Source organism: Mercurialis annua, linkage group LG5 (genome assembly GCF_937616625.2).
Source record: "Mercurialis annua linkage group LG5, ddMerAnnu1.2, whole genome shotgun sequence".
Lineage (NCBI taxonomy): Eukaryota > Viridiplantae > Streptophyta > Magnoliopsida > Malpighiales > Euphorbiaceae > Mercurialis > Mercurialis annua.
The window spans coordinates 10,050,688-10,193,512 of NC_065574.1; the positions used below are offsets into that span (position 1 = coordinate 10,050,688).

A 142,825-nucleotide genomic window follows, 5' to 3' on the forward strand; every position below is an offset into this window, starting at 1 on the left:
TATAATCATCTAAAAAATAACTGATTAAGAGTCGCATAAAAATAAAATTTAAAATTAATTTCATGTCTTTTGAAACAATTCTAGGGTTTTCTGGGGTTCACAATTAGACAAAGACAATAAATAATTAATATTTTTAATGAATAATAAACTAAAACTTTTTTTATGAACAATAAACTAAAATTGTAATAAACCATTATCATCATAATTCATCTTTATAAACATTAATTAATTGTTCACAATCCATTCATTCATTCATGATTAAACATATAAAAATTAATAATTATTTTTATTTGAATCTGTCATTAAATTTTTTATCTATAAAATTGTATTTTTCATTTTCTTAATATAAAATATAGTAGTAATAATTATTGAGGAGTTAGTTCTAAGACCGTTGGGTTAGTTCACCAGCTATGTATTTGATTGTTACTATGATAACAGCCTCAAGCTTCTTGTAGGCTCGACCGAGAAGCCCATACTAGTCACCCAAAACAGTTGACATCACCACAACCCACCTTCAAATTCTTGTTTAATCAGAACCCAATACCTTACATAATATTTTGAAAAATTAAAAGTAACGGTATCTATATATTTAATTGATTTACCAAGATATTTTAAAAATATTTATTTAGATGAAAATAATTATAAAAATACTTGTTTAAAATTCAGATTTCAATTTTTTGAGTTTGAGGTTTTATTATTTAGAATTTAGGGTATAGTTTTTATGTTGGCCGGAGGTGGTGACTGATGGTGGTTGGTGATTTCTGTTGGTGACTACTAGTGGGGTGATGGCCATTGTTAAAGGGGTAGACAGTGGGAGTGACAGAGTTGTGGACGACGATGCCCGACAATTTCTACCGACGAATGTCCGTAGAAGTGGTCGGTAGCAGTGGGGGGAGCAGGGAGAGGGGGAGTGACCAGAAGTCGTTGCCGAAAGCCGGTGGTGGTGGTGGTGGTGGTGGTAGTCGAATTATGTGATTTAGAGTTTAGCGTTAAATATATTTGCAAATAATTCTATACGGTTAAATAATTTATAATTGTTTTGGTCAAGCAAATATTTTATAAAAAAATCCAAATGTATAATTGTAATTATTTTCATTTACGTGAATATTTTTTAAAAATTTTGAATATTTTTTTATAGTGTATAGAGTTGTTCATAAAATATTATTGTTTATGAATTAGCAGAAAAGAAGAAAGAAAACTGGTCCAAGCATACTTCAAATAGATTAGTTAAGAAACCCTAACTCTAGGTAGATCTAGAGCAATCAGAGTTATTCCATGAACAAGAGAGAACCAATACATTTTTGAAAGAGTTGTGATATCTTCAAGTTTATTTTGAATTTAAGGGGATTATGTTTACGGTCTACACCTTTTATAAAATGAACGATGTAAATAAAAAAAATACAGTTTTAATCAAATTAATCTACACCGTTCATTTTATAATGAGCGGTGTAGATCATGAACATTGAACCCTCAACCTCAAATGAACTTGATAAAATTCCAATCCTTTTTGAAAATTTGATTTCGAATTTTAGTAGGATCAATTGTTTAGACCAATTAAAATATGAAAAATTTATATACTAATTACTAACTGTCAACACAGTTAGATTCTTTTTTTTGATAAAAATAAATGAATAAATTTCTTTGTTTTAGAATTATTTTCACCTTAAATGATATTAATACCTTTACAATAATACAAATGCCGTAGATACCACATGTTTTGGTTTATTGGTGGCAACGATGTGCAAGTCCTACCTTCTATGCTACTGATTTAAGACAACTATGTTTATTAAAGAAAATATTGATGTTGTAAACTCAAAATTTATTATTTTATGTAATTAAAAGTATCTTTGTTGTAATTAACAACTAATGTCAAGACTTCAGCAATAACAAAATTGTTGAATGGTTGAGAAAATTCAAACAATTTTAGCTAGAATTGGATGATTCGTATTCGTCATATTTACTGGGAGACTTACATGGCAACCGATTGATTGACCGCTTTTTTTTTTTTACGACACTGTCCGTCAATGAATAAATTTTAGTGTTTTGAAAATGAAACTGATGACCGAATCTGTATAGCCACCGGTTCTCTGTTCATTTGATTTCGTCGATTAAAATGTTGGTTTTACTAATCGGATAAAACAAATAAATAAAAGTTAGCTCTTGTTAACAACCGGTTAAATTCAGGTGCAGTCAACAATTCAATTCGATTTAATTTGATTAGATTAATTTTTTAATTTTTTGAATTAGTATCAATGAACTATAACTCAAATGTTATAAGTGTGTGGATAACAAATTATTAGGTCGTGGGTCAAATTCTCCACAACGTTCTTCCTCTCCAATTATATATATAAAAAATTCTTTGAATCTGTTACAGTTTGCCAGTTTTTAGTTCAACCGGCTTAACTTTTCATTAATGATTTTTCAATTGATAGATGGTGTAAACAACTTGTATTCGTGGCCTCCTTCATATTTTATTTGTCAAAAAATAAACATCTTATGTAGAAAAGTTTAATGATAATTTCGAAATTTATTTAGAAAAGCCTAAAGGATTATCAAAAAAATCACTTAAATTTCAAAAATATGCTTTAAACATAAAAATATCATCTTTACTTAAAAATAAAATAAAACTTTTTACGCTTTTATTTTTATCTCCAAAAATATATCGTAAATACAAATTAAATATATTAAAGATACATTGTTGATACTAATATTTTAATACCAAACCTATTCAACTATCAGTTTACTACGAGTTAACTAATTCAATCTAGTCTTTGACAAAAAAAAAACTAATTCAATCTAGTCCAGTTTAATAGGACTGAATTTTTAATTTTTTTAGTCAGTAGAACTAGAAAACAAACTGATATTTGCTTTAATAAGTCTAACTATATCTATCTATCTATACTATATATAAAAACACGGATGGGAGGGGAGGACAGGCAAATTTACTAAATAATCCTTTTCAGTTTACTACTAAATAAAGGTTTTATAGTCATTAACTAATTAGTTATTTAATTAATCACTATTGTAATTAAAATTCTAATTAGAATAGGTAGCTAAATTATCTGCAATTTAGTTTTTAGTATGTAAAAAATAACTAAACTGTCTCCAAATTAGTAGGAATACCTTTAGTTTGATTGAACTACAAAATTAAAATACCGTATTTGATCAATATAATATTATTTAAATTTTTATCTTATTATTTTTAAAGATATTATTAATAAAATTAAGTTAATTATTTAATTATGGTTATTATAAAACCAAAAGAAGAATAAATTCAGTATGAAAAAAAAATTTAATAACCGAATATATTATATTTACTTTTACAAAAATTCTTAACTAATTTAATAATAATTATAAATAAAAAAATTGATATAATTATAATAAATTTACTAATATGTTCATTGACGAGTTACGTTACGAGCCACGTGCATAGCACCTAATGCGAAACTAATAGATTAAAAACTCTTCAAATATAAAATAGCAGCCGTATTTTTTTTTTAAAAGCAGCGTAAATTCTTTTACACCTTGTAAGTCATATTTGTAATTTTCTTCATTTATGTAGAGTCGACCTCTAATAACTAATACTCAATAAATTAATAACTCTAATAATTAATTAAATTTTAAGAAATCAATTTTAATATTACGTCTTATAAAGTATTCAATAAATTAATAATTTTAATAATTAATAAATTTTTAATTCATCGTGTATATTAATTATTAGAGGGTTGACTGTAGTTATCAAATTAATTTAATTTAAAAAACCATTTCCCTCCTAATCTTGCCTCTATATAAAACACAGTAAACGACAACTCAGCCCACCTTACTTAACAACCAACCTCTAAATCATCAGAAAGTAATTCACCTTTTTACGGTATTTTAATAATTTTCCTTCACTTTCTCACTTCCCAAACAGATCTCTCTCTTTCTTACACAGTCTGACACCTTTTTCACATTCGTTACGCTTCTCTCCAAAACTTTCCAATTATTGCTCCACAATTATTAATTAAATCAACATGTTTCAAACTCAATCTCCGTCTCTCAATTCATCTCCCGCTCCCTCCATGAAGACCAAACGCGCCGCCGCTGCTGACTCCTCTGATGATCCCGCTTCTAAACGGCCTAACTTCTCCTCCGCCGCCGCAGACGACGCCGTCGACACCGTCGAAGAGATGAAAGCTACCGGAGTAGAACAAGGAGAAGAAGAAGAAGACTCCGCCGGTCTCCGACTCCTCGGCCTCTTGCTACAATGCGCCGAGTGCGTCGCCATGGACAATCTCGAAAACGCCACCGATCTTCTCCCGGAAATATCTGAATTATCGTCTCCGTTCGGCTCTTCACCTGAGCGCGTGGGTTCATACTTCGGCCACGCGCTTCAAGCGCGTGTGGTGAGTTCATGCCTCGGTACTTACTCGCCGTTAACTTCGAAATCGTTAACGTTAACGCAGTCTCAAAAAATATTCAACGCTTTTCAGAGCTATAATTCAATTAGTCCGTTAATTAAATTCTCTCATTTCACTGCTAATCAAGCGATTTTCCAAGCGTTGGAAGGTGAGGACCGTGTCCACGTCATCGATTTTGATATCATGCAAGGACTTCAATGGCCAGGATTGTTTCATATACTTGCTTCCCGGTCTAAAAAGATTCGGTCAATGAGAATAACCGGGTTTGGATCATCCTCCGAGTTGCTTGAGTCAACCGGGAGGAGATTAGCCGATTTTGCTAGCTCACTAGGTTTACCATTTGAATTTAATCCAATAGAGGGTAAAATCGGAAATATCACTGATTTAAGTCAACTTGGTGTTAGACCAAGGGAAGCAATAGTTGTACATTGGATGCATCATTGTCTGTATGATATAACTGGAAGTGATTTGAGTACTTTAAGATTGTTGTCTTTGTTAAGGCCTAAGTTGATCACCACCGTTGAGCAAGATTTGAGTCATGGGGGGAGTTTTTTAGGGAGATTTGTGGAGGCTTTGCATTATTATAGTGCATTATTTGATGCATTGGGGGATGGGTTGGGTGTTGATAGTGTTGAGAGACATACTGTGGAGCAGAATTTGTTTGGTTGTGAGATTAGAAATATTGTTGCTGTTGGTGGGCCGAAGAGGACGGGTGAAGTGAAGGTTGAGAGATGGGGGGATGAGTTGAAACGAGTTGGTTTTCAGCCGGTTTCGCTTGGGGGTAATCCGGCTGCTCAGGCGGGTTTGTTGCTCGGGATGTTTCCTTGGAAAGGGTATACTTTGGTTGAGGAGGAGAATGGGTGCTTGAAGTTGGGGTGGAAGGATTTGTCTTTATTGACTGCCTCTGCTTGGCGTCCGTTTGATTGAGTAACTATAATTTGGTCAATTTTATTGTAAATTGTATTTGTAGATGAAACCAATGGGATCATTCATTGATGTAATCGGGGTTCACTATATTCAGGCACTTCCTGAATATGGAACAACTAATTACAGGTATGCAAATAATTTATTGATTATTATAGTTGCAAAGGAACAAAGAGGAGGGCACTTTTACTAGTGCATTCTCACGAGTTTATTCTATTTTATCTTGCATTGTTTGCATTCCATGAATAAAATCTGTCAGTAAGTTTGAAAACAAGAATTTGAAGTCAATTTTCAGGAGTTTTATCGTTATGGTTACATCTTACATTACAACTTCCATGGCAAGAAACTTCTATATTGACCTTGCATATTGTCCTGAAAGTAGTTTTGCTGCACGTGTAAAGGAAAAGCAGCGAAGAAGTTGCATGAAATGAACTTTGCATTTGAGTATTATGTGATGAGAAAACAACTGTCTATATATTTATATAGGTCTCTGGTTTCAATTGAAGTTATTTGAATTGGTTTTTGCTGTTGCAGAACAATGGTGATGGATTAGGATTAAGGGAACCTTTAATGACAACATTAAAAATGATAGTTTTTAAATATCTGACAGAAGGTTCAGTCCCATATTGGACTTATAATATCCTTTAGACATTTAAGCTGACTACCATTTCTACTTATATTGATCTTTAATGACTTGAAAAAGTGGCAATGAGTTGGTTTTATGAATATCATAGGGCTTCTACTTTGTCTTTGGGTTACTCACCCAATTATGACTCTGGACCATGAACTGAAGGAGCAAAGATCATGTAGCAACACATCTTTATTTGTTTTAGACCTAATTATTGTGGGTGTAACATCTTATCTGCTATAGATCAAGCAAATAAGTTTTTCTGTGAAATGTTATTAGTTATCTGGAGCTTTTTTGTTCTCTTCCTAGTTAATTGAAACTTTTTGGAGTTGTAAACTCTCATGTCTTTATCCATAAACAAGTACAAGCAAGGTTTCTCTTAAATTTCATATTTCTAATTTAATGTAATGCCTTAAAATCTTCTCCAGACTATGGAGAATTAGAAAATGAAAGTATTTGAGGCACATACAGATTGCACCAGATTTGTGGCTGTCCATCATGTGCTGCCATCATCTGGTGGTATGCTTGTCAAGCCTTGAGACTGGGAGGATAGCTGGGCACGTGGTCAGATATTCGAGGGACATCCAACCATGTGAGGCTAGTGACATCTAATTCAAAAGACAAATTTATGATGGTACTTTATTCTGTTGGTAACTTTTGGAATTTATTCTGTACATTCTGTGGCAAATCTTGATGTTCCTTATGCAGTAATGCTCTTTCAGGAAGTACAACATAAAGCACCCCCCCTGAGGAGGCCAGAGCTACTTGGTAATGTGGCATACCTAGACCATACGAGCACATCATATTCACGGAGTTTAATTTTGATCCCTCATTAGGAATGTTGGCACTCCCAATTCAGATTTTAGGCTGGATGCCTTCAGAAAGTAGTAATGTATAATTATTTTACTGATCTTTATATGGCTCATCTTATCTATTCAATGATTTTGAATTTTTGCTGCTGCTGCTGCTATGTATCTAATCTATGGTCCAATGATTACACTGCTACAATATGCTTTTTAACTTTCTTTGTATCCTTTTTGTTATACAATGGACTTTACAAACATACCATTGTCATTGAAATGTTAATAAATAATTCCTGTATGGGCAGGTTTGCAACTATCAGACCAAATATTGTGTCCAGATCCAGACACTTGAAGGCCACACTCAGAATGTCTATGCAGTGTGTTGTCATCCCAAACTTTCTATAATCTTTACTAGTTCTGATATGGGACAGTTTGCATATGGCATTCAACAACTTACTGGTAATCCTATTTCTATAAACTTCTAAGATTTTATGCTTATATCATATGTGCATGGACATCGCTCGACCTTAACCTTAGATCTGTAACCTTGTTGTTAGATGTAAAATAAAACTGGCATTTAAACTTTGTGTTCAAGATCCAGAATCAGATTGTTTGGAGAGTTCGCCCTATTAAAACAAGATATACCAAAATAGATGTTTGTAGAAAGTTTTTGTTCATATGCTCGTAAACTAGCTGTTTCATCTAAGTTTAGTTGTATGGATGGGCGTGTGATGAAAAATAACTGCAGGCTTGATCTGGCTGTAAATTTGAATTGCAGCTGAGGAATCAAACTTTCTCTATCTAAATGTAGGCTAAATCAGGTTCGCATTAGATTCTTTCTAATTTATGTTCCTTTTTAGAGAAGAAAATGGTAGCATATCGACTATATCATTAGATACATGGTAGATATACATGGTAGATGGATACATAACTCCCTTGAATACGTTATGTGTTCCCCATTCATTGATGAGACTATTTCAGATAGTTAGTATGGGTGAAGCCATTACCGTCCACAAACTCTGCATCATTGTTGCTGATATCTTACTCTTGTTGGGTTTGATTTAGGGATTTGTTTAGCTGTTGAATTGTACTTTTTCAGAAGAGAAGATGTTAAGGATAAAGAATATGATAAATAGATATGTGAAATAGTGCAATGTGGATAGGCATACTACTGATAGAGTCGAAGTGAGATGATACTAATGCTACAGAAACTCATATTTGTCCATTAATTTGCAAAGATGGACAACAAAATATCTAGAATGGTAACTCTTTAATGTGCACTTTTTTTTAATCTGTCAGGTGTTTTCTTGCTTATTTTTTTATTGCATATACTTCAGAGTTTAAATCAAATTTTGAACGGAAGACATTTGTCTGCGGAGATGGCGATTAGCATGGATAAATGAAATGATTGGGCAGGTTCTGGTTTTTTTTTGGTCCGGGGTGGAGTCATTTGCAAACACTATGACATCAAGCTATTTACTATCAACAGAGAATGGATTCTATTTCAGTTTTAAATTATTGGATCCCAAATCCTAAGTGTTCAAGGTATTTGGAAAACCTAAAGTGACCTAGCTCCACGTAAATGGGCAGCTTGGAGTCAAGTGTCTGATTGGCTTGCTCGGTTAGCATCAAAATTTCTATGTGATTCGTTGATTGGAAGTTGGAAACCTTATTGTGCTGCTCGTGTTGGCAGCTTCTGCCGGAACGATGGTGTTTCCTACTCCATTTCATTTTCTTATTAGAAGGTAGATTTAGTGTTTATGTAGAGTTTTTTCTTGTTGAATCATGTAAATGATGTGCTAGGCTTGACACTGCAATGCATCTCTCATGGATCTTCTATAATAAATGAAGTTTGTATGTTCAAAGGAAATACTGTTCTATCATCATTTTAGCTAAGTTAGCCATGTGCATAATAGTAGTTAATTGATCACAATTGGCAGGTAGGTCCACTAAAAGTTAGTAGTTGTAGAAAATTGGATGGCTCATAATTTAATATGTATTACTATTAAGTTGTCATAATCATCCTCGGTTTTTTATCCTTAAATTAAGCAGAGTTTTAAAATAAAAAAACACATAAAAAACTATTGAACATAAAACAAAAACACATAAAAGGCAAGATTGTGGGCTAAGGAAACTATGATATTTGATGATAGGTGAATATAATATGGTTGGTGCAACCGGAACACTGCTATTAAAGCAGGCCGATTCCGATTGCGGAGAGCCCGAGTGCTCATATATACTTTTAGGGGTGAGTAAAACATTATTTGAATCGAATTAACACAATAAATCAGATTATATTTTGATTAATTCCGATAATTTTCTTTTACAAATTTTAAGTTTTAGTTAATTTAGTTTGGTTAACCAAATTAGCTGAATTGATTAATCAATTTTTTTCTCTTTTTGGTTGATTAGTTTAATTTTCATTGTAATTTTTTATTTACTGTGAGTATTTACATATGTTTCATCTTAGAATATAAGTGCAGCTATGCACTAGTTAACTCAGCTTGTTTTTTTTTAATCAATTCAGCCAATATTAAAAAAAATCATAGTTTAAATAATTTTTTTTTAATTTAATTAAACGAAATACTATAGTTTGGTTTGGAGATTCATAAAACATTAAATCACAATGGAATTGTTTGGATAATTTTTCAATACAATTTGTTTAAATATTGGACATCATAATTAAATATATATTTCTTTTTATATTAGCCATCATTAAATTTATTTAATATGCTATTTTTATAATAAACAATTTTATTTTAAAATATCATATTTTTATATCAAAAATAAAATATTTATATAATTTTAATAAAACTATCAATATAAATTATTAATTTTCTAAATGATGGTTTAAACTGAATTTAAAAAATTATTAAACCAAATCAGTCAATTTTTTTACTATTTTTTATTATTTAATATAGTTTTAATTTTTAAAATGTACAAGTCAACATAATTGATTTAAATTGAGGCCTCATTTGACTCAAAATTATATATTTTTAGAAAATATACCTTTGTGGAAGTAAATTATCCATGAAGTTAGTCTATAGGAGGAATACTTATTGGAGAGTTATATAAATTTTTTTATTAATTAAATTATAAAACAATAATATCCTTAATACACGAAGCTTATTAAATTTAGGAATACAATTGTATTTTGCATCAATTTAATTAGGAAAATATAACTTGTTTAAATGTTTCTGAAAAAATTATTTTTCTGATTAGAAGAAAGTCAACTCCTTAATTTTCCACGTGGATATTGCCCTGTCAATACAAGCACCATATGATGGGCAGACACGTCAAGCTTGATACAATGTCAAAGTTGCCATGTCATTTGACAGATCTCATTATCATTGCCACGTGGCAATATACGATACACGTAGGATTCATAAAGCTGCTCATTCATAATCAACGAGCTCAATTCCAGTCTTGGTCTACTGAAGTCGCTCACCATCTTCTTCAGGTAATTATAATTTCCTCTTCAATACAATTTGTTCACGATCACTTCTCCAAATTCAAAATCACGTTGATTTTTGTATAAATTTAATCTCATCTGAATCACATGAATGAAACTCATCATTTCTTACTATTTAATTCGTCAATTTTAGGGTTTTGAACAGATTTTCAGCTTCCTTTATCGATTCCTTGAATTCTGATCACCGGTCATGGCTGTGGAAGAAGATTTTGCACCGAAGAAGAAAAAAGAGCCATCTGAAAATGATATCAGGTGATTTTGTTATTGTTTTTTTTCCTTTTGATTTTTGAGTATTGTAATGTTATGTTGAATTAGCAGACATTTTGTGTATTTAGTTTTTTTCTTTTTAAAAAAATTAAATTATCTTGAAAGTGTTTGTTCCAATTTGTAAATTCAGGAGAAAGAAAATTAAGCCTGGGAATGTGATGAAAGCTGAGATGAGACCTGGAGGAGGTGACGCTAAACCGTCAGATGACGATCAGGTTTTGTAGCGTTTTCTTATAATTCTAGTTAAACATAAGGTGTATCGAATTATTTTTTATGTTTTTTTGGAGTTAATTAGTTGGAATGTTTTTTCAGGTTATTTACCATTGCACTGTTAGAACATTGGATGGAGTTGTTGTCGAGTCTACCAGATTGGAATATGGAGGTTGGTTGTTTCCATTTCGCTGTAGAAAATTATGCCTATCTACTTTGTTGTTTGAGCATGGTGTGGCATGGTATTTAAGTCTTGAGTTAGATGAATTGTGTGATATAATTTATGCTTCAAATGATTGTTGGACTAAAAATGAACATATTATTTCACACGACAGGCAAAGGTATTCCAATACGACAAGTTTTGGGCAAAAGTAAGATGCTATTAGGATTGTTGGAAGGACTTACCACAATGCTGAAGGGTGAAGTTTCTATGGTACTTACAGGCTTCTTCACTTTTAAATATGATGTCTATTTATGCTTCTGTCAGATTATGATGTTGCTTTTTAGTTCGTGAATGTGAATTGTATGGCATCAGGAAGTGAAAAATTGAAGAAAAAGTGTGAAGTAAAATACGCGTATGAAGAGGATGAGCTTAGATCATTTATACTTTGCATGTGTACAAGGAAATGAAGTCGTGATTTTTGTTTAACTCTAGTTAGTCTTGTTTTGCCTTTTCAAAAAATATTGGAATTTATCATTTAGAAGTAGAACTTGTAGTAGTTAGCGGATAAATGTATAGTCATGTGGAATTTTTTTATATTTCATTGCACTGAAATCTGATGTAATTTCTTGTTTCAGTTCAAGATGAAACCTGAAATGCACTATGGGGAGGAGGACTGTCCAGTTTCACCTCCAAATAGCTTTCCAAAAGAAGATGAACTTCATTTTGAAATTGAGTTAATTGACTTTTCCAAAGTCAAGGTAAGATTTGTTTTTGATTTTTCACTTTTATGACAGATTGATATAAAAGAATGTTTTTCTGATTATTAGATTTTAGCATGTCAAATAATATTGCTAGTTGGAATATGTTGAAGCTCTGTCCATAAAATATCTCCTTCTCCATTACGACCAAAAAAGAAAAAATTATCTTTCAGCTTTGGGCAATGTCATTAATTCTAAAATTTATTATCATCAATTTTCAGGTTGTCAGTGATGATCTGGGAGTTATAAAGCAGGTAATAATTGAATTATTATCATGAACTCTTTCTCTTTCTCTTACACACACATACACGTGTATAAATATGTATTGCCAACTGCTATCTGCAAACACCAACTTGGTTAGTTTTAACACCCTGCTCTGGCCCATTAATTTGCTTGATTGATTTTCATATTGGAATCTTCTCCATGTAAAAAGTTTGAAGTCACTATACTTGAGAGAAAGTCTAGCAATGTAATTATTTGCTTGATGGGGAAGTCAATATCAATTATACTTGTTGACTTTGATTGAATGGTTTTCTCTCTTGCGCTGAGAATGCCTATAACAATTTCCTAAGTCCTGAAATCTCCAAAATAAGGGGAAGTAAAAATTGAGATTAATTATGAAATGTTGATAAAACATTATAGAGAAAGAAAGAATGTGGAGTTGGGAAGTAACATGGCATTGAAACAATTGTAATTTGTGTGTGACCTAGTCTGGTGTAAAAGAGGGAAGAGATGTTCACCATGGCCTAGCACGTGTAGATGGGGGAGTGGGGATTTGGGTAGATATCGTGGGTTTGAGGCCTGATTATCTACTCCTATAGGTGAACAAAATAGAAGATAATTAAGTAATAACAAGGGTTAAATGTACAAGATGTGAGATTAACAATCTGTATTTATCGGATTCCCGATTAACATTAAATAATTTCAGTGCATATTTCTGCTTTTCTTTTTGCAGGTAATAAATGATGGACAAGGTTGGGAATCACCAAGAGAACCCTATGAAGTAAAAGCTAGGTATCAACTTGGTTTTGCTCCTGGTTTTTGCTTTGTGTTTATATTATACTGCATGATGTGTTAACTGAAGCTTTTATGAAAATTATTTCTAACAATAGGATCTCTGCAAAGACTGGTGATGGCAAAGTAATTCTGTCATGCACACAAGGAGAACCATATTCCTTTACCCTTGGGAAATCTGAGGTTGGTCACATGTTCTGGGGTTCTCATTTCATTATTGTTTGTTTGCGTTTTTTATCCTTAGTTTGCTAAATCTGATGACATCCTCAATTAATCTTCTCCTCCATGGTATTTTTGTGAGATTATTGATTTGTTGAGCTAAAAAATCTTACAACATTAAAGGAGGAGAAATAGTAATGAATTTAAAAGAAGACATTGTACTTTTGGATGCTGCTTTGCCATTATAGTTTATGTATTGTTGTCAATAATTAAATTAGGTACCTAAAGGTCTTGAGATTGGGATAGGAACAATGACAAGAGAAGAGAAAGCAGTAATATATGTTACTAATGAGTACTTAACAGAGTCGACTCTTATGTCTGTGGTAGAAGGTTTTGAAGAAGTTCATTTTGAGGTGGAGCTTGTCCAATTCACTCAGGTATGTAAAGTGTTCCTTAACTGTAAATCAAGTTTGTTTGCTTTTCATTTGCATACTAATTTCTTCAAAAAAAAAAAAAAAAATTTCTGTATTATCATTATTTGAAGAGATATTAATTTGGGGATAGAATCTTATGTAATTCAATTTACTGACACCCCAATTTAGGTGCAAATTGCTGTCATCATTTTGTCTCTATGCAAGCATAGCGTGCGGATTGACTGGTTTTCTTCTTTGTCTCTTTGGTAAAATTTTATGTAGATAGTCCACTGTGGTTAAGTCTTTCTAGGCACGATATAATGGTTAAGTCTTTCTAGGCATGATGTAAATGAATGTCAAACTACGGGTAGTAACATTACCTTTTCTATATGGTTAGTTTGCTTGTTAAAGCATCTCCAGTGGACTTTTTAAAAGGAACAAAGGGTCAACGCGCCTCCTAAACTTGTGACACGGGATCATCTAACCCAATTTATACTTTTTTGAGCAACGAACCCCAAAACTCTTCAATTTTGGGTCAGATAACCCCATAATTATATATTTAAAACGTGTAAAATACAAATCAAAGGCGAGGGATGTAAAAAAGTAATTAGATATTTCCCTAATTATTGCAATATAATTATTTTAAATCTATTTTTTAAAATAAAAATAAAAATTATCGGGTTATTTGACCAAAAAATAAAGAGTTTTGGGGTTAGTTGCTCAAAAAAGTATAAATTGGGTTAGATGACCCCGTGTCACAAGTTCAGGGGCGCGTTGACCCTTTCTTCTTTTTAAAATTGTCAAACTCTTTAATTTAAATTTTTAGACAATAAATTAAACTTTTATGATTCAAATTTGGACTAAAGAGTCAATTTAGCTCTCCACATATAGAGAGTCAAATTTATTCTCTATTTCATATCTTATCAATGAAATTTCAAATTCAAAATAACTTCAATTACTTTTTCTCTTAAAAATTTGATATTATCTGTTTTTCAATATGAAAAAGATAAACTAAGAAGGAAAATAAATTAATTTTTTTATAAGTATTATTTTATATTTGTAAAAGTAAAATAAAATAAGGAGTTATAACTTAGAAAGTTTATTGAACTGAAATTTAAAATCTACTCTTTATTTTTAACATGCTCTCTATTTTACTTAAAATAACCTTTATTTTAAGAAGTACCACTGGAAATGCTCTTATACCTTTAGGTGATAAACATGTTTATCTTTATCAGGAGAGTCAGTCTTCTGAGGATTTTATGGTAGTTACAATAGAACAACTGTCCTGGGCTCATGATTAGCAACTTTTTTATTTGCAGCATTTGGTACTTAACAATGAATGGCTTCTAAAATAATTTTGTTCAAGCAATATCATCTGCGCCTGATTTATAGCCATATATTGACTCAATAATGTTGTCTTTTGTATTTGTGCATTTGTGTTGTGTATTTGTCACCAAATAAATTTATTTGATGGTGCATTTTGGAATTGGTAATGATGTGATTCAACTCTCTACTTAGTGCTGACAGGTGCGAGACATGCTCGGAGATGGACGCCTGATAAAGCGGCGGGTTCGTGATGGAAAAGGTGTGTGCACAGAAATGTATTGCACTTTGCTAGAGGTCTAGGTTATTGCGCCTCAGTTAAATTTATGCATATGCATAATGCTTTTTCTATTATTTTCATAGTAATTACTATGACAAGGGAAAACTATCAATATTATCTCTTCGTCTATCTCTTTGTCTTTTGTTCACTTTTCCTTTTCTTTTATTTTTTTCTGCTGAATAATCATTTGATATATACTTGTTTATTATTATTATCAAATTGCAAGTAATTTCACTAGGAAAAGTTTTTTCACTTTACATTTCTCTTGCAATGCAGTAGCTCCTCTGCCAGCTATGTTTCCTATTTCAGAAACTGTGGTTTGTTTATGACAGATTTGAATAATTACAATCATCAAAACTGGAGGTTGCTACTTTATTTTCAAATGGACAAATTTAGATCATCTATAGCACTTTGTAGAACCTCGAATAAATTTATTTTAATAGCATGAACCATAAGATAGGAGTCTAACTTTGTCAGGATAAATTTGATATTTATCAGACTGACAACAAAGTTGATGTTGCTTTTCTTCAAATTCTGTTTTGATTTTAATCATTGTAAGATCCTATGTGACTACTTGCATGTGTACATGGCCCTTGAGATGTTATGCTGGATATTGCATAATGTGCATCTGATTTTTCTAAAACATTAGGTGAATTCCCAATGGATTGCCCTCTCCATGACAGCCTTCTGCGGGTCCATTACAAGGGTATGCTTCTAAATGAGGAAAAGACTGTGTTTTATGACACAAGAGTTGATAATGATGGTCAGCCTTTGGAGTTCAGTTCTGGAGAAGGGCTTGTGAGTTGTTCCTCCATATAAAGCGTAGGATAGATTCTTGAAAAGCAGCAAACTTCTCATATTGAATCTAAGGTGATGGTTGCAGCATAATTGATAATTTTCTTTGTTTTGCAGGTCCCTGAAGGATTTGAAATGTGCGTTCGATTAATGCTTCCTGGAGAGGTAGCTCTTGTCACATGCCCACCTGACTATGCATATGACAAGTTCCAGAGGTTTGTTTTTGAAATGTAGTTTAGAAATGCGATTTTTATAAAGCGATAGAGATGCATAGGTTCAGACTAATTTAGCCTCATAGTTTAAGCCTAATAATGCATATCCTTTTTGTGTTATTGTATTCTCCCTGAACTGATATCACCTGTACTTCTGATCCCTCTATATTAGGCCAGCTAATGTTCCCGAAGGTGCTTATATTCAATGGGAAATTGAGCTTCTTGGTTTTGAGATGCCAAAGGTAACTTAGATAGTCTCAAGGCCACTTATTTTATTAATATATACTATGTTAGACTCTTCATTTTTAGTTCCCCTCATTTTTTTGAACATATTGGTTTTTGAATTTGGCATTCATTTAGACTTCAGTAGCTCTGAGGGGAAGCAGATTGTGGTTCAACTTGAGGGATAATGGACTTTAGAGTTATTAATGAGATAATTGAACTTCTGAGTTTCCTTATATCACTTGCATGATTCTATTTTTCAGGATTGGACTGGTATGGACTTTCCAACTATAATGGGTGAAGCAGAAAAGATTAGAAACACAGTATGTATTTGTATTTAGTTGTTCAGTTGGGTCATTGACCACCTTCAGTTTTGCTTCATACTCGTATACATTTGTTCCATGTATCCTTTTGTTGATTGTTTTTACGAACTTGGAGTTACGGTGACTGCTTTTTCATCTAGGGAAACAGGCTCTTCAAAGAAGGAAAGTTTGAACTTGCTAAGGCAAAGTACGAGAAGGTAACATATTTGACTCATTTATTTGTTCAGAAGTTAAGTGTGTGGCAAAATTTCTTGTTTGATTTGATGCTTTAAGTTGTACAGAAATGAATTAAACTTGCAACTGGCAATGCTGCACGAACCTGTTTGCTGCCATTACTTATTGTTTTAGCATTAAGTGGTTGAAGAATTCATTGAACTGTATCAAATTAAACAATGCATTATTCTCCTGTGTTTTTTTATACGTCCTACCATTCCTTATGTTCTGTAAGTGTCTTGTATAAATTTGAGAATTTAGTCTAGATGATTTTATAATCCTACTGCATGCTTCCTTTCTATTCTTGTAACCGTCTCAACTCTACATGTGAGGTCTCAAGTCCTCTTGTAACTTAGTATTGCAACTGTACAACAGGTACTTAGGGAATTTAATCATGTTAATCCACAAGATGACGAGGAAGGGAAGATTTTTGTTAATACAAGAGTAAGTTCTTTTACTTCTTAATATAAGGCCAAAAAAAAAAATTCTGGTTCCCAATTTATCTTTTAAATGTCTTTGCTCATGTAGTAATGTCATTAATTATTTTCTTCTCTTGGATGTTTGAAGAATTTGTTAAATCTAAACTTGGCTGCATGCTACCTCAAATCGGGAGAATGCAAAAAGTCCATTGAGTACTGCAATAAGGTTTGTTTAGGTGCTTTCAGTACCATATGTGATTCTATTTTCATAATGTTATTCTTTTTTTTTTTGATTGGCTGAAATAGTTTCTGTTCCGTAAAGCTGGATACCGTTGTGACTTGTGACTATGAAAAGACTGATGATAAGGTGATATTATGCAGGTTTTGGATGCAAATCCTGCACATGTCAAGGCCCTGTATCGACGTGGAATGGCCTACATGACAAATGGAGATTTTGAGGAAGCGAGACGTGATTTTGAAACGGTAACACACTGTTGCCTTTTCTTCTTTAGTGAGGCATCCTTAAGTTGTCATATTCATTTTTCTAAATACACTTCGATGTATTGCTAGATGGTGAAAATGGACAAGTCATCTGAATCTGATGCAATGGCAGCCCTTCAAAAACTGAAGCAGAAGGAGCAGGTAGGTTAAGTGCATAAATATTCTACTATTTGTTATTTCAGATGGAGAACAAGTACTTTTAAATATAAAAAAAGTAAAGAAAAATATATAAAATGTGTTAACTTCTGATTGGTCGAGTCCATGAATAATATATTGACCCTGAGACCAGATAAATTTTTTCCCCATATATATCTAACAGTTACTATGAATGAGTAGGAAGTGGAGCGGAGAGTACGTAAGCAATTTAAAGGACTTTTTGACAAGAAGCCTGGGGAAATTGCTGAGGCCGGAACTCAAGATGTGGAAGAAAAGAGTTCCGGTGAAACTACAAGCGATAATACGAAAGATGATCATGGGGATTCCGATGGTATTGAGGAAGAGGCCTTACTTGAAGATGCAGGGAATGCGCCTAGAGGACGCTGGTTCTCGTCCGTCTGGCCTACCGGTAGAAGACTGTTTTCAGCTGTTGGATTTCAAAGGTGTACTATATTGTGACAGATATTACGGTTAGAGAAATCCACCACTTGTTGAATGAGTAGTGTTTCTATACACATTAACTGGAGAAGTGATCTAGGAAAATTTCACCTACAGACAGAATAATTTATTTATTTATTTCTGAAGAAGGAATACTGTTTTATACATTAATAGACAAGCAATGATAAACGTTGTCTGAACCTGAAATTGGAATGTAGTTTTCAATTCTAAAATTGTCTTTTATTCTCTTTTCTTTTTCATATTGCAGTTTAATACCCCAATTATTTTGATTTTAGCTTTTTTTTACCCACAACTCTAATTTTAGTTTAATTTTTCTTCATTTGATTTAAACTTTCACTTACTGATGATAATAAAATCTAGCTAAATTTTGCAAGGATAAGATTAATTAATTATCTTGGAAAAAATATTTTTTTAAAAATGTTGAGTTGCACAGTTGAATAAACTTTTAATTTTTAAACATATTTTTGTGATCGTTTAAATATTAATTTATTACACTTTACCATGCATGTTAAATTTTTCAATGTACAATTACAAAAATATATTAACCGTCAGAGGGTTCCAGACTCCAGTTTGCCAAAATATTGTTGTGAATGGAATATCCTTCATGAACTTGCATAATTCTTGTCTTGTAAATCTAATCATGGTTTATTCCTTAATAAATCCTACAGGTGCATTTTGAATTTAAAAAAAAAATCCTGTAGGTGCTTTAATACGGTCATCTACAACTTCAATCCGAATGCTTATTGATGACTGTGAGTGATTCAATAATGGCCATATTTAGTTCATGGAATAGAATAGCATGAAATAGAATAGCTATTCCACTAGGAATGGAATAGCCATTCTTTAATTTTTAAGAGGAGTATTTATTCCACAAAATCATGGAATAGCAATTCTTTGGAATACCTATTCCATGAACCAAAGCAAAGAATTGTCATTCTATACGGAATAGCTATTCCATTCCGCACCTATTCCTTGAACCATTGGCCATTGTGTAAATCATTAAAATTAAAAAGAAGAAAGAAACACAATTAAACTGGTAGAAAATAAAAGACTTGGAGGAAAGAATGGGATAAATTAATTTAATATGAGTAGTGCCAACCACATACATTGCTAAGCAAATGATCTTAAATTCTGTATTTATTTATAATTTAGTCCTAATTTTGGACATAATGTGTTGATACAGAAATTAATCTTCATTAGCATCAATCCTGACCCACCAGATGATTTAAGTTTTTTCCCATCAATTTGCTGGCACATAATTGTTCTTACATGTCCCTGAGCAACCATTCACACAGCTTTCCACTTGATCCAAATCTGAAAAAAAAACATTACATATGCCAATGAACACACAAAATAAAATAAATTTATTACAAACAAAATAAATTTCAGAAACGAGTTACGAGTTTGAGTCTCAATCAGAGCCGATAAAAAACTTAAAAGAGAGAAAAAAAGTGATTTAATTACTCGGGTTATTTTCGGTGATGAGCTTCGAGCACAAGGTTGTAGCACAACCAGCAGTACAAAACTGATGAGTAGCATGAGTAGAGGAATAAGCTGAAGAAGGATGAATAATGCATTTAGTAATGCAACTAGCAGGGCAAATTGGAGTCCATGGAGGAATAGCACATTGAACAAGACAATCTTTTAAACAATTTTTAAAATCCTTAAACCATGCATTGCCTTGCCCTGCAAGCATCCCAATCACCACACACATTAAAACAAATGACAATGTTTTTCTTTCCATTATGATCAAAAAAATAAATTATATGTTTTGGTTATTTGTTTTGATGATTAAGTTTATATATATGTAGGGTTTATATAGTTTGATATGTATTTATGCTCAATTGGAAATTTATTAAAATGATATCAGAGTATTATGATCCAAGAAAGTGAATTCTTGATGTTTAAACAGGAATGGAAATGTACAAGCCAAAATGAATTATTGAATTGACTATGAGTAAGACTTGTTGTGATTTTTCCATATATTTATATGTTTTCTCTCTAAAGAAATTCAATTTTATAAAGAGGTGGTACATTATAGTTGGAGTGTTTATCCCATGCAACCGTTGCGCCACGTCATTTTTACATCAAGCCAATGAGCATTTGCGATAGAGAATCTTTTAATTATTACTTATTTTTTTTATCATTCAATTTTCCACATGGCTAACGCACAATTGGTTTGTTGCACGAATGACATGGCGCAACGGTTGTGTGCAATAATTTTTCTTATAGTTGTGTATGTTTATGGAGTGTTTTTGTCTGATTGAGTTTTCACTTTTCAGGAATCTATTTTCATATGAGTTTACTCATGATTTAAAGATAGTAAATTTAAAGTGAGCATGGTACGTGAAACTTCCATCTAAATATATGACGAATCTAGATTCGGCTCAGACAAACCTAGACGAGTCAGGGTTCGACTCGGGCAACCAGATGTTTTTCTTATAATGTTTTTAAATAAAACATCGTTATCTTAGGTAGGGGGTAGTTTGTATTTTCGTTCGTTTGTAATGGAAAAAACATGAAAAATTAAAAGAGGAGTCTAATAGTTTACATATTTAAAAGTGAGAAACCATTAAATAGAATTTTAAAATAATATGGATTTGACTGTTAATTATCGTATACTTGAAGGGTCTGAGAGTAATCTGCTCTAGATATAACCCCTCAACTTTTTTTAAGTATAACTTAATTTAAATATATAAATGTTTATACTGTATAATGAAAATAATTTTTTCAAAAAGTGAGTAATTTATAATTTATAATTTATAATTTAAATAAATAATAAATTATTAAAGTTAGTAAATATCTCTAAAAATAATTAATTTTATGGATTATTAGTTATTAAAATTTTGATAATAACAAAAACTCAATTACAATGTCAGTACACATGATATAAAAATTAACATTATTAGTTTAGAATAATTTATAAAAAATTAAAATATTCTTATTCCATTAAAATGGATTATTAAATAATTTAAAGACTGATTACTACAGTTTTTTTTCCTAAATTAATGTCTCTACTTTTTTATGCTTTGTACTGTTTTGATAACTTATTGTTTTACTTATCAGTTATCACATACTTATATTTATAAAAAATATTTATCTACTAACTAGAAATAATTAGTTTTTATGAAAATATTATATTTAATTTCAGAGAAATATATTTAAATCTTTAAATTATTAAAAAATATTTATACATTTTCATTTTTTTTTTGATAATTGGGGAGGGGGAGCGTTTGTGGGAGAAAGCGAACCCACGACCTAGCAATTTATTACCAGCGCTTATATCATTTTTATTTAGATTACTGGACTAAGAATAAATTTAGGAACAAAATTAAATTTTATTTAGATCAATAAAGTCTGTAGCGGACATTATTATTTAACGAGAGGGGAAAACGGTCATAATTTTAAATCTAGGGGAGAAGTATTTTATTTTTAAAAATGATTATATGAAGTAGTGATTATCCAAAAAATAAATGCTGAATTAAAGTTCAGCAATTATTTTGATTTCAAATAAAAAAAAACTGAATTTAATTTATGATCTTTTTCTGATAAAAGATAATAAAAAAAATTAAGAGCTGCTTTTTTCAATTTTTTTTTATATTTTTAAATAACATACAAACATCTCTTACCATTAAACATATGTAGGTAAAAGACATTGATAGAAATATATGTGCACTTAATTTCTCGAGTCACTAAATTATTTTTATTTTTATTTTTATTTTGATAATTAAATTTTAATTATTTTTAATAACTAAACTTTTTATTTACTTTATCATAGAGTATATATTTTTAATATATTTTGGTAACTAAAAATATTTCTTGTTAAAATAAAAATAAAATTTAATCATAAAAAATAATTAAAATTTAATCACCAAAATAAAATATTTCAAAAATGTAATGATTATCAAATCAATTATCCAAAATATAAACAACATGGGTTCAATAGCAAGAGCCATTTATATAAAAGTACTACAATACAATCTTTTTGCACACATAAAATTTGTCATAAGAAATCAATAACTGAATTTAAAGGTACCATAGCACTAAATTTTTTCTTTTGATCAATATCACTAAATTATTCATTGATTCTTCTAAAATTGAACATCCTTATAATCCAAAAACACAACCTTCAGCCAAATCAATAAATTAAACTTGCCCTTCATTAGTTTTCAGGATTGTAATTGATCACACATGTTTGTGAACATTCATCCACACAGCCTTCCACTTCATCCAAATCTGAAAAGAAAAAATAAATTAATTAGAAAATAATAATAAAATCAAATACCAATTATCACAATATTTAATCTCTTATAATAAAAATATATGCTCAGGGACTGAAGCAAGGGGTAGGATGAACGATCGTCTATCAACCGTAGTCTTCAATTATCTTTCTATTCTTGTCAATCTTATTTTAACCAATGCTCGATTATTAAACTATTAATTTAAGGAACGAAAAGAGAGAACGCTTACGAGAATCGTCTTTAGAGATGAGGTTGGAGCACTTGGAAGTAGCACAGCCAAAAGTACAAAATTGGTGAGGTGATTGAGTGTATTTTTCAAGAGGATGAATAATACACTTAGCTAGACATTTAGTTGGGCAAGTATGTTCCCATGGAGGAATAGCACAATCAATTAAACATGTTTTCATGCAATTCTTAAAATCCTTAAACCAAGCATTGGACTGCCCAGCAAGCATCCCAATCACCACAATCATCAAAACAACAGACAAATTTTTTCTCTCCATTATCAATTAATAATAATAATTATACCAATGATAAAGATAATTAAATTGCTAGTTTTTAAATTCTTGGTACTAAAATTTGGGTTTGTAGTGGTGTTTATATAGCACCATGAACTAGCAGGCATTTAATTCAGTGGAAAGAATAAAAATGAGAGTTGTTATTTATGCCATTTATAGATAATATTTACCAAATACAGGAAAACATACCAAAATTGTACTGATAGACTAAATGTGATAATTTATATTAGGAGATAATTTCTTAACAAAAATTCCTTCAATCATGTCAACCATGTACAAAGTAATTATAATTAGAGGTAATTATTTCTTATCCCTGATCAGATTTGACTTATTACACTAGTTAGACCATATCATTTAAAAAAATCACTAATGTATTCCTTAATATCAATATTAGTAAACATAATTCCGTTAAATTTTTAATTAGTTGATCGTTACTTTAAAAACTAATATATATATATATATATATATATATATATATATATATATATATATATATATATATATATATATATATATATATATATATATATATATATATATATATATATATTGTGAACTTCTTGAGGTTTGACATATATTATACATTTTACCACCATCTATATTATTAGCACATTTGAATTTTTCAAATTTCATATGATAAAATAAAATACTAATAGTTAAGAAAAAGAATTATCTTATTATTTTATCATTTATTTTATATTTTTAATAGTATTTAGTATGTCGTGTTTTAATTTATTTCTAAAAAGAATATATGTAACTACTGATAAGTATGTATTAATGGCATTAACATATTTACATCTTTTTATAAGAAAATATATAAATGAGAAAAATTATAATATATATAATATGGAAAGTATTTTTTTTAATAAAACAAAAATGAAAAAGAGATACGAATAAGATAATTTTAAAAACAAAAAATATATTTTTTAATAAATATATGTTATTTTTATTTTTTATTTTGATAAAAGGACATTTTATTATATTATTTAAATGTCAAAGTTTGATTAGTGTAATATATCAAACATCAAGGTGTTTACAATATAACTTTTTTATTACAGAATTATTAGAAGTTGAGGATTTTCTTAGGTCATGATTGAAAAAAAATTCTAAAGATAGGAAATTTCGAGTGATTAGGACTTTATCGTTTAACTTTGATCATGCATGGATCACATTTTTCTACTTAATCATATTCCATTATTGGCATTTGTAATTGTCTATCATGATTTTCTTGATTCTCTACATATCTTTTATATACAGTAATAATGAGTATTTGCATATTTTCCTCCCATGAATTAGCAAAGAGTTTATTTTTAACGTCTTTGATTTGAGAGAAATACCTAAATTGCCAACAAGCTTTTAGACTACCGTCACTACAACAAAAATAGTCTATTGTGACATTTAACAAATATTACTTAATACTAAAACAATGTAACTTAAAGTTTATACCAACATTTTATACAAATGTTATTAAAATGTTACATTAGTCGGTGTCGTTATGTATTTAAACAACATTTAATACAAATGTTGGTAGCCACTTTTAATAACATTTAATATATTTATTTTATTTCAGGTTAAATAGTTAATATTTTAACTATTCAATTGTTTCATAAGATTCGAATAAGTTTATTATTTATAAATGTTAGTATTACTAATTCATTTGCAATCATTAATTAGCAAGAGAAAATTTAGAAGGAAAACTGGAAAAATAATTAATTAAATTTTAGTAGTTTATTACTTAAAATAGTTTTTGTATTTGTAACTCTTTTTAAGTACTAGAGTAACTAATTTTTTTTATATACATTTCTACTATCATTTTTCTATTAAAAAATATTTTTTGTGATTTAATTCAGTTAAATAAAAGTCGACTTTTAATTAATTTCTTATTACATCAGCGTGTTAATTTAGTAAGTATTTATTGGTTTTTTTTAAATGGGTATTTATTGGTCAAAGACATATATTTTGATGATAATAAAACCCTAAATAAAATACTCACTAAATGTAAGCACATTTGGATAAATGCAAGGGCAAATATAGAATTAATTGCATGTGACGTGTCATAATATAATATACTTAGTCCACAGATGGCGTGTTGTACTGAGTCTACCTAAAAATTTCTCCTTTAAACTAACATAATTAACCCCGCTAACCCTATTTTTGTGACAAGGCATAGGAGGAAATTATGGCAAAACATTCCTTATAGGAAAAAAATTAAAATATTCCTAATTTGAGGAGGAAATAATAAATATCGTCCTTGCCGAATTATGGAAGATAATATTGGATTGGGATTCCCTCAAGTTCATTTGAATTTGAGGGGGTCATCTTCACGATCTACACTGTTCATTATAAAATGAACGGTGTAGATTAATTTGATTAAAATTATGCTTTTTTGATCTACACTGTTCATTTTATAATGAACGGTGTAGATCGTGAACATGACCCCCTCAAATTCATTGAATTTGAGGGAATCTCAATCCGATAATATTAAATAGTTTTAAGGCGTAATGGCGAAAAAAGACAACCTTTATGACTTTCTATAATTAAATCAATTTTTTTAATTTTTATAATAATAGTTAAATTATATTTTTTTATTGTAATAATAGTCAAATTTGATTTTTTTTAAAGTTTAACCACCAATTAAATTATTATTGCAACAAAAAATACAATTTGGCTATTATTATAAAAATTAAAAAAAGTTAATTTAAAGTGTAAAAAATCATAAAAATCTGACTTTTTTCCACGCCTAGTTTTAAACCAGCGTCTGTTAAATTAGGGCAACCAAAGCTGCTGGAGAAACCTAATGCAGCCATGCTATGGGCTGCAATCAATCACGGTAAACATGGCCGATGCAGATCACCCAATTCAAGCTAAGCATCGTTTGAATTTCCTTAACCATCCAGCGATTTTTTTTTAAAGGAGTTATGACATTTCTTGCCAATTCGATAACAATTTATGTTATGGATAACGTGTAGCGCGCATTCCATTTGATTTAAAATTTTATTTTGAAATATTTCAGAATATTTTATTTTTGGGACGATGACAAAAGTACCTAAAATTTTAAAAATATTTACAAAAGTACCTGTAAACTTTTTTTATTTACAAAAATACGACTGATTTAAAATTAATTACAAAAGTATCAAAAAATAAAAATTAATTACAAAAGTACGATTTGTATAATGTCGGTATAATTATGGTATAATTTTGGAATATTAAAACTATAAATCAGATAATTTAAAAATAATATTTGGTTTATTATTGGTATAATTTCAGTATATTTTTGGTATATTGATTATAAATTTTTATATATATTTTCTAGTTGATAACATGTATTTTTTTTATGTGTATTTTTCACTATAGTTGGTAATGAACTATAAAATTTGTATACTCTTGGTATACTGATTGTATAATTTTGGTATATTATTAATTTAATTTTCAGTATACGATTTGATGTAATTTTGGTAAATTTTTATTTAATATTAACAAAATCTCAGTATGTATAATGTTGGTATAATTTTGGTACAATGTTGATATAATGTTAGTTTATTAGTATACTAATATTATACCCACAGTATACACCGTATGTTTGATATTATTTTTTATTTTTTTGTACTTTTGTAAATATTATTAATATTTTTGTAAATGGAAAAAGTCAACATATACTTTTGTAATTATTTTCATTTTTTTTGGTAAATGGTGTAATTTCCTCTTTATTTTTTTATTAGCTGATTAGGATCAATACTTCTATTTTTACAGCAAAATTCTAAGGTAGACTCAGCTCATCACATCATCTGTGGACTAAACTTATCACATAATGACTATCATTAAAATGATGGCAATCTTATAAATTCGTCTATTACTTATTTACACAAAGTAATAGACGAATTTACAAGATTGCCATCATTTTAATGACGTGTCATTATGTGATAAGATTAGTCTATGGATGACGTGTTTGACTGAATTTACCTAATAATTTCTCATTTCCATATAAAAATTTGAATTTAATATGTAAAAAATTGAATTAGATACTTTGCGCCGTCGATAAATTTTAATCAATCAAAAGATATTATGTAAAAAAGTTTGGCCTATTTATTGTATTTTAAAACCATAAACAAAGAGATAATAGCTGAAAAAGATATGAGAAAATAGTAACAGATAGCTAGGTATTTTTTTTAGAGAAAAGCCAGTTTGATTCATCTGTTTTTTGTAGCTGATAGACTATACTTGTTTGGTGAAATTTAATTAATTATTACTGTTTATATGTAAAGTGGTCTTAAAGGGTATAATTTTTATTTTTATTTATTATATTATAAATAGATGATATTATATTATATATAATAAAAATAATTAAAGTTACTTTTTTTTATATAAAACAATGTTTAATTTAAAAAAAAAATTATATAATTTTTTTAATAAATTTACGATTTGTTTAAAATATTATTGAATTATAGCTATTCTAATATAAATAAAATCATATATATAATTTATAATAATTAGAATATTTAAAAATAATTTATTTTAGTAGGGATAATTTTTGAAAAGTAAAAGATAAAAGCTACACCGGAAAGTTGAACAAAACAAACTACTAAAAAAACTTAAATTTTTAACTATAAAAATAATTTTTAAAAAATAGACATAAATAGCAATTTAAGTACTATTATTCACTTTGCAAAATTATTGACTTTAATTTACGGATATATTAAATAGAATGATCAAATTGTGGGTATGCAAAAAGTTATTTTCTTATAAGTATATCAAACTCATGCAACTTACATAAAACATCAAATTTGAGAGAAGACAATTCTTGGATTATTGGAATAATAATTATTTTAGTGAAACATTGTTACATAGCAAAGTAATCACTAATTGGGTTTCATGTCATGGACACAATCGTTTTATTAAAAACTATATAACTGGGTAGTTTCGATTGTGCTATACACTTATTATTTCTTTAGTAATTTAAAGTAGACATCTTAATTACAATAGAAATCTTGATTCCAAGTGTATGCGGACTAATCAATTAGAACCAGTCACACATGATTGTGAACAGCCACCCACACATCCTTCAACTTCATCCAAATCTGCAAAACATAAACAGTGATAATTGATAAACAGCCATCGGTCAGTGAACTACTGCGAGTGAATTTTTATTATTATAGAACTAACAATATCCAATGGCCACTAATAATAAAAATGCGCCTCTTGACCAAATTTTTTAATAATTTTGAGAATTTGTAAACAAAAAATTAACTGACATATTATTTAAGTTTTAGTTCATTGATAATAAATTATTGAGACACTTACGATAATTGTCTGCAGAGATGAGACCGGAGCACTCGGAGGTGGCGCAGCCAGCGGTGCAAAACTGGTGGGTGCTTTGCGGGCCGATTGCAGCTGGGTTAATGATGCACTTTCCAAAGCATAAACCGGGGCAGGCCGGTGTCCATGGCGGAAGGACACATAAGAATAAACATTTCTTCATGCATTTCTTGAAACCATGGCGAAATAATTTAAAGCCGTTGGATTGCTCAACAAGCATCCCACTAATCACCACACATAACAACATAAATGACAAAGTTTTTCTCTCCATGGTAATGTATTTGCTACTAATCAAGATTATAGTTTGCTAATTGCCTCTCTTCTTGTCTTTAAATTGGGTTTCTTGTGGTGTTTTTATAGTTGTTGGGCATGTAAAGCTCTAATTAATATATGCATACTTGTAGTCTAGTTCCAATGTTGGCACAATATTATCCATTTACAGAAAGTGGCCTTAATTATTGGACTGTAATTATTCGCAAAAGAGCTAAATAAGTAAATAGCAATCAGCCATATATAATATAATATGGGTTAAAAATATTTGAGTGGTGCTTAAACTCTAACTATGATATCGATTTAAATTAATACTTTGATTTAAATTTATTTATTTATTAGGCTTAATATGTTTTTTTACTCCGGAATTTGTACCCATTCATCACCTTTAATTTTTCAGTTTAAACTTTTTGACATCTCAACTTATAAATTTTACTTGTTTAATCTTTGAAAATGTAAATGACATACATGGAAAAAAATACTACTGAGCTTCCAGAAGGATGAAATGGATTAAAATGGAAGATAGAAGGGTCAAATTGGTGAACGAAAAAAACTCATTTAAAAAACAAAACTTATAATTTTTTTAACAAAAAACTCATGAGTATAAAAAACATTAAAATCAAATTCTTTTAATTAAAACACGATTGACAAGATATTACTATTTGTAGTTTAAAAATTATATGTTAAGTGTTTTATTTTTAAAGTTGATTTTAATTTTTTATATATGAATATAAAAATGAATTAAAATTTATAAGAGTTTTGATTTTTCTGTATTTCATATTTTAATAATTTTTTTTCTTTTTTAAAATGGTAAAAAGGTTAATTTTTCAAAATTTTAAAAATAATTTATTTTAAAAATTAAAAATTTACTTATTATATATAGAATAGAGCATTATTTTTCTTAATAACAAACTATATTATATAAAACATTAAAATTGGAATGTCAAAAAGATTAAACTGAAAGATGAGGTCAAATGAGTAAAATATTTAAGTTCAGGGATCAAACAATATTTTAACTGTATAACCCATCAATTCATTTTCAAGAGTCAAGATATATTGACGTGTCTTTTTTAGTTTGAACCGAACGTTTGTTTCAGCTGGACAAGAAGAGTCAAGCAATTATAAAACGACAATTTTAAATGTTAAGTAAATAAAGTTTATAGGTTGGGATGTTAAAAAAGCTAAACCAAAAAATAAAGAGTTAGATAAATAAATAAGTACAAGTTTAAGGATCAAACAATACGATAAGTTATTTTTTGATGCCATTTTTTTAATTTTTATTTCACTTGAAAATATCTTATTCTTTTTTTATCTAATTAAATTGATGTAATAATCTGTTATAACTTTTGTTCTTAAAAATATCTTTTTTTTATCTAACTAAATTGATATGATAACTTGTTAAAATATATATTCAGAATATATTGCCACATCAAATGATATTTTAATATATTTTTTGAAGTAGCTTCTAGCATGAAAATTGATAAGGTAATAGAGTCTAAAAATATGTTTTACCGGTTTAAATCAATTTGGTTGTCTGAAATGAAGATTAGATCTGAGATACTAAAAAGATATGCATGATTACCGCACTTCAAATTAATATAGATAGACTAATTTGCCCTTTAACTGAACCTTGATCCCAGATTTTATCAGTTTTCTTTAGCCTCATTAAATAACACTCCTTTTTGATGGGGCTTTAGTATTTTATTTTGAATAAAAATTAGCTGAGAAAAACAAAGCCATTTGATATAGAGTAATATCAAAATATAATTATTAGAAAAGCATTTGTTGATTTCAATTGTAGATAAAAATTCATCCAATTATTTTAAAGGTTTACCCCCTTAAAAACCCCTCACCTTTTACCCCCAATTCGTTTGCACCCTCACGTTGCAAAACCACCAAATATACCCAAATTACGGCCTTTCACTTTCAATTGCACCCTCAAGCATTAAGTTGATCTCTTTTCACTTGGAAAAATAGGTTTATTTTTGTTTTATATAAAATATTAAGTCCTATTTTAAAATATATGCTAAAATTTAAAGTATTATTTTAAACATTTTTTAAGTGAAAAGAGGTCAATTTAATGCTTGAGCGTGCAATTGAAAGTGAAAGGTCGTAATTTGGGTATATTTGGTGGTTTTACAACGTGAGGGTGCAAATAAATTGGGGGTAAAAAGTGGGGGGATTTTAAGAGAATTAGCCTATTTTAAAATAGTTCAGAAAAAGCATATTATTCCTTAATTTTTTTTTTGTTTGGAAAAGTAAACCAATGAATTCATAGCAGGATTTTAAACACCCAAAAAAAGGATTAATATTGATTTTAAGTAGCACTAATAATATGTAATTTTCTAATATAAATTAAATATTCTAAATTCGCATTTATGAAGTTAGCAAATTCCGATAAAAAAATGAAGTTAGCATCAATTTTATATTTTAAATATGTCACTTGAAGGATATATTAGTTTTATTGTGTAATTTTGGAGTGCGGTTACCATTAGTTGGAGTGGGAAAATCTCCACCGGAAATATTATTCCTCTACTCTTCCTTTTTATGAGTCTAAAGCAAATTCGATATCCAATTACTAATTTACAGCTTATATACTAATAAAATAATTAGGACAATACAAAAGGGTTAATCACTCAAAAATAAATATAATGTCCTCAATTCTAATTAAATCATTTAAATTTATCAATTTTAACCAATTTTTAATAAGTACTATAATTTAATTTTAAACAATCACTCACTCATTTTAAAGATTTTCTTTTTAAATTTTTTATTTCGTCAATTATATTTTAATTTTAATAAATATTTTTCCAATGAAATAAGACTTTATTTAGTTAGAATTGAGAATAAAAAAAGTAGTATATTTTAATTGAATAGACCTTTGATTTTTTTTTGAGTTCAATAGACTTTGGATAAATGATTATAACTAAAAGTAAAAATAAAAATAATTATAAAATTGATATTTCTTAAATTTTGATTAGAATTGACTTCATTCGAAAAGGTTTAGTATTTTTAAGATACTAAATTTAAATATAATTGTTACACTAATACTAGATGTCATGTAGAACCCTAACTCTACCAATTCCGGCTAGAATCCACGTTAGAACACAGGACTTGTAGGAGCACGTTTTCTTCGTTACACCCTGACTATGTGGACAATTCTCATGTTATTTACTTTAAAAACTTTCCATGTTTTTAGAAATTTTTTGATTTGGAGGGAGCTTTTGCTAAATACAAGGTCTTTGGTAAAGTTTCCCTTACACAAAAACTATCAAGGAGAGGATGTAGTTTCAGATTTCCTCGACTAATTGACAACGTTGATTTATTGGATTCGTTCTCAGCTCAACATGAATATCATCGGGCAATTTAAATTGCGTGCCTTTCGTTCCCGTTATTCTGGCGGTTTGCAGTAAGTTGTAAAACAACCAGTAAGAAACAAGTTGTTCAGAAATCAAAAGGAAATTCTCGGCCGTCTTTACGTGACAACCGTACCTATGCTAATGAAATTTTATCAGGAAGAAGTTGCTAGGATTTGCCTGATTCTCAGTTTTCAATTCAGGATACTAGGGTGAAGCTTTCCTTGAATCAGAGTTTGGTTAAGAAGAGTAATTTGGACTGTTTAGAAAGATCTATAATAGCTAGATTGAATTCTGCTCAATCTATTCTACAGGCTAAAAGTTACCTTATTTTCAAAGATTTTATTTTTGATAATGTCTCTATTATGGGGGGTTGTTTGATTCTCATTACCTTTGAATCAATTTTGAATGTGATGAATTTTTTTTTGATTGTAAATCGAAGAAATTGATGGATTTCTTTTAATCATTCTCTAGAACTGTTGATTATAACACCCCTACTCTTCTGATGGCGTGGTTATCGATTTCAGGAATTTCCCTTTCGCTTTGGTGTTCGGACGTTTTTATTAGTATAGGTAACAGTTTTGGTGAAGTAGTTAAGATTCATCCGCTTGTTTATGTTAGAGAACGTCTAGATTCGGGTTCCGTTCTTATTTCCACTACGAATGGTTGGATCAATAAAACTTTTCCGGTAGTTCTTGGGGACTTGGATTTTATAGTCCTTGTCTTTGAAGTGGACCAACCTGTTTATTTTAGTAAGCATAATGAATCAGAGTCAGACTCTGATATTGAGCACTGTTTAGAGGATTTGTTGGAAACTGATATGGTCCATTTTTTGATGAGGTGTACAATCATAATGGCCAATTTTTTTACATCTGATGAGGAGTAGAATCAGATTGCAAACTTTTCTTCTATAGCTTCTAGAATTGCAGTCCCTAATTCTTCGTCGAATTTGGAGTTCATTTAGGAGGAATCTTCATGCCCTCCAAGGCCTGGAAGTCACGTTGAACTTGTGATTTTTGGGTCTGCAACTTGTCATTTGGTACATTTCAGCAGCCTTTTTTTGGACTTTGGCAATACTTCTATCAAAAATAAAAGGTCTCAAAAGTTAATTACTCCTTCTAGTAATATGAAATCCCCTTTTGACCGTCAACTTTCTTATGAAAATCAAGCTTTAGCGACAAATTTTGATAACATGAACAAGCTGGTTCTTTCGGCCAGAGAGCAAGCTGATGTTAGGTCTTTCAAGGAAGCTCTGAATATATGGAATGTGGGGCATTCTCTAGATTTTTTTCACAGCAATTCTAAGGCGGCAGTTGTAATAAATTACTGAAGAACTTGAAGCAGGATTTGAAGAATTAAAAATCTTGAGTTTTATTTCTATCAAGGTATTTGGGTTTTGTTAAGACGTCGTTGCCTTCTAAATTTATACTTTTTAGACAACTAGTTTTGCTTTACGTGTTCCACACGTGTCTCGTAGTATGTCTCGTCAAAAAATGATAATTATATTTATTAGAAATTATGGTAAATTATATTTATGTTTAAATAGTAATTATTTCTATAATTAATAATTATATTTGAATATAAAATATCAAATAATAATTAATAATTAATTTAGTAATAATTAAATATTTGAAATAGCTATTTTATCTGAACATAAATGAGATATAAGTTAAATAATATTAAAATATTAAAAATAGTCTATTCTATATTATAATTTATTTTTATTAGGATTATAAATTTTACTAAATATGAATTTAATATTCGAGAGGCCATATACCATTATAATATTACAAATTCTATTATATATTTACTTTGTATTAGGAATATAAATTTTGTTAATTTTTGATTTGATTTTATATCCTTGACTCATGTACCAAGTGTTGGGTTAGGAAAATAATTTTTAGTTGGATTTGGAATGAAACCGTATAAGAATGTTTATTCTTCCTAAGCTACTTTTTTGGGTTAGGAGTATAATTTGATATCGATAACAACTCTTTTCTTTTTTTTTTAAAAGAGGCGAAAGGTCAAGGCCCAAAAAACTAAAGAGATCTACACATACGGGGTAAAGAAACACCCGCTATATCATCCAAAATGCAGTCAGCAACTCCCTGAGGCATGGTGTCATGAATGATTAGACCCACCTCATGGCGAAAGCCTTGAGATAACAACTCTTTTCTTTTCTTAAATAACAATGTTTACTTTCTAAAAATTAGAACATGATCAAGACTTAAAATAAATAAATTACATATAATATATATATGATTTATTATAATTAGGACTCTAATAATATTATATCTAATTAGGACTCTAATTATAGTATATCTTTAATAATAAAATAAATCATCAATTAATCAATGACCATAAAACCTTTATTTAGTAATAATTAGAAAGGATTATTTGGTAAATTTGTCTGTCCCCCCCCCCATCTGTGCTTTTATATATAGTATAGATATATGGGAAAAGGTGAGATTATTCTCAATAATACAGTGACTGTTTTTATTTCTGATAATTACGATTTTTTATTTTATTTTTATTTTTATGCTTTCTGTTTTTAATAAATACAATCTTATGTTTTATTTTTCAATTAAAACATAAACAACCACTGCAAACCCTAACATAAGATCTCAATTCTTCATTTTATCTTCCTTTCTCCATCGTGAGTCATCTTCATCTTCTCTTAGCCACCGTTCATCACCAACCAGCACCGTTGCTGCCGAACGCCGTAGCCGCTCTCCTTCCCGTTTTTGCTTCCACTCTATTCCACTGTTTGCCGCTTCTGCTGCATTACGCCGTTCGAAGCTGCCGCTCCCTTTTTTTGCTAGTTGTGGTTGCTCGCTCTTATAATAGGCATGTGTTTTTTTTTGTTTTTTTCAAATTAGTTAGAGAATTTTTTTAATTTAATTTTGGGAAAAGGTGCAAAAATTGACCCTCATGTATATCTTGTATCTCTTGTTGGCACATTATATATTCCGGATCTCAAATATGACCTCACGTCTTAAAAACGTATCAAAAAAACACAAGAAACTAACAAAAGTTTGTATTGCTGTTAATTAGTGTATGACATGGAAATATATTTCCACACGTAAGCATTAAATAGATTTGGCGACACATCATCACCTACCTCTAATCATATCCCTCTTCTTCTTCCTCCTTTCAAATTCCCAAAAATAAAAACCCTAACGTTAGAAGAAATGGAGTGACAGGAAGACTTCATGAGGACGATTGAGTCGGCTGAGTCGATGAGATCTTTGTAGCAGTTGCCGACTAATTGGCGGAGCTCCTCCTTCCCCTCGATCTGTTTTCTCGTTCTCTCTTCTAGTTTTTCAATCTCTGCTCTTCCTTTCGTCTTGAATAATGTCTCCGCCTCCTGCTCCCGATGACATTAACGATGAGGATACTATCATATTTCTTATTTTTTTAATTTTCAATTAATCAAAATCGAATCTCTTATCTCTCCCAACATCTCGAATGCATTGTTCATTCTATTCCCAATTTTTTTTGTCTTAGCAGACAAAGTGTATATATGGAAATTAGTTTTAAACTTCAGAAATTAGTTTTAAATTTTAAATCAAAAGAGTAAGGTGTTTCAATTGAGCATAAAAATAGTAGAAGAAGAGGTCTTCTTGTTATTTTTTTCAAAAAAAAAAAAACAAGTCGGAAAACAACAACACCTCCACCGAGCCACCACCCCGAAGCAGCACAGGAATCTTGTTTTTGTTCTTCTTTAAACCTTGATATCAACTTGAATTATTGTAGCTTGTTTCATTAAGAAAAAAACCCACATATAATATGGTTCTGCTCACTTTGGACAATAAATAAAATTGGTTGTTTGTTTTGTCTACGGTGGTTGTGTGAAGTTGATGATGATTCCTATTGCGAATGAAAAAGGAAGAGACACTTGTTGAGTTGTTTGTGTGGAGTAAATGATTAATTTTATTTATGAGTCAATGAATATATAAGAAGGTAATGATGTGTCATTTTTTTTAATGCTTATGTGTAGATATATACTAGTACGGAACCCTCGCGATGCTTCGGGTGAGGCAGCTGCACAACTAAACATTATTTGTAAGTTCAATTAATTAGTTAGTATCATAAAAATTCATATAATAACAAATACATCCTTCACATGCTATTTTATTATGATTTTTGATATTGTTATTATTATAAAATTTAACCAAGAACGTTAAAAAGTAAGCATAATTCATTCAACATATATAGTTGATAAATAATTAAATTTAAAACCAGACTATAATAATTCAATCTATTTTTAACACATTATAACTAAAAAGATGGTAAATGTGCAAGTATAATTGTTTAAATAGATTCAAAGACAAACAATTTGAAATTCTGTATGCATGCAGTAGGTTATTTTCATTTTTATTTATGGCCTTTTTTTAAGGGATTAATCAATTGTACTTAACCTTTATCAAAAAATAATTGTTACACATGCTACTACATCAATATATTCATACAAATTAATTTCAATTTTTAAACCACATTGAATTTATAATTATTTCAAAATTGCAACTACGCTTCAACTATTCAGTGAATATGGTTTGGTTCGGTTTGTGATTAGGTAAAAGTTTTGTGTTTAGTTTTAATTCGATTTGAATATTTTAAAAATTGAAAAAACAAAAAAAACAAACAATTAAATAAAAAATAAAGAAATAATAAATTTATATTTTTTGTTTTTATTCTTTTATTATAGTTTTTTTTATGAATATCTTTTATTATAGTTGATAGATAAGTTAATAAATTTCATATAATATATAAGTATGTTAATAAATATATATAAAAAATTATTTGACACTTGTTATTTAATATTTGAATTAATTTTAAGAAAAAAATTGGTTTTCACCAAATTCAACCAAAAAGTTTTTGTTGAATTTGATATAATCCATATTTAAAGTTTGGTTTAATTTTAAATTTAAATTTTTTTGATTGGTTTATTTGATTCCGTGACCGAACTGATCGAATTAACCCATTGCCCAGCCTACATGATACTACAATTGTTATTTACCATTTTGTGGCAAACTGACCGCCATAGTACATTTTGTCCAGATGCATGCTATTTTTTTTATAAAAAAATCGAGATTCATGCCAATTTGAACAGCCATTCATGTATATAGTAAAATGACCGCTTGTGAATGTAGACTTTCCGTGGCTTTTTACGCATAAGGGCAGTGAGCTGTACCCCTTGTGAAGAAATTCCAAATGGACACTCACCCCACGTGAGGGTATTCTTGCGAATATGTGACATTGCATGTGATAGTGTAAATGACACTTAGGGTAGTTAGGTTAAGAAAAAGAAATAGTGCATATGGAGGACATAACTGTATTAAAAATGTGAAAAGACCTTGAAGACCATAATTTGAAAGTTATAACAGAATAAGCCTAACTTTTGCATTGAATAGAATTTCAAGAGTAAGGACCTAAAGGAGAAGTAAAAGGCACTGTTCAATGTACAGTGCAATTCTACTTCTCTTTTAGAAGTATGATATAGATTGTCACGTCACACACTTAACAGCAATATAAATTTTCGTTTATTTCTTGTGTTTTTTGATATGTTTTTAAGATATTAAGATTGTATTTGAGATCCAAAATACATGAGGTGTCAACAAGAGACACGGGCTATACATGAAGGTCATTTTTATACCTTTTTCCTTTAATTTTTTGTTTTGTTCAAGCTGTTGTCGTGGATTTTCGCTAACCTCAAGTCCGTCGCTGCCGCTGTCGCTAGCCCTCCGCCATCGCACATCATTTGGTTGTTCCATTAGAAATAAGATATGATGTTTTTTCTTTGAATTTGGAGCTGTATGGAAGAATCTGAGTGGTGTGGTTGGAGAAGAAGAAAACTGATCAAATTACAAATTTAGTTAAAATGATTTCAGATTCAGAAATAAGGACAGCGAGGAGATCAGCCATACCTCTACCGGACCACCGTCATGATGGAGGACCTACTGTGCCATGATGAACAAATTAAAATCGGAGATCAATTAATCCTCCATGAGCAACAATAGTTTTTCATTTGTATTTTTATAACCAGGTTTTATTGTTGGTTAACTAATATTGTACTAATGATTAACCAATAATGTTAGGTTTAAAAAAAAGATTTAGATTTTTTCAGATGGTGGCTGTTGCGATGGTGAAGGCAATATATAGATATTTATAATAGATTTTAACTAGTTTAATAGAAATGGAGGTTTGAATTTGTAATGGTTCGTTGTTGGTTAATCAATAGTGTCCTAACGGTACACCAATAATCTTGTTTTCAGTATAATGCTAGTAGACGTTTGATTAACCGTTGGTAAATTTGTAATAATTTTTATTTTGAATATATGGTTGATAAATCGGTGTAAACCGTTGGTAAATTTGAATTGTGTATTTTAAAAAAAATGTGATTTTAAAAATATTCATAATTTTGTTTTTAGAGTACCGTTAGTGATAAATTGTGCATTTAAAATATAAATTATTTTCTAGTATACCGTTACTAACCTGTTAGTATGCCGCTAGTTAAACATAATCGTATTTTTGAGATGAAAAAATAATTTTGAGAATGATAAAAGTTATTTTTGCAACAAAAAAAAAATACAAATTATATTTTTTTAAAACAAACTTTGACATTGAAAAGATTTTAGCTTTGTATCGATACTTATCTAAAGAGACTTTAAATTTATATCGTGGAATTTCAGAAGTGGTTTATTGAGTCATCCTAACAATGTTTCATTTGATTTTTGTAATTGAATTTTGTTTTAAAAAAATAAACCTAATTTTATAAATCTAAAATCTATACCAGTTATGTAAATTGATGTTTGTTTTTGAAAATTAAACCTAGGTTGACTTTTTTGAAAATCTTAATATGTTTTGTAGCACCTGATTTTGCATATTTCACAATTAGTGTTCAATGAATTAACAGAAGTTGTGATCATATTGTAATGGGGTAGAATACTGTTGTGCCGATCAATTTCGAGAATTCTGTTAATTATTTGGTCTGCATCATTTCTTCTGCTCTCTTGGTGTTTTATTGAAAAAAAATAACGGTTCAGTTGATAAAAATCAAATTATCTTTTTTCCTTAACTTGTTTTTATAAAATTACTCCTGTATAATTTGATAACGAAAACTTATATTTATAATGGTATCTATCAAATTTCATCGAAACTTTTATGATGTTTTCCATTGTTTTCATGAATTTTTAAATTAGTATAAAACAATTCAAGCATTTTTCTCTAGATATGGACTAATTATCATAAAACAAAATAAGATACTGAATTGTGTCTGATTTTCTAGATGCTTCATTTATTTTAGTTTAGATGCAAATTAAATCACAAATTTTAACGGGATTTATAAATAAAATATGAATTTTAAAATTTTGCTAAATCAGTCACCAATTTTTATATTTGAAAAATTAGAATTTACCAAACTCTATTTTACATTGAAAAAAAAAAAGTTGACGTGGACAGCAGAATAATAGTTGTTCCGGCAGCCACATCAATACTTTTTTAATAAAAAAATAGTTCAGTATTTTGATTTGTCAAAAAAATAAAAATTACTGATTAATTTTGCAAAGTTTTAAAGTTCATGTTATAATTACAAAACAAGCTAAATTAGACAATGTCTTGTAATTAAATTGTTATTTATTTGATATTTGGATATAATTAACTCAAAAAATAAAATTATGTACCAAACTATTAATTTTTTTATTCATGATGTATTTATCAATTTCATTAAAATTGTGAATAAATAAATTTATTTTATCTAATGATAATAATAATAATAATAGATAGCACAATTTTACATAAATCTACAAGTAAATCAGGGTGATAGCTCCTATAATAGTTTTTGTAATCATTGAGTTAATTTTTAACAATTCATATTAGATTTACTAGCTAGTTTAAGCATAACAATTAACTCTATTTGCCATTAGCAATCTTCCTAGATTCACTACCTTTCTAAAACTTGGCCAAAAAAGAGACATTACCCACAAATGCATTTTAAAATAAAAACAACTTAAAACGTTATAAATTATGTTAAAAACCCTAAAAAAACTCACAGCCAAATTTAAGATTACAGAGCAAGAGATTCTAGTGGGAGAAAATGGGTGGAGAGTTGAAAGGAGTGGCTATATTATTGATGGTAGTTTTGAATGCCCTAGTGCTGGTTAGGGCACAAGAAAATAGCCCTTCTCCTTCACCTCAGAGTAACTTTAAATTTGGTGGCAGTATTGGTGAGGCAATTTGCAGTGTAGAATGTGCTAAAAAGTGTGAATTTCCTGCTCATTTACGTTCGAAATGTATAGCTGTGTGCTTGATTAAATGTGCGCTTCAGTTATCTCCTTCTACTGATGTTGTTTACACTTGTACTCTTCGCTCTGCAACTTCTATGGTCTCCACTCGTTTACAAGGTATGGTAACTATATAACTTGATTGTATTTCTAACTATATAACAGAGGCGGATCCAAATATTTTTTAGTTCGGATTTAACTTTTCTCTAACGCTCCGTCGGTCTAGGTTTAACTTCCATCTAACCCGGAATTTATTATAAATCTACTTCAATTTTTAAAAAGTTATCCCTAATTTTTTTTAAAATTGATCCAACCATGGTTGGAGCATTCCTTTCTTTACTTTTAAAACTGACCGACGGCCCAATCAAATGAGTCATCGGTTTAGTATATTTTAGGGATGCTAACAAAAGAAGAAAAAAAACCAATATTTAGGGGGTGCAAAGAATCTAATCTTGTTGAATTTTTGTATTAGAATAAACCTAATTTTGAAAACGTTTTAAAAATGACACTTGGACAGCCTTATGTCAGGAAAAGTTATAATTGCTCTTTAAAATTCTAATAAAGGGTCAAATTGATTAAAATTAAGCTACTTTAACAATTTAGCCCATAGTTTTAATAAAATGAAAAGATATCAAAATTATTATCCAAATACTATATTCTAAAAAAGAAAAAAATACAGTTTAGTAAAATAAAATATATTTTCATTATTATGCTTCGTAAAATAAGTTAACTGTAAAATTATTTAAAATGTTAAATTGTTATGCTTGTTACTTAATAAAGTATCATATTTATAAGTATTGTTATATTTTTTAGGCTACCATTAACTAAAATGTACAAAAGTCACTATTTAAATAATGAAGACTAGTCGTTGATATTGACTATTTTCTTTTTTCATAATCTAGTATGGAAAGCGCTTGTGGAAGAAATTGAACCCACAATTTAACAGTTTGTTGCTTAGCTGCTTAGCGTTTATACCATTTCGGTAATAATTTATTAATGGGATATGAACTAATTAAATGGAGATATATGTAATTAGTATGACATTTGCTGCTTTGGTTGATTGACAAAAATAATAATTAGTATGATTTTTTATCCTAAGGTTATGTACGGGATTCTAATTAGGTTCTTCTTTTCTTTTTTTGTATGTGGCAGATAAAAATCAATTGGATATCTATGAGGAATTGCCACAAGTTGCAAACTTCATAGCTTCTTTGTATGATACTTGCAAGGAGAAGAATAAAAATGCTTAAAAAAAGTATACGAAGAATGAAGTAAAATGCGGTCAAATTTTAGGGATGAAAATGCCTTATATACGTGAGCTTAATATCACATCGGATACAAAGTGAATGATTTAGTTCAATAAAGCAAATAATTGTAACCCTAAGAGGTGAAATTTTCAAAATTCAAATAGCACATTTGATATGGCTCTATAGTTATGCACATTAAAATTTAATATTATACTACATAAATCATAAATCATAAATATTGGCATAACCCATTTACGTATCCCTGCATTTTAACTTTTTTACATATAAAGTCCATACACTATAAAATCCTTTCATTAAATTCCTTTACTTTGATGAGTATCTGTCAATCTGATATCCTTCTCTTAACTTCTGTTAATATGTGTAATTCATGTTTTATTGGTGAGAATAATAAATGTAGTCTTCAGTGCCATGTCATTATTCTTTTGCCAAGTGGGTTTTCATAAAACGTGTAATGTCAATACTCTTTAGCTAATTTATTCAAATTCACAGCTTAAGTCTACATCATCAAGAGAAGCTTAACTCTTATCCTTCCCAGTTTTCATTTCCTTTCTCTTCATCTCGGTGACATGGAAGAGACTGAAAAAAATATTCCCATCAACTATAAAATTACCACTAGGGCCATGCAAACTTCTAAATATCGAAAGCATTTATCATTTGCACCTCACCACTGTCTAAAAGACCTCGCCAAAAAAACAGATCCATTATACACCTGCAACTCGGCAGAGTATTGGAGCTGCATCGTAAATAAAGAACATTTTTAAAATAAAGAGTGATATCTGCAATTTTACTTCAATGGCCTTTTTAAAATAATTTTTTTTGTTTTATTTTTATAAATAATAATAAAAATATTAAAAATAAATAACATTTATTTAATAGACTCTCTAATATTGTTATTTTTTATTTTTTTATTTTTATAAATAATAGTATAAATTTAAATAGTAATAATATAGATTTATTTTAATTTTAATTAATTAATTTATTCAGATTTTATATTAAAATAAATAATATTATATTTTAAATAAAAAAAACCAACTTACTGTTTGACATTTGAAATTTCAGCAAAGTTTTCTATAGTTCTGCAGGCTTTCTTTGATTCTGACTGGGCCACTTGTCCAGAAACCAAAAGATCAATTCTGGTCATTGTGTGTTTCTAGGGAACTCATTGATTTCTTGGAAGTCAAAGAAACAAACTACTGTTTCTCGTTCCAGATCTGAAGCAGAGTATAGAGCCTTAGCTGGTCCCACTTGTGAGTTACAATGGCTTTCTTTTTTGCTTACTGATCTTCAGCAACATATTTCTCTATCTATTTTAGTTTGCTGTGACAATAACTCAGCTATTCAATTAGCTCACAATCTTGTTTATCATGAGCGAAGTAAACATATTAAAATTGATTGTCTCACAAAATCTTTAGTTCCTCTTGCTTTTCATTTAGCAATTTCCAAGCTGCATCTCCAAGACCTGTATAATCCAGCTTGGGGGGGGAGGGGGGGGTGTTATTGCAGGTTATTTCTGGTTATACACAAGATGAATGAGAAGCATGGTGTGTTTTCTTTGTTGGCAAGTAATCTCTTCATACCATGTCATCAGTCCAATATGAATGAGCAAGGGAATCTATGGTTCAAGATACATCAGTATGAAGAGAGTGTGCAATCTATGGCTCAAGATGCATCAACATGAAGAGGGTGTGTTTCTACTTAGATTCTGTGTGAAGAAACACAAAATGTGTGTTTGCTGAGCTGTAGATTAGCTGTCAAAAGCAGTTATCAAAACTATTTTAGTATAAATAATGAGCTCAAGCTCTTGGGCAATGTAATGTGAATTTTTACTCAATTAATAAAATTCTCTTTACATTTTCTACAGAACAAGTGAGGCAAAAAATTTGGCTATCATGCCAGTAATACGTTAGCAATTTTCAGTGGGTGACCTCCCATTATAACATTTTAATAAATTTAGTACCCATCTTATCAGTAAAAAATGTTTAGTACTTATTTTGAAACATAGTCATATAGCATCCTACCAAATTTAATATCCGAACAGTTTAATTAATAAAAAAAATATTTTTTAGTTTTTTTAAGGCCAAACTTATCTAGAGGTCCCTGTACTTTACACTTTTTTTCTGTAGGTCCTTATATTTCATTTTTGTATTATCTGGTCCTTCTATTTTTCTATTTTTTTTATTTTTCAGTCCTTTTTGAATTTTTTTCAGTCCTTTTATGTGACTGGAGGAAAAACATATTGTAAGTAGAAGGACTGGAGGAAAAAAAAATTGTAAGTAGATGGACTGAAAAAAAAACTCAAAAAGGACCTGAAAATCAAAAATAGGTAAGTAGAAGGACCAAATAATATAAAAATGAAGTATAAATACCTACGGAAAAAAAATGTAAAGTACATGGGCCTTTAGATGGGTTAAGCCTTTTTTTAACTTATTTTATGATAAATTACTCCTCCATAATTTGGTTAAAAGAGCTCATATTTTTAAAAATATTATCTATTAGGTTTTATTTAAGGCTAAACCCATATTAAGATCCCTATACTTTATACTATTTTTTCCGTAAGTTCTCGTACAAATTTTTTGTTTTTCTAGTCCCTATATTTATCAATTTTTTGATTTTTATGCTGTTTTGGGTGACTGGAGGAAAAGAAATTATAAGTATAGGACTAGAAAAAACAACAAAAGGATGTGAAAATTGAAAATTTGGTAAATAGAGGACTAAGAAACAAAAAATTAGTACGAGGACTTCTGGAAAAAAATGGTATAGTACATGGATCTCCGTATGGATTTGGCCAAAGATATATGATGTCCACTTTTTTTAATAAACTTTTAAATTATTAAAAATATTATTAATACTTTCCCTAAAAATATGAATTTATTTACTGTAAAAATAAGTTAAGATATTCAATTGTGTCTTATTTTCATTAATAAGGTCATGTATTTAATTTTTTCTTCATGCTACACTTATCAATTGGCTTATTTATTTTATCTTTTTCAAATTTTTTTGTTTATGGCGGCTCCTTTCAAAAAAAAATTAATGTTAGTCTTTTTTTTAATTTTTAATTTCAATTATAACCATTTGTTTAAATTAAAGCAGAAAAAATTCAAATATACTCTTTATATAGCTTTATTTTTGAATTTTTTATAGCAAAAATGAAAATTGGAATAATATAATACAATATAAAATGCATTTTTGAACTTTTTGTCAATCTCAATTTAAACAAATGCCTGTAATTAAAATTAAAAATTAAAAAATAAATTAAAATTAAAAATTTTAAAAAGTGGGGCCATAAATTAAAAAATCGAAAATGGAGTATTTTGAATGATTAAATCTTATCATTATTAATACATAACTGTGGATAAGTAAATTTAGTTTGCTTAATAGAGAAATTTTTACTCAGTCCACCACGTCCTTCATGGACTAAATTTATCATATTATAACACGTCATTAAAATAATAGCACTATCGTAATATTACTATTTAAAAGTGTAAAAAAGTACTACACAAAATTACGATAGTACCACTAGTTTAATGACGTGTTATAATATGAAAGGCTAGTCTACTGATGACGTGATAGACTAAATTTATCTAAAAATCTCTCTTGCCTAATAATAATAATAATAATAAGACACTATAATTTTGTATAAGGTTGCAAGTAAATCTGGGTGAAAACTCCTAAATAGTTATTGTAATCATTAAATAAATTTAACAAATTCATATTAGATTTAGGAGAAATTTTTAGATAGATTCGTTCCACCAGGTTATTTACGGACTAAACTTATCATATTATGACATCTCATTAAAACAATGGCACTATCGTAATATTACTATTCAAAAGTGTAAAAAAGTAATAAACAAAATTACAATAGCGCCACTATTTTAATAACGTGTTATAATGTGATAGGCTAGTTCACGAATAACGTGGTAGACTCTATCTTGAGTATCGTCTCTCTAGATTTATCTAGTTTAAGCAAATAAATTAACTATATTTATTTACAGTCTGCAATCTTAATAGATTCATTACCTTTCCAAACCTACCCAAAAAAGGACACACACACTCACCACATACATTGAAAAGAAAAAGCATATTAACACCTTATAAATAATATTTAAAAAAACCTAAAAAGATCACAAATAAAATTAAGATTATAGAGCAAGAAATTCTAGTGTGAGAAAATGGGTGGAGAGCTGAAAGGAGTGGCTATGTTATTAATGATGATGGTACTTTTTAATGGGCTAGTGCTGCTTAGGGCACAAGAAAATAGGCCTTCTCCTTCACCTTCATCTCAGAGTAACTTTAAATTTGATTTTGGTGAGGCAATTTGCGGTTTACAATGTGCTAAAGATTGCCAGTTTCCTTCTCATTTACGTGCCCAGTGTATGGCTGAATGCATGCTTAAATGTATGATGAAATCTTCTCCTTCTCCTTCTCCTGCTGCTGATCCTTTTTATACTTGTACTCTTGGCTGTGCAAGTTCTGTTGTCTCCACCGCTCTCTTTCATGGTACGAAAATTATATAACTTGATCGGTTCGATTTTTTTTTATTATTGCAATAATACTCTCGCATTGATCGTTATTTAAAAATGAACTGCCGCCGAATTACATGAGCCATCGGTCTACTATTCAATTAGTTGTACCGATCCAGTTGGCTAGTACGATCCCTCTATAAGTTTCTTTGAAGTATATAAATGGATTGTACACGAGGGTGTAGCCCAGTGGCTACACTCTTCGTCTTACATTCCTCAGAAAGTTAAGGATTTAACTCTGCCTTCCGTTGGTGGATTTCTTTAAAATGTTATTTCAACTAATTTTTAATACTGATGTATAATATATCACTGATAAAAAAAAACTTTATTATAACAGGATGGGGTCAGTCTGATTCTTAAGATATTGCTAACGATCACTCATCAAATATAAAATGCATTTGTTTGACAATCTAATTCTACATACTTTATTTATTCGAGGCATAGTATCTAAATTTTATGGACTAATTAATGTAACTTTACACCCAGAAATGATTCCTCGGTGATTTTAATTTATTAATTGAATGGAGAAAAAACTATATACAATTAGTATAATGTTTTTCCTAATTTTATGTACGGGATTTGAACTAGATTTAATTTTTCTTTTTTGTGTGTGGCAGATAAATATCAGTTGGAAGGCTATGAGAAATTGCCACAAGTTGCAAACTTTATAGCTTTTTGTGATGATAAGTGCAAGGAGAAGTATAAAAATGTGTAGTTTTGCAATAGAAAGGAAAGTATACAAAGAAGGAAGTGAAATGCTGTCAAATTTAGAGACGAAAAATGTCTTATTTACGTGAGCTTCAAATCATATTGGGATATAGAGTGAACGATTTAGTTCAATAAAGAAAATAATTGTAATTCTAAGTGGTGAAATTTTAAAAATCCAAATTAGTAAATTTCACATTAAAATTTTGTTTTTATTTTATATATTTAAAAATATAGATGGCGGGAAGATAGATATTTTAATATAAGGCTTAATCAAAAAAAAATTCATTTTTTCGATCTTTTTCATTTATAGTTTAAACTTTTAAAATCGTCAATTTCAGCTCATTTTTCAATTTTCAGCTTCAATTTTGACCATTTATTTATATCATAGTAAAAAAGTTTCAAAGATGTCTTTTATGTTTGGAATTCTTAATAGTATAAAGGCAAATATGCACAATATGAAGGATTTATTTTAATTTTTTCCATTATAATTTGCACAAATGGCTACAATTGAATCCGAAAATTGAAAAATTGGCTAAAATTGACAGATTCGAAAGTTTGAGTTATAAAAAAATAAAATATTATTATATGATTAATTCTTTATTTAATTTTCCTTTATAAAAAGTTATATAATCTATTATGTTTATGGCCTAGTAGAGGTGGTCGTAATTTAACTAAAGCTTTATCATATCTGGTTCATTTAATTTCATTTCTTGAAATTTTCGGGATGGTTTGTCATATGCGAGGCAACGAGTTATTCATTTACAAGAAATAATAGTTTATTATAATGAACAAATTTTATCACGTGTTCTGCCTGAAATTTGTCACAACAATACTATTGTGACAAATTTTGTAACAAATTTTATTGGTGAAGGAAAAACTCATCATATAAATATATTATGGCAAAATAAATTATTTGTCACCATAAATTTATTTGTGATAAAACCCATAAATAATAATTTTTTTTTTCTTAAATTGTGTGATAAAGGAAAAACGGACAACTCTATTTAGATGAAGGGAGTATACATATTCTTTACAATCCATTTTATATTATATTTTTGCACTTCTGCAGGGCTGTATATATACGCATATAAGGTCTTCTACAAACGGATGTAAAAATATAGGAGAATAACATAATACAATCTCGACAGATCACTATTTTCATACGAAATGACATTTGTACTTCTATATCCGGATCTAACATTTAAAATAGATTTTTTATGATGGAAAAAAAAAAGCCAAATTTTTACGACTTGTTGCAATTTTAATCAACCCTTTTAATTTTTATAATGATAGGCAAATTGCATTTGTTTTTACAATAATAGCCAAATTAGTGGCCAAACTTGCAACTAAAAAATCCCAAGTTTGGCTATTATTGCAACAAAAAAATGCAATTTGGTTATTATTATAAAAATTAAAAAATTTGATTTAAGTTTCAACAAGTCATAAAGGTTTCGCCTTTTTTGCCATTAAATATACATAATATTAATGCTACTAAAGACTTAATTTGCCTATTTAATATATAAAATTAAAACAGGTTGCTAGACGCATCTCCTACATTGAGAAATTATTAGGTATACTATGTCTACCACGTCATGCGTCGACTAAACCACTTACGTGGTAGACTCGGTCAAGCTAAAAATTTCTCCTCCTACATTATATTGTTATATAGCCCAACTCACTTAAAGAATTACTTGAATAAACCTACTAGTCTCTTGTCGTATTTTAAAGACTTCTGAAAGATATACATCTGAAAACGAATTTGAATATTAAGAATTTGTTTTTAGGAAAATCAGTTGTTTCCCATAGACGGCGCCAAAGAATCAGGTAAAAGATCGTCATATCTTTTGCGTCGCTCCGAGCTCCTTTTCCTTTGGGTGGCTCCATAATAAACTTGACATATGATGAATTCCGAGTTATATCCTATAAGACAAATAAGGTTAGATACAAGAAAAAATAAAATTGCTATAGTAATATGTTGATTTGTCTTATATAAAAACTTGTTGATTTAACTTCCTTGTATATTAGTAGTGTCAGATTTTAGAATATAACATGGTCATGTGAGATTTTATTATATTCCATCAAAAATATTATTATAAATTAAAAGTTTTGATTAATATTGCCCCATAAAAATTTAAATTTATTTTTCTATTTAAGTCTAAGCCTAATGGCGAAAAAAGCCAAATTTTTGCGACTTGTTGCAATTTAAACTAAACTTTTAAATTTTTATAATAATAAATAAATTTATTTTTTTTGTTGCAATAATAGATAATTGGTGACCAAACTTGCAACAAAAAAATCCAAGTTTGGCTGTTATTACAATAAAAAAAACAATTTGGCTATTATTATAAAAAATTAAAAGTGGTTTGAATTTTTTTTCGCCGTTAAACCGTAAATAAGTCTTTTGCATAAACCTGCAAGTAAATCCTGCTGCTGGTTCTCCATATGGCAAATTCTTAATTACTAAATCAATTTTAAGCAAACCATATGATTCCCTGCCAAGTTCACGAACATACAATTAGCCATAAGTGTAACTTCATTTTTGAGCAAATTATGATGACACCTTTCACATTTGATATAATTTATAATTTAATCTCTTTTATTTAAAAATCTAACGACATAGCCTCTTAATTTTATTTTTCTCAATAATTTATTCTTTCTATTCATTGTGGACGTTAGTCAAGAAAGTATATGGTCCCCCAATTGTCTTGTTATCAACAATTTCATCCTGCACTTTTGTTTTTTTCAGCGATTTCGTCCCTCATATTTGAAAATTAATTTACCCCTAAATTTTTTGACTTCGTTGACTAGCACCAAAAATAAATGGAGGGACTAAACTGTTGACGGAAACAAAAGTGAGGGGCCATACAGTTTAGTTTTCAATCAAGAAGAATTAAAGTGTGAATTATATCAAATGTGAAGGATTTTATAGTTATTTGCTCTTCATTTTTCATGTATCATGTGTGTTTTAGGAAAATACTTTTTTAACGCAATGATGTATTAATACCTTTTTATAAATATAATGGATTAATACCTAGTCTATATTAAATATGATATTACTTTTTTATTATATGTTAAAAAAATATGGTCAAAGTAAATAAAATCTAAGGATAGTTATTAGAAGAAAAAAAAAACCTAAAAGGTCGAATTCACTAAATTGCCAGTCACGTTTAAAAATTATAAAACATGTTTGGTCAAATTTTCTAACTCCCCCTCTATCAATTACATGTGTTAGTTGACTTAATCAAATGATCAAATTGTTAAAAGTTTCCATTTTAATTCTTGAGCTTATTTTTCTTTTAAATTAAAAATTCAAAAAAATTAAAAAACATTTATAATTATTATATAAAATCATAAATTATTTATAATAATTTAATTTATTAGGAGTTAATGTTTTTTTTAAAAAAATAGCAACCCCTTCTTTAAAAAATACAAAAAAAAACAATATATACATTAAGTATATTGTTAGTATAATCTCGGTATATTTGACCTTAGTAAAAATTTAACATTACTAATATAGTTTTAGTTTATTTAGTCCTTTGATAATTTTAATTTTTTAATTTTATACCAAATAAAACATTAATAAAAAAATTGATATGTAACTTATTTATTAATCAAACGTATATTGATGACTTTTTTTTATGAAGGTATATTAATGACTTAATTATTTCATACCTCATATATTGATAAAACATACATTGACGGGTAAATATATATTGTACGAATGATTTCTTTACTAATATTTTATTGGGTACAAAATATATAAGATAAAAATAAAACATACATTAACGAGTAATAAATAGGAAAAGAAATAAATTTTACCATTAATATTTTATTTGATACAAAATATATAAGATATGATGAAAGCATACATTGATGAGTAAAATTTATCTTGTACCTCGGTATACTCAAAGTTAATTTTTATTTGTTGGTATTTTTACTAAACAAAAAATTTATCTTGTATTTTATTAAAAAAGTCAACTCCTAATTTTATAAATATTTTTAATAACATTTTTAAACAATAATATATAATATGCTAATTTTAAACTAAAATAAAATAATAATAAATTATTTTTAAGATGTAGATAATTTTTTAAATTGGGAATAAAGAAAAAGTTGAGGGGTTAAAATAAATTTGATTTTGAATAATTGAATCTTTGACTAAATCAAGTAACACATTTAATTGATGGAGAGAGTATTAGTGATTTTGACCAAACATAAGAGGAATTTTTTATATATTTTTCAAATGTGAGGAGGAACTTAATTAATTTGACCTTATCTTAAGAATTTTGGTAATTGTCCCAAAAATCTACTAATCTGATATTATATAAAACTATATATTAAAAAATAAACATATAGGGTAGTCACTTATGATCTTTCCAAACTTAAATAACATGGCAGATTCTCATGCAAGCATAAACAGCAATATCACACCTTATAAATTTCATGGGAGTGAAACTAAAAAACCATAACATAACTAGACAAAGAGAATAGGGTGGTGTTAGAAATTAAGTAAAATCACTAACTCTGGCCAGATTTTATATTATACAAATAATGGCAAGAGAGTTGAAAAGTTCAGTAGTTCTATTAATGATGGCAGTTGCTATGGTTATGTTAGTCACAGCATATGATATAGATGATCCTACACCACCCCAACAATATCCGGCCCCGTCGCCGCCCCCTCCGCCGCCCCATCATCATCGTCACACTCGAAAACACTTATTGTGCAGTATGAAATGTGCCGAGCGTTGCCATGTGCCTAGCCGTCGATTACCGTTATGTATGAGCAAATGTATGCTCCGATGCCTGGCTAATTTACCAAACTCTGTTGAGGTTTCGAATTGTACTCTCGACTGTGCAAATTCTACCATCTCCGCACACTTTCATGGTATGTCTATTTGAATCACAATCTTGCTTATTTACTTGATCTAATAATTTTTATTTTGGTAAATGTATTCAAGTTGAATATTTTTTATTTTTATTTTGATTTGTGAATTTATTTTTTGGCTGATTCTGAATTTAATATTAAATATTTATATTGTTGCACAAATAAATTGTTTTTTGGCAGATGAGAAACAGTTGGAAAATGAAGAGGTCTTGCAAGAAGTTGGGGACTTAGTAGCTATTTGTTGCGAGACCTGCAAGCAAAAGAACATGATTTAGTAATATCACAACAGAATTATTGTATTCAAAATGTCCTCAAAATCAAATTAATTAGCCTACAGACCGAAAGGTTTATTTGATTTAGCTTTATACAGGTGAAATAAATGTCTCATTTTCTTGTGACAATTCAACTTACTTTTAATTATATGTTTAATTCCTATAAAATACAAAACATTTGCGGATTTTTTCAGTCATAACCTAAACACTTTAAAAGTTAGTAGGATTAGGCCGTTTTAGCATATTCATTATCTTTATTTACCATTTATAAAATCGAACCGATTTTTTACCAACATATATGCCACGTCACTGCCAACTAAGCAAATTGCTAATGTGGCAACACTTCTAATCCAACCAAACCATTTGACAAAACAAATAATAACCCAATCAAAATTAATCCAAATCTCTAAATCAAATTAATCGATAATATTATTATAAAATTTATATATATTTAAAAATAATTAATATTTCCTAATTCACTAATTTAAATTCTCAATTAATCTAATTAAATCTAATTAAACTTAAATTTAAATCAAATAAAGCAATTTAATGAATTTATTAAAATTAATTGAAAAATCTAATTATTTTAATTAAACCTGGTTTTCTCCCGAAAAAAAATTCATACCGAAATTTTTGACACCGCCATCATTCACTCCCGCCGCTGACCTCTCGCACTCCCGACATCACTACGGGCACTGGCTACCGCTGCTCCTCTTTTTCAAAACGAACCTAGATTTGGGGGGTTTTTTTGGAGAAAATTAACGAACCAGTTAAAGAAGACGATGCGTTTGTTTTCTCCATTGGAGATGACGATTTGGGTTAGTCTTCTCCATGACGAACCCAAAGTTTTGGGTTCTTCTTGGAGAAGACGATCAACGGTGGCTGGAGTGATGCCAGAGTTTAAGAAGCCGGTGATGAGAGTGAATGATGGCGGTGTTGAAAATTTATATAATAAATTTTATTTCGGAATAAAATAAGGTTTAATTAAATTAATTAGAATTTGAGATTAATTTTAATAAATTTATTTGATTTAAATATAGATTTAATTATCTTTAATTAAATTAATGCTGATTTCAAATTAGTTAATTAGAAAATATTAATAATTTTTAACTTATATGAATTTTATAATAATAAAATTAATTAATTTAATTTAGATATTTGGTTTGATTTTGGTCGGTTTATTATGTGGTTTGTATGTGGCTAGGTTTGATTAGGACATGGCAGACATTTTGATAAAAAAAACGGTTCGATTCAAGAAATTGGTACAAAAGATAACGAATATGCTAAAACGGACTAATCTTGGCGAGTTTTAAAGATTTTGTTATAACTGATACAGGCCGCAACATTTGGTATTTTATTAGGATTAAAAACTGCAACTTCCTCTGTTTTGTTGCAAAAATTTATCATGTTCTTTATTTTGAATTCTGTTTTTCTTTATGGTTAGAATAATTTGGTATCCATTATGAACTGATTGAACTGCTCAAGCTTGAACTAACTTCTATGCAGGTAATGCTAACCACCCACTAAGCATAGTATTGACTCAAGATCTGTAAACTAATGTGCCAAAAGTTTTCATAGCAATTGATATGCTCAACTTGTCAGCTGAACATTAGAAAATGCTGCAAATGGAAAAAAAGAAGACGGAACTAAATAATAATGGAAAAAGGGCAGAAACAATGAAAAGTATAGAGAGCAAAAGATATGCAACAGAAAACAAAGATTTACATCCAATAATTTTTCTCATTAGACAAAATTATTCAGTCGCGGTAGGCCGTAACAATAATATGTATTTAAATTGAACAAGCATTTTTTACCCTGCAGAATTATCTTTTGGTACTAATTTGAGTAGTTTCTCTTATCTACTATCTGTTCAAGCTATCGACATCGTTGAATGTATCTTCTGTGCAGGAAATCGTCAAACCATCCATTGGATGATTGAAACCGAACTCATCTTCAGCTGAGCTAAGTAAATCTCGGAATGAAGGCCGATTCAAGCATGATATTGGTACCACAAATCTCTTCTTTTGGAAATCACCAACGTACCCTGCTATCTATCCTTTCAGGACATGGCCTAAAGAACTCGATCAAGGATAATTTGGTGGCTGCCGAGAAGTAGAGAATCTGAAGTATTTTATGGCAATTTTTAAACCAATTATTAGTGTTGTGTTGGAGCATATAGCTAGCTCAACAAGCAGATAAGAAATCTTAAAGAAGCATCAGAACGTCATAAGAAGTCTTAAACAAGCATCAGAATGTCAGGAGTTGCATAATCAGAAGAAACAGAAAATTTAAAAGACAAAAGAACAAACACTTGTGTAATATCTAACCTTTCAAAAAGAAAATCATGTACTAATTATAAATCAAAGATACAATGACAGAATATAAATCACTACCAAACTAAACCCCTAAAACCTCTACTGTTCTACAGGCATCTCATAACGGCAAATCGGACAAGAGTGACTGTACTTCTCCAGCCACTCCACAATGCAATCTTTATGGTACAAATGAGAACACGGCATCCGAATCACTTCAGTCCCTACAACGATCTCTTTTATACAGATTGTACAGCTTTTCGACGAATCCGCAATATCCTTCAACACTACTCTCTCCAAATTTTCAATAGATGATTTCGTAGCAGTGCGCTTATTATTATTAAGAATATCCCCATCTCCCATAGACTCCAACTCTGCCATTATTTCGTCTTCATCGCCGTCTTCATTCTGGTCGTCCCCGTTACATTCCCATCCTTCCCATTTGATCTCATAAATATAAACTGCAATAGCATTGCCTGCTGAACTCAAATCACTCAAATCCATCTCGCTAATCATACGGCCAACTCTTGTCAGGATCCTATTTCGCATGTGCTGTGGAATGTTCCGACCATTCAAGATTTGCATCACATGCTCCGTTACCGCTTTCTGATTAGTATCAACTGAATGATTGATGGGAATATTAGTTAGGTTAGTTCCGGTTTGATGTAGTTGTCGTGGGGAAAGCCTAAGATCTCTGTTCTGGTGAGGTGGGTAGTAAAAATAGGTCCGAATAATATCGTAGAAGCAGAATTCAAGTGCGAGTGTGTTCGGATCGGCAACATATTCCTCGTATTGCATTTCGAAATCATAGTCAGTATCTATGATTGCAGCCATGCTTATAGAATCAAAGTATTGAATAGGGTTTATAATTATGAAAAAGGCTTTTGTTTGGGTATTTATAAGCTTTGGTGGGCGGTGTTGTCCTGTCTTAGTCCTACACGGAAACGGATTATTTATAATCCTACGAGTAGAAAACTACGACTGTAGATCACAGTTAGATTGTAGTTTGCTCAAAATCAAAGACTTGCCAACCCAGTTCTTACAAAACTTTTACTTTCACATAAAGCAGCAAAATATTTGACTGTTTATGATGTCATTTGAAGTACTACTGTTTTCAATTACACATTGTTAACTGGGGGTGTGCCCTATTCGGGTTTAGCCGAATAACCGACTGAACCAAACTAAAATTCTAATTTAGTCCGGTTTTCGGTTTGGTTTTTATTTTTAAGAAGTTTGGTTAATTTGGTTCGATTTGGTTTTCGGTATGAAATTTTCGAATCAACCGAATCGACCAAAATAACCGAATTATATTTATACACAATATTACTTTTGTATTTTTTAAAAAATTAAAGTATTTTTGTAAAAATATTTAAGATTTAGATACTAATTGCTCTGTTTATTAACTACAGATTAATACTAAAATTAATATTTTATTTTATTTTTAATAGTAAATAATTAATTTTAATGAAATTCGGATATTCGGTTAACTAAAATAACTGACCGAACAGAAATATTATTTTGGGTTGGTTTAAGTTTGGTTTCAATATAGTTCAATTCAGTTTTGGTTCGGTTATGGGAAAATTGTGGTATTACGGTTTTGGTTATTTCAGTTTCGGTTTGGTAAATATTTTATAAAAAAAATTATAAATTTAAAATTGGTCAAAATTTTAAACATTAAAGTTATTTTTGAACTTTTTTCCTATTGCTATTCAGCAAGTTAACGGCAGTTTGTCAAAGTCATGGACGGAAGGGCTTTGTTGTCAAATCTGAAAAATAGGAGGGCTTATTTGTGCCCAAAAACATTTAAGAGTTGATATGTATTTTTGGGAAAACTTCAAAGGTCACCTTTTGCCATATTTAATTACTCTAAGGTTAATCAAAGTCCCATATGCTCATATAGCTAGCTACATCTGGTTATTGCAAATCACTAAATAATTTATAATAATTTCCCATAAAAACAATTTATAACAAGAATTTATTAAATGAATGATATTATAGTGCTGAAACAAAATTAACAAACTATGCATAGTGCGGCATGAACTCAAAAATAAGCTTCAGTCTCCAACATCTCAAACCAAACCAATGTGGCATGAATGGTTAGTTTTTTTGTTGTGAATGCATATGTCAAGATGGATTATTCCCAATTTTTCCTTTATCTCTTTATTTTAAATGATTTGATGATATATAAATTAAACATTTGATGATATATTTAATAAAAGCAACGGAAACATATGCGATGATCAATCTGAACGAACAGAGGACTGCAATAAATCGATAAATTTGGCATGAATTATGAACTAATTGAACTACTTAAGCTTGAAAGTAACTTCTCTGCAGACTGCAGGATTTGATAAATGAATCAGAATCGCAATCCGGTCATGATCATGATCATAGTTTACACAAGTATATTATCAAGCAAGTATGGAATCTATCATTCTATAGTATAAGTTCTTTAAATTTGTGATTATGCAACAGAAAACCAAGATTTACATCTGATATTTTTTCTCATTCATATTCAGCAGCATAACAACAATAGGTATCTTCTCTGCAGGAAATCGTAAAACCGCCCATTGGATGATTGAAACCGAACTCATCTTCAGCTAAGCTAAGTAAATCTTGGAATGAAGGCTGATTCAAGCATGTTATTGGTACCACAAACTAATATTATATAGCCAACCATGTTCTCTATGTTCAAACACAACATTCATGGCCTCCAAAGCAGATAAGAAATCTTAAACAAACATCAGAATAATGTCATAAGAAATCTTAAACAAGTTAATGATTTACTAATTACAAATCAAAAATACAATAAAAGAATATCAATCAATAAGTAATTTAAATTTATGTCAGTTTTCTGAAAACTAAAGAATTGTTTCTAAGGGATCAGTTCTTTGTCTAACAGAATCCTGTCATGAAAGCATGATTCAGTAGCATCTCGGCACTCCATCTAAAACTTTTATTCTTCGCCAAACATTTTTCCAAGAAGGCGCTCGCATCTCTCGATATCTCACAAGGCATTTCAGGAAGTTTGTATCTATCTGCAATTGATGTCGCAAGTTCATCAGTTGTCGAATCATAACCGTACCAAAGAGGAGACCCTGTCAGCATCTCATAAACAATGCATCCCAGAGCCCAAATATCACACCCACAATCTTGAATATTATCAGTCGTTGTCTCAGGAGCCATATACATTAAAGTCCCACCCACAAAATCAGGATCGTCCACTTTCTTGGCCAACCCGAAATCCGCAATCTTAGGCACAAACACACCACTCTCATCAGTAGAAACAAGAAGCACATTCTCAGGTTTTAAATCGCAATGCACATAACCATGCCTGTGAATCTCATAAATACCTTCAAGAATACACTTTGTAAATCTTTTAACATCCGATTCAGGCAATCCACTGCCACACGAATACGATCGTTCAATATGACTAGAGAGTGTTCCACCAGAGGCATACTCTAATAGAAGATTGTAAAAAGTTTCACCTCTGTGGTTGGAAGTAATTTCTTCACCGTAGCATTGAATGACATAAGGAGACGAGCCGTCAAGATGGTCGTAAATCTGTTTTTCTTTTTGCAGCGAACTTGACTTGGACACCACGGCAGATTTGACAGCCATAGTTACAGGACGCATTTGATTTCTTGATTTGGGTTTCTTGGATATGGCCAAGTAAACAGAGGCATAGGCTCCTTGTCCGAGTAATTCTCGTCTCCACCATGTTGCTCCGCTGTTGTCATAAGCCTTATATTGTTGGTGTTCTCCATGTTCAGTCGCCAAGATTCTCTTTATTATCTTCAAGATGATCTTCATATTTGGATTTTAGGTTAAGAAGTTGTAGTTAAGAGTGAAGAGAGTGGGGTGCTATAATGGAAAGAATGTAGTCAAACTCAAAATTAGAAGATAGATATAGGGTTTTAAGTAGGAATACTAGTTGGTGTAGGACTCTGAATCCCCAATATAGGAAGTAGATGGCTTTATTTGATATTTTACTGTAAGCATTACTCAAACACTTGACTTTCACGTCAAGCAACAAATTAAGGGTTTGTCATGCCATTTTGAACTACTGGCGTCTGCAATTGGACATTCTTAACTGTAGACTGAGTCAAATTTCTTGATCCACTTTTGATAATTTGTATGCTATTTATTTATGGATCCTGAATTAGGAATAGGATGGTATGCAACATTAGATTCTCCTGAATGCACAGAGTATGTATTTAGTACCTCTGTTTTGACAATGCCTCTTTGGAGCTGATTGAAAGGAGCAGTAAAACAAAATATAAAACTAATTATTTCTTGCCAAATACTAAACAATAGAACATAAATCTAAAATTGAAATCAACCATAAGAAGAAATACAAAACTCATGCTACTGCTGGTTTGATAAAAAAAAAGTTGTTTCTATGTGATTATATATTAACTTCTTAACATCTAATATCTCCCCTCTATCATGGGAGATTTCAGTATGCCCTTTCTGTGACATTGCCGTAGCGAAAGGGAATGATAATCCCCAAACTCACTGCCCAGTTGTAGAGTCACTCACAATCACACCAAAGAGATACAAAATAAAAAACATGCACCTGAAAACAATCAATCTAAATTCCTTTTTGCAATTTCAAAAATAATTATTCTGAATAATGAATAATACAACAGTAAGGATCAAAGAACATTGTTCAGGTCTAATAAATTCCTATACAATTAACTAATTTCTGGACCTAACAATTAAGAACAACAAATCAGTACTAATGATCAGTAGGCATCTCATAGCGGCAGACTGGACAGTAGTGGCTATTCTCCAACCACTTGTTGATGCAAATCCCATGGAACAGGTGACCACAAGGCATTCCCGCAGCGAAATCCTCTAGTTCCTCCAAGCACACCGTACAAATTTCCTTTTTTCCGACGCGTCTTCTCTTTCGTTGTCTACCCTCTTCTGCATCAGCATCAAGAGAATCATCATCATGACCCCCAAGTTTGACACACTTCAATCTCCTAGACTTGGGAGCAGTAGGCACCATTACGCAATCTCTTGACTCATATTCCAAACGCGACTGCCTCATAACCAAATCCATCGCTTCTTCTTCGCCATAACTACGAACGCAACGAGTCAGTATGTTGATGTTGAAGGCAAAGACGGCATTGCGATTCTTGAATTTTCTTGGAATCATGGAATCAACTTCGTGTATAACCCCTAGAACAAAATACTTAGAGTATGGTGAATCCGGGGGACATATTCCTAAACGAGCAAACCTGGGAGAAAGAAAGCAGTACATAGCCTGGTGATTCATGGACGAATCAACATCCAAGAAAAAAGGATCGGCAAAAGTGGGTTCGGAAGTAGTGGAATCAAGAATGATATCTGTACCGTGGAGGGTGGTTTGATGGCAGAGTTGGTAAGAGAGGGTGAAGTATATTTGTGGTTTTTGCATGGAAAAACAAGAATAATCGTCAAGTTGCGTATCGAGTGGGAGAGGGTCGACGGTGAGATCAACAATATAGTGTGTAGGCATGGTGATGGATCAAATGGAAAAACAAAGTGAAGAAAGTGTCAGAATTTTGGTTGTGAAATAGGGCCAGGGTAAAAGAAAATAATGGATTCCTAACAAGTTTTGGACTTTCTAATAAAATTTGAAAGTGAGATGATGACGAGGCTTTTAACTCAACTCAAACACTTATACAAATATGTCTTTTCAATTCCTACAACTGAGGAAGCTTAATTTCCTAAAGTAATATATCAAACTGGTTTTGATTAATTAAGGTGTAGCTAGCATTGGTTAAATTATCGCTGGCTTATTGAGTAGGAAAGTTGGTTGTGCTCTTTCTTTGAACAAACCTCAATTTCTTCATCTTTCTTTCTTTATTTGGAGTTAATTGTTTTACGGTAATTTAATTATTAATTATAATATATTTTATAAATTTTAATTATTTGATAAAATAAAGTAAAAAATACTGACCGATCAAATTAATCGACTGAACAAATGACTTTCGGTTGCTTTAGTTCGGTTATAAGTTTGGATTTTTTAGTTTTGATATAAAAAAAAAATTGGTTTTCAATTATCGATTCGATTTAAAATTTGGATAATTCAAATTAACCAAACCGACGGGACAAATTTAAATTTTCATTTTTTTTAATTTTTTTTTAATTTCTCTTGTATTCATCTGGTTTGGTTTCGAATATGATTGCTTATTTGATCGGTTCAGTTTTGAGAATTCAATCGATCGATTAATTCGGATTGGAGATTTTCGGGGTTCAATTTTGACTCAACCGACCAAATGATCACCCCTACCACAACCTATTTTTGGATTTTTTTTATAAATTTTCGATTCCAAGAAAGATTATTTTACACAATAAATTTTTTATTTTATTTTAGGAAGGGTAGTGTGGGTTTAAAATATGAGTTGTGTCATTGAAAATAGGTTAAATTGAGAGTTTGATCATGTATCTATTCCAATTCGTAAAATTAATGGACTTGAATGTCCAAAAATATTTATTAGAAATATATATTGACAAAATGATCAAAATTGAGGATATAAATTGTTTTTGCCTAAAATAAACTATTATTACTATTTTTGATATAATAATTTAGAAAGCATATTATTTTATTAACAAATTATTATTATTTAATGTGTTTTTAATTCAATTTATATATGCAGACTAATTTATACTCAAGCATCTTCTATTGGCATGCTTATACAGATCTTTATGGATGAGATTCTCTCAAGTTTAAATGAACTTGAGTGGTTAATTTTAATGAATCTATACCAAGTTATTATAAAATGAATAGTGTAGATAAAAAAATAATAATTTTTATTAAATTAATCTGCACCATCAATTTTATAATGAATAGTGTAGATTTTTTTGAAATGAATTTAACAGAATTCTAATCCAATTTATATTTACTTAAATTTTAGTCTGATTTAATTTATGTTTAGGAGGCACGCCTGTCAAGCCAACCATGGCAGTGTTAGAGGTTAATAAAAATCTATTAGAACTCAAAGATCTAATCATGTTTTGTGCCATAATATTAATAAATTTTATATATAAACTTAATTATATATTTTGAAACTAATAATATATTTTAAAAATCAATTAATGATGTAAATTATTAGTAATACTACTACTTTAATTATTTAATAAAGTAAATTATTATGACTATTTCAATATGATAATCTATAAGAAGTACAATTACTTTATCAATACATTATTACTATTTAATTTTATGTTTAATTTAATTGTTAGTTAAAAAAGTATTCTATCATCGATCCACATTTTTATGTATGTTAAGCTTCCTCCTAGTGCATCTCCACCATTTCTTTGAGACATTAAGATCAATATATACATCCTGAATGTGACTGGCATTCACGATTCTATGCATTTTATACTTACCGTATATATAGTAATAATTTACATTTAGACAAGTACAAAAATAAAAATAGTTATAAAGATTTTCATTGCCTTTACACTTTGCACTTGCAACGCCTGTAAATTCAATGATCATTTTTATAATTTGTATTGAATATTGAAGTTGAAATACAGACTTCAAATCACACAATTATAAGAAAAATATTACCACACTACATAATGAATGCGGAGAGTTCTTTGCTTATCCCCACAAGTCCATACTCGATTCATCTTAAATCCTGTATATTCATTTTTTTTGTTTTTTGAGGGACTGTATATTCTTTTTTATAGATATGATTTTTTACTTTAAAGGTCGGTGATTCACTCCTAATTGCAACACAACTGTTCCAACAGGAACTTTTACTTTTGAAAAATAAGTCTTTTATAGGGGCGTATTTTATTGACGCCTCTAAAAAGATACGGCACTTTATTAATTCCTCTTCCGTTTTTTCTGAGTAAACTTCGATTTTCTTGTAGTATTTTTTTTATATTTTAAATTTTTGTATTTTAAATCTTGCGAGTACATATAAAATTAATCGAGTAACTTTACTACTTCCTTTCTTTCTGTATTTTTATTTGAAGTTTGCTTGATTACTTTGATAATCTAATGTGAAGAGAAAGGTTCATGTAGCAGGCAGATGGGTTTTCTTTTGATGCTGAGATACTTTAATTTGTACTCCTTAGGCATTCAATATGTATGTGAATATATGTAGTATGCATTAAAGTATTACTTCCTTTCGGATATTGTGATTTCAGATTAATAAGAGCATATTTGAGCACACCCTACAAAGCCTACTATTAGGAGCCACGTGCAAAACACGTAGAGCAATGCTAGTTATTAAGATATTGGAGTAAATTAATTTTTTTGGTATATAAGTGATAATGATTCCTTCCACTGAAATGACTGGAATGAGCTAAATGAACTTATAGTCATTCTTTGACAACAAAAAAAGAACTTCAGAGTCATTCCTATATGTTATTGATTATAACTTTATTGAATAACTTTACCTACGTACGGATTGCACTTTCTAACCAAACAGTTATTTATATTAAACTTCCTCCACCCTGGATGTGGCATTGACAATTCTAAGCATTTTATACTTGCTGTACAAAAACAATTTACATTTGGAGAATAAAAATAGAAATAGCTACAAAAATTTCCACTGCCTGCACTTGCATCTTACAATTGCGTACTGCAATTCAACAGTCATTTTCGCCGCGAGGGCTAGATTCTCTTGCCAACACAGATCGAGCACAGCATGATTCCGACAAGAACCATTAACACCCGTAAGATGTGAACCATGAAGCTTGCAGAAATGTAGGTTTTTCAGCTCGCCATTCATAAGTAGAATTAAAAGTCTTACCATTTATATTCATTTCGACCATGTCCAGTGAACTCGAATATAGCAATAAACGCCTGTCAATCCAATGATCATGTTTGTAACTTTGAAATGCCGACATTCAAGTCACACAATTATAAAAAAGAATATTACCAATACAAAATGGAATGTGAAGAGTTCTTTACTTCGGTCAGTTCAAAATTGCCCATCGTAAATTTGATGCTGCATTGGTATTTTAAAGGCTGGGGTTATTGATCACCGCGATCATTTGCGTCATAGCTTGCAATTGAACCTGCATCATAGAAATCAATCATTTTACTAAATAAAAACAATGAAGGCCGAAATTTATGAGTGGTTCCAGAAAGTCTCACTGGAGTGCATATTAAGCCATAAGCCAGATAGCCAAAATCCCAATTCTGCTCAAGAATATAAGGAGGTCATCTTCCTCTTCCCAGTGAAGTTTCCTTCTTTGATGAAAATAGAAGGGTAGTTAGTCCTCCATCGAACCGACAAATTTATTTGTCAGGTTTGAAATTATAAAAGACATTTAGTTTTCTGGTTCGCTTCAACTTTGAAAGAAAATATATGTTGTTCACTCTTGGTACAAACTGAACAAAAAGAACGAATCAAACTGAAAATGTCAACTGAACCAACTGAACAAAAAATGACAACTTCTCCAGCTATATAAGCTTTAAGAATTGAGACAGTGGACTTCTATCTACAGTTAAAGAAACAATTGCCCCATCTTCTGTGACCAGTTCTAGTACGGACACGAATACAGAATTATACCACCAGCTCAGTTTCCTTGACTTCAATTCTTACAAGTTGAGATTAAAAGGAAAAAGATTCTATAAGTTCATCTCAGTTTAAGCTCAGAGAATCTGTTATCGCCCACAGCCACAAAACTATAAGACTTAAGTAAGAACCTTCCTAAAATAAACTGGACTAGAAAAGGAAAAAATCGACATTACCAGGTCCTCTGAAAAAACAGCCGGTGCACAATCTTCATCGACCTTGCCAACTGCCTCAAGAATTGATGAGTACGTAATGTGATCGTATTCAAATCCTTTTGAATTCATCTCTCTCATCAGCTTTGCAGCTTCTTCAAACATACCAGAGCGGCTCAAACAGCTAAGAACAGTATTGTAAGAGATGGCGTCTGGCTTAACCATTGAATTTTTCATCTTCATAAACATATCAATTGCTCGGTCCGGGACTCCTGTCCTAGCCAAGCCATTCAAGATAATGTTATGTGAGTTTAAGTCTGGAGTGCAACCCGTTTCTTCCATTGTTCTAAGCAAGGAATGAGCTTCGTCTATCATGCCGGCTCTTACCATACCTGACATGAGTGCATTGTAAGCATAAACATCAGGTTTGATCCCAAGTTTCTTAATCTCATTAAAAAGTTCTATAGCCTCACTTAGACGGCCGCACTGACCAAAATGTTTGATCATCACAGCATATACACGGGCACTAGTACGTCCGCAATTCTCTTTCAACTCTAGAAATAACTCATTAGCAGCTTCATATCGTTTTGCTTTTCCAAGACTATTGATCAAGCTGCAATAGGCAGCCGGACAAGGAGGAAATCCCTTTTCGTCCATCTCTTCAAGAAGCAGTAAAGCTTTCTCAACTCTGTTTGTTTTGCAAAAACCGTCAATAAGAATTGAGTAAGTAAACGAGCTAGGAGCAATACCTCTCCTTTTCATCTTTTCAAACCAAGAAGCAGCCTCGGAAGCTGGAGCTTTGCAGTCAAATAAAGCCTTTATTACAGTGTTAAATGTCACCACATTTGGTTCACATTGCAGAGCCTCCATTTGGTCAAAGACCCGAAGGGCATCTTTCAAACGACCCACTTTACCCAAAATATTGACAACATTGTTTATGAGCACGACATCAGGCTTGCAACCATCATTTATCATATCCAAGAATACCCGGTAAGCGTCATCTTCTCTGCCGGCTTTTCCAAGCCCCTTGATCCATTCAGTGTATGTAAAGACAGTCAGATTACAACCCTTATCCTTCATCTCCTGGATCACATCCAAAGCCTTCTCAGCCTTATTCAACTTAAAGTATATTCCTAACAAGGTTGTATAGATTTTTGCGTTGGGATGAAGGCCATTCTCCTTCATTTCATCAAACAACATAATTGCTAAATCGTGACGACCCAGTTTTCCAAAAGCTGAAATGAGTGCGCTATATGTTATTGTATCCGGAAAACAGTTGCCCTCATTACACATCTCATTATAAATCTCATGGACCCTTTCATGATGATTTGCTTGCATCAACATCAAGATCATAGAGTTATAAGTACTAGCTGTCGGTTTACATTTACGACCTTTTATTTGGTAAAACACATATAGCGCCTTGTTAACCATCTTGGCCTGACCCAACATTCTAACAATTTCAGATAAATCGGCAGGACTGATTTCACATATACTACTCTTCACCATATCTTGAATTGTCTTCCACATTTCACCATACAGTCCAGCTTCATTCAGACAATGTATTAGAGCCAAATAAGTAGTGGAATCATGTTCAAAGTTTCTCCTTTTACCGGCCCATTTAAAGAACTGAATCTTCACATTAATCTCAACATCAATCTTCAAAACATCGCGAACTAATCGATGATCTACTTTCAGCTTTAACACCTCCATGGCCTTTTCGGCGTCAGGTCCCCATTTAAAGATCTTTAGAATTCTAATGAATCTCTCGTCCAGTTTCCTAACTGACGTGTCCTTCCTTATAAACTTCCGGTTCACGGGGAAGCTCTCCGTTTCACCCTTCGTACCGGATACCCGGAACATATTGACAATATCACTCTCTGCTAGGATTGAACCAGAAGAAAAAAAACTATGTAATGAATCATAAAGCTTACAAATTTATAATTGGTGAAGGTTACAACTTTTTAAGACTGTAAAGTAACCCACAAACATAAATTGAAAAGCACCAATAAGTCAGCTAAAATGAGGTTCAAATCATTGAATCTTGACTTTCACAATAATGAACACAACCTGTTTGTATTATTGCTCCAAAGAAAGAAAATGGAAAAGCATAGAAGAAGAAGATTACCTGTTTGTTTAATTCTCTGAGAGAGATAAGGGGAAGTTGATAGGGATCGCTTAAAAACAGTGAATCTCGGAATCATATCTGCTATTTGTGTTAGTTTTTCTGGTAGAGAATTGGTGTCAACTTATGAAATTGGCTAGCACAATTAAGCATTAGAGTGGAAAAGGAAGATCAAAGGCGCCATTGGACATTAGTTTTAAAAAGGGTTAATCTCACCAAATAGCACCTTCTTCCGTATTTTTTTCGATTTAAATTTTAAAAGCGCCCCGTCCATTAGCTAAACCTTTCTAAATTTTTCATTATACAACCGTTATGCTATGTTTTTAATTAAAATGACATTGTTTCTTGTCGTACGGACGACCAAAACGATGTCGTTTTAGACATTTATACTAATATATGACATATGATTAAAGGTAGTGCTATTAGTTAAGATATTTTAGAGGTCGTGATGAAAGGTTGTGCAATTAGTTGAGATTTTTTAGAGGTCGTGCTTAAATCAAAAAAAATACCAAAGGTTGTGCTATTTGGTGATAATAACCATTTTCAAAATAAAACGGTTATCTGATAGTGGATAATATCATCATATAGCACAACCTTTTGCGTTTTTTTCGATTTAGACACAAACTACAAAACATCTCAACTAATAGAGTAACCTTTTATTATGCGATATATAACATACATGTCTAAATCGACGTCGTTTTGGTCGTCCGTGTGACCAAAAACGAAGTCATTTTAACAAAAAAAATTAAGAATAAAATGCATACGTGCTATAGAATGAAAAGTTTAAAAAAATTATGCTAATGGATGAGACACTTTTTAGTTTGTGTTTAAATCGAGAAAAAAGTTGATATATGGTGACATTAACTTTGATAATTCTTATTAATCCTAATTATATTTGAAATCCAAATATTTGTATTTTTTTATCAATTATAACCAAAGTTTTAAATTTTTACAATTATGTCCAATTTGAAGAAAAAAAATGCAATTATAACCAAAATTTTGAGTTTCATTTATTAAATTCAAAATTTTGTATTTTTTTTTATCAATTACGACCAAATTTTAAGAAATTGTCTAACTTCTAAAAAGAATTAATATAAACATTTGGTTGCAATTAGTAAAAAATTGAAAGGTTGGATTTAAAAAAAAAATTAAAAATTTTGGTCACAATTATAAAAAAAATCAAATTGGTTATAATTGCAAAAATTAAAATTTTTGACCATAGTATGCAAAAAAACTCAAAATTTGATTTAAAAAATAGTTAGACATTTCTATTATTAAGTGGTAGTATTTAATAATTGTTCACCTGTCCGATTTAAAAAAATAAAAAATTGTTTTCAAAAACTAAATAATAACTTATTTAATTATTTAATATGTAAAAATAATTATTTTATTTATTCATTTAATTTTAGAACAGATTTTTTTTCCAGCGATAGATGGCTGGTGGGTGGCGGTTTTTAGTTGAATAGTTTGATTTAATTAGGTAGATTAAGTGATTTATTGATTTGGTTGAATGGTTCATTTATGTTTAATTTGATTAGTTGGTTGGATTAGTATATTTAAGTTTGGTTAGATTGGATTGGTTTGGTTTTTTTATGACTTTAGAAATATTTTGGTCATCTTTTAAATAGGGGCGGTTTTTTAGGACTATTTTGAAGAAAAAAAAAAGGATTTACTAGCCCATAATGTAAAACTTTGAAAATTTATTAATGCTTTTAAAAATTTAGGGAGTTTTGTGATAGAATGCCATGATTGATTATTAGACTATTATGTTTGTTTAATTCAAGCTGATAGTCTTAATCGTTGATCAAGGTCGAATTGTCGATCAATGAAGCACAGTAGAATTTTGCTTTTACTGATTTGCTATTTGATGAGTTGAGCAAAAGATATATTCTCGGACTCGGTTTCAAAGCTGAACTCCTATCATATTTTAGGACAAAACAGCGGGTCTCTCTCTTACCCAGGAGATATCCTAGTATAAGCAGATTTTCCTATAAGAATGTGAATTGCGATTACCAAAAATAATTGAATTTGAGAAAAACAGAAGACTTCAACTCATAAACCAGAACCAAGATGACAGTGGCAGACTAAGGCATATCCTACACATATGATGAAAAATAATAGTAAACACTTCAATCCTTCAACAGTAATTTTTTCTACCCGATAACAAAAATCGGGCACGACAGTAAAAGTCTTTCCAACTCTCTTCAAAAACCCTTCTCTGAAAAACCTGGATTCAAGAGACTAGCTGATAAATAATAAAAATTTTGCAGACCTCCCAACAGAAGGAAAAAAAAGGCTTTACAGATGAAATGGACGTCTAGCCGTCCCTCATGCCAGCCCGTCATAGAGTTTGTCTTAAGCTCAAATGATTCTTACACATATTAAGGCTCGTTTCCGCTGAATTATGCAGCACTCGAGTCTGGCTTGTCAGCCTCCATCGACTCTCCAGCATCAGGTGGAGCATCACCGCTCTCATTAGCACCAGCATCACCGCTCTCTGATTGCTGTTCACTTCCCTGAGGTGGAGGCGTTGCAGGTGTTTCTGGAGTAGCTGGTTTAGCTGGTTTTGGCTTCATCATTATTTGCTTGCAAACTCTGCAGAAAATATATAATAAATATCTGAGCAATCAATTCATAAACTAGTGTAACATGCAAGAGATTCTCATATTAACCCATGTAACATGCAGGGGCAGGACCTTTCTATTTTTATTATAATATCATAACAAAAATTTACAACAGCAATACCTGTCAACTGCTTCTGCTTTCTTTCTCACATCAGCTGACAAAAGAACTGGGCTGACATATTTAGGAAGAGAGTCTTGTTGCTGCTTTTTCTCTCTTAGCCAGGCTTCTGCTTCTACACACTCATTCAATACCTGCAACACATCAAATTAAAAGTTTTAAAAAGTCTGAAACAAGAAGGGTCAGAACCGTGGCTAGCTAAAGATTGGAGAGGCCATTACCTTCTGCTTTTCAGACAAGTCAATGTGGTCAAATTTGGGATCATTTGACATTGCTGCCTCTCTGAAGCTAGTAATGCAATAAATAAGTTGTTGGACAACAGATCCCCTTTCTGTGTACTCCTTGTACCTCTCTTCAATGGGATCACCTCGCTGCAATTTTCAACCATATCAAACATGCAACTAAATGAAAAGCTGACAGAAAACACAAGCAGAGAAACACAAGCACTATAATTAAAAAAAGCAGTCTCACCTTTTTGAGCTCGTCAAGTTTGGCAGCATAAACTCCTTTTGTTTCATCTTCACCATCTTCATACAACCAATCTTCAACCTCATACAGTTTGCTTGTAAATTCTTCCCTCTCTGAATCGGTAACAAATTCCTGATATTTGTCGGTAAGCTGGACAAACAAAATAAAAACACCATTGGCTCAACAGTCATCAATGAAACTCATGCAAACATCAGCAAGCAAAATCTACCTTATTTCTCATATCATACACATAAGATTCAACAGCATTCTTCTTGTCTTTGGTCTCTTCCATAACCCGATCTTGCAATGCCATTTCAAATTCCTTTTCTACTGCTTTCTGCACATCTGCTGGCGCCATTGCACCATAAATAACCTCTGCCACGGGTAGATTTGTCTTTTTTACTTTCCTTTTTGGAGCCTCAACCTAATTTATCAGTAAAAAGGGACCAAGATGTAAGCTTTGACACCAACCACACAATATCTCCCTATGGTCTACACACATGCAAGATAAAACAAATCCAATTGGCCTATCAGGGCTTACTAACTTACCTTGGTATCTGTTTCCATCTGGGTGGGCTTGTCTCCCGAGTCAGGAACACCATTTTCAGCCCCAGAAGCATCAGCAGTTTCTTTGGCATCTTGCATATTGATATCTGCATCATTTGAACTGGGAGGAGGAGCATCATTAGGAGCTTCTGTTTCCATTTTCGTAGCATCCTTTGCTGGCTCTTTTGTGACAGGAATTTCAACCTCTTCTTCCTCGATAAGCTGAGGAACACATCAACAAAATTTAATGAGGTTCAAAAAGAAACTGACTAGTGTTGACAACAATCGCAAAGCCGCCGAAAAACTCACCATTGCTGAGTCAATGGACACAATCCCATGAAGATTTAGGCGAGCTTTCACCTTCACCTTTGCTCGCTCACTCGTCGAAGACTGGAAAGGACCAATCTGCAAAATGGCGTTACATACAGAATTTAGCAGCTTAGAACAGAAGCATAAGCATGATTACATACTAATAGAGTAAGCATGATCACAAAAATATAAAGTGAGCATGAAGAAATGGCGCAAGCTGATTTCATACCATGTATGTACTTATCTTAGCAGGCACCTGCAGCTCGCCTACATCAGCATATAGTAGATCAACTGTGAACGTTCCTGACCTGTAAAAGGTCAACGCCTTGACACTAGGTATGGCATTTCCTTTGGGAAAGACAACAGAACTTTGCTGATTATCTCCTTCCCCATCCTGACTATCAAGAGCAGCACCTTTCCAAGATGAAGCAATAGAAAATGGGAAACTCTCATGCACCTGCAAGCCAGTTCAAATTTTATAACAAAACAAAACACGCTAGAAAGAGAAACTCAAGTCCAAATACACAATCCTGAATGAAGCAATTAAGCTCCACAAAAAAACTAAACAGATCCTTGTTACCCAATAGCAGAAAAGCCAATTTCTTTGCAAAGCAGAAATCCAAGTTCACAGAATCGAGAGGTAAAACCAAACGATAAACAGAACCAACATGAAGGCATACTTAAATAGAACTTCATGCAGAACAGAAACAATATAGAAAACAGTGCAGCTTAAAGTGAGAAATTTACCTGGAATTCCCTCACTTTAAATGTAGGGCTCAGAATAGCACACTGCAAGGTACAGCCCCTGGCTACACACTCACTGGCATTCATTGTTCGCCTAGGCTCCTTACCAAAGAACTCGGTCAGTATCTTGATTATAGCAGGCACACGTGAACCAGAACCAACTAGCTCAACCATGTGAATATTATCAATTGTCAACTGTGCATCTTGAAGCGCCTTTTCCAAAGGTTTCTTGACGCGTTCTAAAATTGGAATACTTATCTGCTCAAACTCATCCCTCTTAATATAGCCTTTCACATCCTTCTCTTCCATTAAGCATTCGATATTCAGCGGAGCCTCAGCGTTGGCACTAAGAACTTTTTTCATTTTCTCACAGGCAGCTCTAAGCCGTAGACAAGCCCTAGCATTCTTGAGAACATCAATCTTGTACTCATCCTTAAACTTTGCAGCAAAGTGCTGAAACAAAACCTCATCAAAGTCTCTACCACCTAAAGATTGATCAAAAGTATGTGCCAATACTTTGAGCTGACCCTTTTTAAATCCAGCGATGCACACTTGCATGCTTGCATGGCCAATGTCAACAAAAGCAACATTTAGTGGCTCAGTCTCTGGTAAATCTGTCTTATATATACCATAAGCTAGTGCTGTAGCTGTAGTTTCATGAATCAAATGGAGAGGACGAAGTCCAGCGATAGTGGCTGCATCCATGACAGCCCTTCTCTGAAGATCAGTGAAATACACTGGAATTCCGATGCAGCAATCCACCACTGCAGTATTCAAATTCTGCTCAGCTATACCTTTCATGTTTGAGAACATCATTCCCAAAACCTGGGTTGGCGTAAAGTACCTCCATTCACGCAGATATTGAGCGCGAATCAAAGGAAACCCATCAGGGCCTTCAGTTACAGAAAAAGGCAATGTTTTAATATCCTTCTGCAACTCCGGATCAGAGAAAGGTTTGCCAATTAGCCGCTTGAACTGAGATATAGAGTTTGTAGGGTTCATCATAGTCGACGCAGCTCCTGCAGTCCCAATGAACCGTTGCTTTTCACCAAAGCACACAATAGCAGGAGTTTCACGCTTTGATTCATCATTAAGTACAACATCAATCCCTCTTTGCCTAGCAACTGCAACAATGCAGCTCTCATTGCCGAAATCAAACCCAACCACGCTCATTTTTCACCAACTTATACCAATTTATCCCCTAAATCGGTATAGGTTTACAAACAATGCAGTTACCTGTAGTAAAGCAATTAATAAATTAATTAGTTATATTGTTCCCCACAAATTAGCATCAGTAACACATGATAGCACAACCAATCAACATAAATGGCACAATCTGAACATAAATTCTAACAAAAAGGCGATACGCAGTCAAAACAATTCAAGTTTTATTTTATCACAGATAAAATTAAATATCCAGTTGCAAATAAATGCAAGCAATCTAAAAAAAGACATCACCAAAAGAGCATCTTCCCTTCAATAATATTCAAAGATTCCACAGCACAAAATCTAAATCAAGCAAAACCCTAAATGCACATGCAAATACTAATCCACCAAAAAAAACAAGACCTAAACCTAATAATAATCACTTATAACCTAAAATAATAATCAAATCGATAGAACTCAGATTAATCACAAATAAACAGCTTCAGCTTACACGATGATCCACAACAAATATAAAGCATAATCATAGATCCATAATCAGAGGTTCGAAAACTTACAGATCTAGCAATTAAAGAGATGAACAGACAGCAAATGGAAACTGAGAGCTAGGTCAGATTTAAAGCTCTAATTTATATGTAAATACAAAAGAAAAGTGGTGAAGTAGCGGCTGCTACCTGCGAATTCTAGAATTCTCTTTTAACGGAGGTTTGTGGAACACTAGAACGACATAACTAAGCCCTTTTATTTGAAATAAAATACATTTTAAATTTTTAAGTTTTTATTTTAATTTTAATGAAATGATGTAAAATTTAATTAATGTTTTTATTTTATTTTTTGGTACGAGAGAAGAGGAGGAGTCGCGATGGTCCTCGACGTGTTTCAATGTTACTCAAGTTCTAGAAAGATCTATCACCTTTTTGTTTTGAGAAAATTATTTGTGGGCTTTAATTGAGCTCGTATGTTAATGTCAATAAAGACGTAAATACTAAATATTGATATATTCTTCAATTTTTACATCAACTATTGATGTGTTGAACACATTTTAATTATTTAAAATATATTTTTCCGTGTAAATAAATAGTAATTTATATTTTTTGTTTTATTAAAAATTACTAGTTCTATTAGATTAATACTAAACGTAAATAATTTAATAAAACATATAATATACAATTTTCATTTTTTTATTCATAAAAAAATAAAATTTTCAATTGAAATATGAATTTCTTAATGGTTTCTTTTAGACAAACCCCTATCTAGTTCTAGTAATAGGGGTTTGTCGGAGTATCGTCTTTTCAAAGGGGAATCTACTATGTTTTCCGAGAGCAATAGGAGATGTTTTCCCGTCAAAGAAATATTTTCTATTGTTGTAGATTATCTTCATTTATTTATTGTATAGCCGATTCTCCGCTATTTCTTCTTTCCTATTTTAATGTCTTTTTTGTCCAAATTATAAAAAAAAATGGGGAAATAACGGCAACATTGGGGTGATTCTGAGGAACAAATAAATCTTTGGGATTTTGCTAATATACTTATCCAAAAGTGTGAATTCCCTCCAGAATCTTCTAAATCTAAGAATTTGAATAAAATATAAAAATATTACATATATACTTAAAAAGATAAAACAATTATTTAGATATAATATGACAGATCATAAATTTTATTACCATATATAAAATTAAAAATATAGCTATGTTTTTTTTAAGAATCAAATCAATCTTTATAGAGATAAATCGGAAGCATAAAACGAAAGCAGTTACATAGGTAAGATATTCGGAAAGTTTGAAACCGATCCCGATGAGCTGACATGGAATGGTCATTTTGCGCTAAAACATGAGCGGCATAATTTGCAGATCGCCTTACAAATAAAAAAGTTTAATTAACTGCTTCGACAGAGATAAACAATCTTCGAACAAAACATCGCCTTCGGATGGATTGGGCTTCCGGAGATCCAGAATAATATCCATATTGTTCGATTTAATAACCACATTAGACCAATTTTTGAGCCAACCTGGATCTTCTCTTATTCAAATCAACTCATCCATTCGAGAGTCAAACGAGTCTGGAAATTTTAATTGTCTAGCTTAAATAATAGCCTTTTGATCGTTCCAAACCACACCATTTGTGATGATACCAGAGAAAACTACAGCGTCCGTTTTAACTTTGAAGAAGCCAGTTGTCGGACACCTCGACTTAACCAGACTGCCATCTTTGCTAATAACCATGGAGTTTTTGATAGGAGATCTATTTCTGGACAGCTCCAAGCTATAAGGTGATGTCCAGCTGAGTAACAATGTTCTTAGCAGTGGAACTAAATTTTTCCAAACCAAATGATTCCTATTTGCTAGATTCTCCAACGAATCATTGTTGCAAGTTCACTTTCCTCTCTACTCAATTTTACAGGCCACTTTATACACCAGGTCGATCTTCAGGTCAGTATGTTGTGAAATCAAAGAATTCAGACTAGTTAAATTATAACACCGAGCTGCAACTGGACAAGAGCTTAGCAAATGATAGCAGATTTTCTTCAAGAAAAATAGATCATGCAAGTGTCATTAACGAAAACATGTATGTGGGCCTAGACCTTCGTCAACTAACAAAAAATCGCACCAAATCTCGGTATCCCTTCCATTACCGATTCTTACTCTTACTCCTTTCCTCGTAATGGCTTGAGTGACGAATATAGTCCTCCAAACATAGCTCAGATTTAAGCCTAACCTTGCATTGAGAAAGCTAGATTTGGGGAAGTAACGAGCCTTAAAAGCTCTACATATAAGCGAATCTTTCAAACTAATAAGTCTCTAAGATTTCCTAGCCAACGTCGAGATATTGAACTCGTGAACTCTTTTAAAACCAATACCACCAAATTTCTTAAGAATACAAACATTTTTCTATCTTTCCCATCAAATTCATTTATTCCCTTAATTATTGCAACCCCGCCAAAAGGAATTCATTATATCGACATCACCGCATAAATTAAGAGAGAATAAGAAAATGTTCATTACGTAATTAGGAAAAGATTGAGCAACGGTTTTGAGAGGAATTTCTTTTCCACCTCTAGATAAATCTATTGAATTCCAACCCTTATTTTTTTTGCCAAATTCTCTCTTTGAAGTAGCTGGATCTTTTTTTCGATTAGAAAAGGCAGACCGAGGTAATTACCTTGGTTATTAACTTCCAAAACATTTAATAGAGATCAAATATCGATTGAATAAAGGGTCAACGTGTCCCTTAAACTTGTATCACGGGGTCATCTAATCCAATTTATACTTTTTTGAGCAACTAACCCCAAAACTCTTCATTTTCGGGTCAAGTAACCCCATAATTGTATTTTCAAAACGCGTAAAATACAAATCGGAGGTGAAGAATGCAAAAAAGTAATTAGATACTTTCCTAATTATTGCGATATAATTATTGTAAATCTGTTTTTTAAAATAAAAATATAAAATATGGGGTTATTTGACCCAAAAATGAAGAGTTTTTGAGTTATTTGCTCAAAAAAGTATAAATTGAGCTAGAGGACCCCGTGTCACAAGTTCAGGAGGCGCGTTGACCCTTTGTTCAATATTTCTATCACAACTCGGCACGTATTAAAAAGAATGTTTGTTTTTATCGAAGGTTTATCTTTTGTCCCGAGAGAAGTTCATAATCACCCTAAATCTCTTTAATCTACTTCATTCAAAAAGGCTCAAAAGAAAAAATAGCAATCGTAGTTAAAACTATGTTTGTTATGTTTTATCATTTTTTTGAATAGTTACGTAGAATTCTAATTTTTGTTTTATAAGCTATAATTTATTAAATTAAAATTAAAATACAACTACAAAAATCATATTATAAGCTTTAAATGTATGGTCTTTCAAATTCAAATTATAATTTAAAATTTATTTATGAAACAACAAAAGATATAAGAAAAATATTAATAAAAAAGAAAATGAATCAAGTCAGAATTCTTGCAAAATATTTTTTTTGACTCGTAACAATGAACAAAGTCTTGTTAATGCTGTAAACTTGATTTTGAACCCTTCATATTAGATCTTCAAACCGCTTGATCCGTCGAAGAATCATGGTTTGCGATCATCATCTTCAATAAAACTCCAAAGATTAACATTATAACACTAAAAAAACTTGAATCATCTAAAATTTGAGTATGAAGCCTGATCAAATATTAGAGAGCTTTAAAAAGGCAAAACTGATCCTAAAGTCCTTATACTTTCCATTTATTCTTTACTTCGTTCTTAGGCGTTTTTATTTCTTTACTTGGTTAATGTACTTACGAAAACAATTTTATAAAGTTCTTTGTTTTAACAAAAGTGCGGAAGTGTGAGGGACCAAGTAAAATTGTTTTTGAAAGTACATGAACTAATTAAAGAAACAAAAGAACGTTATAAAATTATTTTTCAAAGTACAGAGACCAAATAAAGAAATAAGAATACATAGGACCGAAATAAAGAAAAAATAAACTAGTACATAGATCTTAGAATAGGTTAGATCCTTTAAAAACTCTAAAACTATACTTATTCAAACAATAGAAAATTAAAAGAAAATCACATCAAAACAATACATTAAAGATCAGACTAGTTTTATTAACTAAAATAAATAGAAATATAAAAATAACCAATAATATGGGCGGAAAGTTGGTAGTTTTTTACTTTTTTAATTAATCGGAAAATCACTTTCTTCCGCATTCCAAAAAGAATTATTTTAAAGAGATATGTGAGAAAAAAAATTAGTTTGAAAATTGAAAAGAATAGTATCTACTTTTGACCAAATAAAATAATGTTATAATCATTTTAATTTTTTTTGTTCTTCCCTTTGTTTTCTTGGTGGTGAAGGGTACATTTTTGTCCTTATTTTTATTCAAATAGTCATATTAGACTTTATTTTTATCAAGAAAAACAATGTTTCTTTCTCTCTTTTTTTATTTTCTTTGTATTAAAGATAATTATTCTAAATAAATGAAATATATCAGAATAAAAATAACTTTTTTCGTTTTTGCTTTGAACGTACAACATGTTACTTTTTAATATAGGATTTTTTCCATTTTACATCTTATGGGAGAATATTTTTGTCTATAATTTAAAATATTAAAAGTAAGAATATCCTAATCCATTTCAGAATATATTTTACTATTAATGTATCATAAGGTCATTGTTTATTTCTTACGTTGTATTCAGCGGTGGATTATATTTTTTCCGTCCGAATAAACGACATGTGAATAATAAATATATAAATATCATTTTTCATGACTAAATTAATTTAAATAATCTAAATATATAAATTTAATATAATTATTGAACAAATATATAATATATATGTAAAATTTACTCAAAAATAGAGGTGGATTAATTTTGAAAAAGAAAGATTAAAGACTTATTGGAATTAGTAGTTTTTAATTGAAGATTTTAATTTAATTATAGATGATAAAAATTAGTAATATTTAGATTAAAGAATTTAGAGAATTAAGTTAGAAAGTTGAAGAAAAATTTAGGTTAAAAAAATTGTACTCCCAATTTAACTTTATTGGTAAGCGATGATTGAACTTTTTGAAAACATTCGGGAATTGGTATGAGAATTTAAGGAGTTGTTTAGCTGTTGGAAATCACTCCTATTTTTTTTATGAAAAAAGTAGAAAATGAAATTTGTTGTTTACATGGTACCTTCTTCGAATTATTCATAATGAAAAAAACAGGTTTAAAAAGTTTCTAAATCTATGTATAATTTTAGAAAATATCTTTATGGAACGTTACAAGTATTATTTATTGAAAACAATTAAGCAACATGAATATCTAATTTTATAAATTAGATGAGATATATAAAGTATTAAATTACAATTAAGCACATATTTTTGCAAATAACAATATGCTAGCTATGTCATAATTTTTATTTTATCAACTTAATTAATTATAATTTATTAGTAATTTGATAAATTTGTATGTTTAATATGAAAATATTTTTATTTTGGTCATTTATTATTTTGTTTTTAATCATTATCTTATTATACTCACTAATAAAATAAATTGTGGTAATAACAACATCAACTAAAGATTAGAAAATAAAACAATTATCAGTTTTTAACTTTCAAATGAAAAATAATTGAAAATAGAAACTTGGAAAAATTAGATTCAAAAAATAAAATTAATAACATAAACTATTTTTCCAACAAACCAAAGCAACTATTTAAGAAAATTAAAAAATAGACTGTTGTTCAAAGAGAGCAGCAGTGCCAGGATTTAAATCTGTTTTAGCAAATTCAAAAACGCTCTTACAACGAAGCAAGGTATTACAATTAAATTTTAAAAAATTGTTCTAAAATTGAAACATATGTAAAAGTTTAGCATTATTTTTGTTAAATTAAAAACTTGTGCTGAAATTGAAAGACATGTAAAAGTTTAGGATTATTTTAACAATTAAACCTATTTCATGATAGTTAAAAATAAATACGTCAAAATCCTAAATTAACCATGACTGACCAATGTTTTTTTAATAAACAACTAACTTCCCGTGCAAGTGTAACTTATTTTATCTGGTGGAAATTTTAATCAAATTTTTTAAACCGTCAATTTTTACAGTCAACCAGTTTACCTGAGCTTTTCAAGTTGAACTTCTTTTACGGGGTTTTAGTAGAACCAAAACCAACCAAACTAACCACTGGTTTCCAATTGAACCGGCCTGTCCAGTCCGATTTTTGAAACAGTGACATAAATAGCCACAACAAACCTAAATCCAAACGAGGCAATAATTACCTCGCGTACGAACTCTACTAAATTCACACCCGGACTAGGCAACAATTTCCCCAAGTATACTAATAAGCAAGAAACATCAAGATTACAAAAATAATTACAATTTACAACACATAAATTATTCAATCATTATCAGGTGATAAACTACTTCTGTTTCTTCTTTACCTGTAAAGATAAACCTGGAGGAGGACCCTTTATCTTCTTAGCAAATGCACTTGTTCTACTTTCCGACTCTTCATCACTATCATCGTCACTGTCGTTATCATTGCCCCCACGTTCCTCGATCTCTTTGGCAGCAGCTTTTCTTTTTCCGGCTTCCAACTTAGCATGTAAGTTCCTTTCAACCGGATTATCAAAATTAACAACCTTAGACGGATGCACAACTTTTGCACCAAGCCCTAGACTGTATGAAAAGAATATACGAAACATCTCAAAGACATTCACAACCACACAGACAAATTAAGAAGATGGCAATAAGTATTAAGTACTAACTTAAGAGGACGGGCTTTGATTTCCTCTTCTGTTGCTTCATCCTCCACAACTTTGCTCATGTTCTTAACCCATTGTTCAGCCTGTTCGCGCCCAACAAATTTAGACATAAGGAACAGAACTCCTAATTAGATTAAATTAAAGATAAAAGATAATTATGCACTTACCAATTTAAATGCCTTATCTAATCGGACAACTTGTGGATGCTCGCTTTTTTGCTGCTTCTCTGCGCTCATTGTTAATTTGCTACTGAACTAGAAGTTCCACCAACAGTTTTTCACTTAGACAATTAATCAAAAATAGCATCAGTAACACTGCAGTTACCTGTAGTAAAGCAATTAATAAATTAATTAGTTATATTGTTCCCCACAAATTAGCATCAGTAACACATGATAGCACAACCAATCAACATAAATGGCACAATCTGAACATAAATTCTAACAAAAAGGCGATACGCAGTCAAAAAAATTCAAGTTTTATTTTATCACAGATAAAATTAAATATCCAGTTGCAAATAAATGCAAGCAATCTAAAAAAAGACATCACCAAAAGAGCATCTTCCCTTCAATAATATTCAAAGATTCCACAGCACAAAATCTAAATCAAGCAAAACCCTAAATGCACATGCAAATACTAATCCACCAAAAAAAAAACAAGACCTAAACCTAATAATAATCACTTATAACCTAAAATAATAATCAAATCGATAGAACTCAGATTAATCACAAATAAACAGCTTCAGCTTACACGATGATCCACAACAAATATAAAGCATAATCATAGATCCATAATCAGAGGTTCGAAAACTTACAGATCTAGCAATTCAAGAGATGAACAGACACCAAATGGAAACTGAGAGCTAGGTCAGATTTAAAGCTCTAATTTATATGTAAATACAAAAGAAAAGTGGTGAAGTAGGCGGCTGCTACCTGCGAATTCTAGAATTCTCTTTTAACGAAGGTTTGTGGAACACTAGAACGACATAACTAAGCCCTTTTATTTGAAATAAAATACATTTTAAATTTTTAAGTTTTTATTTTAATTTTAATGAAATGACGTAAAATTTAATTAATGTTTTAATTTTATTTTTTGGTACGAGAGAAGAGGAGGAGTCGCGAATGGTCCTCGACGTGTTTCAATGTTACTCAAGTTCTAGAAAGATCTATCACCTTTTTTGTTCTGAGAAAATTATTTGTGGGCTTTAATTGAGCTCGTATGTTAATGTCAATAAATACGTAAATACTAAATATTGATATATTCTTCAATTTTTACATCAACTATTGATGTGTTGAACACATTTTAATTATTTAAAATATATTTTTCCGTGTAAATAAATAGTAATTTATATTTTTTGTTTTATTAAAAATTACTAGTTCTATTAGATTAATACTAAACGTAAATAATTTAATAAAACATATAATATACAATTTTCATTTTTTTATTCATAAAAAAATAAAATTTTCAATTGAAATATGAATTTCTTAATGGTTTCTTTTAGACAAACCCCTATCTAGTTCTAGTAATAGGGGTTTGTCGGAGTATCGTCTTTTCAAAGGGGAATCTACTATGTTTTCCGAGAGCAATAGGAGATGTTTTCCCGTCAAAGAAATATTTTCTATTGTTGTAGATTATCTTCATTTATTTATTGTATAGCCGATTCTCCGCTATTTCTTCTTTCCTATTTTAATGTCTTTTTTGTCCAAATTATAAAAAAAATTGGGGGAATAATGGCAACATTGGGGTGATTCTGAGGAACAAATGAACCTTTTGAATTTTGCTAACATACCTATCCAAAAACGTGTGAATTTCCTCCATAATTTTCTAAATCTAAGAATCTCAATAAAATATAAAAATATTATATGTATACTTAAAAAGGTAAACTAATTATTTAGATATAATATGACACATTCAGGGGCGGAACCAGAACTCCAGCTCTGGATGATCGAAATTCGACTGTTTGAAAAAATAAAATGACAATAAATAAAATGAGAGATAGATAAATTGTACTTGTAAGGGCGGTTTTAACCGCCCCTGTATGAAAAGTTGTACTTTTAAATAAAACTCCAGCGTCGATGAAAGTAACACCAAATCAATTCATCAAATTATGACAAAAAATTATTGATTTAAAAAATAAATGACAATCGAATCAATTTATTTATCAATTATCATCAACACACTAATTTAAATTAATAACAAAAATAAACAAAAATTATAAAAAAAAATTAGGTTAAGAAATTTGGAAAATTAATTAGAAATTTAAGAAAATTTAAATTTAAATTAAAAAAATTTAGATTTTGAAATTAAATTCTATTGATAATGATAAAATTTAAAAGGAAAATAAAAAATTAATGTGATACTAGATTTTTTATTTAAAAAATGTAACATTTTAGAAGCAAAAGGAGCTGTCGTTGGACTATTTCTTTGGGCTAGAAGGGAAGGTCATTTCAAAGTTGATAAAGAAACACTAAAAATAAATCACTATTTCTTCACCATTAGAAAAGACTCTGCAATTAGAGCTAAATGTTTGAACAGAAAGCTGCTGCCGCACAACTCCACCGCTCCTCCGCCAGTCCGCCTTTGGTTTTCTGACGGAAGCCCGAACCTTAACTGTCACGACCCAATCTCAGAGCCGAGACCGGCGCTAGGGAATGGGAGTGGTTGCTCTGAAACCCGTAGAAAGCCTAAAACGTAAAATAATTTTTCGCAAAACATAAACGTCATGCATGACATACATAAACACGTATCATGCAGAAGCACACATGCCAGGCATATATATCCTCTGGCAGTCACAATATAAATAACGCAGCAAGCGTAAACGTTTAAAACTTTAAAATGTTAAAGTTATATTTACAGAAATCTACACATACAAGCTGACTTACAAAACACTTATCTACTGCAGCTCTAAGAGTAAAGTACTGTTTCTTTACATACTCAAAAATACAGACTTCTGGAAGTAGGATAGAAGTCCGTTGTTTCAAAGCGTTTTTATCCTGAAAGGAAATCTGTGAGGGGTCAGAATATTGGGATATACTGAGTGAGTTCATACATTTACTAATAAGTATTCAAATAAAATCATAAACGATACTTAATCGTATGCAGCCAAGTACAGGATCCGAATGAAACCTTAATCCTCAAACATACTAATAATCAATCGATCAACCCAATCATAAATATCAATTGCGAGTCCAACTCGCTGGTGGCCCAGCCACTAGATACGGGGACTTCCAGGCTACACCGTAGCTGAGTTCACTCTGCGTATCTAAATCATAACCCAATCGTAAATCTCATATTCATCATCAGCTCTCAGCTGAGTCATATCAAAACTGGTGATCACACAGTCCTATTGTCGCCCAATAGGTAGCACGTTCCATCGGATCAATACTGGTTTCAAATCAACCATATGTAATCCATAAAAAGAATTCGCATATAAAAACATGCAATTCAAATATAAAGCAATATAAAATAATTGCTTAAATAAATACTTTAAAAGCAAATCGTATAAACTCACTGAAAACGCTTATCCAAAAATATGTCGGGGCTTTAAAAACGTCAAGCTTCCCGAGCTCCTGGTCCAGCTCCTTCTTGCCTCGCTGGATCTAAAACAATTTCAAAACATTTGACTCACATCAGAATCCTATTCTAAGATTGACTCTAGACTCAAGACTCGACACGTTTCACTTTCATTAATCGTCGTGCTTCTCACGCATATCCCAATAAACGATATCAACTCGTTTACGGATCGCAATTTACTTCTAATTCAATCTTCTTATAACCTCATTAGGTTAACTACTATTCGATTTCCGATTCAATACGTGAATTCCATTGATTCAATCAAGGCATGAAGACTCAGGGTGCGAGAATCGAAGGATGCACGCTCGTGCAGGGAGGTACACGTTCGTGTACCTTGGTACACGTTCGTGTACCCTATGTTGGTACACGTTCGTGTACCTTAGTACACGTTCGTGTACCACAAGTACACGTTCGTGTACCACAGTACACGATCGTGTACTGTCGTGCACGATCCCTCGGAATCGATTTCCGGGGTTTCCGACCTGCTATATACGTAAAAACGCTCCAAACTCAGCCAAAACGCGTATTCTAAGCTCAAAACGCTATATATCAATCCTATACTCGATAAAACGATAAAATCGTTTCGTGGCCTAAAACTTTGAATCGATATAACTCAAAATATAATCAACGAACCTGTAAAACGTCAAGCTTACCGTGATTACCTGTCGAAATACGATCGTTTGGAGTTATAGAACGTCGGAAACGGACGAGAAACGGAATCGAGCGATGAAACCGTACGAAAACAACGGTGAGAATAAGAAAAAGAGAAAGAAGATGAAGTCTGGATCCTTCATCTTACTGATGAAGGTTTCATATATATATATAATGGTCAACTTACCATTTGGCCCTTGAAACTTTTCAAAACTTACAATTTAATCCAAATCTAAATTAATTAATCTTTCCATTAATTCAAATACGTATTATTTATATCCGAATAAATAATACTAACTCAAAAATACATATTTCCATCGGAAATCCTCAAATCTCTATTTTCGGGCTTAATTGGCTAATTTGCACTTTAGCCCCTAAACTATTCAAAATTTACAATTTAGCCCTAAAATGCTTCCACATTCAACTTTTCATAATAACTCCTTTAACCCCGCTAATTGACTCATCAAATTTTTATTCTAAATTTCCGATATAATCAAATTAAATTCTCCTTAATTTAATTTATCGGAAATCTCGACACGTGGCACGACTTAATTACCTTAAAATATTTTGGGGTATTACATTCACCCCCCCTTAAAATAAATTCGTCCTTGAATTTAAAATTTAGCTACGTACCTTGAGTGAATAGATATGGATACTTCTGTCTCATATCCTCTTCTGTCTCCCACGTGCACTCTTCTACGGATTGGCTTCTCCAAAGAACTTTCACCATTGGAATCCTTTTCGTTCGTAATTGTCGTATCTGCGTGTCGACAATCTGCACTGGCCGTCCTTCGTAAGTTAGTTCTTCGCTCACGTCCACCACTTGTGGTTGAATTATTCGAGAAGGGTCTGGTACATATTTCCGAAGCATGGAAATATGGAAGACAGGATGAACTTGCGACATCTCTGGTGGCAAATCCAGCTTATAGGAAACTGAGCCTATGCGTTCTACGATCTGGTAAGGTCCGACATATCTCGGTGCCAATTTACCCTTCTTTCCAAAACGAATTATTCCCTTCATCGGTGATACTTTGAGAAGCACGTAGTCTCCGATCTGAAATTCAATATCCTTCCTCTTGGGGTCCGCGTAACTCTTCTGTCGACTGGAAGCAGTAGTCAAATGCTGCTTTATCAATGACACTTTTTCTGACGTAATCTGGATGATCTCTGCTCCAGTGAGCTTTCGTTCACCGACTTCGTCCCAACAGATAGGAGATCGACATTTTTGCCCGTACAATGCTTCGTAAGGAGCCATCTCGATGCTCGAATGATAGCTGTTATTGTAAGCGAATTCGACTAGAGGTAGGTACGTATCCCAACTACCTCCGAAGTCTAATACGCAAAGTCGAAGCATATCTTCTAACGTTTGAATCGTCCGCTCAGACTGGCCGTCCGTCTGAGGATGAAACGCAGTGCTAAAACTCAATCGTGTTCCTAACGCGTCTTGTAAGCTCTTCCAGAAATGAGAGGTAAATACGGAACCTCTATCTGAAACGATTGACACGGGAACTCCGTGTAGGCTTACGATCTTATCGATATAAATCTCCGCCAACTTTGCTGCAGAATAAGTCGTCCTGATAGGAATGAAGTGCGCTGACTTCGTCAAACGATCCACAATTACCCAAATAGAATCAAAACCTTTCTGCGTCTTGGGCAATCCGATTACGAAATCCATCGTAATTTGCTCCCACTTCCACTCTGGAATGGGTAACGGCTGAAGAAAACCGTAAGGTCGTTGATGCTCTAATTTGACTTGCTGACAAGTCGGGCATTTTGCCACGAACTCTGCGATGTCTTTCTTCATTCCGCTCCACCAGTACGTTGTTTTGATGTCGTGGTACATCTTCGTGGAACCAGGATGAACGCTATACATCGTTCCATGAGTCTCCTCCATGATCTTCTGTCTCAAGTCTTCCACATCTGGAACGCACATTCGATTGCCGTATTTCAGCATTCCGTTGACGATACTGAAATCTTGACTCTTTCCTTGTTGTACTTCCTCAATTAGATGCTTCAATTGAGGGTCATCCGCTTGCAACTCTTTGATCTGATCTATTAACGTCGATCGTATCGTTGACTGAGCCATTAGGTTTCCGAGAGATGAAATCTCAAACTCAACCCCTTGGCTAAACATCGTATGAATCTCGTTAATTAATGGTCTCCGCCACGTCGTTGTAACGTGCGCGAGACTTCCTGCCGACTTCCTGCTTAATGCATCCGCCACTACGTTGGCCTTGCCTGGATGGTATTGTATCGTACAATCGTAGTCTTTCAGTAGCTCCATCCATCTCCGTTGTCTGAGGTTTAACTCTCGTTGGTCAAAAAATGTACTTGAGACTCTTATGATCCGTAAAGATCTCGCACGTAGCGCCGTACAAATAATGTCTCCAAATCTTTAGCGCGAAGATCACCGCCGCTAATTCTAGATCATGCGTCGGATAGTTCGTTTCGTGCTTCTTGAGCTGTCGCGAAGCGTATGCAATCACTCGACCGTGTTGCATAAGGACACATCCTAGTCCAACTCTTGACGCGTCACAGTAAACTGTGAATCCTTCCGTTCCTTCTGGTAACGCTAAGACTGGTGCCGTCGTCAGACACTCTTTCAGTTTCAGAAAACTGAGTTCACACTGGTCCGTCCAGTTGAATTTCGCGTTCTTTTGAGTTAGCTTCGTCAAAGGTACAGCGATCTTTGAAAAGTCCTGTACGAATCGTCTGTAATATCCCGCTAAACCAAGGAAACTTCTAACTTCCGTAACTGATTCAGGCCGCTTCCATTCTATCACAGCTTCGATCTTCTTTGGGTCAACCTTAATGCCGCTTTGTGAAACCACATGACCTAAGAAAGCCACTTCCGTTAGCCAAAATTCACATTTAGAGAATTTGGCGTAAAGTTGATGCTCTCTTAGCGTCTGTAGTACTATTCGCAAATGTTGAGCGTGCTCTTCTTCTGAACGTGAATAGATCAAAATATCGTCAATGAACACGATCACAAACTGATCCAAGTACGGTTTGAATATCCTATTCATCAAATCCATGAAGGCTGCTGGGGCGTTCGTCAATCCGAATGACATAACGAGGAACTCATAATGTCCATATCGAGTTCGGAAAGCAGTCTTTTGTATGTCATCGTTACGAATCTTCAATTGATGATAGCCTGATCTTAGATCAATCTTGGAGAAAAACTTCGCTCCTTGTAACTGATCGAACAAATCGTCGATTCTAGGTAACGGCTATTTATTCTTAATCGTTACCTTGTTCAGCTGTCAATAATCGATGCATAGTCGAAGCGATCCATCCTTCTTTTTCACGAACAACACTGGTGCACCCCATGGGGATACACTCGGTCTGATAAAACCACGATCAAACAATTCTTCTAATTGATCCTTAAGTTCTTTGAGCTCTGCTGGCGCCATTCGATAAGGAGGTATCGATATTGGCTTCGTGCTAGGAGCCAATTCGATACAAAATTCAATCTCACGATCTGGGGGTAATCCAGGTAATTCCGCTGGAAAAACATCTGGATATTCCGACACAACTGGCACATCACTTAAATTTACACTTTTCTTCTCCACGTCTCGTACTACTGCTAAGAATCCTTGACATCCTTTCTTCAACATACTACAAGCTTTAATAGCTGAAATAATACTCGTAGAAGATTCCATCTTATCACCCTGAATTGAAACCGCTTCAATTCCAGGCGTGTTAAACGTCACCGTCTTCTTCCGACAATCTACATTGGCATAGTGCTGAGCTAGCCAATCCATTCCTAGTATAACGTCAAAAGCTAAAACCTCAAGTAAAATCAAGTCGACTAACAAATCTCGTCCTTGAAATTTCACAGGACAAGACGGGTAAACGATACTAACTTCCACACTTTCTCCAACTGGAGTAGCTACAGATAAGGGATTCCTAAGATACGCTGGTTGTACTCCTAACTTACTAGCGAAACTAGGCGAAACAAACGAATGTGTAGCGCCCGGATCAAATAAAACTAATGCGTCTTGAGAAGCGATAGAAAAGGTACCTTGCACCACCGCATTGGAAGCCTGAGCCTCCTGAGGATTCAGTGCAAAGACCCTAGCTTGACTTCCGCCAGCCTGCGAAGTCTGGCCAGTACCACGACCTCCGCCATTTCTGCCTCCTCGATTCGCATAACCACGGCCTCTCTGGCCAGTAAAGGTACTTCCTGTTTGATCATATCCTGACGCTATCTGTTGCGTAGTTCTCTGCTGCTGATAAGAAGGCTGTACTACAGTAGTCATTGAGCCTTGGGGCATCTGCCTCGGGCAGTCTCTAGCGAAATGGCCTCGTTGACCACAATTAAAACATGCTCCATTAGCAGTGTAACACGCGCCATAGTGCCTCCTATTACAGTTCAGACATAAAGGAACTCCGCCTCCCATGTCACTCATTGATCTGGCACTAAATCCAGTGCCTGAAGTACTGACTCTAGTTCCATACCGAGCTCTTTTATTTCTCTGCTGACGTGATGGAGGTCGAGAATAACTCCCAGCATAAGATCGGGTAGGTGTACTCTGTACGCTGCGAAACGTATTATCTCTCACAGGTGCAACATTGGAAGGGTCAGGAATTCTTCCAAAACGGATAAGAGAAACTTCCATTTGCCTAGCACTATCAATCAGTTGCACTAAGGTTCTTCCGATATCAGACGTCAGACTCACAAATTCAGCTCCTAGACCCTCTACAAACCTTGAGTTCACTCTGACTGGGTCTGTAGTCAGGTCTGGTGCAAACCTACTCACTCTAGTGAACTCCGTCACATACTCTTGCACAGACCGATTGCCTCTACTCAGGGTCAACCACTGACTACGATAACTCTCCGTCACCGCATAAGGTAAAAAGTATTCCCTAAAGTGGTTTGTAAATTCAGCCCAGGTCATAGTATCCATGGTTGGCTGAATATGCTGCTGAAACCAATCTTTCGCAGGTCCTTTCAATGACATTTCCACCATAATGATGGTTTGTCTCTCATTAGCTTGCAGGCGTCGAGCATTACGTTCTACTTCTTCGAGGAAATCGAGAGCATCGCCTGTACTGTCAAACTTAGTTGGCTTGAGCCGCATGTAAGCCAGAACGATATCTCGATCAGTGAAAGCAACATTGCGTAGCTGTTGCTGTTGAAGTTGTTCACGATGCATATTCTGCACCTCAGCCTGATTAGCTTGCATAGCCGCAATTCCAGTAAGAAACTGGTTCAGATCAAAACCCACAACATTAGGTTGCTGGGCTTGCGCTTGCACTCCAGGTGCCTGCGCCTGGGCCTCTTGGCCACCACCTCCTCCCTGAACAGAAGACTCATCTTGAGCTTCTGGATGGACGTCATGCGCCCCTTCTATAACATTACGTGCTGCAGCGGCAGCTCGCTCTACTTCTTGTCGTTGGTCAGACATCCTGACCAAGATAAACAGCGTTACTTAGCCACATAACCGCATATTATCGCAAACGCATACCGAATTAAACGCGCATCTCATCACATGCGAACACACACGTAAGACAGACTCACATCCTAGAGGGAAAGCTGAAAGTTTGAATATCAAACGAATACGTAACAAAGACAAGACTTGAGTCCTATGTGCTGCAGTAGAATCCTAGGAAAAATCAATCACTTTTCTAACATAAGCAATGGTAACTGGACCATGCTCTGATACCAACATTGTCACGACCCAATCTCAGAGCCGAGACCGGCGCTAGGGAATGGGAGTGGTTGCTCCGAAACCCGTAGCAAGCCTAAAACGTAAAATAATTTTTCGCAAAACATAAACGTCATGCATGACATACATAAACACGTATCATGCAGAAGCACACATGCCAGGCATATATATCCTCTGGCAGTCACAATATAAATAACGCAGCAAGCGTAAACGTTTAAAACTTTAAAACGTTAAAGTTATATTTACAGAAATCTACACATACAAGCTGACTTACAAAACACTTATCTACTGCAGCTCTAAGAGTAAAGTACTGTTTCTTTACATACTCAAAAATACAGACTTCTGGAAGTAGGATAGAAGTCCGTTGTTTCAAAGCGTTTTTATCCTGAAAGGAAATCTGTGAGGGGTCAGTATATTGGGATATACTGAGTGAGTTCATACATTTACTAATAAGTATTCAAATAAAATCATAAACGATACTTAATCGTATGCAGCCAAGTACAGGATCCGAATGAAACCTTAATCCTCAAACATACTAATAATCAATCGATCAACCCAATCATAAATATCAATTGCGAGTCCAACTCGCTGGTGGCCCAGCCACTAGATACGGGGACTTCCAGGCTACACCGTAGCCGAGTTCACTCTGCGTATCTAAATCATAACCCAATCGTAAATCTCATATTCATCATCAGCTCCCAGCTGAGTCATATCAAAACTGGTGATCACACAGTCCTATTGTCGCCCAATAGGTAGCACGTTCCATCGGATCAATACTGGTTTCAAATCAACCATATGTAATCCATAAAAAGAATTCGCATATAAAAACATGCAATTCAAATATAAAGCAATATAAAATAATTGCTTAAATAAATACTTTAAAAGCAAATCGTATAAACTCACTGAAAACGCTTATCCAAAAATATGTCGGGGCTTTAAAAACGTCAAGCTTCCCGAGCTCCTGGTCCAGCTCCTTCTTGCCTCGCTGGATCTAAAACAATTTCAAAACATTTGACTCACATCAGAATCCTATTCTAAGATTGACTCTAGACTCAAGACTCGACACGTTTCACTTTCATTAATCGTCGTGCTTCTCACGCATATCCCAATAAACGATATCAACTCGTTTACGGATCGCAATTTACTTCTAATTCAATCTTCTTATAACCTCATTAGGTTAACTACTATTCGATTTCCGATTCAATACGTGAATTCCATTGATTCAATCAAGGCATGAAGACTCAGGGTGCGAGAATCGAAGGATGCACGCTCGTGCAGGGAGGTACACGTTCGTGTACCTTGGTACACGTTCGTGTACCCTATGTTGGTACACGTTCGTGTACCTTAGTACACGTTCGTGTACCTTAGTACACGTTCGTGTACCTTAGTACACGTTCGTGTACCACAAGTACACGTTTGTGTACCACAGTACACGATCGTGTACTGTCGTGCACGATCCCCCGGAATCGATTTCCGGGGTTTCCGACCTGCTATATACGTAAAAACGCTCCAAACTCAGCCAAAACGCGTATTCTAAGCTCAAAACGCTATATATCAATCCTATACTCGATAAAACGATAAAATCGTTTCGTGGCCTAAAACTTTGAATCGATATAACTCAAAATATAATCAACGAAACTGTAAAACGTCAAGCTTACCGTGATTACCCGTCGAAATACGATCGTTTGGAGTTATAGAACGTCGGAAACGGACGAGAAACGGAATCGAGCGATGGAACCATACGAAAACAACGGTGAGAATAAGAAAAAGAGAAAGAAGATGAAGTCTGGATCCTTCATCTTACTGATGAAGGTTTCCTATATATATATATAATGGTCAACTTACCATTTGGCCCTTGAAACTTTTCAAAACTTACAATTTAATCCAAATCTAAATTAATTAATCTTTCCATTAATTCAAATACGTATTATTTATATCCGAATAAATAATACTAACTCAAAAATACATATTTCCATCGGAAATCCTCAAATCTCTATTTTCGGGCTTAATTGGCTAATTTTCACTTTAGCCCCTAAACTATTCAAAATTTACAATTTAGCCCTAAAATGCTTCCACATTCAACTTTTCATAATAACTCCTTTAACCCCGCTAATTGACTCATCAAATTTTTATTCTAAATTTCCGATATAATCAAATTAAATTCTCCTTAATTTAATTTATCGGAAATCTCGACACGTGGCACGACTTAATTACCTTAAAATATTTTGGGGTATTACATTAACGTAGTTCCGCCATTGCTAGGGGGTCGAAATGAAGACGAGGACCGGTGGAGTAACACCGGTCCCTTGTTTTTCTCGGGCGAGGAGGAGGGTCGGCCGACCCTCCTAACCCTCCCGTGGTTCCGCCACTAGACACATTATAAATTTTATTACCATAAATAAAATTAAAAATATAGCTATGTTTTTTTGTTTTTGTTTTTTTTAAAAGAATCAAATCAATCTTTATATAGATAAATCAGAAGCATAAAACGGAAGCAGTTATATAAGTAAGATATTCGGAAAGTTTGAAACCAATCCCGATGATCTGACATGAAATGAGCATTTTGTGCTAAAACATGAGCGGCCTAATTTGCAGATCGCCTTACGAATAAAAAAAGTTAATTAACTACTTCGACAGAGATAAACAATCTTCGAACAAAACATCGCCTTCGGATGGACTGGGCTTCCGGAGATCCAAAATAATATCCATATTCTTCGATTTAATAACCACATTAGACCAATTTTTGAGCCAACCTGGGGCTTCTCTTATTCCAATCAACTCATCCATTCGAGAGTCAAATGAGTCTGGAAATTTTGATTGTCTAGCTTGAATAATAGCCCCTTAATCGTTCCAAACCACACCATTGGTGCTGATACCAGAGAAAACTGCAGCGTCCATGTTAACTTTGAAGAAGTCAGTTGTCAGACACCTCGACTTAACCAGACTGTCATCTTTGCTAATAACCATAGAGTTTCCGATATGAGATCTATTTCTGGACAGCTTCAAGCTAAATGGTGATGTCCAGCTGAGTTAACAATGTTCTTAGCAGTGGAACTAAATTTTTCCAAACCAAATGAATCCTATTTGCTAGATGCTCCAACGGATCATTGTCGCAAGTTCACTTTCCTCTCTATTCAATTTTACAGGCCATTCCATACACCAAGTCGATCTTCAGGTCAGTATGTTGTGAAATCAAAGAATTCAGACTAGTTAAATAACTGGACAGGAGCTTAGCAAATGATAGCAGATTCTCTTCAAGAAAAATAGATCATGCAAGTGTCATCAACGAAGACATGTCTGCAGGTCTAGACCTTCGTCAACTAACCACAAATCGCACCAAATCTCGGTATCCCTTCCATTACCGATTCTTACTCTTACTCCTTTCCCAATAATGGCTTGAGTGACTAATATAGTCCTCCAAACATAGCTCAGATTTAAGCCTAACTTTGCATTGAGAAAGCTAGATTTGGGGAGCCTTAAAAGCTCTACATATAAGCGAATCTTTCAAACTAATAAGTCTCTAAGATTTCCTAGCCAACGTCGAGATATTGAACTCGTGAACTCTTTTAAAACCAATACCACCAAATTTCTTAAGAATACAAACATTTTTCCATCTTGCCCATCAAATTCATTTTTCCCTTGATTATTGCAACCCCGCCAAAAGGAATTCATTATATCGAGATCACCGCATAAATCAAGAGAGAGTAAGAAAACGTTCATTACGTAATTAGGAAAAGATTGAGCAACGGTTTTGAGAGGAATTTCTTTTCCACCTCTAGATAAATCTTTTGAATTCTAACCCTTAATTTTTTGCCAAATTCTCTCTTTGACGTAGCTGGACTTTTTTTTCGATTAGAAAAGGCAGACCGAGGTAATTACCTTGGTTATTAACTTCCAAAATATTTAATAGAGATCAAATATTGATTCTATCACAGCTCGGCACATACTAAAAAAAATGTTTGTTTTTATTGAAGGTTTATCTTTTGTCTGAGAGAAGCTCATAATCACCCTAAATCTCTTTAACCTACTTCATTCAAAGAGGCTCAAAATAAAAAATAGCAATGGTAGTTAAAACTATGTTTGTTATGTTTTATCATTTTTTTGAATAGTTACGTAAAATTCTAATTTTTGTTTTCTAAGCTATAATTTATTAATTTAAAATTAAAGTACAACTACAAAAATCATATTATAAGCTTTAGATGTATGGTCTTTCAAATTCAAATTATAATTTAAAATTTATTTATGAAACAACAAAAGATATAAGCAAAATATTAATCAAAAAGAAAATGAATCAAGTCAGAATTCTTGCAAAATATGTTTTTTTGACTCATGATGATGAACAAAGTCTTGTTAATGCTATAAACTTGATTTTGAACCCTTCATATTAGATCTTCAAACCGCTTGATCCGTCGAAAAATCATGGTTTGCGATCATCATCTTCAATATAACTCCAAAGATTAACATTATAACACTAAAAAAATTTGGATCATCTAAAATTTGAGTATGAAGCCTGATCAAATATTAGAGAGCTTTAAAAAGGCAAAACTAATCCTAAAGTCCTTATACTTCCCATTTATTCTTTACTTCGTTCTTAGGCGTTTTTTGTTTCTTTACTTGGTTAATGTACTTACGAAAATAATTTTATAAAGTTCTTTTTTTTAATAAAAGTTGGGAAGTGTGAGGGACCAAGTAAAACTGTTTTTGAAAGTACATGAACTAATTAAATAAACAAAAGAACGTTGTAAAATTATTTTCGAAAGTACAGAGACCAAATAAAGAAATAAAAATACATAGGACCGAAATAAAGAAAAAATAAACTAGTACATAGATCTTAGAATAGGTTAAATCCTTTAAAAACTCTAAAACTATACTTATGCAAACAATAGAAAATTAAAAGAAAATCACATCAAAACAATACATTAAAGATCGGACTAGTTTTATTAACTAAAATGAACAGAAATATAAAAATAACCAATAATATGGGCGGAAAGTTGGTGGTTTTCTAGTTAATCGGAAAATCACTTTCTTCCGCATCCCAAAAAGAATTTTTTTTAAGAGATATGTGAGAAAAAAATCTAGTTTGAAAATTGAAAAGAATAATATCTACTCAACTAAAGTGAAACGTATCGGTGCTTTTGACCAAATAAAAAGTTATAATCATTTTAATTTTTTTGTTCTTCCCTTTGTTTTCTTGGTGGTGAAGGGTACATTTTTGTCCTTATTTTTATTCAAATAGTCATATTAGACTTTATTTTTATCAAGAAAAACAATGTTTTTTTCTCTCTTTTTTTATTTTCTTTGTATTAAAGATAATTATTCTAAATAAATGAAATATATCAGGAAAAAAATAACTTTTTTTTTCGTTTTTGCTTTGAACGTACGACATGTTACTTTTTAATATAGAATTTTTTCCATTTTACATCTTATGGGAGAATATTATTGTCTATAATTTAAAATATTAAAAGTAAGAATATCCTAATCCATTTCAGAATATATTTTACTATTAATGTATCGTAAGGTCATTGTTTATTTCTTACGTTGTATTCAGCGGTGGATTATATTTTTTTCCGTCCAAATAAACGACATGTGAATAATAAATATATAAATATCATTTTTCATGACTAAATTAATTTAAATAATCTAAATATATAAATTTAATATAATTATTGTACAAATATATAATATATATGTAAAATTTACTCAAAATTAGAGGTGGATTAATTTTGAAAAAGAAAGATTAAAGACTTATTGGAATTAGTAGTTTTTAATTGAAGATTTTAATTGAAGATTTTAATTTAATTATAGATGATAAAAATTAGTAATATTTAGATTAAAGAATTTAGAGAATTAAGTTAGAAAGTTGAAGAAAAAATTAGGTTAAAAAAATTGTACTCCCAATTTAACTTTATTGATAAGTGATGATTGAACTTTTTTGAAAACAATCGGGAATTGGTATGAGAATTTAAGGAGTTGTTTAGTTGTTGGAAATCACTCCTATTTTTTTTATGAAAAAAGTAGAAAATGAAATTTGTTGTTTACATAGTACCTTTTTCGAATTATTCATAATGATAAAAACAGGTTTAAAAAGTTTCTAAATCTATGTATAATTTTAGAAAATATCTTTATGGAACGTTAGAAGTATTATTTATTGAAAACAATTAAGCAACATGAATATCTAATTTTATTAATTAGATGAGATATATAAAGTATTAAATTACAATTAAGCACATTTTTTGCAAATAACAATATGCTAGCTATGTCATAATTTTTATTTTATCAACTTAATTAATTATAATTTATTAGTAATTTGATCAATTTGTATGTTTAATATGAAAATATTTTTATTTTGGTCATTTGTTATTTTGTTTTTAATCATTATCTTATTATACTCACTAATAAAATAAATTGTGGTAATAACAACATCAACTAAAGATTAGAAAATAAAACAATTATCAGTTTTTAACTTTCAAAAGAAAAATAATGGAAAATAGAAACTTAGAAAAATTAGATTCAAAAAAATAAAATTAAAAACATAAACTATTTTTCCAACGAACCAAAGCAACTATTTAAGAAAATTAAAAAATATAGACTGTTGGCCATGTTTGGTTCATGGAATGGAATAGCATGGAATAAAATAGCTATTCCATGAAGAATGGAATAGCTATTCTTTACTTTTTGAGAGGAGTAGTTATTCCATAAAATCATGGAATAACAATTCCATGGAGTTACTATTCCATGAACCAAAATGAGGAATAACTATTAAATACGGAATAGCTATTCTATTCTGGACCTATTCCATGAACCAAACATGGCCGTTGTTCAAAGAGAGCAGCAGTGCCAGGATTTGAATCTGTTTTAGCAAATTCAAAAACGCTCTTACAACGAAGCAATGTATTACAATTAAATTTTAAAAAATTGTTCTAAAATTGAAATATATGTAAAAGTTTAGCGTTATTTTTGTTAAATTAAAAACTTGTGCTGAAATGGAAAGACATGTAAAAGTTTAGGATTATTTTAACAATTAAACATATTTCATGATAGTTAAAAATAAATACGTCAAAATTCTAAATTAACCATGACTGACCAATGTTTTTTTAATAAACAACTAAGTTCCCGTGCAAGTGTAACTTATTTTATCTGGTGGAAATTTTAATCAAATTTTTTAAACCGTCAATTTTTACAGTCAACCAGTTTAGCTGAGCTTTTCAAGTTGAACTTCTTTTCCGGGGTTTAGTAGAACCAAAACCAACCAAACTAGCCACTGGTTTCCAATCGAACCGGCTTGTCCAGTCCGATTTTTGAAACAGTGACATAAATAGCCACAACAAACCTAAATCCAAACGAGGCAATAATTACCTCGCGTGCGAACTCTACTAAATTCACACCCGGAATAGGCAACAATTTCCCAAAGTATACTAATAAGCAAGAAACATCATGATTACAAAAAAATTACAATTTACAACACATAAATTATTCAATCATTATCAGGTGATAAACTACTTCTGTTTCTTCTTTACCTGTAAAGATAAACCTGGAGGAGGACCCTTTATCTTCTTAGCAAATGCACTTGTTCTACTTTCCGACTCTTCATCACTATCATCGTCACTGTCGTTATCATTGCCCCCGCGTTCCTCAATCTCTTTGGCAGCAGCTTTTCTTTTTCCGGCTTCCAACTTAGCATGTAAGTTCCTTTCAACCGGATTATCAAAATTTACAACCTTAGACGGATGCACAACTTTTGCACCAAGCCCTAGACTGTATGAAAAGAATATACGAAACATCTCAAACACATTCACAATCACACAAACAAATTAAGAAGATGGCAATAAGTATTAAGTACTAACTTAAGAGGGCGGGCTTTGGTTTCCTCTTCTGTTGCTTCATCCTCCACAACTTTGCTCATGTTCTTAACCCATTGTTCAGCCTGTTGGCGCCCAACAAATTAAGACATAAGGAACAAAACTCCTAATTAGATTAAATTAAAGATAAAAAGTAATTATGCACTTACCAATTTAAATGCCTTATCTAATCGGATAACTTGTGGATGCTCGCTTTTTTGCTGCTTCTCTGCGCTCATTGTTAATTTGCTACTGAACTAGAAGTTCCACCAACAGTTTTTCACTTAGACAATTAATCAAAAATAGAGTCCAAGTGACAGATTGGTGAAACTGATATTATACCACGTATGTACTGACCTTAGTATGCACCAGCAGCTTGCTCACATCAACAAATAGCGCATCAACTGTGAACTCTCCTGACCTGTAAAACGTCAATTTTTTTGACACTAAGAGTAGCACTTCCTTTGGGGAAGACAAAGGCACCTTGCTGATAATCTGCTCCCCAATCTAAGTATCTAGAGCAGAACCTTTCCAAGATGAAGCAATACAGAATGCGCAACTCTGATGTACCTGCAAGCCATTTCAAATTTAATCACACCAAAAAAAGACATGCTAAAAAGAGAAACCCTCAAACCGAAGTAAAAATACACAATCCATATCAAATTCCCAATGGAAACAGAGCCTTTAGCTGCATCAGTAAAGGCTTTGGCATATGAAAATGCACAATATCGATGTGCTTTTCGTTCAGGACGGAAAGTGACTCGTAACATTTTCAGTATCTAAGCATAGGTTCACAACATCATTTTTTGTTTGCAGATTCACACTCTCATTTTATATGTAAGGTTCAATAGTCTACAATAAATATTTGAAACAAATGCAGCAAATTATGAGCACATTTCACAATAGGATGATTTGATCACAACCCTGAGCCATTTTGATTAACTAAATACAAAGTACAAATCATTAATTAATTAACAACAGCTTGTAATCATAACCTGGGACGGATAAAAGATTACGAACCTAAAAGTATAGATTGTAGCGAACGGAAAAAAGCAGAGACGGCGGAGGCTGCGTGCAACAGAAGCGGCGGTGGGCGGATAGGGACCGGTACTGGCAGCGGCGGCAGGCGGATAGGGCACGGCACTGGCGAAAATTGTTTATCTGTTTTCTGAGTTGAGAAAATAGTATGGTTTAGGGTTTTACTTAATTTTATTTGAAATTATATTATTTTAAACCACATAATTATATAATTTCATTAAAATAAAAACGAACAATAAAAGTGGAGTACAGACGAATTACACTAACCATGTGAAACGTGAAGTTTGCTGCTCTCTGATTTTAAGCTTCGCTCTATTTTACGACAAAACTGTTTTGCTTGATTTAGTTAGCAATTGCACACGTAAACGGCATGTCGTTGCCTCCGCGGCTACTTTCTGATGTACATATGTTGAAAACCAAGTTGATAACCAAACCGATTAAGGGGCTGTCCGTGGTTCAACCGGTCTCATTAAAACTGTTCATACTTCATATTGTACGTTTTTTAAGGATAAATTACTAAAACCTCCCTGTGTTTTAGTGGAATACACTAATTCACTCTTTAATTTTTGTAAATTCATTATGCATATTTGGATTTATTGTATTATCACATTCATCTATAATATTTTTAATTAGTGGTTTCGATCAAAGGGCTAGATTTGACCTTTAAATTTATTTTTTTGTCCGGTTTCATCTGAAAATTATCTAAAAATTAAAATTAATTATTTATTTATTTTTATAAAATAACAATAAATTTAAGGGGTGAAATGAATCTTTGTTCCCGAATAAACTTAAAACGACATCAGTTCTTGAGCAGAGCTAATGGCGGGAAAATCCTTGCTCTCTAGGGTTTAACTGTGTTTTCTCCAAAGACAAGACACTGAAGAATTTTGCTGCCTTTTCAGAATCCAATCAGACAATGCCAACGTACAGGATCAGGGGAATCGACGTTGATTTCCCGTATGAAGCCTACGAGTGCCAGCTCGTTTACATGGAGAAAGTCATCCAGTCACTCCAAAACGTGAGTTCTTACCTTCATTCTAATAAAAATTATAAAATTAGGTTTAATTTCTTATTGAATTAGGTAATTGTTATTGATTACAATATTTAATCTGATCGTGCTCGAAAACTGCTGTGCTGTGCATTGTTTGTTGATGATGATTGTGGTGGGGCAGAAATGTAATGCACTTTTGGAAAGTCCAACTGGAACTGGGAAAACTCTGTGTCTTCTATGTGCTACATTGGCTTGGAGGAAAAGCTTAGGTCCGTTTTCGACTGGTCAAGTTAAAAAGAATGGCCGCACTGCGGGGAGCAAATCTGACGATACACCATCATCACCGTCGGCTTCTCAAGGTTCTAGTAATCTTCCTACTATTGTGTATGCTTCCCGCACCCATAGTCAACTCCGACAAGTTATTCAAGAGTTGAAGCGGTCCGCCTACAGGTCAGCTTTTGTTTCCCCGTAAAATTGTTTGCTAAGGCTGAAACATTTGTAAAGTTAAATTATATGTTGCTGGATTTCATTTCTTTAATTTGAAAAAGAAAAAGATAAGGAGCAACAATAATGTCATGAAAGAAATGGAATTTTGGATGTGACTTGTGCTAAAATGGCGTTCTCGAGTCATTTCTTTTACAAGTTGAGTTATTTTTACTGTTGGATGGTAAATAAATATGATTTTCTTGTTATGGTATATGTGCAATCCTTATGGCTGTGTTAATGTGGGTTTCCATGTTATCGACAATAGGCTTGTTTTGAATTGCGTCTTTCTTTTGTCCAATGGTGAAGGAACATTGCTATTTTTTAAGATGGGGTGAAAATTTGAAGTCTATGCAGCCTGAATGGCTCTTTCAATAAACTATATTTATAGTCTTTGTGCATCTAGCGTTGAGATTATAAATTTAATTTCCTAAATTCAGTTAGTTATGCAGGCCCAAAATGGTAATATTAGGATCTCGGGAGCAACTGTGTATTCATGATGAAATCAGTTTACTACGTGGAAGAGCACAGACGCATGCTTGCCAATATGTTTGCAGAAGGAAGGAAAAAAGGGGTCAATGCATTCATTTTTCTAAGGTTCCAGGTAATAGACTCGCGCGTTTGTTCGAGTGTGATTAGATGCTATATGCTGTGGACCTGTGGTAACATAACAGCAAAAGAAATCCCCTTTACTTTAATTGAATTGTCAAGGGTTTGCATATTCTATCGCATTTTCTGCGATAGAAAAAAGAACTTGAAGTGCTATGTCAAGAAAGACCCGTGAGGTTTCTGTGTTCCAACAAAAAATCTGAGGAAGGTATTGATGGTGATTTAAACCTAATGATTAGAGTTAAATTCAGCTTGTAAGTAAATTTTTGAACAACTAAGTCAGTATTTTGGTTTCTAGACTGAAAATTCCAGATCACTATTGACAAACATGTCAAGCAATTGTGCTTGGTAGTTGGTACTTATTTATTCTGTATAATAATGACTGTAACTAAATCTAACTCTACTTTGTACTTGCATTGTAGGGTTTGTGGAGCGTAATCCATGTCTTGGGGATGAACCGATAGACATAGAAGATTTGGTTAAGATGGGTAGAAGATTTGGGCCGTAAGATTTTCTTTTTGTATTGTCCTTTCTTTATTTTTTGCTGATTTTAAAAAGTCATTGATGTTGGTATTGTGTTATATGCCTGTATGCAAATATTTGCAGGTGCCCTTTTCATATATCAAGGGAACTCCACAAGGTGGTCGACATTTTGTTTGCCCCTTATAATTATCTTATTGATCCCAGCTATAGAAAATCTCTTAAAATTGATTGGGAGAAGAGTATACTGATATTTGATGAAGCTCACAACCTGGTAAGTGCAATCAGCTAAAAGATTTCATAAAAAAAAATGACTTGCTCTGAAAACTTTTAGGGCCACAGATGCTGGTACTCAAAGCCACTTTTTCTTATTTTAAGTGGCTGCATCATTTTTTAATATTAACTTGCCTCTTGGGCTCTACGTGCTCTGATGCTTTTAACAATGCAGGAAAGCTTATGTGCAGATGCTGCCTCTTTTGACTTATCATCTGGACTTCTATCTGCTTGCATTTCTGAAGCAAAATCTTGTATTGAGCTTTCTGTAGCAAGGAGGGAACAAGCAAATGACAAATCACACAATCCAGATAATTATGCTATTCTCAAAGGTTTTTTTTAATTGATATACGCATAGGATATGCATTGGAACTTCATAGTATTTTAATGGCCACTGTATTTTTTACCTGTTTCCCACAAAATAAGTTCATGCTTTTTATGACCGAATCGTTCATTTTTTGCAGCAATTCTTTTGAAACTTGAGAAACGGATAACTGAAGTGCCTATTGAGTCCAAGAACTTAGGGTTCACAAAGCCCGGGCCCTACATCTATGAAATGCTTGCTGATCTTAATATTACACATGATACTGCTTCTAAGCTCATTGATACAATTGAGGATGCGGCTCTACTAATCGAGGAAGATAAACAGAACAGGGCAAACAGTGCAGTCTTCAGGCTGGAAAGCATTGGTGACATCTTAAAATTAATATTTAGGGAGAAGAACAATGCTCATGCACATTTTTATCGCGTAAGTTTCTATTCAGTGCGTAGGTATAATATTTGAGTGATTGTGTATTTATTATTGACATACTGTTATTTCTTGCTAGCAATCATTACTACTCAAGTAAAAATAGTGGCTGCCACTTAATACCATCACTGATTATATTTGTCCATACACTGGTTAAATGCACACAAAATAAAACAGGCTGGTCTTTTAAGACCCCTTCATATGCTAAATGGCATTTAGGAATAGATGGAGCTTTATTCCATTCTTATGCTGTCGTTTCAAAAGGATCTTGTTTTTAGCTTACTTTTAATATTTATATGATTATATCACGAATTTGACTTCTCTCTGTTTATATTAGGTGCATGTTCAGGACGTTGAGGCAAGTGCTTCAGATGCCCCGAAAGGTGATTAAAAGTCAAAATATTATCGATGTTTGAACCTGAATCCCGTCATACTTTGTTCTCATGTGTTTGTTTGACTGAGTATATCAATTTTTATAAATTTTAATTCTATTAAAAAACATTTGAAATGTGTTTAATGCATTAAACAAGCTATAACCTTTTTTTTTGGAAGAAATTGCTTGATTTTTTGTTTCTCTCAACATAAGAAACTGACTTATTAAAAATAGTAGCCTGACTTATTATAGCACTATAAAGTAAAATCATTATTCATGTAGTATTGCAAATTAGGGATTTGTCGGCAGCATGCTGGAAAGGCCCAACTGTGGTCATCCTGCACTACAGCTGTAAATGTAATAGGATGGCTGTCAAAATGTACAGGTACTGTTTGGCATGCAAATACTTCCATCAAAGACTCTGCTAGTTTGAGAAAGGATTATGACCGTGATTTAAAAATTATCCTGATAAGTAAATGATACTTGTTAGTCTATGACAAAGAGAGAAGGGAGAGGCTTATCATGATACAATATTCCTTTCCCTTTTTTATTTCTACTACAGATTACGGTAACATATAAATTGTTTTAATCTTTTGATAAAATGTAGCATAAGGGAGTTAGCATGATGGATCTGGCCAGCCGGTCCATATGACATCCGGTTTACTTAGCTTCCTTAAGAAATACACAACCTGTGTAGGGTCTTAAGAGATGGAGCTTTAAAATTTAATGATTTTGATTAGTTCATTTGATATATAGAGTATTAAACACATTGCTCCAGTAGAATCATATATGCAATTCCTTGTGCACTCTGAATTTGTCTTATGACAAACATGATCAAAATAAAATGCTGAGCTTTTATGTAAATTTACCTATATAGCATTGTCTTAAAAGGTGTGGATAAGTGTATGCATTGACTCTACTACTATGCAGGTAAGGCATCTAGAACTCTGAGTTGGTGGTGTTTTAGTCCAGCCATTGCCATGGAAGAGTTCTCCCGATTGGGCGTTGGCTCTGTTATATTAACATCTGGAACATTATCTCCCATGGAATCATTTGCGCAAGAGTTGAAATTGTAAGTCTCTTTCTGAAGATTATAAGTTCTGAATTCTGATAATGCCAGTGATCTCAAGAATTGCTAAATAGAGATTTAATTGTTTGTGACTGCCTCAGAAATTTTCCTATTCGATTGGAGAACCCTCATGTCATTTCCTCAAATCAGATTTGGGCTGGTGTTGTACCAACTGGCCCATCAGGGCGGTCGTTTAACTCATCTTATAGAAATCGTGATTCAATAGAATACAAACAAGAACTCGGGAATGCTATTGGTATGTAATGCAGTTGGGAATGATACCGACTTATCTGTATCAGTTAAACTCATAATTATGTTTATATAAAAAAATTGATAGGCTTCATGAATTTTTTTTCAGTCAATTTTACTCGAATTGTACCCGATGGATTGCTTGTGTTCTTCCCATCCTACTACCTCTTGGACCAGTGCATTGCATGCTGGAAGAATGTTGTAAGGCATAAAACTCAATCAGCTGTATTGCAAAATTAGCTATCTTGTACTTTGTGTATGTAATGTTTAATTATGCGTTTTTGTGCAGGGTCATGCAAAGTCAACAACAATATGGGAAAGAATATGCAAACACAAGAAACCTGTTGTTGAACCTAGACAATCTTCTCTGTTTCCTTTGGCAATTGCGGTAATTAACACAAATCACTAGTTCGTATTGACATGCTTTTGCATTTAACATGCATATGATTACTAGTTTTATAGCCATGTGTTATGCACCCGAGTATTATATATCTAACCTATTATTAATTATATCTTTAAGCTTTTCAAAGATTTTTATTATTCCTATCTAGATTACTATTAAAAGTTAATTATTAAAATTTACGTTTTCGTACTAAAATAGTTATTTTTTTTATAAATTACTAATATAGCCCATGACAGGTAAATTGTTTTTTAATACAAGTTAATTTTAATAGAGGTTATTATTGTACTTTTTCCTTCCCCTTCTCTACTCCCCCCACCGCCCCAAAAAAAAAGAATAACACTTTCATAAATATTATCTATGTGTCATTAGCATCTTAGAGTGCTCACTGGATGTATGCACATTGGCCAGGACTATATGGCCAAGCTGAAGGATACATCAAGCTCTGGTGCCGTTTTTTTTGCTGTTTGTCGAGGCAAGGTATACACCTTTATAAATTCCTTTTTGTGGTGCTCAGGTTAGCTTCTCTTTGTTGTGCTAACATAATGTATTTGGAAGATTTTTCCTTCATTTTTTTGGTTATGTTACTGCCAGAGGTCTCTGAAACATTATATATGATTGTGCTTAATGTGCATGTATTGTAAGGCTTGATGGTGCCAGTTTGTATTTTTTTCTTTCACTTTGCTTGGTAGATCCTTGGGAATAGCATGATATCTATAATGTGTTTATTACTGTGAAGTGTGAAGCTTTAGGTAGAAGTGCTCTGACGAACCAAAAACCCACTGTTTGTGCTAAGAATGGCTTTGATAATTGATAATCTTTGTCTATTGATATCTATTAACTGTTGGAAGTTGGAACAAGTTTTGCTATGAGATATGAATAGCTCCCAGAAAGAGTTAGTGACAATAACAAACATCTAATAGTTATGAATTAATAATATTGCAGATCATCTCTGTTGATTGGTACAAGTTCATTGTGTTGTAAGCCTATGACTATGAGATATGAATAGCTTCCATTGTGGGTTTGTGCCGATAATAAACATCTAACAATCATGAATTGATAATATCACAGATTATCTTTGTAGTGTGCACAAGTTCATGATATTCTTTGCTAATGTGTTGGATACATTTCATCTACTAACTCCATTAAGCCCCGAGGAGCATTTTCTTAACATGTCAAATTATCTCATAGAACAATTGCCATCTACTTGCTCATAAATAAAAAAGATAGCTGTGCTGTACGTTCGCTTTGAGTAGAGAGCCTAAGTTAATGTTTTGCTTCATGGTCTTTCTTGAAATTGCATTCTGTTTACATCAAATTTTAGTGTATGTATTACTTAAATTTCTGTCCCAGTTCCTTAGGTTGGTATGCAATGGCTGATATTATGATTTTTCAGGTTAGTGAAGGATTAGATTTTGCTGATCATGCTGGACGAGCTGTATTGGTCATTGGTATGCCATTTCCCGCAAGGAATGATCCCAAGGTTTGGTCATCTATTTCTACATTTCCCTTGGAGTTAGGTCAAGTGGTCAACACTGTTTTCCCTCTGAATTACAAACTCATCGTTTCCCTTCCGACATTATGTATTAGATAACTGAAACCCCCATTAGAAGGGGTTTCAGTTAAACAAATCTAAATATTTAAGGGGCAAAACAATAATGTTACTTACTTCGCTTTAATTGGAGTAAAAGAATAAGGACATGCTAGTTGGAGTTAATTTCTCTGTTTGCTGAAAGTACAACATAATTGTCCCTCACCATCTATGTTGTCTAGTCACATTACTATCTTCTAATTCAAGCTATAATTTCTTGCACTTTGTATGACAGGTTAGATTAAAACGTGAATTCTTGGATGAACAGTTGTTCCAGCGAGATGATGCAAGCAAGGTAATGTGAAAATCATGTTACTTTGAAGATTTTATGCCTTAAAAACATTGACAGTAATCCTGAATCTGATAATTCAATTCCACGCTGAAGTCGCGATATCTATGCGGAGAAGTTTGGTACTCTCAACAGGCATCAAGAGCTGTGAATCAGGCTGTTGGACGTGTAATTCGCCACCGCCATGATTATGGAGCAATTGTTTTCTGTGATGAAAGGTTATAAATGTTTGGTTATATAATTCTTTTCTCCAAACTCACATATATTAATTTTGTCCGACCGTCACTCAAACATGTACACATCCTTAACCTTCACATGCATTGCTGTTATATTTTAATGAAATTTGTTGCTGAATTTAAGAATCACTTTAGAAAATGTGGTTTGCCTTTGACTAAGTTGGACTGGCTTATTAAATTTCATTGCTGTAAATAATGTTGACCAGTATCATTATGATTTAGTTAATATTTGTTTTTACATTATCATTATGACTAAAATGGACCTGGTTGTCAAAATTTTGCTGCTGTAAATAAAATTTATTGGCGTTTGCTTCAACTTCTGCACATTAACAGGTTTGCACACTCCAATTCCCAATCCCAAATATCACTTTGGATACAGCCTCATATCAAGGTAATGGGGTTAGCTTTTAGAGTTCTGATTTTGGTTTACAAGGTTTCTATTCATTCTTAATTTCTGCTTTTTCAGTGCCACTTTAAATTTGGGGATGTGGTTTTTACATTGAGCCGCTTTTTTCGAGATGGTCCTAATATCAAATCGATAAATAATGATGACACGGGTAATTTATTTTCTATCTAAATGATGTTAAATGTTTCTCCTTGTTATGTTTTTTCTTTTAGGAAAATTATAAAATAATAATCTTTATTTACTTTGTTTAATATTACATGGCAATTTATTTCAATCTATTGATCTGCCTTATCCTCTTTCTCTTTTTTCTCAGTGTAATGTCTGAATAATTAGGGAGGAGTAGAAGCATTAACGACTCTATACCATGAAACATATTCATTTATAGGGGATATATGTTATTTTTCTGTTTTTGTCCCTTTTCTTTCAAAGATAACTAAAATTATGTTTCGACATCTGGTGATATCTTTGTGCAGAAAATGTGACAGAGGTGAAAACATCAGAACCTGTTGACAAATTTTACCTGGATACTTTTCTTGCTGCGGTAACTCCTTATTTTGTTTTGTGTTCTGTTTTGTAGCATGCTTTGGTACTAGTTCCTTTATTAACTTGTGCTGGTCACATGTGTTTACAGCCCACACCACCAGATCAGAATCGCATTGCGAAATCATTTTCTTCTTTACCTGAATTTAGAGGAGGTAAGGACTCAATGCAACTGCAGGAGGTTCTTCCAGCCAATCGTTCATCTCTCACTACTTGCAAGGAAAATCATGATAATAAATTGAAACATTTGAGTGGTCTAATTCATAATGAGAAAAGATTGCTTATTTCTGAGGGGAAAAGTATAAAACATGCAAATCAGGAGATAATTGATTTAACCAGCAAACCTTTATTTGACAAAATACCAAGCAGAGAGAACCTGTTGGTACCATATTCTGCAAAGAAGCGTAGAGTACTTGACTCAAAGCATGATTTGATGGGGCGGTTTGCAAATACTCAAGAGCAAACTTCTAGTTCCAAGAGTTCGCATTCAAATAGTACGCATTTTCCTTCTAGTGCGGTGATCAAAACAGAGCCCCCAAACACATCAGATAATAAAAGCAGACAAAATGCTCAAGTTGTTTCAGTACAGCCCTCTAAAGATCATGGTTTTGCACAGAAGGTTGGTTCTGGGTTTTGTAATGAGGAAAACAAAGGTGTTCAAACCACTTTGGTGCAGTGCAGTGATGAGGAAAAGAGAGGGTCTGCATTCTTGATTCAGGTAAGGTGTTTGGCTTGTTAACAATTAAAAGATAATTGCGGCACTGCATCATAATTTGCTAAGAGAACTAATAGTTGTGTGAAAGAGAGCTGCCATCTGCTCTGTTACTAATGGAATCATAGGTATCAGTAAGCAATTTAATCTATGTAAGCACCTAATATTTGGAATCAGGATTGTGTTGAGAACGCTTTGTAGTCCAGTACTATAGATTACAGTTTTAAAATATCATTTCTAGCACACATGTTGCTCTAGGTTGTGGTTCTTTGATGATTTCAGCTTCACTTGCTTCACTTACTTCAGTTAGATTTTGTAGTATTATTTTGACTTCAGAGTTCAGCCATATTCATATAATTGGATCCATTACTTTTGTGCAATTTTTATGTTCTTTTTGTTTTTTATTCCAAAGTTGATAAATTGCATATCAAGTAGATAGATTACCCAGTCTAAGCCTTGTTGTTGCTTTCGATTGGAAATTGAGGCAGGTGTCTTATTTTGGTTGTGGCTTTTCGTAAAGTTGGATATCTATCTGAAACATTTTTTACCTATTATTTTTACAACTCATCAACTATATGGCGCACAGGTCAAAGAGAAACTTACAACATCGGAATATAAAGATTTTGTGGGGTTTATGAAGGCACTGAAGTCTAAAGCAATGCAGATAGGCAATGTTCTAGAATCTATTGTGAAATTGTTCTCTGGACCAGATAGATTTCCTCTTCTTAAAAGGTACATTACCACTCCAATATATTTTTTAGGAATTACTTTTGTGCCTGTAGATCTAATTAAGGCCTGGAAGTTATAATCTGGTGCTAGTTGTAGTTTTTGAGCTGTATTTCATGCTACATTGATCTTGTGTGCTGAGGGAAATCATTGATTATAGGAATGGTACTCCGTAAATTAATTGTGGGAAACGTTTGTTATATATAGTGCACTTTGCTGTGTCAAATAATGTATTCATGGTCATATAACTACACATGTATAAGTACCTTTTTTGTTTAGTTTCTTTTGCAATATCAAATGGTTATGTACAGGCGTGATGTTGACCATGCACTTCTTAGATATGGTTCAGTATATAAAAGCTAGATGCTTATGCTGGAATGTTTATGTTTAGTGTAAGGTGGCATTTAGGCCGTCATATTAGCTTAAGATAATTAATCTTGTTATTGAGCATGTCAAGACTTTGTCTTAGGTGCCCTCATGTAATGATGATAGCTTGGTTCTTGTAATCTTGTCGTAACTGAAATGTTTGACATGAGCTAAATACAATTAGATTTTATAGCCAGTAAGTGTTCTTTAATTTTTCATTTGCTTGTGCCATTTTCCAAGCTTGAAATAGGGTTAAATACTTTGCAGTTTACCGAACTATTTATTTATTTTAAAAAGTTACCGAACTTTCATTTATTTCAAAAAGGTTACCGGAGTTTCAATTTATTTCAAAAAGCATACCAGATTAATTTCGAAAAGATTATCAAACTATCAATCTATTACAAAAAGGATATCAAACATTTTTTTTTTTAAAAGATTACAAAAGGTTAATTTTAATAATCATCCGAATCATACGAAACAATTTTAAAGTAATTATTCGCCACATAAACTACACATGTATAAATTCTCAATTTAATTAAAAAAACCTTTTATTGATCAAAGTAATTAATATTTGATAACCTTTTAAAAATAAATTAAAATTCGGTATCTTTTTTGAAATAAATTGATAGCTTGATAGCCTTTTCGAAATAAATCAAAGTTCGGTATCCTTTTTGAGATAAATTGAAAGTTCGGTATTTTTGAAATAAATCAAAGTTCGTAACCTTTTTGAAATAAATTGATAGTTCAGTAACCTGCAAAGTATTTAACCCCTTGAAATGAGTAGCTTAGCATTTTACATTGCTGCTTTTGGTAATGCAATTTGATTTAAGTTTCCCAACCAAATTATATTGTTAAATTCCTTTCTCAAACTAACAGTTCTATTACTGCATGTATATTGCATGAGCTGTAGTTATTAATTTATTCATGGATAGAAGGTTCTGATTGTTGATCTAGTTTTGGCTTTTAGCGAACCTCAGCTTTTCACTGCGGTATTAGTTGAAAGGAATTATATAAATGGAAGAAAACCTATTGCATTGCTATTTGTGTTACTTCACCTCATTAGATGCCTCGGATACATTCACAAAATATTTCCTAGGTAAATCAGCTGAAAGACTCTCCTCAAGTTTCTTCTTCCTTTCCATATGATCTTTTTTTGTTTCAGTGCAAACAATTATGTTCCTTCTTGTCTTCTGGAACAAATTCAATTCTCCATTTAGAATTCTTGAAAAATATCAAATCCTACAAAAAAGAAAATATTTAAGTGTGGATGCAAGAACATTACATGTTCTATCTAAATATGACTCATGTGATACATCTACCACGATCTGTATTGTTTTAGTTTGATGAATCATCAATTCCATGTTCTTCTGTATTGGACCACAACCCATTTGAAACTTTACATTTTTAAAGCAAATCAGTTAATTGTTTTTTTCACGTTTTACAGTTGCTTCTCCCAACATGAATTTTCATCTGTATTTCTTTTCAATTGGGAAGATGCTTAATTTTTTTAACATAGAAAGATGCTTGAATTAAGTAGGGAGAGAGAATGGTCTCTCTCTGTCATGCAGTACTTTTTCAGTGATAACTCAAATGAAGAGAGCATTACTTGCCATCGATTTCACTCTCTTTTTGTATTTGTTAACAGGTTCAAAGATTATATTCCTGCAAAGTATCATTCTTTATATGATCACTATCTTGAAGGAACTAATGGAACACTTGAAAACCAAAGTAAGGATTCTATACTTGTAGTAGACTTATAGTCCACTAGCTATATCTCATTTACTTTGTGTGCTCATATTTTCAGAAAACATATAAATTGGTCTCTTAGTTGATACATCAAGCAACAGAAATAGAGGAAAAAATAAAGCTGGTTGATAGTCTTGGGTACCTTTGGGTTTTTCATGAATGCGTGCATGTAGATGGGCTGTATGATATATAAAATATGCACACTTTGCATGGTCGAAGTTATGAATATCTGTTTTGGGAGAGATGGGTATTAGGAGACATGCGGTGGAATGTTTTTCCTGTTGTAGACATATTCTCTAGTCTAGAGATTTTTGTTTTATTCCTTAGTTCTTGATGTGTGATAGCTGTTCCAGATTGAGTTAAATTTTTTGAGTTTTTATTTCTATAATGCAGCATAAGTAAATGGAGGAACTGTACAATGTCATCACCTAAAAACTGCCCATCTAAAACAAGATTCCCTTTTCTTGTTGCGGTATAACCTTGTAAGTAATTATTTCATTCTAATTCTTGGGGGCATTTGATTTTTCTTCCTCGATATTAGCTGCTTATTATCAATTCATGCCACAGAAATCTCAAGCTAGAAGACTTTTAGCATGCATGTAATACTCCATGGATCAGGAAACTTTGCATATATATTGATCGTGCTGAGCTGGTAAGAAACGTGCCTTTTTAATCTTTAAAAATGAACAGATCTATATTGTGAGAGTGCAAAGTACAACACTTATTAATTGTAATTTTGACAGTTAAATTATATTTGAAGACGGCCTAATCTTTACTTGATGGTTTTATTTAATGGATCACATTGGCTGTTTGTAAATAGTTTTGAAGAGCCATGAGAAATAAAGGTGCAATTGTGTTCAATATCCTCTTTGCTGAGAAACGAAATAATGTAGTATAATTTTTAAGCCCTTTGAATATTTCTGGTGTAGATGACAGATTATCTCTATTTCATTTTATGAGCTAAACTTAGCTTAAATTAGAATGAGATTTTTAACTCTTATTTTGAGGTCAGGGATACATGCAATTGGAAGCAAGATGTTGTCTAATTAAACCACGAATTACAAGTATTTGGGAAAGTTATATTGCTATTTTGTGAAAATAATTACATAAAGATATATAGGGTTTGTAGTTTACTAAACTCTTAAGTTATTTTAAAAGAATACGTCAACTTATATTTTTTTTTTTATTCATCAAAAAAAAAAAAAAATTGGTCGAACTTTAAATTTTATTTTCTATCTAGCTTAATAATATTTGTCACTGAGAGAAGATTAGCAAATTTTATATTTTGTTAACATGGCGAATATTCTCTAAATATTCTAATTCATAGACTATAAGAAACATTAGATCAAAAAATATCTTTATAAAATAAAAGTTTAAATTTGATAACTTTAAAGAAATACAATTACATTCAGAGAAATTATTAGGCAGACTCAGTCTACCGCGTCATCCGTGGACTAAACCTATCACATAATGACATGTTATTAAAATGTTGGCAATCTTGTAATATTACTATTTAAATGTGTAAATAAGTAATAAACGAATTTACAAGATTGCCATCATTTTAATGACGTGTTATTATGTGATAGGCTAGTCCACGGATGACGAGGTGGACTAAGTCTACCCAACAATCTCTCTTACATTCAATATGCTTTTTGAAGTAACTTAAAAATTCAGTGAAACAATATATTTAATCCAAGATTTATATTTATTATTTTCATAAGTTAAAATACTAAAATGAATATAAAGTCATAAATGTATTGCTTATAATATGTTCATCATTCTCTAAATGAAAAATACTCACACAGATTTGGAAATAATACTTTCAGATTAATTTAGGTAAAAGAATTTTTCCTAAATTATAAGTCTTTTAAACCATTGGTTAAAACAATAATCTTTTTTCAAACATGCAATATCCTTTCAGTGGATTCAGTAATCACAAGGGAACAAGCAACCGACATGACTACTTTTAACATCCGCAATCTCTCACCAAAAACCAAAAAAAAATATAAAAATCTCAATTTTTTGTTCTTTGGGAATTATTAATCCACATATTTAAATAATACATTTTGCATGTGATCCCTTAAGTGAATAAGGCCAAAAAACAGTTTAATACCTACCCTTATTCTTTTTCAAATTTCTCTCTTAACCAAAACCTTACGTAACTTCCCTCATTTTCCTCCTCCCACTTCGAGAACTGTTCCTCCTCCGTGGTCTGGCCGGAGCCGTCGCTTTATCGGAATTTTGACGTAGACCGACGACAAGATCAACAAAGGCACTTAATATGAACTTATGAGACTTCTTCTCATTCAAATTCAAGAAACAAAATAAAATTTCTTGCATGAAATCCCAGTCTACCTTACCATTTTCTTGCAACCTTGCTTCTATCATAGCTTGCATAGACCTCCTGAAATCAACCGATGGACTCCTCGAATACGTCTTTACAGCTATATAGTCGTCCGGAACTGTAGCATTGACGTTCTTAGTATCGGTATTATCCCCGGAACTTCTTGTTGAACTTGATCTTGATCTTGATCTTGACCCCTCTTCATCTGAGGTGGTGGGAGCGGTAGCAGTAGGACTAGTTGTTAGACTCAACCGGGCCTCCTCGATCAGCGAACTGGACGAACCGGGGGCGAAGAAGAATCTGTTGGACCCGGAAAGATGCAGCGGTGGCTCATCAAACCTCGGAGAGTCATCATATACAATCTCACCAGGACTTGTGACTTGAAAATGATGATACTCTTCTTCTTTTTTATTCTCTTTATTATAATAATTAGATTCTCCAATTTTCTTCTTGCGACGGGTTTGATCTTCATGATCATGATCATCACCATCATTTTTGATATATAGAGACTTAAAATTCTCCACCAAAAAACGATCGATATCGGATAGCGTCGCAGCTTGATCCTCTGGATGGTCATCATGATCGTCGTTTCGATGGCTATGGCTACGCTCAAACGCAAAAGACGGGGTTTTCGGGTGCTTGCAAACTGATAACATCCATTTCTTGGAAGAAGGGTTAGGGTTTTTGATCTTGGAGAGGCAGTTTTGGAGAGTTTTCTGTAGTTTTACTGGCATTTTTGTTTTGTGTTATTTTTTTCTTGATTCTCTATATGTAATTTGAATGAATGGAGGCTAAAACAGAATTGGACATAAATATATGGAGAGGGTTAGTATATAATATTGGTGCTTTGAATAATACGTTTCTTTAGTTTATTCATTAATTTAAGTAACATAAATTTGGTAAATAAGAAAAAAAAAAACAGAAGAGAGATAACTTGTGTATATATTTAATGCTGTTTTTAAAATTATACTACCTTATTATGGAAAATTATCTTTGGTTGTTGACACTAAGATCAACTAAGATATTTGATTCTATATGGCTTTTCACTTAATTAAAAAATAAATAGTCAACTTTAAATTTTTCTCTTATTTTGTATTAATTTCTGGATTTGTTTTGATTTTTATGAATCCATAAAGGGGAAAAAATCTAGCTACTTTTATTAGTTCTGTTTTTGTTTTAGAACAAAGTTTTGTACTTTTATTGATTAATTGGGAAATAATGAATGGATTCCACACCAAACCTAAACTTAAGAAAAATAAAAATAGGAAAGTGAAAGAAATGAAATTAAATTTAAAAATATCAATATTTGAAATATCAATTTTGTAGTTTTTTTTTATAAATTAATTTAATGAATGAAAACGGAAGGATCGGTGATCAGATGAGGATAGACGGTTTTCTTTCATTCGACTGTCATCAATGTTGCACGAAAATGCAAAAGAAAACACACATAAAAACGGACATCAAAAAACGGCTTTATCTAAAATATAGAAAACGGAAATGTGGGTGTAAATAAGAAAAACATAAGAATATATTTATAAATATTTAAAGTTATAAAAAATTTATATATTAAATTTTATCTATAAAAAATATATAGTTTCTTAAAATACGATACTATTACAATTAATTAAAAAAATATTTGAACCTGATTAAAGTTTGAGTTCAACACTAATAATAATTTGTCTATAAATTTCATAACTATAATTAAATTAAATTATTTTAGAGTTTTCCAATTATAATAAAAATATAATACAATCCATCAAAACTAAAAGGCCAAATAAGTAAAAAGAAAAGGTCAAATCTTTTATAAAAGTTTCACAAAAGTCCAAATCTTTCAATCTTATCCAATTTGTCCTGAAATGCAGGATTTCGTTTCAATAATGTCCAACCACACAATTTTGCTGATGTGGCATACCACACATCAGCGCCACATAAGCAGAATCACATATTTTGACATAATTGAAATAAATTTCTCCATTTCAGGATAAATTGGATAAAATTGAAAAGTTTGAATATTTGTGAATTTTTTTCAAAGGTTTGGCCTTTTTTTTTAGTCATTTGGCCAAAATAAAAAGATTAGAAAATATTGATATGTTACAATTATAGGTAACTCTTTGTTATATTATTTTTTGAAAATAAGTAATTTTTATTAGAGAATGGATATCTAACTTTTATCATACAAACTATTTTTCAAGAGTTTTTGTTTTTAGAATTTTTTTTTTCAAGAGTTTTCAAAAGTTTTGAAAACAGAAAAACTTTTATCATCTCTAGTTTTTTTAATATTTTTTTTAAAATGATTTTTTTTTAACACGTTCCTGTCTTCAGTCATCAGTTTTTTTTTCCGCTCCCTTATTTATATTTGATTTTCAATAAGAGATAACTGGTTTTACCTCTTTGGCATGATGGCAAGGCATGAGAAATGAATAATTAGTCCATTATCATGAAATAATGCCTTTTTGTCGAAATCATGTCACGATGATTAGAAAACTATGCTCCAAATTCCAATTAAATATTTTTCAATCCAAAGCCATTATTATACATTTTTTTGAAAGATCCATACTATAAATAATTAAATTTAGAATACTTTGTTAGTGCCAAGTCCGTCATTCATACATCACCAAAACCTTGCAATCACATTTAGCTTCTTGAAATTGATATAATTGAAAATGACTAATGACCAATTTATGTGTTGGAATAGCAATGGGGCAAGTGAGGGCAGAGCTTTTTGGAGACATGGAGAGTTATATCCCTCCAAAGTTTTTAAGATTCCATATTAAAATAATATTTTATCATGTTTAGTGATCCCTTAAAATTAATTAATACAAATAATGTACTGATCATGTGCGACTTTTTTTCATTAATTTTTTAAAAGTGATGAAAGATTAAAAAAATAAGTATTAGAAATTGAAATTTTATAAAAATTCAACTGAAATAATATATATTTTTGACATATAAACATCATTTCAGCTATTAGACCATTCTTCATTAAACTTTTATTATATTTATTTCATAGGTTATTGGATTATTTATTATATTTCTACTGTACATAATAATTTATTTATCATAATTATGACTAATTCTACAAAACTTAAAAAAGTATTTTAAAATAATAATAATAATAAGATACAATCAAACTATAATCATTTATAAAATTCATCTTAAGTATTTTTATCAATAAATTTAAAATCAAACTCGCTATTAATCTTTATCAAATTAAAGAGAATTATTTTTCTTCTCTTTATATAATATATACTAAATTAAAGATTTAGTGTAGTGTCTTTTGGATCACAATTTAAGATCATCGGCCCTTCAAAATTTATATCCAAACTTTACTAGTGGGATTGTGATACTAAGGTTGTACGAATTCTAAGAAATATAACTAACTTTATTCTTCAATTATAAAAATAAATTTGTAAAATCAAAATTCTATCTCGAAATTTCTAAGATAGTAATTAAACAAAATTAATTAATATTCTTAAAATAACAAATTTTATTTTACAAATGAGTTATAGCTCAAATAATATAAGCGTTGGGCAGCAAAATGTTAGGTCGTGAGTTCAAATTTTCCCACAAACACTTCCTTCTCCTCAATTAAAAAAAACAAATATTCTTTTAAGAAAAAATTACAGAAATATGCCAAAAGCGCTGATTTATTTCAAAAATGCTAAATTCCCTAATTATTTTCATTGACTGCTAATTTGTCATTTACAATAAATACTTAAAAAGGATAACTTATTACAATTAATACCTACTTAATCCTAGCCCTTCCATCTAATTAGTTATCGCCTCCATCCCTTTTCACATTTCCTTTGCCACCACCGCTGCCGTGACGATCACCATTCAAGCCCGACAATCGGCTTCTCTCCGATCATCCCCACTAGCCCTGCTCCAAAACACCATTATTAATGCAGCTAAACGTCCGATTAAAAAAGTTTCGCTCAACACCGCATCGTCAACAACAACGACGAACTCAACAATTTCAACTCCGACGAGATCCGATGAACATACAATACGACGTTAAAATACAGGTGAAAGTCAAGGTGATAGAGGTGGAGGGCCCTCGAGAAAAGATGATCTGCAATTTCAAGCACTTTAATCTCGATTCCCAGCTCATCAAACGACTCCATCGTCAAACGGAAGCTGAAGATCGAGGCTTGGTTCAGCACGAGGAAGACGAGTGCTGCATCAGGATTGCTCTCAGCCACGTGGGGAATCTCATTTTTATTTCTGTGTGTTTCAAGAAAGAGTAAAAGATGTGCCTTTTTAGATTTATTTTGGTATTTTTCTGAGCGGTTTTGGCTGGGTATGTTGCTTGGAGGACGGTCAGATTGTAGTCGGAGATTGAAAGTGCAATTTCCGATGATTCAACGCCGAAAAAGAAGCCATTGCAAGATAATAACACTAATCAAGAATTCAATGCAAAGAGGGTATGTTTATTTTTTTTCTTAATTAAAATCTTGAATTTCAAATTTGGCTCTTTATTTCTTTCTTGAGTTTCTGTTTTATATTTGATTTTTAATTTTTAATTTTATTTAATGCAGATGGTTCAAAATGGATTTTGGATATTTGTTGACATGGCTAGTAGAAAATACTTAGTGGAGAAATATAAAGGAGATGAAGAAAGATGAGAAAGTGAAGAGCAGCTAGGATTTGATTATGGTTTTTTGTCATTTTCCTTCTATTTTGTTTCTCTTTTTTCTTTTTGTGGTAAAAGATAGAGATTAGAATTTCAGAGTAGGTACAAAATTGAAATTCAGTTCGGTGCCACATATTTCATACATTTATGATACATATCAGATACATCACAAATACATTTATGACGACATTATATTTTTATTGGTTCGTCTTTCTTATTTATAGATCATGTATATACATATTAGATACATCACCTGATACGTCATATAGATATACCACTGGTACATTGTTAATACATTACTGATATATCGTAAATACATCAATAATACTTTAATATACATTGTTGATACATCGATCGATTTTTATACTAGTGACCCATACAAGTATTAAAATTATATTTAATATGTATTATGTAAAATGTTTACATTTTTTTACATAAACTCAAAGATTAACTTCAATTTGTGATAAATTTTATGACAACATTATATTGCTATGGGTTCATCTTTTTTTTATTTATATATCATGTATATAAATATTGGATACATCAATGATACATTATAGATACATCACCTAATACGTCATTGATGTACCACCGGTACATTTTAGATACATTCGTCATAAATACATCAATAATACATTATCGATACATCTTTAATACATCGTGGATACATCAATCGATTTTTAAACTAGCGAAATAGCCCATACAAGTGATAATTATATGCTAATGCTAGTTCATCTTTGATCACAAGTCAATTTAATTATTACGCTCGAGAGAGTGTTAGAAAATGAGACCATGAGTAAAGCATTCCCTCTTATGATACATTGCAGAATAATTTTTTTTTAAATTGTAAAAAACAATTATAACATAAGGGTTAAGTTATGATACATTATAGATACATGTTTGATGTAAAATTTATACATTGTAATTTTTATATTAAAATAGATGTATTATTAAAATTGTATTTAATATGTATTATTTATGTATCGTAGATGTATTATTAAAATTATATTTAATATATATTATTTGTGTATTTTGATATGCATTATGTATAAATAGTGTATCAAAAACGTATTGTTTGTATATTTTGTACGAATTACATGACATCGATTGACATATTTTCTGATTTTTTGCTCTATTTTGAATATAATTGATGGCACAATAGTGTATTTAATATTCTAGATTACAGTAGTAGATAGAGATATTATTTGTGTATTTAATATGTTTTTTTGGTGTATTTTAAGATGTACCATTAAAGTTGTATTTAATATGTATTATTTGTATTTAAGATGTACCATTAAAGTTGTATTTAATATGAAAAAAAATTGAAGTAAATTGTGTCCGTTTGAAGACGCATAAATAATACTCCATATTAAAAATATAATTTTGAGACACATAAATAATACATATAAATAATATAGTTTTGAAACACATAAATAATATATACATTTATTATTTTTTATCAATGGTGATAGATTTAATGAAGGGGATACATATTGTTATTAATTCATTTTTTTTTTGATAGATTTAATGAAGGGGATACATATTGTTATTAATTCATTTTTTTATATATCACATGTATATAAGATGTTATATTGCTATTATTTGATGCGTGAATTTTAATTAAAGTATGTGATACATATATCTTTTAATTTAATATATATTATACATACTGCTTAGAGACACCTAAATAATACATATTAATAATTTATTTATTTATTTATTTATTTTTATTTTTTTTAGAAATAAGAAAAAATAATCATCAAATACGTCCTCGATACATATCTGATACATAACAGATACATATGCGATACATGTTTGAATAGTTTTGAAAAACTGACGCGTGACGGACGCACGTGTAAGACGCGCGTCAGACGCGCTTCTGGCGCGTTTTTACAGCTGTTTCACGCGTTTTCCGATTCAATACGTGAATTCCATTGATTCAATCAAGGCATGAAGACTCAGGGTGCGAGAATCGAAGGATGCACGCTCGTGCAGGGAGGTACACGTTCGTGTACCTTGGTACACGTTCGTGTACCCTATGTTTGTACACGTTCGTGTACCTTAGTACACGTTCGTGTACCACAAGTACACGTTCGTGTACCACAGTACACGATCGTGTACTGTCGTGCACGATCCCTCGGAATCGATTTCCGGGGTTTCCGACCTGCTATATACGTAAAAACGCTCCAAACTCAGCCAAAACGCGTATTCTAAGCTCAAAACGCTATATATCAATCCTATACTCGATAAAACGATAAAATCGTTTCGTGGCCTAAAACTTTGAATCGATATAACTCAAAATATAATCAACGAACCTGTAAAACGTCAAGCTTACCGTGATTACCTGTCGAAATACGATCGTTTGGAGTTATAGAACGTCGGAAACGGACGAGAAACGGAATCGAGCGATGAAACCGTACGAAAACAACGGTGAGAATAAGAAAAAGAGAAAGAAGATGAAGTCTGGATCCTTCATCTTACTGATGAAGGTTTCATATATATATATAATGGTCAACTTACCATTTGGCCCTTGAAACTTTTCAAAACTTACAATTTAATCCAAATCTAAATTAATTAATCTTTCCATTAATTCAAATACGTATTATTTATATCCGAATAAATAATACTAACTCAAAAATACATATTTCCATCGGAAATCCTCAAATCTCTATTTTCGGGCTTAATTGGCTAATTTGCACTTTAGCCCCTAAACTATTCAAAATTTACAATTTAGCCCTAAAATGCTTCCACATTCAACTTTTCATAATAACTCCTTTAACCCCGCTAATTGACTCATCAAATTTTTATTCTAAATTTCCGATATAATCAAATTAAATTCTCCTTAATTTAATTTATCGGAAATCTCGACACGTGGCACGACTTAATTACCTTAAAATATTTTGGGGTATTACATTCACCCCCCCTTAAAATAAATTCGTCCTTGAATTTAAAATTTAGCTACGTACCTTGAGTGAATAGATATGGATACTTCTGTCTCATATCCTCTTCTGTCTCCCACGTGCACTCTTCTACGGATTGGCTTCTCCAAAGAACTTTCACCATTGGAATCCTTTTCGTTCGTAATTGTCGTATCTGCGTGTCGACAATCTGCACTGGCCGTCCTTCGTAAGTTAGTTCTTCGCTCACGTCCACCACTTGTGGTTGAATTATTCGAGAAGGGTCTGGTACATATTTCCGAAGCATGGAAATATGGAAGACAGGATGAACTTGCGACATCTCTGGTGGCAAATCCAGCTTATAGGAAACTGAGCCTATGCGTTCTACGATCTGGTAAGGTCCGACATATCTCGGTGCCAATTTACCCTTCTTTCCAAAACGAATTATTCCCTTCATCGGTGATACTTTGAGAAGCACGTAGTCTCCGATCTGAAATTCAATATCCTTCCTCTTGGGGTCCGCGTAACTCTTCTGTCGACTGGAAGCAGTAGTCAAATGCTGCTTTATCAATGACACTTTTTCTGACGTAATCTGGATGATCTCTGCTCCAGTGAGCTTTCGTTCACCGACTTCGTCCCAACAGATAGGAGATCGACATTTTTGCCCGTACAATGCTTCGTAAGGAGCCATCTCGATGCTCGAATGATAGCTGTTATTGTAAGCGAATTCGACTAGAGGTAGGTACGTATCCCAACTACCTCCGAAGTCTAATACGCAAAGTCGAAGCATATCTTCTAACGTTTGAATCGTCCGCTCAGACTGGCCGTCCGTCTGAGGATGAAACGCAGTGCTAAAACTCAATCGTGTTCCTAACGCGTCTTGTAAGCTCTTCCAGAAATGAGAGGTAAATACGGAACCTCTATCTGAAACGATTGACACGGGAACTCCGTGTAGGCTTACGATCTTATCGATATAAATCTCCGCCAACTTTGCTGCAGAATAAGTCGTCCTGATAGGAATGAAGTGCGCTGACTTCGTCAAACGATCCACAATTACCCAAATAGAATCAAAACCTTTCTGCGTCTTGGGCAATCCGATTACGAAATCCATCGTAATTTGCTCCCACTTCCACTCTGGAATGGGTAACGGCTGAAGAAAACCGTAAGGTCGTTGATGCTCTAATTTGACTTGCTGACAAGTCGGGCATTTTGCCACGAACTCTGCGATGTCTTTCTTCATTCCGCTCCACCAGTACGTTGTTTTGATGTCGTGGTACATCTTCGTGGAACCAGGATGAACGCTATACATCGTTCCATGAGTCTCCTCCATGATCTTCTGTCTCAAGTCTTCCACATCTGGAACGCACATTCGATTGCCGTATTTCAGCATTCCGTTGACGATACTGAAATCTTGACTCTTTCCTTGTTGTACTTCCTCAATTAGATGCTTCAATTGAGGGTCATCCGCTTGCAACTCTTTGATCTGATCTATTAACGTCGATCGTATCGTTGACTGAGCCATTAGGTTTCCGAGAGATGAAATCTCAAACTCAACCCCTTGGCTAAACATCGTATGAATCTCGTTAATTAATGGTCTCCGCCACGTCGTTGTAACGTGCGCGAGACTTCCTGCCGACTTCCTGCTTAATGCATCCGCCACTACGTTGGCCTTGCCTGGATGGTATTGTATCGTACAATCGTAGTCTTTCAGTAGCTCCATCCATCTCCGTTGTCTGAGGTTTAACTCTCGTTGGTCAAAAAATGTACTTGAGACTCTTATGATCCGTAAAGATCTCGCACGTAGCGCCGTACAAATAATGTCTCCAAATCTTTAGCGCGAAGATCACCGCCGCTAATTCTAGATCATGCGTCGGATAGTTCGTTTCGTGCTTCTTGAGCTGTCGCGAAGCGTATGCAATCACTCGACCGTGTTGCATAAGGACACATCCTAGTCCAACTCTTGACGCGTCACAGTAAACTGTGAATCCTTCCGTTCCTTCTGGTAACGCTAAGACTGGTGCCGTCGTCAGACACTCTTTCAGTTTCAGAAAACTGAGTTCACACTGGTCCGTCCAGTTGAATTTCGCGTTCTTTTGAGTTAGCTTCGTCAAAGGTACAGCGATCTTTGAAAAGTCCTGTACGAATCGTCTGTAATATCCCGCTAAACCAAGGAAACTTCTAACTTCCGTAACTGATTCAGGCCGCTTCCATTCTATCACAGCTTCGATCTTCTTTGGGTCAACCTTAATGCCGCTTTGTGAAACCACATGACCTAAGAAAGCCACTTCCGTTAGCCAAAATTCACATTTAGAGAATTTGGCGTAAAGTTGATGCTCTCTTAGCGTCTGTAGTACTATTCGCAAATGTTGAGCGTGCTCTTCTTCTGAACGTGAATAGATCAAAATATCGTCAATGAACACGATCACAAACTGATCCAAGTACGGTTTGAATATCCTATTCATCAAATCCATGAAGGCTGCTGGGGCGTTCGTCAATCCGAATGACATAACGAGGAACTCATAATGTCCATATCGAGTTCGGAAAGCAGTCTTTTGTATGTCATCGTTACGAATCTTCAATTGATGATAGCCTGATCTTAGATCAATCTTGGAGAAAAACTTCGCTCCTTGTAACTGATCGAACAAATCGTCGATTCTAGGTAACGGCTATTTATTCTTAATCGTTACCTTGTTCAGCTGTCAATAATCGATGCATAGTCGAAGCGATCCATCCTTCTTTTTCACGAACAACACTGGTGCACCCCATGGGGATACACTCGGTCTGATAAAACCACGATCAAACAATTCTTCTAATTGATCCTTAAGTTCTTTGAGCTCTGCTGGCGCCATTCGATAAGGAGGTATCGATATTGGCTTCGTGCTAGGAGCCAATTCGATACAAAATTCAATCTCACGATCTGGGGGTAATCCAGGTAATTCCGCTGGAAAAACATCTGGATATTCCGACACAACTGGCACATCACTTAAATTTACACTTTTCTTCTCCACGTCTCGTACTACTGCTAAGAATCCTTGACATCCTTTCTTCAACATACTACAAGCTTTAATAGCTGAAATAATACTCGTAGAAGATTCCATCTTATCACCCTGAATTGAAACCGCTTCAATTCCAGGCGTGTTAAACGTCACCGTCTTCTTCCGACAATCTACATTGGCATAGTGCTGAGCTAGCCAATCCATTCCTAGTATAACGTCAAAAGCTAAAACCTCAAGTAAAATCAAGTCGACTAACAAATCTCGTCCTTGAAATTTCACAGGACAAGACGGGTAAACGATACTAACTTCCACACTTTCTCCAACTGGAGTAGCTACAGATAAGGGATTCCTAAGATACGCTGGTTGTACTCCTAACTTACTAGCGAAACTAGGCGAAACAAACGAATGTGTAGCGCCCGGATCAAATAAAACTAATGCGTCTTGAGAAGCGATAGAAAAGGTACCTTGCACCACCGCATTGGAAGCCTGAGCCTCCTGAGGATTCAGTGCAAAGACCCTAGCTTGACTTCCGCCAGCCTGCGAAGTCTGGCCAGTACCACGACCTCCGCCATTTCTGCCTCCTCGATTCGCATAACCACGGCCTCTCTGGCCAGTAAAGGTACTTCCTGTTTGATCATATCCTGACGCTATCTGTTGCGTAGTTCTCTGCTGCTGATAAGAAGGCTGTACTACAGTAGTCATTGAGCCTTGGGGCATCTGCCTCGGGCAGTCTCTAGCGAAATGGCCTCGTTGACCACAATTAAAACATGCTCCATTAGCAGTGTAACACGCGCCATAGTGCCTCCTATTACAGTTCAGACATAAAGGAACTCCGCCTCCCATGTCACTCATTGATCTGGCACTAAATCCAGTGCCTGAAGTACTGACTCTAGTTCCATACCGAGCTCTTTTATTTCTCTGCTGACGTGATGGAGGTCGAGAATAACTCCCAGCATAAGATCGGGTAGGTGTACTCTGTACGCTGCGAAACGTATTATCTCTCACAGGTGCAACATTGGAAGGGTCAGGAATTCTTCCAAAACGGATAAGAGAAACTTCCATTTGCCTAGCACTATCAATCAGTTGCACTAAGGTTCTTCCGATATCAGACGTCAGACTCACAAATTCAGCTCCTAGACCCTCTACAAACCTTGAGTTCACTCTGACTGGGTCTGTAGTCAGGTCTGGTGCAAACCTACTCACTCTAGTGAACTCCGTCACATACTCTTGCACAGACCGATTGCCTCTACTCAGGGTCAACCACTGACTACGATAACTCTCCGTCACCGCATAAGGTAAAAAGTATTCCCTAAAGTGGTTTGTAAATTCAGCCCAGGTCATAGTATCCATGGTTGGCTGAATATGCTGCTGAAACCAATCTTTCGCAGGTCCTTTCAATGACATTTCCACCATAATGATGGTTTGTCTCTCATTAGCTTGCAGGCGTCGAGCATTACGTTCTACTTCTTCGAGGAAATCGAGAGCATCGCCTGTACTGTCAAACTTAGTTGGCTTGAGCCGCATGTAAGCCAGAACGATATCTCGATCAGTGAAAGCAACATTGCGTAGCTGTTGCTGTTGAAGTTGTTCACGATGCATATTCTGCACCTCAGCCTGATTAGCTTGCATAGCCGCAATTCCAGTAAGAAACTGGTTCAGATCAAAACCCACAACATTAGGTTGCTGGGCTTGCGCTTGCACTCCAGGTGCCTGCGCCTGGGCCTCTTGGCCACCACCTCCTCCCTGAACAGAAGACTCATCTTGAGCTTCTGGATGGACGTCATGCGCCCCTTCTATAACATTACGTGCTGCAGCGGCAGCTCGCTCTACTTCTTGTCGTTGGTCAGACATCCTGACCAAGATAAACAGCGTTACTTAGCCACATAACCGCATATTATCGCAAACGCATACCGAATTAAACGCGCATCTCATCACATGCGAACACACACGTAAGACAGACTCACATCCTAGAGGGAAAGCTGAAAGTTTGAATATCAAACGAATACGTAACAAAGACAAGACTTGAGTCCTATGTGCTGCAGTAGAATCCTAGGAAAAATCAATCACTTTTCTAACATAAGCAATGGTAACTGGACCATGCTCTGATACCAACATTGTCACGACCCAATCTCAGAGCCGAGACCGGCGCTAGGGAATGGGAGTGGTTGCTCCGAAACCCGTAGCAAGCCTAAAACGTAAAATAATTTTTCGCAAAACATAAACGTCATGCATGACATACATAAACACGTATCATGCAGAAGCACACATGCCAGGCATATATATCCTCTGGCAGTCACAATATAAATAACGCAGCAAGCGTAAACGTTTAAAACTTTAAAACGTTAAAGTTATATTTACAGAAATCTACACATACAAGCTGACTTACAAAACACTTATCTACTGCAGCTCTAAGAGTAAAGTACTGTTTCTTTACATACTCAAAAATACAGACTTCTGGAAGTAGGATAGAAGTCCGTTGTTTCAAAGCGTTTTTATCCTGAAAGGAAATCTGTGAGGGGTCAGTATATTGGGATATACTGAGTGAGTTCATACATTTACTAATAAGTATTCAAATAAAATCATAAACGATACTTAATCGTATGCAGCCAAGTACAGGATCCGAATGAAACCTTAATCCTCAAACATACTAATAATCAATCGATCAACCCAATCATAAATATCAATTGCGAGTCCAACTCGCTGGTGGCCCAGCCACTAGATACGGGGACTTCCAGGCTACACCGTAGCCGAGTTCACTCTGCGTATCTAAATCATAACCCAATCGTAAATCTCATATTCATCATCAGCTCCCAGCTGAGTCATATCAAAACTGGTGATCACACAGTCCTATTGTCGCCCAATAGGTAGCACGTTCCATCGGATCAATACTGGTTTCAAATCAACCATATGTAATCCATAAAAAGAATTCGCATATAAAAACATGCAATTCAAATATAAAGCAATATAAAATAATTGCTTAAATAAATACTTTAAAAGCAAATCGTATAAACTCACTGAAAACGCTTATCCAAAAATATGTCGGGGCTTTAAAAACGTCAAGCTTCCCGAGCTCCTGGTCCAGCTCCTTCTTGCCTCGCTGGATCTAAAACAATTTCAAAACATTTGACTCACATCAGAATCCTATTCTAAGATTGACTCTAGACTCAAGACTCGACACGTTTCACTTTCATTAATCGTCGTGCTTCTCACGCATATCCCAATAAACGATATCAACTCGTTTACGGATCGCAATTTACTTCTAATTCAATCTTCTTATAACCTCATTAGGTTAACTACTATTCGATTTCCGATTCAATACGTGAATTCCATTGATTCAATCAAGGCATGAAGACTCAGGGTGCGAGAATCGAAGGATGCACGCTCGTGCAGGGAGGTACACGTTCGTGTACCTTGGTACACGTTCGTGTACCCTATGTTGGTACACGTTCGTGTACCTTAGTACACGTTCGTGTACCTTAGTACACGTTCGTGTACCTTAGTACACGTTCGTGTACCACAAGTACACGTTTGTGTACCACAGTACACGATCGTGTACTGTCGTGCACGATCCCCCGGAATCGATTTCCGGGGTTTCCGACCTGCTATATACGTAAAAACGCTCCAAACTCAGCCAAAACGCGTATTCTAAGCTCAAAACGCTATATATCAATCCTATACTCGATAAAACGATAAAATCGTTTCGTGGCCTAAAACTTTGAATCGATATAACTCAAAATATAATCAACGAAACTGTAAAACGTCAAGCTTACCGTGATTACCCGTCGAAATACGATCGTTTGGAGTTATAGAACGTCGGAAACGGACGAGAAACGGAATCGAGCGATGGAACCATACGAAAACAACGGTGAGAATAAGAAAAAGAGAAAGAAGATGAAGTCTGGATCCTTCATCTTACTGATGAAGGTTTCCTATATATATATATAATGGTCAACTTACCATTTGGCCCTTGAAACTTTTCAAAACTTACAATTTAATCCAAATCTAAATTAATTAATCTTTCCATTAATTCAAATACGTATTATTTATATCCGAATAAATAATACTAACTCAAAAATACATATTTCCATCGGAAATCCTCAAATCTCTATTTTCGGGCTTAATTGGCTAATTTTCACTTTAGCCCCTAAACTATTCAAAATTTACAATTTAGCCCTAAAATGCTTCCACATTCAACTTTTCATAATAACTCCTTTAACCCCGCTAATTGACTCATCAAATTTTTATTCTAAATTTCCGATATAATCAAATTAAATTCTCCTTAATTTAATTTATCGGAAATCTCGACACGTGGCACGACTTAATTACCTTAAAATATTTTGGGGTATTACATTAACGTAGTTCCGCCATTGCTAGGGGGTCGAAATGAAGACGAGGACCGGTGGAGTAACACCGGTCCCTTGTTTTTCTCGGGCGAGGAGGAGGGTCGGCCGACCCTCCTAACCCTCCCGTGGTTCCGCCACTAGACACATTATAAATTTTATTACCATAAATAAAATTAAAAATATAGCTATGTTTTTTTGTTTTTGTTTTTTTTAAAAGAATCAAATCAATCTTTATATAGATAAATCAGAAGCATAAAACGGAAGCAGTTATATAAGTAAGATATTCGGAAAGTTTGAAACCAATCCCGATGATCTGACATGAAATGAGCATTTTGTGCTAAAACATGAGCGGCCTAATTTGCAGATCGCCTTACGAATAAAAAAAGTTAATTAACTACTTCGACAGAGATAAACAATCTTCGAACAAAACATCGCCTTCGGATGGACTGGGCTTCCGGAGATCCAAAATAATATCCATATTCTTCGATTTAATAACCACATTAGACCAATTTTTGAGCCAACCTGGGGCTTCTCTTATTCCAATCAACTCATCCATTCGAGAGTCAAATGAGTCTGGAAATTTTGATTGTCTAGCTTGAATAATAGCCCCTTAATCGTTCCAAACCACACCATTGGTGCTGATACCAGAGAAAACTGCAGCGTCCATGTTAACTTTGAAGAAGTCAGTTGTCAGACACCTCGACTTAACCAGACTGTCATCTTTGCTAATAACCATAGAGTTTCCGATATGAGATCTATTTCTGGACAGCTTCAAGCTAAATGGTGATGTCCAGCTGAGTTAACAATGTTCTTAGCAGTGGAACTAAATTTTTCCAAACCAAATGAATCCTATTTGCTAGATGCTCCAACGGATCATTGTCGCAAGTTCACTTTCCTCTCTATTCAATTTTACAGGCCATTCCATACACCAAGTCGATCTTCAGGTCAGTATGTTGTGAAATCAAAGAATTCAGACTAGTTAAATAACTGGACAGGAGCTTAGCAAATGATAGCAGATTCTCTTCAAGAAAAATAGATCATGCAAGTGTCATCAACGAAGACATGTCTGCAGGTCTAGACCTTCGTCAACTAACCACAAATCGCACCAAATCTCGGTATCCCTTCCATTACCGATTCTTACTCTTACTCCTTTCCCAATAATGGCTTGAGTGACTAATATAGTCCTCCAAACATAGCTCAGATTTAAGCCTAACTTTGCATTGAGAAAGCTAGATTTGGGGAGCCTTAAAAGCTCTACATATAAGCGAATCTTTCAAACTAATAAGTCTCTAAGATTTCCTAGCCAACGTCGAGATATTGAACTCGTGAACTCTTTTAAAACCAATACCACCAAATTTCTTAAGAATACAAACATTTTTCCATCTTGCCCATCAAATTCATTTTTCCCTTGATTATTGCAACCCCGCCAAAAGGAATTCATTATATCGAGATCACCGCATAAATCAAGAGAGAGTAAGAAAACGTTCATTACGTAATTAGGAAAAGATTGAGCAACGGTTTTGAGAGGAATTTCTTTTCCACCTCTAGATAAATCTTTTGAATTCTAACCCTTAATTTTTTGCCAAATTCTCTCTTTGACGTAGCTGGACTTTTTTTTCGATTAGAAAAGGCAGACCGAGGTAATTACCTTGGTTATTAACTTCCAAAATATTTAATAGAGATCAAATATTGATTCTATCACAGCTCGGCACATACTAAAAAAAATGTTTGTTTTTATTGAAGGTTTATCTTTTGTCTGAGAGAAGCTCATAATCACCCTAAATCTCTTTAACCTACTTCATTCAAAGAGGCTCAAAATAAAAAATAGCAATGGTAGTTAAAACTATGTTTGTTATGTTTTATCATTTTTTTGAATAGTTACGTAAAATTCTAATTTTTGTTTTCTAAGCTATAATTTATTAATTTAAAATTAAAGTACAACTACAAAAATCATATTATAAGCTTTAGATGTATGGTCTTTCAAATTCAAATTATAATTTAAAATTTATTTATGAAACAACAAAAGATATAAGCAAAATATTAATCAAAAAGAAAATGAATCAAGTCAGAATTCTTGCAAAATATGTTTTTTTGACTCATGATGATGAACAAAGTCTTGTTAATGCTATAAACTTGATTTTGAACCCTTCATATTAGATCTTCAAACCGCTTGATCCGTCGAAAAATCATGGTTTGCGATCATCATCTTCAATATAACTCCAAAGATTAACATTATAACACTAAAAAAATTTGGATCATCTAAAATTTGAGTATGAAGCCTGATCAAATATTAGAGAGCTTTAAAAAGGCAAAACTAATCCTAAAGTCCTTATACTTCCCATTTATTCTTTACTTCGTTCTTAGGCGTTTTTTGTTTCTTTACTTGGTTAATGTACTTACGAAAATAATTTTATAAAGTTCTTTTTTTTAATAAAAGTTGGGAAGTGTGAGGGACCAAGTAAAACTGTTTTTGAAAGTACATGAACTAATTAAATAAACAAAAGAACGTTGTAAAATTATTTTCGAAAGTACAGAGACCAAATAAAGAAATAAAAATACATAGGACCGAAATAAAGAAAAAATAAACTAGTACATAGATCTTAGAATAGGTTAAATCCTTTAAAAACTCTAAAACTATACTTATGCAAACAATAGAAAATTAAAAGAAAATCACATCAAAACAATACATTAAAGATCGGACTAGTTTTATTAACTAAAATGAACAGAAATATAAAAATAACCAATAATATGGGCGGAAAGTTGGTGGTTTTCTAGTTAATCGGAAAATCACTTTCTTCCGCATCCCAAAAAGAATTTTTTTTAAGAGATATGTGAGAAAAAAATCTAGTTTGAAAATTGAAAAGAATAATATCTACTCAACTAAAGTGAAACGTATCGGTGCTTTTGACCAAATAAAAAGTTATAATCATTTTAATTTTTTTGTTCTTCCCTTTGTTTTCTTGGTGGTGAAGGGTACATTTTTGTCCTTATTTTTATTCAAATAGTCATATTAGACTTTATTTTTATCAAGAAAAACAATGTTTTTTTCTCTCTTTTTTTATTTTCTTTGTATTAAAGATAATTATTCTAAATAAATGAAATATATCAGGAAAAAAATAACTTTTTTTTTCGTTTTTGCTTTGAACGTACGACATGTTACTTTTTAATATAGAATTTTTTCCATTTTACATCTTATGGGAGAATATTATTGTCTATAATTTAAAATATTAAAAGTAAGAATATCCTAATCCATTTCAGAATATATTTTACTATTAATGTATCGTAAGGTCATTGTTTATTTCTTACGTTGTATTCAGCGGTGGATTATATTTTTTTCCGTCCAAATAAACGACATGTGAATAATAAATATATAAATATCATTTTTCATGACTAAATTAATTTAAATAATCTAAATATATAAATTTAATATAATTATTGTACAAATATATAATATATATGTAAAATTTACTCAAAATTAGAGGTGGATTAATTTTGAAAAAGAAAGATTAAAGACTTATTGGAATTAGTAGTTTTTAATTGAAGATTTTAATTGAAGATTTTAATTTAATTATAGATGATAAAAATTAGTAATATTTAGATTAAAGAATTTAGAGAATTAAGTTAGAAAGTTGAAGAAAAAATTAGGGAGGAGTAGAAGCATGGCAATTTATTTCAATCTATTGATCTGCCTTATCCTCTTTCTCTTTTTTCTCAGTGTAATGTCTGAATAATTAGGGAGGAGTAGAAGCATTAACGACTCTATACCATGAAACATATTCATTTATAGGGGATATATGTTATTTTTCTGTTTTTGTCCCTTTTCTTTCAAAGATAACTAAAATTATGTTTCGACATCTGGTGATATCTTTGTGCAGAAAATGTGACAGAGGTGAAAACATCAGAACCTGTTGACAAATTTTACCTGGATACTTTTCTTGCTGCGGTAACTCCTTATTTTGTTTTGTGTTCTGTTTTGTAGCATGCTTTGGTACTAGTTCCTTTATTAACTTGTGCTGGTCACATGTGTTTACAGCCCACACCACCAGATCAGAATCGCATTGCGAAATCATTTTCTTCTTTACCTGAATTTAGAGGAGGTAAGGACTCAATGCAACTGCAGGAGGTTCTTCCAGCCAATCGTTCATCTCTCACTACTTGCAAGGAAAATCATGATAATAAATTGAAACATTTGAGTGGTCTAATTCATAATGAGAAAAGATTGCTTATTTCTGAGGGGAAAAGTATAAAACATGCAAATCAGGAGATAATTGATTTAACCAGCAAACCTTTATTTGACAAAATACCAAGCAGAGAGAACCTGTTGGTACCATATTCTGCAAAGAAGCGTAGAGTACTTGACTCAAAGCATGATTTGATGGGGCGGTTTGCAAATACTCAAGAGCAAACTTCTAGTTCCAAGAGTTCGCATTCAAATAGTACGCATTTTCCTTCTAGTGCGGTGATCAAAACAGAGCCCCCAAACACATCAGATAATAAAAGCAGACAAAATGCTCAAGTTGTTTCAGTACAGCCCTCTAAAGATCATGGTTTTGCACAGAAGGTTGGTTCTGGGTTTTGTAATGAGGAAAACAAAGGTGTTCAAACCACTTTGGTGCAGTGCAGTGATGAGGAAAAGAGAGGGTCTGCATTCTTGATTCAGGTAAGGTGTTTGGCTTGTTAACAATTAAAAGATAATTGCGGCACTGCATCATAATTTGCTAAGAGAACTAATAGTTGTGTGAAAGAGAGCTGCCATCTGCTCTGTTACTAATGGAATCATAGGTATCAGTAAGCAATTTAATCTATGTAAGCACCTAATATTTGGAATCAGGATTGTGTTGAGAACGCTTTGTAGTCCAGTACTATAGATTACAGTTTTAAAATATCATTTCTAGCACACATGTTGCTCTAGGTTGTGGTTCTTTGATGATTTCAGCTTCACTTGCTTCACTTACTTCAGTTAGATTTTGTAGTATTATTTTGACTTCAGAGTTCAGCCATATTCATATAATTGGATCCATTACTTTTGTGCAATTTTTATGTTCTTTTTGTTTTTTATTCCAAAGTTGATAAATTGCATATCAAGTAGATAGATTACCCAGTCTAAGCCTTGTTGTTGCTTTCGATTGGAAATTGAGGCAGGTGTCTTATTTTGGTTGTGGCTTTTCGTAAAGTTGGATATCTATCTGAAACATTTTTTACCTATTATTTTTACAACTCATCAACTATATGGCGCACAGGTCAAAGAGAAACTTACAACATCGGAATATAAAGATTTTGTGGGGTTTATGAAGGCACTGAAGTCTAAAGCAATGCAGATAGGCAATGTTCTAGAATCTATTGTGAAATTGTTCTCTGGACCAGATAGATTTCCTCTTCTTAAAAGGTACATTACCACTCCAATATATTTTTTAGGAATTACTTTTGTGCCTGTAGATCTAATTAAGGCCTGGAAGTTATAATCTGGTGCTAGTTGTAGTTTTTGAGCTGTATTTCATGCTACATTGATCTTGTGTGCTGAGGGAAATCATTGATTATAGGAATGGTACTCCGTAAATTAATTGTGGGAAACGTTTGTTATATATAGTGCACTTTGCTGTGTCAAATAATGTATTCATGGTCATATAACTACACATGTATAAGTACCTTTTTTGTTTAGTTTCTTTTGCAATATCAAATGGTTATGTACAGGCGTGATGTTGACCATGCACTTCTTAGATATGGTTCAGTATATAAAAGCTAGATGCTTATGCTGGAATGTTTATGTTTAGTGTAAGGTGGCATTTAGGCCGTCATATTAGCTTAAGATAATTAATCTTGTTATTGAGCATGTCAAGACTTTGTCTTAGGTGCCCTCATGTAATGATGATAGCTTGGTTCTTGTAATCTTGTCGTAACTGAAATGTTTGACATGAGCTAAATACAATTAGATTTTATAGCCAGTAAGTGTTCTTTAATTTTTCATTTGCTTGTGCCATTTTCCAAGCTTGAAATAGGGTTAAATACTTTGCAGTTTACCGAACTATTTATTTATTTTAAAAAGTTACCGAACTTTCATTTATTTCAAAAAGGTTACCGGAGTTTCAATTTATTTCAAAAAGCATACCAGATTAATTTCGAAAAGATTATCAAACTATCAATCTATTACAAAAAGGATATCAAACATTTTTTTTTTTAAAAGATTACAAAAGGTTAATTTTAATAATCATCCGAATCATACGAAACAATTTTAAAGTAATTATTCGCCACATAAACTACACATGTATAAATTCTCAATTTAATTAAAAAAACCTTTTATTGATCAAAGTAATTAATATTTGATAACCTTTTAAAAATAAATTAAAATTCGGTATCTTTTTTGAAATAAATTGATAGCTTGATAGCCTTTTCGAAATAAATCAAAGTTCGGTATCCTTTTTGAGATAAATTGAAAGTTCGGTATTTTTGAAATAAATCAAAGTTCGTAACCTTTTTGAAATAAATTGATAGTTCAGTAACCTGCAAAGTATTTAACCCCTTGAAATGAGTAGCTTAGCATTTTACATTGCTGCTTTTGGTAATGCAATTTGATTTAAGTTTCCCAACCAAATTATATTGTTAAATTCCTTTCTCAAACTAACAGTTCTATTACTGCATGTATATTGCATGAGCTGTAGTTATTAATTTATTCATGGATAGAAGGTTCTGATTGTTGATCTAGTTTTGGCTTTTAGCGAACCTCAGCTTTTCACTGCGGTATTAGTTGAAAGGAATTATATAAATGGAAGAAAACCTATTGCATTGCTATTTGTGTTACTTCACCTCATTAGATGCCTCGGATACATTCACAAAATATTTCCTAGGTAAATCAGCTGAAAGACTCTCCTCAAGTTTCTTCTTCCTTTCCATATGATCTTTTTTTGTTTCAGTGCAAACAATTATGTTCCTTCTTGTCTTCTGGAACAAATTCAATTCTCCATTTAGAATTCTTGAAAAATATCAAATCCTACAAAAAAGAAAATATTTAAGTGTGGATGCAAGAACATTACATGTTCTATCTAAATATGACTCATGTGATACATCTACCACGATCTGTATTGTTTTAGTTTGATGAATCATCAATTCCATGTTCTTCTGTATTGGACCACAACCCATTTGAAACTTTACATTTTTAAAGCAAATCAGTTAATTGTTTTTTTCACGTTTTACAGTTGCTTCTCCCAACATGAATTTTCATCTGTATTTCTTTTCAATTGGGAAGATGCTTAATTTTTTTAACATAGAAAGATGCTTGAATTAAGTAGGGAGAGAGAATGGTCTCTCTCTGTCATGCAGTACTTTTTCAGTGATAACTCAAATGAAGAGAGCATTACTTGCCATCGATTTCACTCTCTTTTTGTATTTGTTAACAGGTTCAAAGATTATATTCCTGCAAAGTATCATTCTTTATATGATCACTATCTTGAAGGAACTAATGGAACACTTGAAAACCAAAGTAAGGATTCTATACTTGTAGTAGACTTATAGTCCACTAGCTATATCTCATTTACTTTGTGTGCTCATATTTTCAGAAAACATATAAATTGGTCTCTTAGTTGATACATCAAGCAACAGAAATAGAGGAAAAAATAAAGCTGGTTGATAGTCTTGGGTACCTTTGGGTTTTTCATGAATGCGTGCATGTAGATGGGCTGTATGATATATAAAATATGCACACTTTGCATGGTCGAAGTTATGAATATCTGTTTTGGGAGAGATGGGTATTAGGAGACATGCGGTGGAATGTTTTTCCTGTTGTAGACATATTCTCTAGTCTAGAGATTTTTGTTTTATTCCTTAGTTCTTGATGTGTGATAGCTGTTCCAGATTGAGTTAAATTTTTTGAGTTTTTATTTCTATAATGCAGCATAAGTAAATGGAGGAACTGTACAATGTCATCACCTAAAAACTGCCCATCTAAAACAAGATTCCCTTTTCTTGTTGCGGTATAACCTTGTAAGTAATTATTTCATTCTAATTCTTGGGGGCATTTGATTTTTCTTCCTCGATATTAGCTGCTTATTATCAATTCATGCCACAGAAATCTCAAGCTAGAAGACTTTTAGCATGCATGTAATACTCCATGGATCAGGAAACTTTGCATATATATTGATCGTGCTGAGCTGGTAAGAAACGTGCCTTTTTAATCTTTAAAAATGAACAGATCTATATTGTGAGAGTGCAAAGTACAACACTTATTAATTGTAATTTTGACAGTTAAATTATATTTGAAGACGGCCTAATCTTTACTTGATGGTTTTATTTAATGGATCACATTGGCTGTTTGTAAATAGTTTTGAAGAGCCATGAGAAATAAAGGTGCAATTGTGTTCAATATCCTCTTTGCTGAGAAACGAAATAATGTAGTATAATTTTTAAGCCCTTTGAATATTTCTGGTGTAGATGACAGATTATCTCTATTTCATTTTATGAGCTAAACTTAGCTTAAATTAGAATGAGATTTTTAACTCTTATTTTGAGGTCAGGGATACATGCAATTGGAAGCAAGATGTTGTCTAATTAAACCACGAATTACAAGTATTTGGGAAAGTTATATTGCTATTTTGTGAAAATAATTACATAAAGATATATAGGGTTTGTAGTTTACTAAACTCTTAAGTTATTTTAAAAGAATACGTCAACTTATATTTTTTTTTTTATTCATCAAAAAAAAAAAAAAATTGGTCGAACTTTAAATTTTATTTTCTATCTAGCTTAATAATATTTGTCACTGAGAGAAGATTAGCAAATTTTATATTTTGTTAACATGGCGAATATTCTCTAAATATTCTAATTCATAGACTATAAGAAACATTAGATCAAAAAATATCTTTATAAAATAAAAGTTTAAATTTGATAACTTTAAAGAAATACAATTACATTCAGAGAAATTATTAGGCAGACTCAGTCTACCGCGTCATCCGTGGACTAAACCTATCACATAATGACATGTTATTAAAATGTTGGCAATCTTGTAATATTACTATTTAAATGTGTAAATAAGTAATAAACGAATTTACAAGATTGCCATCATTTTAATGACGTGTTATTATGTGATAGGCTAGTCCACGGATGACGAGGTGGACTAAGTCTACCCAACAATCTCTCTTACATTCAATATGCTTTTTGAAGTAACTTAAAAATTCAGTGAAACAATATATTTAATCCAAGATTTATATTTATTATTTTCATAAGTTAAAATACTAAAATGAATATAAAGTCATAAATGTATTGCTTATAATATGTTCATCATTCTCTAAATGAAAAATACTCACACAGATTTGGAAATAATACTTTCAGATTAATTTAGGTAAAAGAATTTTTCCTAAATTATAAGTCTTTTAAACCATTGGTTAAAACAATAATCTTTTTTCAAACATGCAATATCCTTTCAGTGGATTCAGTAATCACAAGGGAACAAGCAACCGACATGACTACTTTTAACATCCGCAATCTCTCACCAAAAACCAAAAAAAAATATAAAAATCTCAATTTTTTGTTCTTTGGGAATTATTAATCCACATATTTAAATAATACATTTTGCATGTGATCCCTTAAGTGAATAAGGCCAAAAAACAGTTTAATACCTACCCTTATTCTTTTTCAAATTTCTCTCTTAACCAAAACCTTACGTAACTTCCCTCATTTTCCTCCTCCCACTTCGAGAACTGTTCCTCCTCCGTGGTCTGGCCGGAGCCGTCGCTTTATCGGAATTTTGACGTAGACCGACGACAAGATCAACAAAGGCACTTAATATGAACTTATGAGACTTCTTCTCATTCAAATTCAAGAAACAAAATAAAATTTCTTGCATGAAATCCCAGTCTACCTTACCATTTTCTTGCAACCTTGCTTCTATCATAGCTTGCATAGACCTCCTGAAATCAACCGATGGACTCCTCGAATACGTCTTTACAGCTATATAGTCGTCCGGAACTGTAGCATTGACGTTCTTAGTATCGGTATTATCCCCGGAACTTCTTGTTGAACTTGATCTTGATCTTGATCTTGACCCCTCTTCATCTGAGGTGGTGGGAGCGGTAGCAGTAGGACTAGTTGTTAGACTCAACCGGGCCTCCTCGATCAGCGAACTGGACGAACCGGGGGCGAAGAAGAATCTGTTGGACCCGGAAAGATGCAGCGGTGGCTCATCAAACCTCGGAGAGTCATCATATACAATCTCACCAGGACTTGTGACTTGAAAATGATGATACTCTTCTTCTTTTTTATTCTCTTTATTATAATAATTAGATTCTCCAATTTTCTTCTTGCGACGGGTTTGATCTTCATGATCATGATCATCACCATCATTTTTGATATATAGAGACTTAAAATTCTCCACCAAAAAACGATCGATATCGGATAGCGTCGCAGCTTGATCCTCTGGATGGTCATCATGATCGTCGTTTCGATGGCTATGGCTACGCTCAAACGCAAAAGACGGGGTTTTCGGGTGCTTGCAAACTGATAACATCCATTTCTTGGAAGAAGGGTTAGGGTTTTTGATCTTGGAGAGGCAGTTTTGGAGAGTTTTCTGTAGTTTTACTGGCATTTTTGTTTTGTGTTATTTTTTTCTTGATTCTCTATATGTAATTTGAATGAATGGAGGCTAAAACAGAATTGGACATAAATATATGGAGAGGGTTAGTATATAATATTGGTGCTTTGAATAATACGTTTCTTTAGTTTATTCATTAATTTAAGTAACATAAATTTGGTAAATAAGAAAAAAAAAAACAGAAGAGAGATAACTTGTGTATATATTTAATGCTGTTTTTAAAATTATACTACCTTATTATGGAAAATTATCTTTGGTTGTTGACACTAAGATCAACTAAGATATTTGATTCTATATGGCTTTTCACTTAATTAAAAAATAAATAGTCAACTTTAAATTTTTCTCTTATTTTGTATTAATTTCTGGATTTGTTTTGATTTTTATGAATCCATAAAGGGGAAAAAATCTAGCTACTTTTATTAGTTCTGTTTTTGTTTTAGAACAAAGTTTTGTACTTTTATTGATTAATTGGGAAATAATGAATGGATTCCACACCAAACCTAAACTTAAGAAAAATAAAAATAGGAAAGTGAAAGAAATGAAATTAAATTTAAAAATATCAATATTTGAAATATCAATTTTGTAGTTTTTTTTTATAAATTAATTTAATGAATGAAAACGGAAGGATCGGTGATCAGATGAGGATAGACGGTTTTCTTTCATTCGACTGTCATCAATGTTGCACGAAAATGCAAAAGAAAACACACATAAAAACGGACATCAAAAAACGGCTTTATCTAAAATATAGAAAACGGAAATGTGGGTGTAAATAAGAAAAACATAAGAATATATTTATAAATATTTAAAGTTATAAAAAATTTATATATTAAATTTTATCTATAAAAAATATATAGTTTCTTAAAATACGATACTATTACAATTAATTAAAAAAATATTTGAACCTGATTAAAGTTTGAGTTCAACACTAATAATAATTTGTCTATAAATTTCATAACTATAATTAAATTAAATTATTTTAGAGTTTTCCAATTATAATAAAAATATAATACAATCCATCAAAACTAAAAGGCCAAATAAGTAAAAAGAAAAGGTCAAATCTTTTATAAAAGTTTCACAAAAGTCCAAATCTTTCAATCTTATCCAATTTGTCCTGAAATGCAGGATTTCGTTTCAATAATGTCCAACCACACAATTTTGCTGATGTGGCATACCACACATCAGCGCCACATAAGCAGAATCACATATTTTGACATAATTGAAATAAATTTCTCCATTTCAGGATAAATTGGATAAAATTGAAAAGTTTGAATATTTGTGAATTTTTTTCAAAGGTTTGGCCTTTTTTTTTAGTCATTTGGCCAAAATAAAAAGATTAGAAAATATTGATATGTTACAATTATAGGTAACTCTTTGTTATATTATTTTTTGAAAATAAGTAATTTTTATTAGAGAATGGATATCTAACTTTTATCATACAAACTATTTTTCAAGAGTTTTTGTTTTTAGAATTTTTTTTTTCAAGAGTTTTCAAAAGTTTTGAAAACAGAAAAACTTTTATCATCTCTAGTTTTTTTAATATTTTTTTTAAAATGATTTTTTTTTAACACGTTCCTGTCTTCAGTCATCAGTTTTTTTTTCCGCTCCCTTATTTATATTTGATTTTCAATAAGAGATAACTGGTTTTACCTCTTTGGCATGATGGCAAGGCATGAGAAATGAATAATTAGTCCATTATCATGAAATAATGCCTTTTTGTCGAAATCATGTCACGATGATTAGAAAACTATGCTCCAAATTCCAATTAAATATTTTTCAATCCAAAGCCATTATTATACATTTTTTTGAAAGATCCATACTATAAATAATTAAATTTAGAATACTTTGTTAGTGCCAAGTCCGTCATTCATACATCACCAAAACCTTGCAATCACATTTAGCTTCTTGAAATTGATATAATTGAAAATGACTAATGACCAATTTATGTGTTGGAATAGCAATGGGGCAAGTGAGGGCAGAGCTTTTTGGAGACATGGAGAGTTATATCCCTCCAAAGTTTTTAAGATTCCATATTAAAATAATATTTTATCATGTTTAGTGATCCCTTAAAATTAATTAATACAAATAATGTACTGATCATGTGCGACTTTTTTTCATTAATTTTTTAAAAGTGATGAAAGATTAAAAAAATAAGTATTAGAAATTGAAATTTTATAAAAATTCAACTGAAATAATATATATTTTTGACATATAAACATCATTTCAGCTATTAGACCATTCTTCATTAAACTTTTATTATATTTATTTCATAGGTTATTGGATTATTTATTATATTTCTACTGTACATAATAATTTATTTATCATAATTATGACTAATTCTACAAAACTTAAAAAAGTATTTTAAAATAATAATAATAATAAGATACAATCAAACTATAATCATTTATAAAATTCATCTTAAGTATTTTTATCAATAAATTTAAAATCAAACTCGCTATTAATCTTTATCAAATTAAAGAGAATTATTTTTCTTCTCTTTATATAATATATACTAAATTAAAGATTTAGTGTAGTGTCTTTTGGATCACAATTTAAGATCATCGGCCCTTCAAAATTTATATCCAAACTTTACTAGTGGGATTGTGATACTAAGGTTGTACGAATTCTAAGAAATATAACTAACTTTATTCTTCAATTATAAAAATAAATTTGTAAAATCAAAATTCTATCTCGAAATTTCTAAGATAGTAATTAAACAAAATTAATTAATATTCTTAAAATAACAAATTTTATTTTACAAATGAGTTATAGCTCAAATAATATAAGCGTTGGGCAGCAAAATGTTAGGTCGTGAGTTCAAATTTTCCCACAAACACTTCCTTCTCCTCAATTAAAAAAAACAAATATTCTTTTAAGAAAAAATTACAGAAATATGCCAAAAGCGCTGATTTATTTCAAAAATGCTAAATTCCCTAATTATTTTCATTGACTGCTAATTTGTCATTTACAATAAATACTTAAAAAGGATAACTTATTACAATTAATACCTACTTAATCCTAGCCCTTCCATCTAATTAGTTATCGCCTCCATCCCTTTTCACATTTCCTTTGCCACCACCGCTGCCGTGACGATCACCATTCAAGCCCGACAATCGGCTTCTCTCCGATCATCCCCACTAGCCCTGCTCCAAAACACCATTATTAATGCAGCTAAACGTCCGATTAAAAAAGTTTCGCTCAACACCGCATCGTCAACAACAACGACGAACTCAACAATTTCAACTCCGACGAGATCCGATGAACATACAATACGACGTTAAAATACAGGTGAAAGTCAAGGTGATAGAGGTGGAGGGCCCTCGAGAAAAGATGATCTGCAATTTCAAGCACTTTAATCTCGATTCCCAGCTCATCAAACGACTCCATCGTCAAACGGAAGCTGAAGATCGAGGCTTGGTTCAGCACGAGGAAGACGAGTGCTGCATCAGGATTGCTCTCAGCCACGTGGGGAATCTCATTTTTATTTCTGTGTGTTTCAAGAAAGAGTAAAAGATGTGCCTTTTTAGATTTATTTTGGTATTTTTCTGAGCGGTTTTGGCTGGGTATGTTGCTTGGAGGACGGTCAGATTGTAGTCGGAGATTGAAAGTGCAATTTCCGATGATTCAACGCCGAAAAAGAAGCCATTGCAAGATAATAACACTAATCAAGAATTCAATGCAAAGAGGGTATGTTTATTTTTTTTCTTAATTAAAATCTTGAATTTCAAATTTGGCTCTTTATTTCTTTCTTGAGTTTCTGTTTTATATTTGATTTTTAATTTTTAATTTTATTTAATGCAGATGGTTCAAAATGGATTTTGGATATTTGTTGACATGGCTAGTAGAAAATACTTAGTGGAGAAATATAAAGGAGATGAAGAAAGATGAGAAAGTGAAGAGCAGCTAGGATTTGATTATGGTTTTTTGTCATTTTCCTTCTATTTTGTTTCTCTTTTTTCTTTTTGTGGTAAAAGATAGAGATTAGAATTTCAGAGTAGGTACAAAATTGAAATTCAGTTCGGTGCCACATATTTCATACATTTATGATACATATCAGATACATCACAAATACATTTATGACGACATTATATTTTTATTGGTTCGTCTTTCTTATTTATAGATCATGTATATACATATTAGATACATCACCTGATACGTCATATAGATATACCACTGGTACATTGTTAATACATTACTGATATATCGTAAATACATCAATAATACTTTAATATACATTGTTGATACATCGATCGATTTTTATACTAGTGACCCATACAAGTATTAAAATTATATTTAATATGTATTATGTAAAATGTTTACATTTTTTTACATAAACTCAAAGATTAACTTCAATTTGTGATAAATTTTATGACAACATTATATTGCTATGGGTTCATCTTTTTTTTATTTATATATCATGTATATAAATATTGGATACATCAATGATACATTATAGATACATCACCTAATACGTCATTGATGTACCACCGGTACATTTTAGATACATTCGTCATAAATACATCAATAATACATTATCGATACATCTTTAATACATCGTGGATACATCAATCGATTTTTAAACTAGCGAAATAGCCCATACAAGTGATAATTATATGCTAATGCTAGTTCATCTTTGATCACAAGTCAATTTAATTATTACGCTCGAGAGAGTGTTAGAAAATGAGACCATGAGTAAAGCATTCCCTCTTATGATACATTGCAGAATAATTTTTTTTTAAATTGTAAAAAACAATTATAACATAAGGGTTAAGTTATGATACATTATAGATACATGTTTGATGTAAAATTTATACATTGTAATTTTTATATTAAAATAGATGTATTATTAAAATTGTATTTAATATGTATTATTTATGTATCGTAGATGTATTATTAAAATTATATTTAATATATA

The 142,825-nt window shown here is 32.0% G+C and overlaps 17 protein-coding genes and 1 pseudogene across 34 annotated transcripts; 6 read left to right on the forward strand and 12 right to left on the reverse strand.

Annotated features, from left to right (window-relative positions):
- The first annotated feature begins 3,843 nt into the window (after positions 1 to 3,843).
- On the forward strand, positions 3,844 to 8,625 carry LOC126680811 (scarecrow-like protein 23). 10 transcript variants are annotated; one of them, XM_050376017.2, is made up of 6 exons: positions 3,844 to 5,453; positions 6,381 to 6,586; positions 6,675 to 6,844; positions 7,061 to 7,214; positions 7,504 to 7,576; positions 8,093 to 8,625. In XM_050376017.2, exon 1 carries the CDS (start codon positions 4,014 to 4,016, stop codon positions 5,325 to 5,327), a length of 1,314 nt encoding a protein of 437 aa, XP_050231974.1. In that variant the 5' UTR covers positions 3,844 to 4,013; the 3' UTR covers positions 5,328 to 5,453; positions 6,381 to 6,586; positions 6,675 to 6,844; positions 7,061 to 7,214; positions 7,504 to 7,576; positions 8,093 to 8,625. The 10 variants fall into 10 exon arrangements, with proteins under 10 accessions (XP_050231974.1, XP_050231966.1, XP_055961664.1 ...); XM_050376009.2 differs by having other exon boundaries at positions 7,061 to 8,017; XM_056105689.1 differs by having other exon boundaries at positions 7,061 to 7,576; positions 8,055 to 8,625.
- Positions 8,626 to 10,107: 1,482 nt separating this feature from the next.
- On the forward strand, positions 10,108 to 18,339 carry LOC126682514 (peptidyl-prolyl cis-trans isomerase PASTICCINO1). 2 transcript variants are annotated; one of them, XM_050378230.2, is made up of 21 exons: positions 10,108 to 10,215; positions 10,361 to 10,479; positions 10,625 to 10,709; positions 10,807 to 10,876; positions 11,040 to 11,137; positions 11,503 to 11,625; positions 11,847 to 11,879; positions 12,581 to 12,639; positions 12,738 to 12,822; positions 13,077 to 13,235; positions 14,739 to 14,796; positions 15,464 to 15,612; positions 15,727 to 15,824; positions 15,994 to 16,063; positions 16,307 to 16,366; positions 16,507 to 16,563; positions 16,955 to 17,023; positions 17,147 to 17,224; positions 17,380 to 17,481; positions 17,569 to 17,640; positions 17,836 to 18,339. In XM_050378230.2, the coding sequence occupies exons 2-21, from the start codon at positions 10,418 to 10,420 to the stop codon at positions 18,112 to 18,114; spliced, it is 1,866 nt and encodes a 621-aa protein (XP_050234187.1). In that variant the 5' UTR covers positions 10,108 to 10,215; positions 10,361 to 10,417; the 3' UTR covers positions 18,115 to 18,339. The 2 variants fall into 2 exon arrangements, with proteins under 2 accessions (XP_050234187.1, XP_050234188.1); XM_050378231.2 differs by having other exon boundaries at positions 10,136 to 10,215; positions 10,373 to 10,479.
- Positions 18,340 to 19,238: 899 nt separating this feature from the next.
- Positions 19,239 to 19,858, reverse strand: LOC126679754 (thionin-like protein 2). The gene is made up of 2 exons (XM_050374729.2): positions 19,579 to 19,858; positions 19,239 to 19,428 (listed from the first exon to the last, which is right to left on the reverse strand). Exons 1-2 carry the CDS (start codon positions 19,856 to 19,858, stop codon positions 19,355 to 19,357), a joined length of 354 nt encoding a protein of 117 aa, XP_050230686.1. The 3' UTR covers positions 19,239 to 19,354.
- A 2,418-nt stretch (positions 19,859 to 22,276) lies between these two features.
- Positions 22,277 to 22,858, reverse strand: LOC126681425 (thionin-like protein 2). Its single transcript, XM_050376966.1, has 2 exons — positions 22,585 to 22,858; positions 22,277 to 22,350 (listed from the first exon to the last, which is right to left on the reverse strand). Exons 1-2 carry the CDS (start codon positions 22,856 to 22,858, stop codon positions 22,277 to 22,279), a joined length of 348 nt encoding a protein of 115 aa, XP_050232923.1.
- Positions 22,859 to 27,883: 5,025 nt separating this feature from the next.
- LOC126681426 (thionin-like protein 2) lies at positions 27,884 to 28,433 on the reverse strand. The gene is made up of 2 exons (XM_050376967.2): positions 28,172 to 28,433; positions 27,884 to 27,948 (listed from the first exon to the last, which is right to left on the reverse strand). Exons 1-2 carry the CDS (start codon positions 28,431 to 28,433, stop codon positions 27,884 to 27,886), a joined length of 327 nt encoding a protein of 108 aa, XP_050232924.2.
- Positions 28,434 to 45,380: 16,947 nt separating this feature from the next.
- Positions 45,381 to 46,791, forward strand: LOC126682830 (uncharacterized). The gene is made up of 2 exons (XM_050378591.2): positions 45,381 to 45,859; positions 46,500 to 46,791. Exons 1-2 carry the CDS (start codon positions 45,532 to 45,534, stop codon positions 46,595 to 46,597), a joined length of 426 nt encoding a protein of 141 aa, XP_050234548.1. The 5' UTR covers positions 45,381 to 45,531; the 3' UTR covers positions 46,598 to 46,791.
- Positions 46,792 to 51,018: 4,227 nt separating this feature from the next.
- LOC126683303 (uncharacterized) lies at positions 51,019 to 51,850 on the forward strand. The gene is made up of 2 exons (XM_050379154.2): positions 51,019 to 51,475; positions 51,656 to 51,850. Exons 1-2 carry the CDS (start codon positions 51,142 to 51,144, stop codon positions 51,748 to 51,750), a joined length of 429 nt encoding a protein of 142 aa, XP_050235111.1. The 5' UTR covers positions 51,019 to 51,141; the 3' UTR covers positions 51,751 to 51,850.
- A 2,133-nt stretch (positions 51,851 to 53,983) lies between these two features.
- LOC126683153 (E3 ubiquitin-protein ligase SIRP1-like) lies at positions 53,984 to 54,893 on the reverse strand. Its single transcript, XM_056105851.1, has 2 exons — positions 54,166 to 54,893; positions 53,984 to 54,074 (listed from the first exon to the last, which is right to left on the reverse strand). Exons 1-2 carry the CDS (start codon positions 54,891 to 54,893, stop codon positions 53,984 to 53,986), a joined length of 819 nt encoding a protein of 272 aa, XP_055961826.1.
- Positions 54,894 to 56,936: 2,043 nt separating this feature from the next.
- LOC126681427 (mitogen-activated protein kinase kinase kinase 20-like) lies at positions 56,937 to 57,872 on the reverse strand. The gene has a single exon (XM_050376968.1). The coding sequence runs from the start codon at positions 57,870 to 57,872 to the stop codon at positions 56,955 to 56,957; it is 918 nt and encodes a 305-aa protein (XP_050232925.1). The 3' UTR covers positions 56,937 to 56,954.
- Positions 57,873 to 58,800: 928 nt separating this feature from the next.
- LOC126681428 (probable E3 ubiquitin-protein ligase RHG1A) lies at positions 58,801 to 59,568 on the reverse strand. The gene has a single exon (XM_050376969.1). It carries the CDS (start codon positions 59,566 to 59,568, stop codon positions 58,801 to 58,803), a length of 768 nt encoding a protein of 255 aa, XP_050232926.1.
- A 2,917-nt stretch (positions 59,569 to 62,485) lies between these two features.
- LOC126682974 (pentatricopeptide repeat-containing protein At3g16010) lies at positions 62,486 to 66,133 on the reverse strand. Of its 6 annotated transcripts, none has more exons than XM_050378781.2 (4): positions 65,873 to 66,132; positions 63,772 to 65,624; positions 62,986 to 63,092; positions 62,486 to 62,877 (listed from the first exon to the last, which is right to left on the reverse strand). In XM_050378781.2, exons 1-3 carry the CDS (start codon positions 65,946 to 65,948, stop codon positions 63,036 to 63,038), a joined length of 1,986 nt encoding a protein of 661 aa, XP_050234738.1. In that variant the 5' UTR covers positions 65,949 to 66,132; the 3' UTR covers positions 62,486 to 62,877; positions 62,986 to 63,035. The 6 variants fall into 6 exon arrangements, with proteins under 6 accessions (XP_050234738.1, XP_050234737.1, XP_050234740.1 ...); XM_050378780.2 differs by having other exon boundaries at positions 62,954 to 63,092; positions 65,873 to 66,131; XM_050378783.2 differs by lacking the exon at positions 62,486 to 62,877 and adding an exon at positions 63,172 to 63,264 and having other exon boundaries at positions 62,989 to 63,092; positions 65,873 to 66,131.
- A 2,695-nt stretch (positions 66,134 to 68,828) lies between these two features.
- On the reverse strand, positions 68,829 to 72,555 carry LOC126682641 (heat shock 70 kDa protein 14-like; annotated as a pseudogene).
- Positions 72,556 to 78,617: 6,062 nt separating this feature from the next.
- LOC126682643 (uncharacterized) lies at positions 78,618 to 80,136 on the reverse strand. 2 transcript variants are annotated; one of them, XM_050378382.2, is made up of 4 exons: positions 79,998 to 80,136; positions 79,236 to 79,392; positions 79,072 to 79,151; positions 78,618 to 78,982 (listed from the first exon to the last, which is right to left on the reverse strand). In XM_050378382.2, exons 2-4 carry the CDS (start codon positions 79,302 to 79,304, stop codon positions 78,724 to 78,726), a joined length of 408 nt encoding a protein of 135 aa, XP_050234339.1. In that variant the 5' UTR covers positions 79,305 to 79,392; positions 79,998 to 80,136; the 3' UTR covers positions 78,618 to 78,723. The 2 variants fall into 2 exon arrangements, with proteins under 2 accessions (XP_050234339.1, XP_050234338.1); XM_050378381.2 differs by having other exon boundaries at positions 79,880 to 80,036.
- Positions 80,137 to 96,352: 16,216 nt separating this feature from the next.
- Positions 96,353 to 98,196, reverse strand: LOC126682642 (uncharacterized). Its single transcript, XM_050378380.2, has 6 exons — positions 98,105 to 98,196; positions 97,820 to 97,967; positions 97,157 to 97,369; positions 96,970 to 97,056; positions 96,806 to 96,885; positions 96,353 to 96,716 (listed from the first exon to the last, which is right to left on the reverse strand). Exons 4-6 carry the CDS (start codon positions 97,036 to 97,038, stop codon positions 96,458 to 96,460), a joined length of 408 nt encoding a protein of 135 aa, XP_050234337.1. The 5' UTR covers positions 97,039 to 97,056; positions 97,157 to 97,369; positions 97,820 to 97,967; positions 98,105 to 98,196; the 3' UTR covers positions 96,353 to 96,457.
- Positions 98,197 to 98,623: 427 nt separating this feature from the next.
- On the forward strand, positions 98,624 to 110,985 carry LOC126681129 (regulator of telomere elongation helicase 1 homolog). 2 transcript variants are annotated; one of them, XM_050376532.2, is made up of 24 exons: positions 98,624 to 98,855; positions 99,010 to 99,278; positions 99,764 to 99,915; positions 100,343 to 100,424; positions 100,527 to 100,674; positions 100,849 to 101,005; positions 101,138 to 101,421; positions 101,759 to 101,804; positions 102,725 to 102,866; positions 102,965 to 103,119; positions 103,222 to 103,313; positions 103,402 to 103,500; positions 103,924 to 103,992; positions 104,909 to 104,995; positions 105,339 to 105,398; positions 105,489 to 105,610; positions 105,962 to 106,019; positions 106,095 to 106,185; positions 106,508 to 106,575; positions 106,666 to 107,292; positions 107,873 to 108,018; positions 110,024 to 110,106; positions 110,518 to 110,606; positions 110,692 to 110,985. In XM_050376532.2, exons 1-23 carry the CDS (start codon positions 98,754 to 98,756, stop codon positions 110,520 to 110,522), a joined length of 3,144 nt encoding a protein of 1,047 aa, XP_050232489.1. In that variant the 5' UTR covers positions 98,624 to 98,753; the 3' UTR covers positions 110,523 to 110,606; positions 110,692 to 110,985. The 2 variants fall into 2 exon arrangements, with proteins under 2 accessions (XP_050232489.1, XP_055961935.1); XM_056105960.1 differs by lacking the exon at positions 98,624 to 98,855 and having other exon boundaries at positions 99,188 to 99,278; positions 99,752 to 99,915.
- A 1,136-nt stretch (positions 110,986 to 112,121) lies between these two features.
- LOC126681131 (transcription repressor OFP14-like) lies at positions 112,122 to 113,270 on the reverse strand. Its single transcript, XM_050376538.1, has one exon. The coding sequence runs from the start codon at positions 113,200 to 113,202 to the stop codon at positions 112,279 to 112,281; it is 924 nt and encodes a 307-aa protein (XP_050232495.1). The 5' UTR covers positions 113,203 to 113,270; the 3' UTR covers positions 112,122 to 112,278.
- A 17,901-nt stretch (positions 113,271 to 131,171) lies between these two features.
- On the forward strand, positions 131,172 to 135,690 carry LOC130015454 (uncharacterized). The gene is made up of 6 exons (XM_056105661.1): positions 131,172 to 131,280; positions 131,371 to 131,997; positions 132,578 to 132,723; positions 134,729 to 134,811; positions 135,223 to 135,311; positions 135,397 to 135,690. Exons 2-5 carry the CDS (start codon positions 131,446 to 131,448, stop codon positions 135,225 to 135,227), a joined length of 786 nt encoding a protein of 261 aa, XP_055961636.1. The 5' UTR covers positions 131,172 to 131,280; positions 131,371 to 131,445; the 3' UTR covers positions 135,228 to 135,311; positions 135,397 to 135,690.
- Positions 135,691 to 136,983: 1,293 nt separating this feature from the next.
- Positions 136,984 to 137,907, reverse strand: LOC126681429 (transcription repressor OFP14). Its single transcript, XM_050376971.1, has one exon. The coding sequence runs from the start codon at positions 137,905 to 137,907 to the stop codon at positions 136,984 to 136,986; it is 924 nt and encodes a 307-aa protein (XP_050232928.1).
- Between the last annotated feature and the right edge of the window lie 4,918 nt (positions 137,908 to 142,825).

Coding starts and splice junctions, on each gene's coding strand:
- LOC126680811 (XM_050376009.2), top strand. CDS start 4,014: ATGTTTCAAACTCAATCTCCGTCTCTCAATTCATCTCCCGCTCCCTCC.
- LOC126682514 (XM_050378230.2), top strand. CDS start 10,418: ATGGCTGTGGAAGAAGATTTTGCACCGAAGAAGAAAAAAGAGCCATCT. Junction 10,710..10,806: donor AACCGTCAGATGACGATCAG/GTTTTGTAGCGT, acceptor ATGTTTTTTCAG/GTTATTTACCATTGCACTGT. Junction 17,641..17,835: donor AACTGAAGCAGAAGGAGCAG/GTAGGTTAAGTG, acceptor ATGAATGAGTAG/GAAGTGGAGCGGAGAGTACG.
- LOC126679754 (XM_050374729.2), bottom strand. CDS start 19,858: ATGGAAAGAAAAACATTGTCATTTGTTTTAATGTGTGTGGTGATTGGG. Junction 19,429..19,578: donor CATCACCGAAAATAACCCGA/GTAATTAAATCA, acceptor TTTTTTTTTCAG/ATTTGGATCAAGTGGAAAGC.
- LOC126681425 (XM_050376966.1), bottom strand. CDS start 22,858: ATGGAGAGAAAAAATTTGTCTGTTGTTTTGATGATTGTGGTGATTGGG. Junction 22,351..22,584: donor CATCTCTAAAGACGATTCTC/GTAAGCGTTCTC, acceptor TTTTCTTTTCAG/ATTTGGATGAAGTGGAAGGC.
- LOC126681426 (XM_050376967.2), bottom strand. CDS start 28,433: ATGTTGTTATGTGTGGTGATTAGTGGGATGCTTGTTGAGCAATCCAAC. Junction 27,949..28,171: donor CATCTCTGCAGACAATTATC/GTAAGTGTCTCA, acceptor TATGTTTTGCAG/ATTTGGATGAAGTTGAAGGA.
- LOC126682830 (XM_050378591.2), top strand. CDS start 45,532: ATGGGTGGAGAGCTGAAAGGAGTGGCTATGTTATTAATGATGATGGTA. Junction 45,860..46,499: donor CTCCACCGCTCTCTTTCATG/GTACGAAAATTA, acceptor TGTGTGTGGCAG/ATAAATATCAGTTGGAAGGC.
- LOC126683303 (XM_050379154.2), top strand. CDS start 51,142: ATGGCAAGAGAGTTGAAAAGTTCAGTAGTTCTATTAATGATGGCAGTT. Junction 51,476..51,655: donor CATCTCCGCACACTTTCATG/GTATGTCTATTT, acceptor GTTTTTTGGCAG/ATGAGAAACAGTTGGAAAAT.
- LOC126683153 (XM_056105851.1), bottom strand. CDS start 54,893: ATGGCTGCAATCATAGATACTGACTATGATTTCGAAATGCAATACGAG. Junction 54,075..54,165: donor TATGAGATGCCTGTAGAACA/GTAGAGGTTTTA, acceptor TCTTTTTGAAAG/GTTAGATATTACACAAGTGT.
- LOC126681427 (XM_050376968.1), bottom strand. CDS start 57,872: ATGAAGATCATCTTGAAGATAATAAAGAGAATCTTGGCGACTGAACAT.
- LOC126681428 (XM_050376969.1), bottom strand. CDS start 59,568: ATGCCTACACACTATATTGTTGATCTCACCGTCGACCCTCTCCCACTC.
- LOC126682974 (XM_050378779.2), bottom strand. CDS start 65,948: ATGATTCCGAGATTCACTGTTTTTAAGCGATCCCTATCAACTTCCCCT. Junction 65,625..65,872: donor TCAGAGAATTAAACAAACAG/GTAATCTTCTTC, acceptor CAATCCTAGCAG/AGAGTGATATTGTCAATATG. Junction 63,409..63,771: donor CTGTTTTTTCAGAGGACCTG/GTAATGTCGATT, acceptor CTTTTTGTTCAG/TTTGTACCAAGAGTGAACAA.
- LOC126682643 (XM_050378382.2), bottom strand. CDS start 79,304: ATGAGCGCAGAGAAGCAGCAAAAAAGCGAGCATCCACAAGTTGTCCGA. Junction 79,152..79,235: donor TAGATAAGGCATTTAAATTG/GTAAGTGCATAA, acceptor GGGCGCGAACAG/GCTGAACAATGGGTTAAGAA. Junction 78,983..79,071: donor ATCAAAGCCCGTCCTCTTAA/GTTAGTACTTAA, acceptor CTTTTCATACAG/TCTAGGGCTTGGTGCAAAAG.
- LOC126682642 (XM_050378380.2), bottom strand. CDS start 97,038: ATGAGCGCAGAGAAGCAGCAAAAAAGCGAGCATCCACAAGTTATCCGA. Junction 96,886..96,969: donor TAGATAAGGCATTTAAATTG/GTAAGTGCATAA, acceptor GGGCGCCAACAG/GCTGAACAATGGGTTAAGAA. Junction 96,717..96,805: donor ACCAAAGCCCGCCCTCTTAA/GTTAGTACTTAA, acceptor CTTTTCATACAG/TCTAGGGCTTGGTGCAAAAG.
- LOC126681129 (XM_050376532.2), top strand. CDS start 98,754: ATGCCAACGTACAGGATCAGGGGAATCGACGTTGATTTCCCGTATGAA. Junction 103,120..103,221: donor AGAACTCGGGAATGCTATTG/GTATGTAATGCA, acceptor ATTTTTTTTCAG/TCAATTTTACTCGAATTGTA. Junction 108,019..110,023: donor AGATTTCCTCTTCTTAAAAG/GTACATTACCAC, acceptor ATTTGTTAACAG/GTTCAAAGATTATATTCCTG.
- LOC126681131 (XM_050376538.1), bottom strand. CDS start 113,202: ATGCCAGTAAAACTACAGAAAACTCTCCAAAACTGCCTCTCCAAGATC.
- LOC130015454 (XM_056105661.1), top strand. CDS start 131,446: ATGCAACTGCAGGAGGTTCTTCCAGCCAATCGTTCATCTCTCACTACT. Junction 131,998..132,577: donor GGTCTGCATTCTTGATTCAG/GTAAGGTGTTTG, acceptor TATGGCGCACAG/GTCAAAGAGAAACTTACAAC. Junction 132,724..134,728: donor AGATTTCCTCTTCTTAAAAG/GTACATTACCAC, acceptor ATTTGTTAACAG/GTTCAAAGATTATATTCCTG.
- LOC126681429 (XM_050376971.1), bottom strand. CDS start 137,907: ATGCCAGTAAAACTACAGAAAACTCTCCAAAACTGCCTCTCCAAGATC.